General features: G+C 73.5%; 1 protein-coding gene across 1 annotated transcript; it reads right to left on the bottom strand.

Annotated features, from left to right (window-relative positions):
* Window positions 1-60281: 60281 nt before the first annotated feature.
* On the bottom strand, window positions 60282-131461 carry LOC125425363 (lysosomal acid glucosylceramidase-like). The gene is made up of 5 exons (XM_048482977.1): window positions 131154-131461; window positions 119385-119576; window positions 112307-112453; window positions 111642-111775; window positions 60282-60584 (listed from the first exon to the last, which is right to left on the bottom strand). Exons 1-5 carry the CDS (start codon window positions 131221-131223, stop codon window positions 60282-60284), a joined length of 846 nt encoding a protein of 281 aa, XP_048338934.1. The 5' UTR covers window positions 131224-131461.
* Window positions 131462-140321: the final 8860 nt, after the last annotated feature.

Here is a 140321-nt window from a genome sequence, read left to right as displayed (position 1 = left end):
CCCCCCCCCCCCCCACCCCCCCCCCCCCCCACCCCCCCCCCCCCCCACCCCCCCCCCCCCCCACCCCCCCCCCCCCCCACCCCCCCCCCCCCCCACCCCCCCCCCCCCCCACCCCCCCCCCCCCCCACCCCCCCCCCCCCCCACCCCCCCCCCCCCCCACCCCCCCCCCCCCCCACCCCCCCCCCCCCCCACCCCCCCCCCCCCCCACCCCCCCCCCCCCCCACCCCCCCCCCCCCCCACCCCCCCCCCCCCCCACCCCCCCCCCCCCCCACCCCCCCCCCCCCCCACCCCCCCCCCCCCCCACCCCCCCCCCCCCCCACCCCCCCCCCCCCCCACCCCCCCCCCCCCCCACCCCCCCCCCCCCCCACCCCCCCCCCCCCCCACCCCCCCCCCCCCCCACCCCCCCCCCCCCCCACCCCCCCCCCCCCCCACCCCCCCCCCCCCCCACCCCCCCCCCCCCCCACCCCCCCCCCCCCCCACCCCCCCCCCCCCCCACCCCCCCCCCCCCCCACCCCCCCCCCCCCCCACCCCCCCCCCCCCCCACCCCCCCCCCCCCCCACCCCCCCCCCCCCCCACCCCCCCCCCCCCCCACCCCCCCCCCCCCCCACCCCCCCCCCCCCCCACCCCCCCCCCCCCCCACCCCCCCCCCCCCCCACCCCCCCCCCCCCCCACCCCCCCCCCCCCCCACCCCCCCCCCCCCCCACCCCCCCCCCCCCCCACCCCCCCCCCCCCCCACCCCCCCCCCCCCCCACCCCCCCCCCCCCCCACCCCCCCCCCCCCCCACCCCCCCCCCCCCCCACCCCCCCCCCCCCCCACCCCCCCCCCCCCCCACCCCCCCCCCCCCCCACCCCCCCCCCCCCCCACCCCCCCCCCCCCCCACCCCCCCCCCCCCCCACCCCCCCCCCCCCCCACCCCCCCCCCCCCCCACCCCCCCCCCCCCCCACCCCCCCCCCCCCCCACCCCCCCCCCCCCCCACCCCCCCCCCCCCCCACCCCCCCCCCCCCCCACCCCCCCCCCCCCCCACCCCCCCCCCCCCCCACCCCCCCCCCCCCCCACCCCCCCCCCCCCCCACCCCCCCCCCCCCCCACCCCCCCCCCCCCCCACCCCCCCCCCCCCCCACCCCCCCCCCCCCCCACCCCCCCCCCCCCCCACCCCCCCCCCCCCCCACCCCCCCCCCCCCCCACCCCCCCCCCCCCCCACCCCCCCCCCCCCCCACCCCCCCCCCCCCCCACCCCCCCCCCCCCCCACCCCCCCCCCCCCCCACCCCCCCCCCCCCCCACCCCCCCCCCCCCCCACCCCCCCCCCCCCCCACCCCCCCCCCCCCCCACCCCCCCCCCCCCCCACCCCCCCCCCCCCCCACCCCCCCCCCCCCCCACCCCCCCCCCCCCCCACCCCCCCCCCCCCCCACCCCCCCCCCCCCCCACCCCCCCCCCCCCCCACCCCCCCCCCCCCCCACCCCCCCCCCCCCCCACCCCCCCCCCCCCCCACCCCCCCCCCCCCCCACCCCCCCCCCCCCCCACCCCCCCCCCCCCCCACCCCCCCCCCCCCCCACCCCCCCCCCCCCCCACCCCCCCCCCCCCCCACCCCCCCCCCCCCCCACCCCCCCCCCCCCCCACCCCCCCCCCCCCCCACCCCCCCCCCCCCCCACCCCCCCCCCCCCCCACCCCCCCCCCCCCCCACCCCCCCCCCCCCCCACCCCCCCCCCCCCCCACCCCCCCCCCCCCCCACCCCCCCCCCCCCCCACCCCCCCCCCCCCCCACCCCCCCCCCCCCCCACCCCCCCCCCCCCCCACCCCCCCCCCCCCCCACCCCCCCCCCCCCCCACCCCCCCCCCCCCCCACCCCCCCCCCCCCCCACCCCCCCCCCCCCCCACCCCCCCCCCCCCCCACCCCCCCCCCCCCCCACCCCCCCCCCCCCCCACCCCCCCCCCCCCCCACCCCCCCCCCCCCCCACCCCCCCCCCCCCCCACCCCCCCCCCCCCCCACCCCCCCCCCCCCCCACCCCCCCCCCCCCCCACCCCCCCCCCCCCCCACCCCCCCCCCCCCCCACCCCCCCCCCCCCCCACCCCCCCCCCCCCCCACCCCCCCCCCCCCCCACCCCCCCCCCCCCCCACCCCCCCCCCCCCCCACCCCCCCCCCCCCCCACCCCCCCCCCCCCCCACCCCCCCCCCCCCCCACCCCCCCCCCCCCCCACCCCCCCCCCCCCCCACCCCCCCCCCCCCCCACCCCCCCCCCCCCCCACCCCCCCCCCCCCCCACCCCCCCCCCCCCCCACCCCCCCCCCCCCCCACCCCCCCCCCCCCCCACCCCCCCCCCCCCCCACCCCCCCCCCCCCCCACCCCCCCCCCCCCCCACCCCCCCCCCCCCCCACCCCCCCCCCCCCCCACCCCCCCCCCCCCCCACCCCCCCCCCCCCCCACCCCCCCCCCCCCCCACCCCCCCCCCCCCCCACCCCCCCCCCCCCCCACCCCCCCCCCCCCCCACCCCCCCCCCCCCCCACCCCCCCCCCCCCCCACCCCCCCCCCCCCCCACCCCCCCCCCCCCCCACCCCCCCCCCCCCCCACCCCCCCCCCCCCCCACCCCCCCCCCCCCCCACCCCCCCCCCCCCCCACCCCCCCCCCCCCCCACCCCCCCCCCCCCCCACCCCCCCCCCCCCCCACCCCCCCCCCCCCCCACCCCCCCCCCCCCCCACCCCCCCCCCCCCCCACCCCCCCCCCCCCCCACCCCCCCCCCCCCCCACCCCCCCCCCCCCCCACCCCCCCCCCCCCCCACCCCCCCCCCCCCCCACCCCCCCCCCCCCCCACCCCCCCCCCCCCCCACCCCCCCCCCCCCCCACCCCCCCCCCCCCCCACCCCCCCCCCCCCCCACCCCCCCCCCCCCCCACCCCCCCCCCCCCCCACCCCCCCCCCCCCCCACCCCCCCCCCCCCCCACCCCCCCCCCCCCCCACCCCCCCCCCCCCCCACCCCCCCCCCCCCCCACCCCCCCCCCCCCCCACCCCCCCCCCCCCCCACCCCCCCCCCCCCCCACCCCCCCCCCCCCCCACCCCCCCCCCCCCCCACCCCCCCCCCCCCCCACCCCCCCCCCCCCCCACCCCCCCCCCCCCCCACCCCCCCCCCCCCCCACCCCCCCCCCCCCCCACCCCCCCCCCCCCCCACCCCCCCCCCCCCCCACCCCCCCCCCCCCCCACCCCCCCCCCCCCCCACCCCCCCCCCCCCCCACCCCCCCCCCCCCCCACCCCCCCCCCCCCCCACCCCCCCCCCCCCCCACCCCCCCCCCCCCCCACCCCCCCCCCCCCCCACCCCCCCCCCCCCCCACCCCCCCCCCCCCCCACCCCCCCCCCCCCCCACCCCCCCCCCCCCCCACCCCCCCCCCCCCCCACCCCCCCCCCCCCCCACCCCCCCCCCCCCCCACCCCCCCCCCCCCCCACCCCCCCCCCCCCCCACCCCCCCCCCCCCCCACCCCCCCCCCCCCCCACCCCCCCCCCCCCCCACCCCCCCCCCCCCCCACCCCCCCCCCCCCCCACCCCCCCCCCCCCCCACCCCCCCCCCCCCCCACCCCCCCCCCCCCCCACCCCCCCCCCCCCCCACCCCCCCCCCCCCCCACCCCCCCCCCCCCCCACCCCCCCCCCCCCCCACCCCCCCCCCCCCCCACCCCCCCCCCCCCCCACCCCCCCCCCCCCCCACCCCCCCCCCCCCCCACCCCCCCCCCCCCCCACCCCCCCCCCCCCCCACCCCCCCCCCCCCCCACCCCCCCCCCCCCCCACCCCCCCCCCCCCCCACCCCCCCCCCCCCCCACCCCCCCCCCCCCCCACCCCCCCCCCCCCCCACCCCCCCCCCCCCCCACCCCCCCCCCCCCCCACCCCCCCCCCCCCCCACCCCCCCCCCCCCCCACCCCCCCCCCCCCCCACCCCCCCCCCCCCCCACCCCCCCCCCCCCCCACCCCCCCCCCCCCCCACCCCCCCCCCCCCCCACCCCCCCCCCCCCCCACCCCCCCCCCCCCCCACCCCCCCCCCCCCCCACCCCCCCCCCCCCCCACCCCCCCCCCCCCCCACCCCCCCCCCCCCCCACCCCCCCCCCCCCCCACCCCCCCCCCCCCCCACCCCCCCCCCCCCCCACCCCCCCCCCCCCCCACCCCCCCCCCCCCCCACCCCCCCCCCCCCCCACCCCCCCCCCCCCCCACCCCCCCCCCCCCCCACCCCCCCCCCCCCCCACCCCCCCCCCCCCCCACCCCCCCCCCCCCCCACCCCCCCCCCCCCCCACCCCCCCCCCCCCCCACCCCCCCCCCCCCCCACCCCCCCCCCCCCCCACCCCCCCCCCCCCCCACCCCCCCCCCCCCCCACCCCCCCCCCCCCCCACCCCCCCCCCCCCCCACCCCCCCCCCCCCCCACCCCCCCCCCCCCCCACCCCCCCCCCCCCCCACCCCCCCCCCCCCCCACCCCCCCCCCCCCCCACCCCCCCCCCCCCCCACCCCCCCCCCCCCCCACCCCCCCCCCCCCCCACCCCCCCCCCCCCCCACCCCCCCCCCCCCCCACCCCCCCCCCCCCCCACCCCCCCCCCCCCCCACCCCCCCCCCCCCCCACCCCCCCCCCCCCCCACCCCCCCCCCCCCCCACCCCCCCCCCCCCCCACCCCCCCCCCCCCCCACCCCCCCCCCCCCCCACCCCCCCCCCCCCCCACCCCCCCCCCCCCCCACCCCCCCCCCCCCCCACCCCCCCCCCCCCCCACCCCCCCCCCCCCCCACCCCCCCCCCCCCCCACCCCCCCCCCCCCCCACCCCCCCCCCCCCCCACCCCCCCCCCCCCCCACCCCCCCCCCCCCCCACCCCCCCCCCCCCCCACCCCCCCCCCCCCCCACCCCCCCCCCCCCCCACCCCCCCCCCCCCCCACCCCCCCCCCCCCCCACCCCCCCCCCCCCCCACCCCCCCCCCCCCCCACCCCCCCCCCCCCCCACCCCCCCCCCCCCCCACCCCCCCCCCCCCCCACCCCCCCCCCCCCCCACCCCCCCCCCCCCCCACCCCCCCCCCCCCCCACCCCCCCCCCCCCCCACCCCCCCCCCCCCCCACCCCCCCCCCCCCCCACCCCCCCCCCCCCCCACCCCCCCCCCCCCCCACCCCCCCCCCCCCCCACCCCCCCCCCCCCCCACCCCCCCCCCCCCCCACCCCCCCCCCCCCCCACCCCCCCCCCCCCCCACCCCCCCCCCCCCCCACCCCCCCCCCCCCCCACCCCCCCCCCCCCCCACCCCCCCCCCCCCCCACCCCCCCCCCCCCCCACCCCCCCCCCCCCCCACCCCCCCCCCCCCCCACCCCCCCCCCCCCCCACCCCCCCCCCCCCCCACCCCCCCCCCCCCCCACCCCCCCCCCCCCCCACCCCCCCCCCCCCCCACCCCCCCCCCCCCCCACCCCCCCCCCCCCCCACCCCCCCCCCCCCCCACCCCCCCCCCCCCCCACCCCCCCCCCCCCCCACCCCCCCCCCCCCCCACCCCCCCCCCCCCCCACCCCCCCCCCCCCCCACCCCCCCCCCCCCCCACCCCCCCCCCCCCCCACCCCCCCCCCCCCCCACCCCCCCCCCCCCCCACCCCCCCCCCCCCCCACCCCCCCCCCCCCCCACCCCCCCCCCCCCCCACCCCCCCCCCCCCCCACCCCCCCCCCCCCCCACCCCCCCCCCCCCCCACCCCCCCCCCCCCCCACCCCCCCCCCCCCCCACCCCCCCCCCCCCCCACCCCCCCCCCCCCCCACCCCCCCCCCCCCCCACCCCCCCCCCCCCCCACCCCCCCCCCCCCCCACCCCCCCCCCCCCCCACCCCCCCCCCCCCCCACCCCCCCCCCCCCCCACCCCCCCCCCCCCCCACCCCCCCCCCCCCCCACCCCCCCCCCCCCCCACCCCCCCCCCCCCCCACCCCCCCCCCCCCCCACCCCCCCCCCCCCCCACCCCCCCCCCCCCCCACCCCCCCCCCCCCCCACCCCCCCCCCCCCCCACCCCCCCCCCCCCCCACCCCCCCCCCCCCCCACCCCCCCCCCCCCCCACCCCCCCCCCCCCCCACCCCCCCCCCCCCCCACCCCCCCCCCCCCCCACCCCCCCCCCCCCCCACCCCCCCCCCCCCCCACCCCCCCCCCCCCCCACCCCCCCCCCCCCCCACCCCCCCCCCCCCCCACCCCCCCCCCCCCCCACCCCCCCCCCCCCCCACCCCCCCCCCCCCCCACCCCCCCCCCCCCCCACCCCCCCCCCCCCCCACCCCCCCCCCCCCCCACCCCCCCCCCCCCCCACCCCCCCCCCCCCCCACCCCCCCCCCCCCCCACCCCCCCCCCCCCCCACCCCCCCCCCCCCCCACCCCCCCCCCCCCCCACCCCCCCCCCCCCCCACCCCCCCCCCCCCCCACCCCCCCCCCCCCCCACCCCCCCCCCCCCCCACCCCCCCCCCCCCCCACCCCCCCCCCCCCCCACCCCCCCCCCCCCCCACCCCCCCCCCCCCCCACCCCCCCCCCCCCCCACCCCCCCCCCCCCCCACCCCCCCCCCCCCCCACCCCCCCCCCCCCCCACCCCCCCCCCCCCCCACCCCCCCCCCCCCCCACCCCCCCCCCCCCCCACCCCCCCCCCCCCCCACCCCCCCCCCCCCCCACCCCCCCCCCCCCCCACCCCCCCCCCCCCCCACCCCCCCCCCCCCCCACCCCCCCCCCCCCCCACCCCCCCCCCCCCCCACCCCCCCCCCCCCCCACCCCCCCCCCCCCCCACCCCCCCCCCCCCCCACCCCCCCCCCCCCCCACCCCCCCCCCCCCCCACCCCCCCCCCCCCCCACCCCCCCCCCCCCCCACCCCCCCCCCCCCCCACCCCCCCCCCCCCCCACCCCCCCCCCCCCCCACCCCCCCCCCCCCCCACCCCCCCCCCCCCCCACCCCCCCCCCCCCCCACCCCCCCCCCCCCCCACCCCCCCCCCCCCCCACCCCCCCCCCCCCCCACCCCCCCCCCCCCCCACCCCCCCCCCCCCCCACCCCCCCCCCCCCCCACCCCCCCCCCCCCCCACCCCCCCCCCCCCCCACCCCCCCCCCCCCCCACCCCCCCCCCCCCCCACCCCCCCCCCCCCCCACCCCCCCCCCCCCCCACCCCCCCCCCCCCCCACCCCCCCCCCCCCCCACCCCCCCCCCCCCCCACCCCCCCCCCCCCCCACCCCCCCCCCCCCCCACCCCCCCCCCCCCCCACCCCCCCCCCCCCCCACCCCCCCCCCCCCCCACCCCCCCCCCCCCCCACCCCCCCCCCCCCCCACCCCCCCCCCCCCCCACCCCCCCCCCCCCCCACCCCCCCCCCCCCCCACCCCCCCCCCCCCCCACCCCCCCCCCCCCCCACCCCCCCCCCCCCCCACCCCCCCCCCCCCCCACCCCCCCCCCCCCCCACCCCCCCCCCCCCCCACCCCCCCCCCCCCCCACCCCCCCCCCCCCCCACCCCCCCCCCCCCCCACCCCCCCCCCCCCCCACCCCCCCCCCCCCCCACCCCCCCCCCCCCCCACCCCCCCCCCCCCCCACCCCCCCCCCCCCCCACCCCCCCCCCCCCCCACCCCCCCCCCCCCCCACCCCCCCCCCCCCCCACCCCCCCCCCCCCCCACCCCCCCCCCCCCCCACCCCCCCCCCCCCCCACCCCCCCCCCCCCCCACCCCCCCCCCCCCCCACCCCCCCCCCCCCCCACCCCCCCCCCCCCCCACCCCCCCCCCCCCCCACCCCCCCCCCCCCCCACCCCCCCCCCCCCCCACCCCCCCCCCCCCCCACCCCCCCCCCCCCCCACCCCCCCCCCCCCCCACCCCCCCCCCCCCCCACCCCCCCCCCCCCCCACCCCCCCCCCCCCCCACCCCCCCCCCCCCCCACCCCCCCCCCCCCCCACCCCCCCCCCCCCCCACCCCCCCCCCCCCCCACCCCCCCCCCCCCCCACCCCCCCCCCCCCCCACCCCCCCCCCCCCCCACCCCCCCCCCCCCCCACCCCCCCCCCCCCCCACCCCCCCCCCCCCCCACCCCCCCCCCCCCCCACCCCCCCCCCCCCCCACCCCCCCCCCCCCCCACCCCCCCCCCCCCCCACCCCCCCCCCCCCCCACCCCCCCCCCCCCCCACCCCCCCCCCCCCCCACCCCCCCCCCCCCCCACCCCCCCCCCCCCCCACCCCCCCCCCCCCCCACCCCCCCCCCCCCCCACCCCCCCCCCCCCCCACCCCCCCCCCCCCCCACCCCCCCCCCCCCCCACCCCCCCCCCCCCCCACCCCCCCCCCCCCCCACCCCCCCCCCCCCCCACCCCCCCCCCCCCCCACCCCCCCCCCCCCCCACCCCCCCCCCCCCCCACCCCCCCCCCCCCCCACCCCCCCCCCCCCCCACCCCCCCCCCCCCCCACCCCCCCCCCCCCCCACCCCCCCCCCCCCCCACCCCCCCCCCCCCCCACCCCCCCCCCCCCCCACCCCCCCCCCCCCCCACCCCCCCCCCCCCCCACCCCCCCCCCCCCCCACCCCCCCCCCCCCCCACCCCCCCCCCCCCCCACCCCCCCCCCCCCCCACCCCCCCCCCCCCCCACCCCCCCCCCCCCCCACCCCCCCCCCCCCCCACCCCCCCCCCCCCCCACCCCCCCCCCCCCCCACCCCCCCCCCCCCCCACCCCCCCCCCCCCCCACCCCCCCCCCCCCCCACCCCCCCCCCCCCCCACCCCCCCCCCCCCCCACCCCCCCCCCCCCCCACCCCCCCCCCCCCCCACCCCCCCCCCCCCCCACCCCCCCCCCCCCCCACCCCCCCCCCCCCCCACCCCCCCCCCCCCCCACCCCCCCCCCCCCCCACCCCCCCCCCCCCCCACCCCCCCCCCCCCCCACCCCCCCCCCCCCCCACCCCCCCCCCCCCCCACCCCCCCCCCCCCCCACCCCCCCCCCCCCCCACCCCCCCCCCCCCCCACCCCCCCCCCCCCCCACCCCCCCCCCCCCCCACCCCCCCCCCCCCCCACCCCCCCCCCCCCCCACCCCCCCCCCCCCCCACCCCCCCCCCCCCCCACCCCCCCCCCCCCCCACCCCCCCCCCCCCCCACCCCCCCCCCCCCCCACCCCCCCCCCCCCCCACCCCCCCCCCCCCCCACCCCCCCCCCCCCCCACCCCCCCCCCCCCCCACCCCCCCCCCCCCCCACCCCCCCCCCCCCCCACCCCCCCCCCCCCCCACCCCCCCCCCCCCCCACCCCCCCCCCCCCCCACCCCCCCCCCCCCCCACCCCCCCCCCCCCCCACCCCCCCCCCCCCCCACCCCCCCCCCCCCCCACCCCCCCCCCCCCCCACCCCCCCCCCCCCCCACCCCCCCCCCCCCCCACCCCCCCCCCCCCCCACCCCCCCCCCCCCCCACCCCCCCCCCCCCCCACCCCCCCCCCCCCCCACCCCCCCCCCCCCCCACCCCCCCCCCCCCCCACCCCCCCCCCCCCCCACCCCCCCCCCCCCCCACCCCCCCCCCCCCCCACCCCCCCCCCCCCCCACCCCCCCCCCCCCCCACCCCCCCCCCCCCCCACCCCCCCCCCCCCCCACCCCCCCCCCCCCCCACCCCCCCCCCCCCCCACCCCCCCCCCCCCCCACCCCCCCCCCCCCCCACCCCCCCCCCCCCCCACCCCCCCCCCCCCCCACCCCCCCCCCCCCCCACCCCCCCCCCCCCCCACCCCCCCCCCCCCCCACCCCCCCCCCCCCCCACCCCCCCCCCCCCCCACCCCCCCCCCCCCCCACCCCCCCCCCCCCCCACCCCCCCCCCCCCCCACCCCCCCCCCCCCCCACCCCCCCCCCCCCCCACCCCCCCCCCCCCCCACCCCCCCCCCCCCCCACCCCCCCCCCCCCCCACCCCCCCCCCCCCCCACCCCCCCCCCCCCCCACCCCCCCCCCCCCCCACCCCCCCCCCCCCCCACCCCCCCCCCCCCCCACCCCCCCCCCCCCCCACCCCCCCCCCCCCCCACCCCCCCCCCCCCCCACCCCCCCCCCCCCCCACCCCCCCCCCCCCCCACCCCCCCCCCCCCCCACCCCCCCCCCCCCCCACCCCCCCCCCCCCCCACCCCCCCCCCCCCCCACCCCCCCCCCCCCCCACCCCCCCCCCCCCCCACCCCCCCCCCCCCCCACCCCCCCCCCCCCCCACCCCCCCCCCCCCCCACCCCCCCCCCCCCCCACCCCCCCCCCCCCCCACCCCCCCCCCCCCCCACCCCCCCCCCCCCCCACCCCCCCCCCCCCCCACCCCCCCCCCCCCCCACCCCCCCCCCCCCCCACCCCCCCCCCCCCCCACCCCCCCCCCCCCCCACCCCCCCCCCCCCCCACCCCCCCCCCCCCCCACCCCCCCCCCCCCCCACCCCCCCCCCCCCCCACCCCCCCCCCCCCCCACCCCCCCCCCCCCCCACCCCCCCCCCCCCCCACCCCCCCCCCCCCCCACCCCCCCCCCCCCCCACCCCCCCCCCCCCCCACCCCCCCCCCCCCCCACCCCCCCCCCCCCCCACCCCCCCCCCCCCCCACCCCCCCCCCCCCCCACCCCCCCCCCCCCCCACCCCCCCCCCCCCCCACCCCCCCCCCCCCCCACCCCCCCCCCCCCCCACCCCCCCCCCCCCCCACCCCCCCCCCCCCCCACCCCCCCCCCCCCCCACCCCCCCCCCCCCCCACCCCCCCCCCCCCCCACCCCCCCCCCCCCCCACCCCCCCCCCCCCCCACCCCCCCCCCCCCCCACCCCCCCCCCCCCCCACCCCCCCCCCCCCCCACCCCCCCCCCCCCCCACCCCCCCCCCCCCCCACCCCCCCCCCCCCCCACCCCCCCCCCCCCCCACCCCCCCCCCCCCCCACCCCCCCCCCCCCCCACCCCCCCCCCCCCCCACCCCCCCCCCCCCCCACCCCCCCCCCCCCCCACCCCCCCCCCCCCCCACCCCCCCCCCCCCCCACCCCCCCCCCCCCCCACCCCCCCCCCCCCCCACCCCCCCCCCCCCCCACCCCCCCCCCCCCCCACCCCCCCCCCCCCCCACCCCCCCCCCCCCCCACCCCCCCCCCCCCCCACCCCCCCCCCCCCCCACCCCCCCCCCCCCCCACCCCCCCCCCCCCCCACCCCCCCCCCCCCCCACCCCCCCCCCCCCCCACCCCCCCCCCCCCCCACCCCCCCCCCCCCCCACCCCCCCCCCCCCCCACCCCCCCCCCCCCCCACCCCCCCCCCCCCCCACCCCCCCCCCCCCCCACCCCCCCCCCCCCCCACCCCCCCCCCCCCCCACCCCCCCCCCCCCCCACCCCCCCCCCCCCCCACCCCCCCCCCCCCCCACCCCCCCCCCCCCCCACCCCCCCCCCCCCCCACCCCCCCCCCCCCCCACCCCCCCCCCCCCCCACCCCCCCCCCCCCCCACCCCCCCCCCCCCCCACCCCCCCCCCCCCCCACCCCCCCCCCCCCCCACCCCCCCCCCCCCCCACCCCCCCCCCCCCCCACCCCCCCCCCCCCCCACCCCCCCCCCCCCCCACCCCCCCCCCCCCCCACCCCCCCCCCCCCCCACCCCCCCCCCCCCCCACCCCCCCCCCCCCCCACCCCCCCCCCCCCCCACCCCCCCCCCCCCCCACCCCCCCCCCCCCCCACCCCCCCCCCCCCCCACCCCCCCCCCCCCCCACCCCCCCCCCCCCCCACCCCCCCCCCCCCCCACCCCCCCCCCCCCCCACCCCCCCCCCCCCCCACCCCCCCCCCCCCCCACCCCCCCCCCCCCCCACCCCCCCCCCCCCCCACCCCCCCCCCCCCCCACCCCCCCCCCCCCCCACCCCCCCCCCCCCCCACCCCCCCCCCCCCCCACCCCCCCCCCCCCCCACCCCCCCCCCCCCCCACCCCCCCCCCCCCCCACCCCCCCCCCCCCCCACCCCCCCCCCCCCCCACCCCCCCCCCCCCCCACCCCCCCCCCCCCCCACCCCCCCCCCCCCCCACCCCCCCCCCCCCCCACCCCCCCCCCCCCCCACCCCCCCCCCCCCCCACCCCCCCCCCCCCCCACCCCCCCCCCCCCCCACCCCCCCCCCCCCCCACCCCCCCCCCCCCCCACCCCCCCCCCCCCCCACCCCCCCCCCCCCCCACCCCCCCCCCCCCCCACCCCCCCCCCCCCCCACCCCCCCCCCCCCCCACCCCCCCCCCCCCCCACCCCCCCCCCCCCCCACCCCCCCCCCCCCCCACCCCCCCCCCCCCCCACCCCCCCCCCCCCCCACCCCCCCCCCCCCCCACCCCCCCCCCCCCCCACCCCCCCCCCCCCCCACCCCCCCCCCCCCCCACCCCCCCCCCCCCCCACCCCCCCCCCCCCCCACCCCCCCCCCCCCCCACCCCCCCCCCCCCCCACCCCCCCCCCCCCCCACCCCCCCCCCCCCCCACCCCCCCCCCCCCCCACCCCCCCCCCCCCCCACCCCCCCCCCCCCCCACCCCCCCCCCCCCCCACCCCCCCCCCCCCCCACCCCCCCCCCCCCCCACCCCCCCCCCCCCCCACCCCCCCCCCCCCCCACCCCCCCCCCCCCCCACCCCCCCCCCCCCCCACCCCCCCCCCCCCCCACCCCCCCCCCCCCCCACCCCCCCCCCCCCCCACCCCCCCCCCCCCCCACCCCCCCCCCCCCCCACCCCCCCCCCCCCCCACCCCCCCCCCCCCCCACCCCCCCCCCCCCCCACCCCCCCCCCCCCCCACCCCCCCCCCCCCCCACCCCCCCCCCCCCCCACCCCCCCCCCCCCCCACCCCCCCCCCCCCCCACCCCCCCCCCCCCCCACCCCCCCCCCCCCCCACCCCCCCCCCCCCCCACCCCCCCCCCCCCCCACCCCCCCCCCCCCCCACCCCCCCCCCCCCCCACCCCCCCCCCCCCCCACCCCCCCCCCCCCCCACCCCCCCCCCCCCCCACCCCCCCCCCCCCCCACCCCCCCCCCCCCCCACCCCCCCCCCCCCCCACCCCCCCCCCCCCCCACCCCCCCCCCCCCCCACCCCCCCCCCCCCCCACCCCCCCCCCCCCCCACCCCCCCCCCCCCCCACCCCCCCCCCCCCCCACCCCCCCCCCCCCCCACCCCCCCCCCCCCCCACCCCCCCCCCCCCCCACCCCCCCCCCCCCCCACCCCCCCCCCCCCCCACCCCCCCCCCCCCCCACCCCCCCCCCCCCCCACCCCCCCCCCCCCCCACCCCCCCCCCCCCCCACCCCCCCCCCCCCCCACCCCCCCCCCCCCCCACCCCCCCCCCCCCCCACCCCCCCCCCCCCCCACCCCCCCCCCCCCCCACCCCCCCCCCCCCCCACCCCCCCCCCCCCCCACCCCCCCCCCCCCCCACCCCCCCCCCCCCCCACCCCCCCCCCCCCCCACCCCCCCCCCCCCCCACCCCCCCCCCCCCCCACCCCCCCCCCCCCCCACCCCCCCCCCCCCCCACCCCCCCCCCCCCCCACCCCCCCCCCCCCCCACCCCCCCCCCCCCCCACCCCCCCCCCCCCCCACCCCCCCCCCCCCCCACCCCCCCCCCCCCCCACCCCCCCCCCCCCCCACCCCCCCCCCCCCCCACCCCCCCCCCCCCCCACCCCCCCCCCCCCCCACCCCCCCCCCCCCCCACCCCCCCCCCCCCCCACCCCCCCCCCCCCCCACCCCCCCCCCCCCCCACCCCCCCCCCCCCCCACCCCCCCCCCCCCCCACCCCCCCCCCCCCCCACCCCCCCCCCCCCCCACCCCCCCCCCCCCCCACCCCCCCCCCCCCCCACCCCCCCCCCCCCCCACCCCCCCCCCCCCCCACCCCCCCCCCCCCCCACCCCCCCCCCCCCCCACCCCCCCCCCCCCCCACCCCCCCCCCCCCCCACCCCCCCCCCCCCCCACCCCCCCCCCCCCCCACCCCCCCCCCCCCCCACCCCCCCCCCCCCCCACCCCCCCCCCCCCCCACCCCCCCCCCCCCCCACCCCCCCCCCCCCCCACCCCCCCCCCCCCCCACCCCCCCCCCCCCCCACCCCCCCCCCCCCCCACCCCCCCCCCCCCCCACCCCCCCCCCCCCCCACCCCCCCCCCCCCCCACCCCCCCCCCCCCCCACCCCCCCCCCCCCCCACCCCCCCCCCCCCCCACCCCCCCCCCCCCCCACCCCCCCCCCCCCCCACCCCCCCCCCCCCCCACCCCCCCCCCCCCCCACCCCCCCCCCCCCCCACCCCCCCCCCCCCCCACCCCCCCCCCCCCCCACCCCCCCCCCCCCCCACCCCCCCCCCCCCCCACCCCCCCCCCCCCCCACCCCCCCCCCCCCCCACCCCCCCCCCCCCCCACCCCCCCCCCCCCCCACCCCCCCCCCCCCCCACCCCCCCCCCCCCCCACCCCCCCCCCCCCCCACCCCCCCCCCCCCCCACCCCCCCCCCCCCCCACCCCCCCCCCCCCCCACCCCCCCCCCCCCCCACCCCCCCCCCCCCCCACCCCCCCCCCCCCCCACCCCCCCCCCCCCCCACCCCCCCCCCCCCCCACCCCCCCCCCCCCCCACCCCCCCCCCCCCCCACCCCCCCCCCCCCCCACCCCCCCCCCCCCCCACCCCCCCCCCCCCCCACCCCCCCCCCCCCCCACCCCCCCCCCCCCCCACCCCCCCCCCCCCCCACCCCCCCCCCCCCCCACCCCCCCCCCCCCCCACCCCCCCCCCCCCCCACCCCCCCCCCCCCCCACCCCCCCCCCCCCCCACCCCCCCCCCCCCCCACCCCCCCCCCCCCCCACCCCCCCCCCCCCCCACCCCCCCCCCCCCCCACCCCCCCCCCCCCCCACCCCCCCCCCCCCCCACCCCCCCCCCCCCCCACCCCCCCCCCCCCCCACCCCCCCCCCCCCCCACCCCCCCCCCCCCCCACCCCCCCCCCCCCCCACCCCCCCCCCCCCCCACCCCCCCCCCCCCCCACCCCCCCCCCCCCCCACCCCCCCCCCCCCCCACCCCCCCCCCCCCCCACCCCCCCCCCCCCCCACCCCCCCCCCCCCCCACCCCCCCCCCCCCCCACCCCCCCCCCCCCCCACCCCCCCCCCCCCCCACCCCCCCCCCCCCCCACCCCCCCCCCCCCCCACCCCCCCCCCCCCCCACCCCCCCCCCCCCCCACCCCCCCCCCCCCCCACCCCCCCCCCCCCCCACCCCCCCCCCCCCCCACCCCCCCCCCCCCCCACCCCCCCCCCCCCCCACCCCCCCCCCCCCCCACCCCCCCCCCCCCCCACCCCCCCCCCCCCCCACCCCCCCCCCCCCCCACCCCCCCCCCCCCCCACCCCCCCCCCCCCCCACCCCCCCCCCCCCCCACCCCCCCCCCCCCCCACCCCCCCCCCCCCCCACCCCCCCCCCCCCCCACCCCCCCCCCCCCCCACCCCCCCCCCCCCCCACCCCCCCCCCCCCCCACCCCCCCCCCCCCCCACCCCCCCCCCCCCCCACCCCCCCCCCCCCCCACCCCCCCCCCCCCCCACCCCCCCCCCCCCCCACCCCCCCCCCCCCCCACCCCCCCCCCCCCCCACCCCCCCCCCCCCCCACCCCCCCCCCCCCCCACCCCCCCCCCCCCCCACCCCCCCCCCCCCCCACCCCCCCCCCCCCCCACCCCCCCCCCCCCCCACCCCCCCCCCCCCCCACCCCCCCCCCCCCCCACCCCCCCCCCCCCCCACCCCCCCCCCCCCCCACCCCCCCCCCCCCCCACCCCCCCCCCCCCCCACCCCCCCCCCCCCCCACCCCCCCCCCCCCCCACCCCCCCCCCCCCCCACCCCCCCCCCCCCCCACCCCCCCCCCCCCCCACCCCCCCCCCCCCCCACCCCCCCCCCCCCCCACCCCCCCCCCCCCCCACCCCCCCCCCCCCCCACCCCCCCCCCCCCCCACCCCCCCCCCCCCCCACCCCCCCCCCCCCCCACCCCCCCCCCCCCCCACCCCCCCCCCCCCCCACCCCCCCCCCCCCCCACCCCCCCCCCCCCCCACCCCCCCCCCCCCCCACCCCCCCCCCCCCCCACCCCCCCCCCCCCCCACCCCCCCCCCCCCCCACCCCCCCCCCCCCCCACCCCCCCCCCCCCCCACCCCCCCCCCCCCCCACCCCCCCCCCCCCCCACCCCCCCCCCCCCCCACCCCCCCCCCCCCCCACCCCCCCCCCCCCCCACCCCCCCCCCCCCCCACCCCCCCCCCCCCCCACCCCCCCCCCCCCCCACCCCCCCCCCCCCCCACCCCCCCCCCCCCCCACCCCCCCCCCCCCCCACCCCCCCCCCCCCCCACCCCCCCCCCCCCCCACCCCCCCCCCCCCCCACCCCCCCCCCCCCCCACCCCCCCCCCCCCCCACCCCCCCCCCCCCCCACCCCCCCCCCCCCCCACCCCCCCCCCCCCCCACCCCCCCCCCCCCCCACCCCCCCCCCCCCCCACCCCCCCCCCCCCCCACCCCCCCCCCCCCCCACCCCCCCCCCCCCCCACCCCCCCCCCCCCCCACCCCCCCCCCCCCCCACCCCCCCCCCCCCCCACCCCCCCCCCCCCCCACCCCCCCCCCCCCCCACCCCCCCCCCCCCCCACCCCCCCCCCCCCCCACCCCCCCCCCCCCCCACCCCCCCCCCCCCCCACCCCCCCCCCCCCCCACCCCCCCCCCCCCCCACCCCCCCCCCCCCCCACCCCCCCCCCCCCCCACCCCCCCCCCCCCCCACCCCCCCCCCCCCCCACCCCCCCCCCCCCCCACCCCCCCCCCCCCCCACCCCCCCCCCCCCCCACCCCCCCCCCCCCCCACCCCCCCCCCCCCCCACCCCCCCCCCCCCCCACCCCCCCCCCCCCCCACCCCCCCCCCCCCCCACCCCCCCCCCCCCCCACCCCCCCCCCCCCCCACCCCCCCCCCCCCCCACCCCCCCCCCCCCCCACCCCCCCCCCCCCCCACCCCCCCCCCCCCCCACCCCCCCCCCCCCCCACCCCCCCCCCCCCCCACCCCCCCCCCCCCCCACCCCCCCCCCCCCCCACCCCCCCCCCCCCCCACCCCCCCCCCCCCCCACCCCCCCCCCCCCCCACCCCCCCCCCCCCCCACCCCCCCCCCCCCCCACCCCCCCCCCCCCCCACCCCCCCCCCCCCCCACCCCCCCCCCCCCCCACCCCCCCCCCCCCCCACCCCCCCCCCCCCCCACCCCCCCCCCCCCCCACCCCCCCCCCCCCCCACCCCCCCCCCCCCCCACCCCCCCCCCCCCCCACCCCCCCCCCCCCCCACCCCCCCCCCCCCCCACCCCCCCCCCCCCCCACCCCCCCCCCCCCCCACCCCCCCCCCCCCCCACCCCCCCCCCCCCCCACCCCCCCCCCCCCCCACCCCCCCCCCCCCCCACCCCCCCCCCCCCCCACCCCCCCCCCCCCCCACCCCCCCCCCCCCCCACCCCCCCCCCCCCCCACCCCCCCCCCCCCCCACCCCCCCCCCCCCCCACCCCCCCCCCCCCCCACCCCCCCCCCCCCCCACCCCCCCCCCCCCCCACCCCCCCCCCCCCCCACCCCCCCCCCCCCCCACCCCCCCCCCCCCCCACCCCCCCCCCCCCCCACCCCCCCCCCCCCCCACCCCCCCCCCCCCCCACCCCCCCCCCCCCCCACCCCCCCCCCCCCCCACCCCCCCCCCCCCCCACCCCCCCCCCCCCCCACCCCCCCCCCCCCCCACCCCCCCCCCCCCCCACCCCCCCCCCCCCCCACCCCCCCCCCCCCCCACCCCCCCCCCCCCCCACCCCCCCCCCCCCCCACCCCCCCCCCCCCCCACCCCCCCCCCCCCCCACCCCCCCCCCCCCCCACCCCCCCCCCCCCCCACCCCCCCCCCCCCCCACCCCCCCCCCCCCCCACCCCCCCCCCCCCCCACCCCCCCCCCCCCCCACCCCCCCCCCCCCCCACCCCCCCCCCCCCCCACCCCCCCCCCCCCCCACCCCCCCCCCCCCCCACCCCCCCCCCCCCCCACCCCCCCCCCCCCCCACCCCCCCCCCCCCCCACCCCCCCCCCCCCCCACCCCCCCCCCCCCCCACCCCCCCCCCCCCCCACCCCCCCCCCCCCCCACCCCCCCCCCCCCCCACCCCCCCCCCCCCCCACCCCCCCCCCCCCCCACCCCCCCCCCCCCCCACCCCCCCCCCCCCCCACCCCCCCCCCCCCCCACCCCCCCCCCCCCCCACCCCCCCCCCCCCCCACCCCCCCCCCCCCCCACCCCCCCCCCCCCCCACCCCCCCCCCCCCCCACCCCCCCCCCCCCCCACCCCCCCCCCCCCCCACCCCCCCCCCCCCCCACCCCCCCCCCCCCCCACCCCCCCCCCCCCCCACCCCCCCCCCCCCCCACCCCCCCCCCCCCCCACCCCCCCCCCCCCCCACCCCCCCCCCCCCCCACCCCCCCCCCCCCCCACCCCCCCCCCCCCCCACCCCCCCCCCCCCCCACCCCCCCCCCCCCCCACCCCCCCCCCCCCCCACCCCCCCCCCCCCCCACCCCCCCCCCCCCCCACCCCCCCCCCCCCCCACCCCCCCCCCCCCCCACCCCCCCCCCCCCCCACCCCCCCCCCCCCCCACCCCCCCCCCCCCCCACCCCCCCCCCCCCCCACCCCCCCCCCCCCCCACCCCCCCCCCCCCCCACCCCCCCCCCCCCCCACCCCCCCCCCCCCCCACCCCCCCCCCCCCCCACCCCCCCCCCCCCCCACCCCCCCCCCCCCCCACCCCCCCCCCCCCCCACCCCCCCCCCCCCCCACCCCCCCCCCCCCCCACCCCCCCCCCCCCCCACCCCCCCCCCCCCCCACCCCCCCCCCCCCCCACCCCCCCCCCCCCCCACCCCCCCCCCCCCCCACCCCCCCCCCCCCCCACCCCCCCCCCCCCCCACCCCCCCCCCCCCCCACCCCCCCCCCCCCCCACCCCCCCCCCCCCCCACCCCCCCCCCCCCCCACCCCCCCCCCCCCCCACCCCCCCCCCCCCCCACCCCCCCCCCCCCCCACCCCCCCCCCCCCCCACCCCCCCCCCCCCCCACCCCCCCCCCCCCCCACCCCCCCCCCCCCCCACCCCCCCCCCCCCCCACCCCCCCCCCCCCCCACCCCCCCCCCCCCCCACCCCCCCCCCCCCCCACCCCCCCCCCCCCCCACCCCCCCCCCCCCCCACCCCCCCCCCCCCCCACCCCCCCCCCCCCCCACCCCCCCCCCCCCCCACCCCCCCCCCCCCCCACCCCCCCCCCCCCCCACCCCCCCCCCCCCCCACCCCCCCCCCCCCCCACCCCCCCCCCCCCCCACCCCCCCCCCCCCCCACCCCCCCCCCCCCCCACCCCCCCCCCCCCCCACCCCCCCCCCCCCCCACCCCCCCCCCCCCCCACCCCCCCCCCCCCCCACCCCCCCCCCCCCCCACCCCCCCCCCCCCCCACCCCCCCCCCCCCCCACCCCCCCCCCCCCCCACCCCCCCCCCCCCCCACCCCCCCCCCCCCCCACCCCCCCCCCCCCCCACCCCCCCCCCCCCCCACCCCCCCCCCCCCCCACCCCCCCCCCCCCCCACCCCCCCCCCCCCCCACCCCCCCCCCCCCCCACCCCCCCCCCCCCCCACCCCCCCCCCCCCCCACCCCCCCCCCCCCCCACCCCCCCCCCCCCCCACCCCCCCCCCCCCCCACCCCCCCCCCCCCCCACCCCCCCCCCCCCCCACCCCCCCCCCCCCCCACCCCCCCCCCCCCCCACCCCCCCCCCCCCCCACCCCCCCCCCCCCCCACCCCCCCCCCCCCCCACCCCCCCCCCCCCCCACCCCCCCCCCCCCCCACCCCCCCCCCCCCCCACCCCCCCCCCCCCCCACCCCCCCCCCCCCCCACCCCCCCCCCCCCCCACCCCCCCCCCCCCCCACCCCCCCCCCCCCCCACCCCCCCCCCCCCCCACCCCCCCCCCCCCCCACCCCCCCCCCCCCCCACCCCCCCCCCCCCCCACCCCCCCCCCCCCCCACCCCCCCCCCCCCCCACCCCCCCCCCCCCCCACCCCCCCCCCCCCCCACCCCCCCCCCCCCCCACCCCCCCCCCCCCCCACCCCCCCCCCCCCCCACCCCCCCCCCCCCCCACCCCCCCCCCCCCCCACCCCCCCCCCCCCCCACCCCCCCCCCCCCCCACCCCCCCCCCCCCCCACCCCCCCCCCCCCCCACCCCCCCCCCCCCCCACCCCCCCCCCCCCCCACCCCCCCCCCCCCCCACCCCCCCCCCCCCCCACCCCCCCCCCCCCCCACCCCCCCCCCCCCCCACCCCCCCCCCCCCCCACCCCCCCCCCCCCCCACCCCCCCCCCCCCCCACCCCCCCCCCCCCCCACCCCCCCCCCCCCCCACCCCCCCCCCCCCCCACCCCCCCCCCCCCCCACCCCCCCCCCCCCCCACCCCCCCCCCCCCCCACCCCCCCCCCCCCCCACCCCCCCCCCCCCCCACCCCCCCCCCCCCCCACCCCCCCCCCCCCCCACCCCCCCCCCCCCCCACCCCCCCCCCCCCCCACCCCCCCCCCCCCCCACCCCCCCCCCCCCCCACCCCCCCCCCCCCCCACCCCCCCCCCCCCCCACCCCCCCCCCCCCCCACCCCCCCCCCCCCCCACCCCCCCCCCCCCCCACCCCCCCCCCCCCCCACCCCCCCCCCCCCCCACCCCCCCCCCCCCCCACCCCCCCCCCCCCCCACCCCCCCCCCCCCCCACCCCCCCCCCCCCCCACCCCCCCCCCCCCCCACCCCCCCCCCCCCCCACCCCCCCCCCCCCCCACCCCCCCCCCCCCCCACCCCCCCCCCCCCCCACCCCCCCCCCCCCCCACCCCCCCCCCCCCCCACCCCCCCCCCCCCCCACCCCCCCCCCCCCCCACCCCCCCCCCCCCCCACCCCCCCCCCCCCCCACCCCCCCCCCCCCCCACCCCCCCCCCCCCCCACCCCCCCCCCCCCCCACCCCCCCCCCCCCCCACCCCCCCCCCCCCCCACCCCCCCCCCCCCCCACCCCCCCCCCCCCCCACCCCCCCCCCCCCCCACCCCCCCCCCCCCCCACCCCCCCCCCCCCCCACCCCCCCCCCCCCCCACCCCCCCCCCCCCCCACCCCCCCCCCCCCCCACCCCCCCCCCCCCCCACCCCCCCCCCCCCCCACCCCCCCCCCCCCCCACCCCCCCCCCCCCCCACCCCCCCCCCCCCCCACCCCCCCCCCCCCCCACCCCCCCCCCCCCCCACCCCCCCCCCCCCCCACCCCCCCCCCCCCCCACCCCCCCCCCCCCCCACCCCCCCCCCCCCCCACCCCCCCCCCCCCCCACCCCCCCCCCCCCCCACCCCCCCCCCCCCCCACCCCCCCCCCCCCCCACCCCCCCCCCCCCCCACCCCCCCCCCCCCCCACCCCCCCCCCCCCCCACCCCCCCCCCCCCCCACCCCCCCCCCCCCCCACCCCCCCCCCCCCCCACCCCCCCCCCCCCCCACCCCCCCCCCCCCCCACCCCCCCCCCCCCCCACCCCCCCCCCCCCCCACCCCCCCCCCCCCCCACCCCCCCCCCCCCCCACCCCCCCCCCCCCCCACCCCCCCCCCCCCCCACCCCCCCCCCCCCCCACCCCCCCCCCCCCCCACCCCCCCCCCCCCCCACCCCCCCCCCCCCCCACCCCCCCCCCCCCCCACCCCCCCCCCCCCCCACCCCCCCCCCCCCCCACCCCCCCCCCCCCCCACCCCCCCCCCCCCCCACCCCCCCCCCCCCCCACCCCCCCCCCCCCCCACCCCCCCCCCCCCCCACCCCCCCCCCCCCCCACCCCCCCCCCCCCCCACCCCCCCCCCCCCCCACCCCCCCCCCCCCCCACCCCCCCCCCCCCCCACCCCCCCCCCCCCCCACCCCCCCCCCCCCCCACCCCCCCCCCCCCCCACCCCCCCCCCCCCCCACCCCCCCCCCCCCCCACCCCCCCCCCCCCCCACCCCCCCCCCCCCCCACCCCCCCCCCCCCCCACCCCCCCCCCCCCCCACCCCCCCCCCCCCCCACCCCCCCCCCCCCCCACCCCCCCCCCCCCCCACCCCCCCCCCCCCCCACCCCCCCCCCCCCCCACCCCCCCCCCCCCCCACCCCCCCCCCCCCCCACCCCCCCCCCCCCCCACCCCCCCCCCCCCCCACCCCCCCCCCCCCCCACCCCCCCCCCCCCCCACCCCCCCCCCCCCCCACCCCCCCCCCCCCCCACCCCCCCCCCCCCCCACCCCCCCCCCCCCCCACCCCCCCCCCCCCCCACCCCCCCCCCCCCCCACCCCCCCCCCCCCCCACCCCCCCCCCCCCCCACCCCCCCCCCCCCCCACCCCCCCCCCCCCCCACCCCCCCCCCCCCCCACCCCCCCCCCCCCCCACCCCCCCCCCCCCCCACCCCCCCCCCCCCCCACCCCCCCCCCCCCCCACCCCCCCCCCCCCCCACCCCCCCCCCCCCCCACCCCCCCCCCCCCCCACCCCCCCCCCCCCCCACCCCCCCCCCCCCCCACCCCCCCCCCCCCCCACCCCCCCCCCCCCCCACCCCCCCCCCCCCCCACCCCCCCCCCCCCCCACCCCCCCCCCCCCCCACCCCCCCCCCCCCCCACCCCCCCCCCCCCCCACCCCCCCCCCCCCCCACCCCCCCCCCCCCCCACCCCCCCCCCCCCCCACCCCCCCCCCCCCCCACCCCCCCCCCCCCCCACCCCCCCCCCCCCCCACCCCCCCCCCCCCCCACCCCCCCCCCCCCCCACCCCCCCCCCCCCCCACCCCCCCCCCCCCCCACCCCCCCCCCCCCCCACCCCCCCCCCCCCCCACCCCCCCCCCCCCCCACCCCCCCCCCCCCCCACCCCCCCCCCCCCCCACCCCCCCCCCCCCCCACCCCCCCCCCCCCCCACCCCCCCCCCCCCCCACCCCCCCCCCCCCCCACCCCCCCCCCCCCCCACCCCCCCCCCCCCCCACCCCCCCCCCCCCCCACCCCCCCCCCCCCCCACCCCCCCCCCCCCCCACCCCCCCCCCCCCCCACCCCCCCCCCCCCCCACCCCCCCCCCCCCCCACCCCCCCCCCCCCCCACCCCCCCCCCCCCCCACCCCCCCCCCCCCCCACCCCCCCCCCCCCCCACCCCCCCCCCCCCCCACCCCCCCCCCCCCCCACCCCCCCCCCCCCCCACCCCCCCCCCCCCCCACCCCCCCCCCCCCCCACCCCCCCCCCCCCCCACCCCCCCCCCCCCCCACCCCCCCCCCCCCCCACCCCCCCCCCCCCCCACCCCCCCCCCCCCCCACCCCCCCCCCCCCCCACCCCCCCCCCCCCCCACCCCCCCCCCCCCCCACCCCCCCCCCCCCCCACCCCCCCCCCCCCCCACCCCCCCCCCCCCCCACCCCCCCCCCCCCCCACCCCCCCCCCCCCCCACCCCCCCCCCCCCCCACCCCCCCCCCCCCCCACCCCCCCCCCCCCCCACCCCCCCCCCCCCCCACCCCCCCCCCCCCCCACCCCCCCCCCCCCCCACCCCCCCCCCCCCCCACCCCCCCCCCCCCCCACCCCCCCCCCCCCCCACCCCCCCCCCCCCCCACCCCCCCCCCCCCCCACCCCCCCCCCCCCCCACCCCCCCCCCCCCCCACCCCCCCCCCCCCCCACCCCCCCCCCCCCCCACCCCCCCCCCCCCCCACCCCCCCCCCCCCCCACCCCCCCCCCCCCCCACCCCCCCCCCCCCCCACCCCCCCCCCCCCCCACCCCCCCCCCCCCCCACCCCCCCCCCCCCCCACCCCCCCCCCCCCCCACCCCCCCCCCCCCCCACCCCCCCCCCCCCCCACCCCCCCCCCCCCCCACCCCCCCCCCCCCCCACCCCCCCCCCCCCCCACCCCCCCCCCCCCCCACCCCCCCCCCCCCCCACCCCCCCCCCCCCCCACCCCCCCCCCCCCCCACCCCCCCCCCCCCCCACCCCCCCCCCCCCCCACCCCCCCCCCCCCCCACCCCCCCCCCCCCCCACCCCCCCCCCCCCCCACCCCCCCCCCCCCCCACCCCCCCCCCCCCCCACCCCCCCCCCCCCCCACCCCCCCCCCCCCCCACCCCCCCCCCCCCCCACCCCCCCCCCCCCCCACCCCCCCCCCCCCCCACCCCCCCCCCCCCCCACCCCCCCCCCCCCCCACCCCCCCCCCCCCCCACCCCCCCCCCCCCCCACCCCCCCCCCCCCCCACCCCCCCCCCCCCCCACCCCCCCCCCCCCCCACCCCCCCCCCCCCCCACCCCCCCCCCCCCCCACCCCCCCCCCCCCCCACCCCCCCCCCCCCCCACCCCCCCCCCCCCCCACCCCCCCCCCCCCCCACCCCCCCCCCCCCCCACCCCCCCCCCCCCCCACCCCCCCCCCCCCCCACCCCCCCCCCCCCCCACCCCCCCCCCCCCCCACCCCCCCCCCCCCCCACCCCCCCCCCCCCCCACCCCCCCCCCCCCCCACCCCCCCCCCCCCCCACCCCCCCCCCCCCCCACCCCCCCCCCCCCCCACCCCCCCCCCCCCCCACCCCCCCCCCCCCCCACCCCCCCCCCCCCCCACCCCCCCCCCCCCCCACCCCCCCCCCCCCCCACCCCCCCCCCCCCCCACCCCCCCCCCCCCCCACCCCCCCCCCCCCCCACCCCCCCCCCCCCCCACCCCCCCCCCCCCCCACCCCCCCCCCCCCCCACCCCCCCCCCCCCCCACCCCCCCCCCCCCCCACCCCCCCCCCCCCCCACCCCCCCCCCCCCCCACCCCCCCCCCCCCCCACCCCCCCCCCCCCCCACCCCCCCCCCCCCCCACCCCCCCCCCCCCCCACCCCCCCCCCCCCCCACCCCCCCCCCCCCCCACCCCCCCCCCCCCCCACCCCCCCCCCCCCCCACCCCCCCCCCCCCCCACCCCCCCCCCCCCCCACCCCCCCCCCCCCCCACCCCCCCCCCCCCCCACCCCCCCCCCCCCCCACCCCCCCCCCCCCCCACCCCCCCCCCCCCCCACCCCCCCCCCCCCCCACCCCCCCCCCCCCCCACCCCCCCCCCCCCCCACCCCCCCCCCCCCCCACCCCCCCCCCCCCCCACCCCCCCCCCCCCCCACCCCCCCCCCCCCCCACCCCCCCCCCCCCCCACCCCCCCCCCCCCCCACCCCCCCCCCCCCCCACCCCCCCCCCCCCCCACCCCCCCCCCCCCCCACCCCCCCCCCCCCCCACCCCCCCCCCCCCCCACCCCCCCCCCCCCCCACCCCCCCCCCCCCCCACCCCCCCCCCCCCCCACCCCCCCCCCCCCCCACCCCCCCCCCCCCCCACCCCCCCCCCCCCCCACCCCCCCCCCCCCCCACCCCCCCCCCCCCCCACCCCCCCCCCCCCCCACCCCCCCCCCCCCCCACCCCCCCCCCCCCCCACCCCCCCCCCCCCCCACCCCCCCCCCCCCCCACCCCCCCCCCCCCCCACCCCCCCCCCCCCCCACCCCCCCCCCCCCCCACCCCCCCCCCCCCCCACCCCCCCCCCCCCCCACCCCCCCCCCCCCCCACCCCCCCCCCCCCCCACCCCCCCCCCCCCCCACCCCCCCCCCCCCCCACCCCCCCCCCCCCCCACCCCCCCCCCCCCCCACCCCCCCCCCCCCCCACCCCCCCCCCCCCCCACCCCCCCCCCCCCCCACCCCCCCCCCCCCCCACCCCCCCCCCCCCCCACCCCCCCCCCCCCCCACCCCCCCCCCCCCCCACCCCCCCCCCCCCCCACCCCCCCCCCCCCCCACCCCCCCCCCCCCCCACCCCCCCCCCCCCCCACCCCCCCCCCCCCCCACCCCCCCCCCCCCCCACCCCCCCCCCCCCCCACCCCCCCCCCCCCCCACCCCCCCCCCCCCCCACCCCCCCCCCCCCCCACCCCCCCCCCCCCCCACCCCCCCCCCCCCCCACCCCCCCCCCCCCCCACCCCCCCCCCCCCCCACCCCCCCCCCCCCCCACCCCCCCCCCCCCCCACCCCCCCCCCCCCCCACCCCCCCCCCCCCCCACCCCCCCCCCCCCCCACCCCCCCCCCCCCCCACCCCCCCCCCCCCCCACCCCCCCCCCCCCCCACCCCCCCCCCCCCCCACCCCCCCCCCCCCCCACCCCCCCCCCCCCCCACCCCCCCCCCCCCCCACCCCCCCCCCCCCCCACCCCCCCCCCCCCCCACCCCCCCCCCCCCCCACCCCCCCCCCCCCCCACCCCCCCCCCCCCCCACCCCCCCCCCCCCCCACCCCCCCCCCCCCCCACCCCCCCCCCCCCCCACCCCCCCCCCCCCCCACCCCCCCCCCCCCCCACCCCCCCCCCCCCCCACCCCCCCCCCCCCCCACCCCCCCCCCCCCCCACCCCCCCCCCCCCCCACCCCCCCCCCCCCCCACCCCCCCCCCCCCCCACCCCCCCCCCCCCCCACCCCCCCCCCCCCCCACCCCCCCCCCCCCCCACCCCCCCCCCCCCCCACCCCCCCCCCCCCCCACCCCCCCCCCCCCCCACCCCCCCCCCCCCCCACCCCCCCCCCCCCCCACCCCCCCCCCCCCCCACCCCCCCCCCCCCCCACCCCCCCCCCCCCCCACCCCCCCCCCCCCCCACCCCCCCCCCCCCCCACCCCCCCCCCCCCCCACCCCCCCCCCCCCCCACCCCCCCCCCCCCCCACCCCCCCCCCCCCCCACCCCCCCCCCCCCCCACCCCCCCCCCCCCCCACCCCCCCCCCCCCCCACCCCCCCCCCCCCCCACCCCCCCCCCCCCCCACCCCCCCCCCCCCCCACCCCCCCCCCCCCCCACCCCCCCCCCCCCCCACCCCCCCCCCCCCCCACCCCCCCCCCCCCCCACCCCCCCCCCCCCCCACCCCCCCCCCCCCCCACCCCCCCCCCCCCCCACCCCCCCCCCCCCCCACCCCCCCCCCCCCCCACCCCCCCCCCCCCCCACCCCCCCCCCCCCCCACCCCCCCCCCCCCCCACCCCCCCCCCCCCCCACCCCCCCCCCCCCCCACCCCCCCCCCCCCCCACCCCCCCCCCCCCCCACCCCCCCCCCCCCCCACCCCCCCCCCCCCCCACCCCCCCCCCCCCCCACCCCCCCCCCCCCCCACCCCCCCCCCCCCCCACCCCCCCCCCCCCCCACCCCCCCCCCCCCCCACCCCCCCCCCCCCCCACCCCCCCCCCCCCCCACCCCCCCCCCCCCCCACCCCCCCCCCCCCCCACCCCCCCCCCCCCCCACCCCCCCCCCCCCCCACCCCCCCCCCCCCCCACCCCCCCCCCCCCCCACCCCCCCCCCCCCCCACCCCCCCCCCCCCCCACCCCCCCCCCCCCCCACCCCCCCCCCCCCCCACCCCCCCCCCCCCCCACCCCCCCCCCCCCCCACCCCCCCCCCCCCCCACCCCCCCCCCCCCCCACCCCCCCCCCCCCCCACCCCCCCCCCCCCCCACCCCCCCCCCCCCCCACCCCCCCCCCCCCCCACCCCCCCCCCCCCCCACCCCCCCCCCCCCCCACCCCCCCCCCCCCCCACCCCCCCCCCCCCCCACCCCCCCCCCCCCCCACCCCCCCCCCCCCCCACCCCCCCCCCCCCCCACCCCCCCCCCCCCCCACCCCCCCCCCCCCCCACCCCCCCCCCCCCCCACCCCCCCCCCCCCCCACCCCCCCCCCCCCCCACCCCCCCCCCCCCCCACCCCCCCCCCCCCCCACCCCCCCCCCCCCCCACCCCCCCCCCCCCCCACCCCCCCCCCCCCCCACCCCCCCCCCCCCCCACCCCCCCCCCCCCCCACCCCCCCCCCCCCCCACCCCCCCCCCCCCCCACCCCCCCCCCCCCCCACCCCCCCCCCCCCCCACCCCCCCCCCCCCCCACCCCCCCCCCCCCCCACCCCCCCCCCCCCCCACCCCCCCCCCCCCCCACCCCCCCCCCCCCCCACCCCCCCCCCCCCCCACCCCCCCCCCCCCCCACCCCCCCCCCCCCCCACCCCCCCCCCCCCCCACCCCCCCCCCCCCCCACCCCCCCCCCCCCCCACCCCCCCCCCCCCCCACCCCCCCCCCCCCCCACCCCCCCCCCCCCCCACCCCCCCCCCCCCCCACCCCCCCCCCCCCCCACCCCCCCCCCCCCCCACCCCCCCCCCCCCCCACCCCCCCCCCCCCCCACCCCCCCCCCCCCCCACCCCCCCCCCCCCCCACCCCCCCCCCCCCCCACCCCCCCCCCCCCCCACCCCCCCCCCCCCCCACCCCCCCCCCCCCCCACCCCCCCCCCCCCCCACCCCCCCCCCCCCCCACCCCCCCCCCCCCCCACCCCCCCCCCCCCCCACCCCCCCCCCCCCCCACCCCCCCCCCCCCCCACCCCCCCCCCCCCCCACCCCCCCCCCCCCCCACCCCCCCCCCCCCCCACCCCCCCCCCCCCCCACCCCCCCCCCCCCCCACCCCCCCCCCCCCCCACCCCCCCCCCCCCCCACCCCCCCCCCCCCCCACCCCCCCCCCCCCCCACCCCCCCCCCCCCCCACCCCCCCCCCCCCCCACCCCCCCCCCCCCCCACCCCCCCCCCCCCCCACCCCCCCCCCCCCCCACCCCCCCCCCCCCCCACCCCCCCCCCCCCCCACCCCCCCCCCCCCCCACCCCCCCCCCCCCCCACCCCCCCCCCCCCCCACCCCCCCCCCCCCCCACCCCCCCCCCCCCCCACCCCCCCCCCCCCCCACCCCCCCCCCCCCCCACCCCCCCCCCCCCCCACCCCCCCCCCCCCCCACCCCCCCCCCCCCCCACCCCCCCCCCCCCCCACCCCCCCCCCCCCCCACCCCCCCCCCCCCCCACCCCCCCCCCCCCCCACCCCCCCCCCCCCCCACCCCCCCCCCCCCCCACCCCCCCCCCCCCCCACCCCCCCCCCCCCCCACCCCCCCCCCCCCCCACCCCCCCCCCCCCCCACCCCCCCCCCCCCCCACCCCCCCCCCCCCCCACCCCCCCCCCCCCCCACCCCCCCCCCCCCCCACCCCCCCCCCCCCCCACCCCCCCCCCCCCCCACCCCCCCCCCCCCCCACCCCCCCCCCCCCCCACCCCCCCCCCCCCCCACCCCCCCCCCCCCCCACCCCCCCCCCCCCCCACCCCCCCCCCCCCCCACCCCCCCCCCCCCCCACCCCCCCCCCCCCCCACCCCCCCCCCCCCCCACCCCCCCCCCCCCCCACCCCCCCCCCCCCCCACCCCCCCCCCCCCCCACCCCCCCCCCCCCCCACCCCCCCCCCCCCCCACCCCCCCCCCCCCCCACCCCCCCCCCCCCCCACCCCCCCCCCCCCCCACCCCCCCCCCCCCCCACCCCCCCCCCCCCCCACCCCCCCCCCCCCCCACCCCCCCCCCCCCCCACCCCCCCCCCCCCCCACCCCCCCCCCCCCCCACCCCCCCCCCCCCCCACCCCCCCCCCCCCCCACCCCCCCCCCCCCCCACCCCCCCCCCCCCCCACCCCCCCCCCCCCCCACCCCCCCCCCCCCCCACCCCCCCCCCCCCCCACCCCCCCCCCCCCCCACCCCCCCCCCCCCCCACCCCCCCCCCCCCCCACCCCCCCCCCCCCCCACCCCCCCCCCCCCCCACCCCCCCCCCCCCCCACCCCCCCCCCCCCCCACCCCCCCCCCCCCCCACCCCCCCCCCCCCCCACCCCCCCCCCCCCCCACCCCCCCCCCCCCCCACCCCCCCCCCCCCCCACCCCCCCCCCCCCCCACCCCCCCCCCCCCCCACCCCCCCCCCCCCCCACCCCCCCCCCCCCCCACCCCCCCCCCCCCCCACCCCCCCCCCCCCCCACCCCCCCCCCCCCCCACCCCCCCCCCCCCCCACCCCCCCCCCCCCCCACCCCCCCCCCCCCCCACCCCCCCCCCCCCCCACCCCCCCCCCCCCCCACCCCCCCCCCCCCCCACCCCCCCCCCCCCCCACCCCCCCCCCCCCCCACCCCCCCCCCCCCCCACCCCCCCCCCCCCCCACCCCCCCCCCCCCCCACCCCCCCCCCCCCCCACCCCCCCCCCCCCCCACCCCCCCCCCCCCCCACCCCCCCCCCCCCCCACCCCCCCCCCCCCCCACCCCCCCCCCCCCCCACCCCCCCCCCCCCCCACCCCCCCCCCCCCCCACCCCCCCCCCCCCCCACCCCCCCCCCCCCCCACCCCCCCCCCCCCCCACCCCCCCCCCCCCCCACCCCCCCCCCCCCCCACCCCCCCCCCCCCCCACCCCCCCCCCCCCCCACCCCCCCCCCCCCCCACCCCCCCCCCCCCCCACCCCCCCCCCCCCCCACCCCCCCCCCCCCCCACCCCCCCCCCCCCCCACCCCCCCCCCCCCCCACCCCCCCCCCCCCCCACCCCCCCCCCCCCCCACCCCCCCCCCCCCCCACCCCCCCCCCCCCCCACCCCCCCCCCCCCCCACCCCCCCCCCCCCCCACCCCCCCCCCCCCCCACCCCCCCCCCCCCCCACCCCCCCCCCCCCCCACCCCCCCCCCCCCCCACCCCCCCCCCCCCCCACCCCCCCCCCCCCCCACCCCCCCCCCCCCCCACCCCCCCCCCCCCCCACCCCCCCCCCCCCCCACCCCCCCCCCCCCCCACCCCCCCCCCCCCCCACCCCCCCCCCCCCCCACCCCCCCCCCCCCCCACCCCCCCCCCCCCCCACCCCCCCCCCCCCCCACCCCCCCCCCCCCCCACCCCCCCCCCCCCCCACCCCCCCCCCCCCCCACCCCCCCCCCCCCCCACCCCCCCCCCCCCCCACCCCCCCCCCCCCCCACCCCCCCCCCCCCCCACCCCCCCCCCCCCCCACCCCCCCCCCCCCCCACCCCCCCCCCCCCCCACCCCCCCCCCCCCCCACCCCCCCCCCCCCCCACCCCCCCCCCCCCCCACCCCCCCCCCCCCCCACCCCCCCCCCCCCCCACCCCCCCCCCCCCCCACCCCCCCCCCCCCCCACCCCCCCCCCCCCCCACCCCCCCCCCCCCCCACCCCCCCCCCCCCCCACCCCCCCCCCCCCCCACCCCCCCCCCCCCCCACCCCCCCCCCCCCCCACCCCCCCCCCCCCCCACCCCCCCCCCCCCCCACCCCCCCCCCCCCCCACCCCCCCCCCCCCCCACCCCCCCCCCCCCCCACCCCCCCCCCCCCCCACCCCCCCCCCCCCCCACCCCCCCCCCCCCCCACCCCCCCCCCCCCCCACCCCCCCCCCCCCCCACCCCCCCCCCCCCCCACCCCCCCCCCCCCCCACCCCCCCCCCCCCCCACCCCCCCCCCCCCCCACCCCCCCCCCCCCCCACCCCCCCCCCCCCCCACCCCCCCCCCCCCCCACCCCCCCCCCCCCCCACCCCCCCCCCCCCCCACCCCCCCCCCCCCCCACCCCCCCCCCCCCCCACCCCCCCCCCCCCCCACCCCCCCCCCCCCCCACCCCCCCCCCCCCCCACCCCCCCCCCCCCCCACCCCCCCCCCCCCCCACCCCCCCCCCCCCCCACCCCCCCCCCCCCCCACCCCCCCCCCCCCCCACCCCCCCCCCCCCCCACCCCCCCCCCCCCCCACCCCCCCCCCCCCCCACCCCCCCCCCCCCCCACCCCCCCCCCCCCCCACCCCCCCCCCCCCCCACCCCCCCCCCCCCCCACCCCCCCCCCCCCCCACCCCCCCCCCCCCCCACCCCCCCCCCCCCCCACCCCCCCCCCCCCCCACCCCCCCCCCCCCCCACCCCCCCCCCCCCCCACCCCCCCCCCCCCCCACCCCCCCCCCCCCCCACCCCCCCCCCCCCCCACCCCCCCCCCCCCCCACCCCCCCCCCCCCCCACCCCCCCCCCCCCCCACCCCCCCCCCCCCCCACCCCCCCCCCCCCCCACCCCCCCCCCCCCCCACCCCCCCCCCCCCCCACCCCCCCCCCCCCCCACCCCCCCCCCCCCCCACCCCCCCCCCCCCCCACCCCCCCCCCCCCCCACCCCCCCCCCCCCCCACCCCCCCCCCCCCCCACCCCCCCCCCCCCCCACCCCCCCCCCCCCCCACCCCCCCCCCCCCCCACCCCCCCCCCCCCCCACCCCCCCCCCCCCCCACCCCCCCCCCCCCCCACCCCCCCCCCCCCCCACCCCCCCCCCCCCCCACCCCCCCCCCCCCCCACCCCCCCCCCCCCCCACCCCCCCCCCCCCCCACCCCCCCCCCCCCCCACCCCCCCCCCCCCCCACCCCCCCCCCCCCCCACCCCCCCCCCCCCCCACCCCCCCCCCCCCCCACCCCCCCCCCCCCCCACCCCCCCCCCCCCCCACCCCCCCCCCCCCCCACCCCCCCCCCCCCCCACCCCCCCCCCCCCCCACCCCCCCCCCCCCCCACCCCCCCCCCCCCCCACCCCCCCCCCCCCCCACCCCCCCCCCCCCCCACCCCCCCCCCCCCCCACCCCCCCCCCCCCCCACCCCCCCCCCCCCCCACCCCCCCCCCCCCCCACCCCCCCCCCCCCCCACCCCCCCCCCCCCCCACCCCCCCCCCCCCCCACCCCCCCCCCCCCCCACCCCCCCCCCCCCCCACCCCCCCCCCCCCCCACCCCCCCCCCCCCCCACCCCCCCCCCCCCCCACCCCCCCCCCCCCCCACCCCCCCCCCCCCCCACCCCCCCCCCCCCCCACCCCCCCCCCCCCCCACCCCCCCCCCCCCCCACCCCCCCCCCCCCCCACCCCCCCCCCCCCCCACCCCCCCCCCCCCCCACCCCCCCCCCCCCCCACCCCCCCCCCCCCCCACCCCCCCCCCCCCCCACCCCCCCCCCCCCCCACCCCCCCCCCCCCCCACCCCCCCCCCCCCCCACCCCCCCCCCCCCCCACCCCCCCCCCCCCCCACCCCCCCCCCCCCCCACCCCCCCCCCCCCCCACCCCCCCCCCCCCCCACCCCCCCCCCCCCCCACCCCCCCCCCCCCCCACCCCCCCCCCCCCCCACCCCCCCCCCCCCCCACCCCCCCCCCCCCCCACCCCCCCCCCCCCCCACCCCCCCCCCCCCCCACCCCCCCCCCCCCCCACCCCCCCCCCCCCCCACCCCCCCCCCCCCCCACCCCCCCCCCCCCCCACCCCCCCCCCCCCCCACCCCCCCCCCCCCCCACCCCCCCCCCCCCCCACCCCCCCCCCCCCCCACCCCCCCCCCCCCCCACCCCCCCCCCCCCCCACCCCCCCCCCCCCCCACCCCCCCCCCCCCCCACCCCCCCCCCCCCCCACCCCCCCCCCCCCCCACCCCCCCCCCCCCCCACCCCCCCCCCCCCCCACCCCCCCCCCCCCCCACCCCCCCCCCCCCCCACCCCCCCCCCCCCCCACCCCCCCCCCCCCCCACCCCCCCCCCCCCCCACCCCCCCCCCCCCCCACCCCCCCCCCCCCCCACCCCCCCCCCCCCCCACCCCCCCCCCCCCCCACCCCCCCCCCCCCCCACCCCCCCCCCCCCCCACCCCCCCCCCCCCCCACCCCCCCCCCCCCCCACCCCCCCCCCCCCCCACCCCCCCCCCCCCCCACCCCCCCCCCCCCCCACCCCCCCCCCCCCCCACCCCCCCCCCCCCCCACCCCCCCCCCCCCCCACCCCCCCCCCCCCCCACCCCCCCCCCCCCCCACCCCCCCCCCCCCCCACCCCCCCCCCCCCCCACCCCCCCCCCCCCCCACCCCCCCCCCCCCCCACCCCCCCCCCCCCCCACCCCCCCCCCCCCCCACCCCCCCCCCCCCCCACCCCCCCCCCCCCCCACCCCCCCCCCCCCCCACCCCCCCCCCCCCCCACCCCCCCCCCCCCCCACCCCCCCCCCCCCCCACCCCCCCCCCCCCCCACCCCCCCCCCCCCCCACCCCCCCCCCCCCCCACCCCCCCCCCCCCCCACCCCCCCCCCCCCCCACCCCCCCCCCCCCCCACCCCCCCCCCCCCCCACCCCCCCCCCCCCCCACCCCCCCCCCCCCCCACCCCCCCCCCCCCCCACCCCCCCCCCCCCCCACCCCCCCCCCCCCCCACCCCCCCCCCCCCCCACCCCCCCCCCCCCCCACCCCCCCCCCCCCCCACCCCCCCCCCCCCCCACCCCCCCCCCCCCCCACCCCCCCCCCCCCCCACCCCCCCCCCCCCCCACCCCCCCCCCCCCCCACCCCCCCCCCCCCCCACCCCCCCCCCCCCCCACCCCCCCCCCCCCCCACCCCCCCCCCCCCCCACCCCCCCCCCCCCCCACCCCCCCCCCCCCCCACCCCCCCCCCCCCCCACCCCCCCCCCCCCCCACCCCCCCCCCCCCCCACCCCCCCCCCCCCCCACCCCCCCCCCCCCCCACCCCCCCCCCCCCCCACCCCCCCCCCCCCCCACCCCCCCCCCCCCCCACCCCCCCCCCCCCCCACCCCCCCCCCCCCCCACCCCCCCCCCCCCCCACCCCCCCCCCCCCCCACCCCCCCCCCCCCCCACCCCCCCCCCCCCCCACCCCCCCCCCCCCCCACCCCCCCCCCCCCCCACCCCCCCCCCCCCCCACCCCCCCCCCCCCCCACCCCCCCCCCCCCCCACCCCCCCCCCCCCCCACCCCCCCCCCCCCCCACCCCCCCCCCCCCCCACCCCCCCCCCCCCCCACCCCCCCCCCCCCCCACCCCCCCCCCCCCCCACCCCCCCCCCCCCCCACCCCCCCCCCCCCCCACCCCCCCCCCCCCCCACCCCCCCCCCCCCCCACCCCCCCCCCCCCCCACCCCCCCCCCCCCCCACCCCCCCCCCCCCCCACCCCCCCCCCCCCCCACCCCCCCCCCCCCCCACCCCCCCCCCCCCCCACCCCCCCCCCCCCCCACCCCCCCCCCCCCCCACCCCCCCCCCCCCCCACCCCCCCCCCCCCCCACCCCCCCCCCCCCCCACCCCCCCCCCCCCCCACCCCCCCCCCCCCCCACCCCCCCCCCCCCCCACCCCCCCCCCCCCCCACCCCCCCCCCCCCCCACCCCCCCCCCCCCCCACCCCCCCCCCCCCCCACCCCCCCCCCCCCCCACCCCCCCCCCCCCCCACCCCCCCCCCCCCCCACCCCCCCCCCCCCCCACCCCCCCCCCCCCCCACCCCCCCCCCCCCCCACCCCCCCCCCCCCCCACCCCCCCCCCCCCCCACCCCCCCCCCCCCCCACCCCCCCCCCCCCCCACCCCCCCCCCCCCCCACCCCCCCCCCCCCCCACCCCCCCCCCCCCCCACCCCCCCCCCCCCCCACCCCCCCCCCCCCCCACCCCCCCCCCCCCCCACCCCCCCCCCCCCCCACCCCCCCCCCCCCCCACCCCCCCCCCCCCCCACCCCCCCCCCCCCCCACCCCCCCCCCCCCCCACCCCCCCCCCCCCCCACCCCCCCCCCCCCCCACCCCCCCCCCCCCCCACCCCCCCCCCCCCCCACCCCCCCCCCCCCCCACCCCCCCCCCCCCCCACCCCCCCCCCCCCCCACCCCCCCCCCCCCCCACCCCCCCCCCCCCCCACCCCCCCCCCCCCCCACCCCCCCCCCCCCCCACCCCCCCCCCCCCCCACCCCCCCCCCCCCCCACCCCCCCCCCCCCCCACCCCCCCCCCCCCCCACCCCCCCCCCCCCCCACCCCCCCCCCCCCCCACCCCCCCCCCCCCCCACCCCCCCCCCCCCCCACCCCCCCCCCCCCCCACCCCCCCCCCCCCCCACCCCCCCCCCCCCCCACCCCCCCCCCCCCCCACCCCCCCCCCCCCCCACCCCCCCCCCCCCCCACCCCCCCCCCCCCCCACCCCCCCCCCCCCCCACCCCCCCCCCCCCCCACCCCCCCCCCCCCCCACCCCCCCCCCCCCCCACCCCCCCCCCCCCCCACCCCCCCCCCCCCCCACCCCCCCCCCCCCCCACCCCCCCCCCCCCCCACCCCCCCCCCCCCCCACCCCCCCCCCCCCCCACCCCCCCCCCCCCCCACCCCCCCCCCCCCCCACCCCCCCCCCCCCCCACCCCCCCCCCCCCCCACCCCCCCCCCCCCCCACCCCCCCCCCCCCCCACCCCCCCCCCCCCCCACCCCCCCCCCCCCCCACCCCCCCCCCCCCCCACCCCCCCCCCCCCCCACCCCCCCCCCCCCCCACCCCCCCCCCCCCCCACCCCCCCCCCCCCCCACCCCCCCCCCCCCCCACCCCCCCCCCCCCCCACCCCCCCCCCCCCCCACCCCCCCCCCCCCCCACCCCCCCCCCCCCCCACCCCCCCCCCCCCCCACCCCCCCCCCCCCCCACCCCCCCCCCCCCCCACCCCCCCCCCCCCCCACCCCCCCCCCCCCCCACCCCCCCCCCCCCCCACCCCCCCCCCCCCCCACCCCCCCCCCCCCCCACCCCCCCCCCCCCCCACCCCCCCCCCCCCCCACCCCCCCCCCCCCCCACCCCCCCCCCCCCCCACCCCCCCCCCCCCCCACCCCCCCCCCCCCCCACCCCCCCCCCCCCCCACCCCCCCCCCCCCCCACCCCCCCCCCCCCCCACCCCCCCCCCCCCCCACCCCCCCCCCCCCCCACCCCCCCCCCCCCCCACCCCCCCCCCCCCCCACCCCCCCCCCCCCCCACCCCCCCCCCCCCCCACCCCCCCCCCCCCCCACCCCCCCCCCCCCCCACCCCCCCCCCCCCCCACCCCCCCCCCCCCCCACCCCCCCCCCCCCCCACCCCCCCCCCCCCCCACCCCCCCCCCCCCCCACCCCCCCCCCCCCCCACCCCCCCCCCCCCCCACCCCCCCCCCCCCCCACCCCCCCCCCCCCCCACCCCCCCCCCCCCCCACCCCCCCCCCCCCCCACCCCCCCCCCCCCCCACCCCCCCCCCCCCCCACCCCCCCCCCCCCCCACCCCCCCCCCCCCCCACCCCCCCCCCCCCCCACCCCCCCCCCCCCCCACCCCCCCCCCCCCCCACCCCCCCCCCCCCCCACCCCCCCCCCCCCCCACCCCCCCCCCCCCCCACCCCCCCCCCCCCCCACCCCCCCCCCCCCCCACCCCCCCCCCCCCCCACCCCCCCCCCCCCCCACCCCCCCCCCCCCCCACCCCCCCCCCCCCCCACCCCCCCCCCCCCCCACCCCCCCCCCCCCCCACCCCCCCCCCCCCCCACCCCCCCCCCCCCCCACCCCCCCCCCCCCCCACCCCCCCCCCCCCCCACCCCCCCCCCCCCCCACCCCCCCCCCCCCCCACCCCCCCCCCCCCCCACCCCCCCCCCCCCCCACCCCCCCCCCCCCCCACCCCCCCCCCCCCCCACCCCCCCCCCCCCCCACCCCCCCCCCCCCCCACCCCCCCCCCCCCCCACCCCCCCCCCCCCCCACCCCCCCCCCCCCCCACCCCCCCCCCCCCCCACCCCCCCCCCCCCCCACCCCCCCCCCCCCCCACCCCCCCCCCCCCCCACCCCCCCCCCCCCCCACCCCCCCCCCCCCCCACCCCCCCCCCCCCCCACCCCCCCCCCCCCCCACCCCCCCCCCCCCCCACCCCCCCCCCCCCCCACCCCCCCCCCCCCCCACCCCCCCCCCCCCCCACCCCCCCCCCCCCCCACCCCCCCCCCCCCCCACCCCCCCCCCCCCCCACCCCCCCCCCCCCCCACCCCCCCCCCCCCCCACCCCCCCCCCCCCCCACCCCCCCCCCCCCCCACCCCCCCCCCCCCCCACCCCCCCCCCCCCCCACCCCCCCCCCCCCCCACCCCCCCCCCCCCCCACCCCCCCCCCCCCCCACCCCCCCCCCCCCCCACCCCCCCCCCCCCCCACCCCCCCCCCCCCCCACCCCCCCCCCCCCCCACCCCCCCCCCCCCCCACCCCCCCCCCCCCCCACCCCCCCCCCCCCCCACCCCCCCCCCCCCCCACCCCCCCCCCCCCCCACCCCCCCCCCCCCCCACCCCCCCCCCCCCCCACCCCCCCCCCCCCCCACCCCCCCCCCCCCCCACCCCCCCCCCCCCCCACCCCCCCCCCCCCCCACCCCCCCCCCCCCCCACCCCCCCCCCCCCCCACCCCCCCCCCCCCCCACCCCCCCCCCCCCCCACCCCCCCCCCCCCCCACCCCCCCCCCCCCCCACCCCCCCCCCCCCCCACCCCCCCCCCCCCCCACCCCCCCCCCCCCCCACCCCCCCCCCCCCCCACCCCCCCCCCCCCCCACCCCCCCCCCCCCCCACCCCCCCCCCCCCCCAATTGCAATAGACTTTTCCAACCAGGACTGCAATTTTAGTTCTTCTCAGCTGGCCTATCTTGGCTAAGGACCAGACCTTTCTGTTCAGAAGAAGTCTCCCACTTTAGCATGGGGCCGGCGTGGTATAGTGGTTAAGAGCAGGTGTGCTCTAATCTGGAGAACCGGGGTTGATTCCCGCTGTGCCACTTGAGCTGTGGAGGCTTATCTGGGGAACCAGATTAGCTTGTGCACTCCAACACACGCCAGTCGGGTGACCTTGGGCTAGTCACAGTTCTTCGGAGCTCTCCCAGTCCCACTCACCTCCCAGGGTGATTGTTGTGAGGGGGGGAAGGGAAAGGACTTTTTCAGCCCCTTTGAGTCTAGCTTGAGCTATGGAGGCTTATCTGGGGAACCAGATTAGCTTGTGCACTCCAACACACGCCAGTTGGGTGACCTTGGGCTAGTCACAGTTCTTCGGAGCTCTCTCAGTCCCACCCACCTCCCAGGGTGATTGTTGTGAGGGGGGGAAGGGAAAGGAGTTTTTCAGCCCCTTTGAGTCTTCTCACAGGAGAGAAAGAGGGATATAAATCCGACTCTTCTTCAGTGAACAGATCTACCTGTCAACCGTGACATTTGACTGAGTAGCCGATTCCTTATCATTACATCGTTACTCACCGGTTGTAATTCCTACCACCCAGAGGAAGACGAAGCAGGTCCAGACGCCAGCATTCAAAACCCGCATGTCTGCTGTCGAGTTCCACTGTCAAAACCCAAGTGTAGTCAAACCTGCGTGCCAAAGCAAGATTGTGGTGAGAATTGCTGATAAAGGCGCCTGCCCACATTTCCAGGTTCTAAATTCAGCCGCCTTCATTCATTGCTGCAATCTTAATAACAGGTGCATATTTTGTGAGGTTTTAAATGATCACAAATGTACACGAATTGTGGACGTTACTGCAGAGGGAATATGCATGCATGGGAAAATATGCAAATTTGTCATTCTGGCGCGTCTTATCTTCGTTCATTAGTTACCTGCAGCGATGAAGCAGTTTTGTAGACAGGGAGTTGGTTATAAAGAAGGGGAAAGGGTAGGAGGTGGGAAAACGGTAGGAGGTTGGACAGATTTATGGAGGAGAAGTCGATCTATGGCTACCAATCTTGACCCTCCTTGATCTCAGATTGCAAATGCCTTAGCAGACCAGGTGCTCAGGAGCAGCAGCAGCAGATGGCCCTTGCTTTCACCTCCTGCATGTGAGCTCCCAAAGGCACCTGGTGGGCCATTGCGAGGAGCAGAGTGCTGGACTAGATGGACTCTGGTCTGATCCAGCAGGCTCGTTCTTATGTTCGTATGTTCTTCTTATGTTCTTATGAGTTCTGGAAATCCGCAGAGCAAAGTCAATGCCATGGGGCGGCAGTGAAGCAATACTAGAACCAGGGGGCATTCATTGAAAATGCTGGGGGGAAGAATTAGGACTAATAAAAGGAAACACTTCTTCACCCAACGCGTGATTGGCGTTTGGAATATGCTGCCACAGGAGGTGGTGATGGCCACTCACCTGGATAGCTTTAAAAAGGGCTTGGACAGATTTATGGGGGAGAAGTCGATCTATGGCTACCAATCTTGATCCTCCTTGATCTCAGATTGCAAATGCCTTAGTAGACCAGGAACTCGGGAGCAGCAGCAGCAGCAGAAGGCCATTGCTTTCACATCCTGCACGTGAGCTTCCAAAGGCACCTGGTGGGCCACTGCGAGTAGCAGAGTGCTGGACTAGATGGACTCTGGTCTGATCCAGCAGGCTCGTTCTTATGTTCGTATGTTCTTCTTATGTTCTTATGAGGTTTGCCAACGAGCCAGAACTTTTCTGGAGCTTACCTGCCTCCAGAATTAATATTCTATTATTAGACTCCCACTTATATTAATCGGTTGTGGTGTGCTGACGGCTTGAGGGAGGACTGGGGGAAAGATCAAAACAGAACATGCCAGCCTAATCTTATCTCTCTCTCTTTTTGATAGCATGACAAGCTTGGTAGACAAACGAAAATGCGGTGGATGCGTCAGACCTTGATTTCAGCAAGGCCTTGACATTCTTGCAAGCAAGCTGGAACTGGTACTAGACAAGGCTACTGTTAGATGGATTTGTAATTGGTTGACAGACCGAACCCAAAGGTTGCTCATCAATGGCTCATCTTCATCCTGGAGAGAAGTGACTGTTGGGAGTGCCACCGGGTTCTATCCTGGGCCTGGAACCCTGCAAATTAAAGCTTTCTCAAAGGTGGAACTGCTGTGATTCCAAATTACCAACTCAGAGGGAAAAAAATCACAAGCACCAGTGTCTCAGAAATATGCAGGGGTAGCTGGATTTGGAGCACATCACAAATCCTCCTTTTCCTTTATAAAACGGGAAGAATTGTTGGTGGAGAATCGAGAGTGCTACTCTTCATCCTGGAGAGAAGTGACTATTGGGAGTGCCACAGAGAGTGCTATTCAGCATTGTTATCGATGACTTGGATGATGGACTAGAGCAGTGGTGGCGAACCTTTTCGAGACCGAGTGCCCAAATTGCAACCCAAAACCCACTTATTTATCGCAAAGTGCCAACCCGGCAATTTAACCTGAATACTGAGGTTTTAGTTTAGGAAAAATGGTTGGCTCCGAGGCGTGCGTTACTCAGGAGTAAGCTTGGTGGTAGTTGGTGGCTTTGCTTTGAAGCAACCATGCAACTCTTCCAACGGGTGACTCAGGACCCTAGGAGGGTTTACTCAGAAGCAAGCCCCATTGCCAGCAACCGAGCTTACTCCCAGGTAAAGGATCATGCTTTCGTTCTTCACATGAAAATCAGTGGGGTTTAACAGCGCTTAACAGGGTTACCTACACTGCTTCCCCAAAACTTGGTCTTAGGTTTAATGCTAATAATCGAGCCCAGGGGCCCAGGCCAGCCTAGATATGTTTGGGGGGGGCACTCTGTTTGTATGTGCCCACAGAGAGGGCTTCGAGTGCCACCTCTGGCACCCGTGCCATAGGTTCGCCACCACCGGACTAGAGGGCATGCGAATCAGATTTGCAGACAGACACCAAATGAGGAGCGGGAGCTAATACCTCTGAGGGTAGAGTCAGAATTCAAAATTGCCTTCACGGATTAGAGAGCTGGGCCAAAATTAACCACATGAATTCCAACAGAGATAAAATTTAAGATACTACGAATTAAATGTGCAGATTCGACTGAGTAGGTGCTCCTGGCTTGACAACAGCACACGTGAAAGGGATCTGGGAGCCTTAGTAGACCACAAACTGAATATGAGCCAGTAGTGGTGGCGGACCTATGGCACGGGTGCCAGAGGTGGCACTCAGAGCCCTCTCTGTGGGCACGCGTGCACAGAGTTTGTCATGTGATAATAGTGTAATTATTTCAGGGAGATTATTAGCATTAAACCTAAGACCTAGTTTTGGGGAAGCAGTTTAGGTAACCCTGTTAAGCACTGTTAAACCCCACTGATTTTCATGGGAAGAACGAAAGCATGATCCTTTACCTGGGAGTAAGCTCGGTTGCTGGCAATGGGGCTTGCTTCTGAGTAAACCCTCCTAGGGTCATGATTCACCCATAAGAACATAAGAACATAAGAACAAGCCAGCTGGATCAGACCAAAGTCCATCTAGTCCAGCACTCTGCTACTCGCAGTGGCCCACCAGGTGCCTTTGGGAGCTCACATGTAGGATGTGAACGCAATGGCCTTCTGCGGCTGTTGTTCCTGAGCACCTGGTCTGCTAAGGCATTTGCAATCTCAGATCAAAGAGGATCAAGATTGGTAGCCATAAATCGACTTCTCCTCCATAAATCTGTCCAAGCCCCTTTTAAAGCTATCCAGGTTAGTGGCCATCACCACCTCCTGTGGCAGCATATTCCAAACACCAATCACACCCGTTCGAAGCATTGCACAGTTGCTTCAAAGCAAAGCCACCGACTACCACCAAGCTTACTCCCGAGTAACGCACGCCTCGGAGCCAACCGTTTTTTCTAAACTAAAACCTCCGTATTCAGGCTAAATTGCCATGTTGGCACTTTGCGATAAATAAGTGGGTTTTGGGTTGCAGTTTGGGCACTCGGTCTCGAAAAGGTTCGCCATCCCTGCAGTATTATGATGAGGCAGCAATAGGTTGGCAACTGTACATCAAGTTAGCCTGATCCATCGAGGGCAGGGTGTTTTAAACTCTGTTGCTTGCTTATTCTGATGCTAAGGACACAAAAGTTCCCTGCAGCTGCCAATTTCAAAGTCCCTCAGGTCGATTTCTGCTATAAAAGTAATATCAAACCATGCAACCCAGGCACCAAACACAGCAAACAATACAATTTTTTTTAAAAAAGAGCAGCACCATTGAAACAACAGAAACGCACAATCCAAGCACTCCTGACCGACGGCCACCCAACCTCTCTTTAAAAACCTCCAAAGAAGGAGACTCCACCACACCCCGAGGTCGTGCGTTTCACTGTCGAACAACCCTGACGGTCAGGAAGTTCTTCCTGATGTTTAGGTGGAATCTCTTTTCCTTCACCTCGAACCCATGACTTCTGGTCCTAGTCTCTGGAGCAGCAGGAAACAAGCTTGCTCCCTCACCGACATTGAATTGCTGGAAGCAGCCTGCATTGGGAGAGGGCCCCTTCTGCACATGCAGAATAATGCACTTTCAATCCACTTCCAACGCACTTTGCAGCTGGATTTTACTGTGCGGAAGAGCAAAATCCACTTACAAGCAATTGTGAAAGTGGATTGAAGTTGCATTATTCTGCATGTGCGGAAGGGGCCATAGTACTGAGTGTTATTCAGGCTACAAGCTACAAGTTCCTGTTTTGAGAATTCCTGTGCCTTCGTCCCTTGAGACTGGAAATAAAGTTCTGATGCAAAGAAGAAGAAGAAGAAGAAGAAGAAGAAGAAGAAGAAGAAGAAGAAGAAGAAGAAGAAGAATAGTAGTAGTAGTAGTAGTGGTAGTGGTAGTAGTAGTAGTAGTAGTAGTAGTAGTAGTAGTAGTAGTAGTAGTAGTAGTAGGAGGAGGAGGAGGAGGAGGAGGAGGAGTAGTTTATTTATTTTATTTATTTATTTGTTCCACTTATATACCGCCCTCCCCCAAGGGGCTCAGGGCAGTTTACAACATGAATACAAACATTTATATCCGCCTTTCTCTACTGTAGGAGACTCAAAAGGGCTTACAATCTCCTTTCCCTCCCCCCCTCCCCCAACAACAGACACCTTGTGAGGTGGGTGGGGTTGAGAGAGCTCCGAAGAACTGTGAGTAGCCCAAGGCAACCCAGGTGGTATGTGCTGGAGTGAACAAGCTAATCTGGTTCCCCAGATAAACCTCCACAGCTCAAGCGGCAGAGCAGGGAACCAAACCCGGTTCTCCAGATTAGAGCGCACCTGCTCTCAACCACTACACCACGCTGGGAGGTTTGCCGATTCATCTAGGCTGCCATCTTTGAGCTAATCTTGTCTTCGTGATCCCTGGAGCGGAAATTTGCCTTCGCGACTAATTTGTTGTGAGTTCTGCCGGATCAAGGACAGGAAGCTACAATTGCTCTTGGCGAGGGTGTAAAAGCAACTCAAGGGCTGAGGGAGGGGGAAGGTTCAGAAATTCCTGGAGATGAGGGTGTGGAGCATGGCAGAGAATGGTTTAGGGCAGTGGTGGCGAACCTATGGCACGGGTGCCAGAGGTGGCACTCAGAGCCCTCTCTGTGGGCACGCACAAACAGAGTCCCCCCCCCCCCACATCTAGGCTGGCCTGGGCCACTGGGCTCAATTATTAGCATTAAACCTAAGATCTAGTTTTGGGGAAACAGTGTAAGTAACCCTGTTAAGTGCTGTTAAACCCCACTGATTTTCATGCAAAGAACTAAAGTGCGATCCTTTACCTGGGAGTGAGCTCGGTTGCTGGCAATGGGGCTTGCTTCTGAGTAAACCCTCCTAGGGTCGTAATTCACCTGTTGGAAGAGTTGCACAGTTGCTTCAACGCAAAGCCACCGACTATCACCAAGCTTACTCCCGAGTAACGCATGCCTCGGAGCCAACCGTTTTTTTCTAAACTAAAACCTCAGTATTCAGCTTAAATTGCCGTGTTGGCGCTTTGCGATAAATAAGTGGGGTTTGGGTTGCAATTTGGGCACTCGGTCTCGAAAAGGTTCGCCATCACTGGTTTAGGGAGAGGAGGAAACTTAGGCCATTTCTGTACAGACCAAATATCCTGGGTTGAGCAAAGGAAATAGCCTGGTCTGGCCCAGAAGTTCGCACAGAAGTTCGCACAGTCCTAAAGCAGGTTTGCCCCGCGATATTTCCCTCATCCTAGGATTTTCAAAAATTGCCAATTTGGCTTTCCCCCCCAAAAGATCCCGGGGTAAGCCAGCTACCGTGCAAACACCACAGAACCAGTTTATTTTTTCCACCCAGCCGCCCGATCTCCCCACCTGACGTTCATTCAAGCTGCCGCTCAAAAACGACAGCCAATCAGGACGCGGGACACCGGGGGATACGCTTGCGGTGTGAATACAAAAGAGCCGGCTCATGTGAAACAAACCGGAGTACTGTCCTCCTGGTCTTCACTCGATTCCCTCACAGAAACGGGATAAAACAGACCCAGAGTGTAAGATACCGATTGTAACCCAGTTTAATTGTACCGTGCAGAAACAGCCTTCGTAGAGTACAACACTGTGTAGTCTTCCTTCCAAAGCAATCATTTTCTCCAGGGAAAATGGAACAAACGTTTTGGATATTACATCAATAAATAGTTTATGTCATTTGGAGATCAGTTTTAATTCTAGGAGATCTCCAGACCCTGCCTGGAGGTCGGTAACTATTTGGGAGGCGGGAGAGAAAAGAGAAGCAGATCTAGTTAGACCTCTTTAGAATACAGTACCTACCTACACAGAGTTTACTCTTGTCTTATACCCTGCTCCACAGAAAGACCTAAGTAAAATTGCAATTTCACCTGCCCTTTCCTTCACGTTCCCCACTCATCACAGCCTAGTCTGGACTAGACAGCACCGGGGGGCGGAGCTTGTGGAAGGGGGGGCGGAGGAAATGGCGGACGACGTTGCCATTTCACTTACATCTTTATGTGGAACAGGGTATAGCTAGGATCTGGCTTGGGAAGTTCTCGCAGATCTGGCCGCGGTTCTTGTGGAGGGCAAAGTCTGAACATGGGGGGAAGTCCAACAGGGACTTGATTGCTAGAAGGTTCTACCCTCCGAATCTGTCATTTCCTGCGGGGGGACCTGATCTCTGAGTCTTAGGTCATAAGCGCCTTGGAACGGAGACCTGTCCTCAAGTGGTCTGGGCGAATGCTAGCTGGCAACCTTCCTGCTTGGCCTTACCCAGCCTTCTGCCACACTGCAGAGTGACTATGAAACAGACACTAGAGCGCTAGGGTATGCAGAGAGGGGCAGGCCCAATTTGGAATGCCTGCCTGTACCCTGTTTCCCCGAAAATAAGACATCCTCTGAAAATAAGGCGTAGTAGAGGTTTTGCTGAAGTGCGAAATATAAGGCATCCCCCAAAAGTTAGACCAGTGGTGGGATCCAAAAATTTTAGTAACAGGTTCCCATGGTGGTGGGATTCAAACAGTGGCGTAGCGCCAATGAAGCTGGGCGGGGCACGACGGGGGCGTGGCCGGGCATTCTGGGGGCGGGGCATTAATAATTTCTCTGTTACTGTAAAAAACTCTTACTGAAAATAAAAGGTTCCTAATTTCCCGCTGGTATCTTTCTGTCCATAATTTAAACTCATTCTAGCAAGTCCTATCGTCTATTGCCAACAGAAACAACTACTTATCCTCTAATTGACTGCCTGTCAAATACTTAATACTTTCAAATACTTAATTCTGTTTCTAGAAATCAAAAGAAGGATACTTTCCTTAAACAAGGAACTTGACCATATTTCTGAAACATGTTTTTGAAACAGCCCAACAGGGAGAATTATCCCGTTTTCTACCTTCGCTAACCAGCCACAGAGGAAACAACAGGACTTTATGATTTGTGGACCTAATGGAATTTCTAACGGAAAAGCTGACCCAATTAGTAACCCCGTCTCGGCACACACAAATAATTAGTAACCCACTCTCGGGAACTGGTGAGAACCTGCTGGATCCCACCTCTGAGTAAGACGTAGCAAAGTTTTTGTTTGGAAGCACGCCCGACGAATAGAACACAGAAAAATAAGACATCCCCTGAAAATAAGACATAGCGCATCTTGGGGAGCAAAAATTAATATAAGACATTGTCTTGTTTTCAGGGAAACACGGTAGGTGCCAGGAACAAGAGGTATCCCTCACCCAGCAGTATCCTAGTGGGAGCCCCTTTTTACTTTCCCTGTATAAAAAAAACCTGGCTGACATTTGCCACCATCCCGGAGCAACCATTGACCCTTGAGGACTCTATAGCAGGGGACTTCCAACCACCTGTTAGGAGTGAAGCCTGACATATGTAACCTGATTGCAACTTTCATGTAACCTGGTTGATGGGCACTCTGATTGTTTTGTAAACAATAACAACTGGATGGAAAACTCCTGGTGTCCTTTTACCGCTGTGCTATAGAGAGTGTCTTAACCTACTGCATCTGTGTATGGTTCTCCAGTTGCACAGTGGCGGATAGGAAGGCGCTCCAAAGGGTGATCACTACTGCACAGAGGATTATGGGCTGCCCTCTCCTCTCCTTGGAGGAACTCTATAATTCCCGAAGCCAAAAAAAAGCCCAAAATATTCTGAGGGACCCGTCTCATCCAGCACGCTCTCTTTTTGAACCGTTACAGACGATACACGATACAGACGGCAGACGATACAGGTCTGTCAAAACTAGGACAAAGAGGCTTAGAGACAGCTTCTACTCCAGAGCTGTGGCGATGCTGAACTCCGCGGCTTCGTGTTGATGTGTTTGGGGCTGTGTAGGGACGGGTGGAGGAAGGGGAAAGTGAGGATGGGGTATGAGTCTGGAATTGTGTGCATCGAGGAATGCTGCTGTAAATTTCATTGTGCGTGCGCAATGACAATAAAATGCTTATGCTTATGCTTTGTAAAGGGACTTTCTCTCTTCCTTTCCTTTCCTTTCCTTTCCTTTCCTTTCCTTTCCTTTCCTTTCCTTTCCTTTCCTTTCCTTTCCTTTCCTTTCCTTTCCTTGTTTCCTCCTTTGACACCAATCTTGGATAACTAGGCTGCATGACCTGGGGCACCTCCCTGGCTCACGGAAACAGGCTGTGCTCGTTGGGCTAAAGGGGGAGGCGAGGTAGGTGGCCATATCTATCCCTATCACGGCCTTGGAGGCGCCTAAGCCTCAAACAATTATTTTCACACTTTCTCTGGGAAATCGAGAGTGGGGAACCGGGCAAGTATAAAGGGGCCCAGGAAAGCCAGATTGAGCAGAACAGGTTTTCTCAAGCTAGGTATTTGCTGCCTTCCAATAAACCGGTGGTGGCGAACCTATGGCACGGGTGCCAGAGGTGGCACTTATCCTCTCTGTGGGCACGCGCACACAGAGTTCATCGGGGGGGGGGGATCACCCCCCATACACACATCTATGTAGTGGAAATGTAAACAGCTTATGACCTTTTGGGATATGATACTTAAAGAATTGCAATCATTTTTGAAAATAGCAAGTTTGAAAAAAGGGGAGCAGCAGTGGCGTAGTGGCTAAGAGCAGTGGCTAAGAGCAGGTGCACTCTGATCTGGAGGAACCAGGTTTGATTCCCAGCTCTGCAGCCTGAGCTGTGGAGGTTTATCTGGGGAATTCAGATTAGCCTGTGCACTCCCACACACGCCAGCTGGGTGACCTTGGGCTAGTCACAGCTTCTCAGAGCTCTCTCAGCCCCACTCACCTCACAGGGTGTTTGTTGTGAGGGGGGAAGGGCAAGGAGATCGTAAGCCCCTTTGAGTCTCCTACAGGAGAGAAAGGGGGATATAAATCCAAACTCTTCTTCTTCATCATCTAGGCTGGCCTGGGCACGATCCTTTACCTGGGAGTAAGCTCAGTTGCTGACAACGGGGCTTGCTTCTGAGTAAACCCTCCTAGGGTCGTGATTCACCCATTCGAAGCGTTGCGTGGTTGCTTCACCAAGCTTACTCCCGAGTAACGCATGCCTCAGAGCCAACCGTTTTTTCTAAACTGAAACCTCAGTATTCAGGTTAAATTGCCGTGTGGGCACTTTGCGATAAATAAGCGGGTTTTGGGTTGCAATTTGGGCCCTCGGTCTCGAAAAGGTTCGCCATCACTGCAATAAACGCTACTGATCAAGAATCCAGAGTCTGTTTATTGGCGTAAGGTCCAAAACCTAACACCACCAGGTAATAGTCCAGCGGGGTTGGCAAAGATGTCTAAAGGTGTGTGAAATAAATGCTGGAAATGTCAACAGCAAGAGGGGTCTTTTTTTCATATGCAGTGGACATGTAAAGAGCCTATGACCTTTTGGGATACGATACTTAAAGAATTGCAATCATTTTTGAAAATAACAAGTTTGAAAAAAGAAAGCTGAGACCTTTCTTGGGAATAATGGGCAAAGACCTCGCTAAGCAAGACAGAACTCTGTTTATTGTATTGTCGAAGGCTTTCACGGCCATAATCACTCGGGTGTTGTGGGTTTTCTGGGTTGTATGGCCGTGTTCCAGTAGCACTGTCTCTTTACATAAGCATAAGCATTTTATTGTCATTGTGCACACACAACGAAAATTTACAGCAGCATTCCTCGATGCACACCATTTCAGACTCATACCCCATCCTCACTTTCCCCTTCCTCCACCCATCCCTACACAGCCCCAAACACATCAACACGAAGCCACGGAGTTCAGCATGGCCACAGCTGTAGAGTAATATTTTGGGCTTTCTTTAGGCTTCGGGAATTATAGAGTTCTTCCAAGAGGATCCAGAGGATCCTCTGAAGATGCCAGTCACAGATGCAGGTGAAATGTCAGGAGACAATGCTACTGGAACACGGCCATACAACCTGCAAAACCCACAACACCCCAACTCTGTTTATGTACGTGAAATAAAGGCAACAAGGACTCTACATCCACAAAAACTGAGAGACGATAAGAGACCTGTTCTGTCCCCCAAGTAAAACAATCTAGAGGTGCCCTGTTCTTGGGTGGGACAGAGTGGGAGACGCACAAGCAAGGTTTAACAGTTCAAAAAACAAGGTTATTGCGGAAGAATTGAGACCCTAACTCCTCCCAGGGTCTGACTAAAATGAAGTACTTGCTTGACTGGAACAGTTTGAAGCTTGAGACTTTGACTCTTTCTTTGGCTTCTTCCAAGAAAGTCCACTTTGTTTGTGTTTCTCTTGGTTCCTTGAGTGGCCTTTAACTGGATTCTACTGTACACCTTAACTTTATGCTATCTCTATTCACCTTGGACGTAACATATATTGCAGCCTTCCAACTACCCTAGGCACCTTAGATTGACTGACTGACCAGGGGCTAATAACAGGAAGATTGTCTCTAGGGAAATTTCTTAAAGGGACAGAGGCTAACTAAAATTCCCTCCCTTTGAACACTGTACAAGGAACTATGCCATTATAACTATAGGGATGACTGGTGCTTAATGAGAAAATAATAAAAGCTTCTTTAGTTTTGAGAGGAGATGTCTGAGGGGGGATATGATTGAAGTCTATAAAGTTATGCATGGGGTAGAAAATGTTGACAGAGAGAAATTTTTCTCTCTTTCTCACAATACTAGAACCAGGGGGCATCCGTTGAAAATGCTGGGGGGGAAGAATTAGGACTAATAAAAGCAAACACTTCTTTACGCAACGTGTGATTGGTGTTTGGAATATGCTGCCACAGGAGGTGGTGAGGGCCACTAACCTGGATAGCTTTGAAAAGGGGCTTGGACAGATTTACGGAGGAGAAGTCCATCTATGGCTACCAATCGTTCTTATGTTTTTATGTTCTATGGGGGCTATGACAACACCCACCAAAAGGGTGAGATTCTAAAAGTTACAGAATATGCAGAAATGGCAAAACTGACGGCATTATTAAGAGATAACAGTTTGGACCATTTTTCACAAGACTAGAAACTCTTTGCAGAATACCTTTTGAAAAATGACTCAAATAGAGAAGTAGTGTCAGGGTTCCATATCTAAAGAAAACAGTAGATTGGAATGGCTAGCAGACATTTAAGAAAGAATTTCTGAACATGTTAATTATATGCACTGAAGGAAGAGTTAATCTGTAGTCAAAGATGAGATTGCTGGAAGTCGCTATAGGATGTCTAATGGGTTATGTTTTTTGTTTCTTTTAAAAATACGCTTATGTGTTTTGTGTGTTGTCTTTTTATGTGAGAAAACAAAAAGGTAGCCCAGTAGGGGGTCCCATTTTCGCAGTGGGGGTGGAAAATTATATGCCTACCGCTCTTGTGGCTTTCTGCTGCCACTAGCGATAATGGGAGAGAAATTAACAAACCCGGAAGTGTCGCATGTAGATTTATGTAACTTCTAGGCCCTTTCCGCACACTCAGAATAATGCACTTTCAATGCACTTTGCAGCTGGATTTTACTGTGTGGAACAGCAAAATCCACTTGCAAACAATTGTGAAAGTGGACTGAAAGTGCATTATTCTGCATGTGCGGAAAGGACCCTAGTGGAAAACCAGAAATGTCACGGGGCGCTCTACAAATTGTCTAGTTTCCACCAATTGCCAGAGCGACATATGTCTTTTCCATTTCTTTCTTGAAGTGATGTGACGACGGCAGCTGTGAACGCCATTTCTTTTCCCCTGTGTCTTTTTGTTTACATTGAAGAAGACGAAGAAGAGTTTGGATTTATATTCCCCCTTTTCCTCCTGAAGGAGACTCAGCGGGCCTTACAATCTCCTTTCCCTTCCCCCCTCCCACAACAAACACCTTGTGAGGTGGGTGGGGCTGTGAGAGCTCCGAAGAACTGTGACTAGCCCAAGGTCACCCAGTTGTCAGGCCTGCACCATCCTCGGCCTGGCTGTTCGCACGTCTACAGCTCTACTGCAGATGACATAGCCATTTTCATTACCCAAGGCCAATAGGCCTCTTTCTTTTGCTTGCAAAGTAACTAGCAATAGTGCCTAACTGTTTCTCCTTACCAGCCTTCCTGAGGGATTAAACTGCCTGTCCCAAAAACAAGGTCTTTTTCTCACTGTCCTTTCACATGCTGATATTATGGGAATGCGAGGGTGGGGGGGAAAATAGGTTGAGTCGAACTGTAACCATCAGGTATATACCAGGGGCCAGAGAGCCGAACCCCAGTTTTGGCTATCTGGCCATTGGGCTGACACAGTTCCAAATAAAGCTCTTGAACCTTCCTTGAGTCTTATTGTTGACTGGATTAGCAGACCCTTACACCAGCTGACATGTGTTGGAGTGCACAAGGTAATCCAGTTCACCGGATAAGCCTCCACAGCTCAAGTGGCAGAGTGGGGACTCAAACCTGGCTCTCCACATCAGAGTGCACCTGTTCTTCACCACTACACCACTCTGGCTCTCAGAATAACGAGGTAAGAATAGCTTTGTTATGTGTTCTAAGTGTCTCAAGGACATGCAATAATCTTTGCTTCTGTCCCACCCCCCTTCTGGAGGCCTGGGGCGAAGAGGCTTGCTTTACTATGGGGCTTTCCCCACTGACAGAGTTGAACTGATTTCTACCTAGGTTCGCCTCAGTGAATCCCCACTGCCACTGAGCTCAACATTGTTTTGTCTCAGTTCCCCACCCCCCTCAGAACTGCGACATCCTTGTTCCAGCAGAAAAGTGTTCATAATGCCCTTGTCGCAGTTATGAACTACACTTTTCTGCTGGAACAAGGTCGATACCGCTTCGAAGCTTCGAAGTGGGGAAGCATCGAAACGACACCTCATCCGTTCAACCAATCATGAGCCGCTTTCGTGGCATGCGCAGAACGGGAGAGTCGTGGCGGGCAGAAAGCGCATGTAGCTGTAAACTGTAAGAACTGTAAAAAAAAAAGAACGCTCCCGTTTCCCGCCGTAACACAAGCGCCAATCACGATCGAGAAGCGAAACAGGCACCAAGATGATCCCGCCCACTTAGCTCGGTTCCAGGGGGCCAACTCAGTTGCTGTGCAGACAGCCTGGAATCGCCCTCCACTGAAGGGAACCGAGTCGACCTTAGCTCCCTTCTGTAGTGGGGAAAGCCCCTATGTTGCAAGCACAGCGATTAGAACATAAGGCAGATAACAACAGGCCCAGGTGTGACCCTGGGCCCCGGCCAATCGATGGCAGGCAACGCAGGGGCCATGCCCGACAAGCTGGCACCATATCTCCCACCCCACCCTCCCTTATGCCACCCATAGCCCTCCTGCCAGTTGTCAGGCGCTGCTAATAAATTAATTCTCTCTCATGTATTCCAGACAGGATAATGATATAGGTCAGCTTGACTTTGTCACACATTCCATTATGGAGCTCAGAACTATGCTAATGAGGATGCTTCAGCACGACAGCTATTGCGAGAGACCGGCTTCGTTATCCGTCCCTCCCGCATTCTTTCACGTCGCTCCAAGCTATACGCTGTCTCGGCCAGGAAACTTATCACTGACTGTAGCCACAGATCTCTCCAAGGGGCAGTCAGGACACCGTTAAAGATAATATGGGATAGAGTTTCAGTTGCCACAGATCCACGTGCCCCTAGGCCTGTTTGGCATGGTGAAATTGCTCCTCTGTTGGCACGGGGAATGCCCCGGTGCAATTAGGAGTTCTGCATGGTTCCCAGCACTGCAGCGTCTCTGCCAGATCTTTGAACATAAGGACATAAGGACATAAGAACGAGCCCGCTGGATCAGACCAGAGTCCATCTAGTCCAGCACTCTGCTACTCGCAGTGGCCCACCTTTGGGAGTGCGTGTTTGGGAGTGCCCAGGCTAATCTGAATTCCCCAGAGAAGCCTCCACAGCTCAGGCGGCAGAGCTGGGAATCAAACCCGGTTCCTCCAGATTAGATACACGAGCTCTTAACCTCCTATGCCACTGCTGCGAGCCTGCTGGATCAGACCAGAGTCCATCTAGTCCAGCACTCTGCTACTCGCAGTGGCCCACCAGGTGCCTTTGGGAGCTCACGTGCAGGAGGTGAAAGCAATGGCCTTCTGCTGCTGCTGCTGCTCCCGAGCACCTGGTCTACTAAGGCATTTGCAATCTGAGATCAAGGAGGATCAAGATTGGTAGCCATAGATCGACTTCTCCCCCATAAATCTGTCCAAGCCCTTTTTAAAGCTATCCAGGTGAGTGGCCATCACCACCTCCTGTGGCAGCATATTCCAAACGCCAATCACGCGTTGCATGAAGAAGTGTTCCCTTTTATTAGTCCTAATTCTTCCCCCCAGCATTTTCAATGGATGCCCCCTGGTTCTAGTATTGCTTCACTGCTGCCCCATGGCATTGACTTTGCTCTGCGGATTTCCAGAACTGTTCTTTTGAAATGCCCCTCTGTTGCTCCGGTGGCTTCTGCTGCAGTGCAAAACTCCTTGGTGGCAGAAGCAGGGCCATTTTTCCCGCCTTGCCCCACCAACGGACAGGCGCTGAGCATCGGCGTCCCCCTCCTCGCAGTGGGAAAAAAAACACAGGGAGAAACCTTGGGGGGTTTTTTTAGAAAGGAGGGAGAAAACTTGGACAGAAAAGTGGTGTGCCCGCCCCATCAAACTAAAGAATGCCCCCCCACACGCCTGAGGAGTTTGCAGGGGGGAAATGGCGATTCTCTCTCACACGTGAGGAGTTTAAAGAGGGTGATGCCAGCGATTCTCTCGCATGCGCAAGGAGTTTGCTGAGAGGGAAGCTATTGATTCTCTTGCAAGCAAACTCCTCAAGGGTTACTAGAGAATCACCAGCTTATAAAAACTAAACTAAAATAAAATACTGACAGTGAGTGGGGAGAATGGGGCAAGATTCAGCCAATCCAAATGCTGGAAACGGAGGCTGCCCGCGCATGCGTGGAAGAGACTGCGAAAGAGATCGCCCTTCAGGTATCTTATCTTCTAGTTCTGTGGAGGATGGGGAGAAGTATTTATTTATTTATTTATTTGTTCATTCATTCAATTTGATTTCTAGGCCATCCTTCAGGTATCTTATCTTCTAGCTCTGTGGAGGGAGAGGTATCTATTTGTTCATTAATTAATAGCAAAATCCACTTGCAAGCAATTGTGAAAGTGGATTGAAAGTGCATTACTCTGCATGTGTGGAAGGGGCCAAAGAGGGTTCACAATATAATTCATTCATTCATTCATTCATTCATTCATTCATTCATTCATTCATTCATTCATTCATTCAAATTGATTTCTAGGCCGCCCTTCAGGTATCTTATCTTCTAGCTCTGTGGAGGGAGAGGTATTTATTTATTTATTTATTTATTTATTTATTTATTTATTTATTTATTCATTAATTCATTCAATTTGATTTCTAGTCCTTCCTTTTGGTATCTTATCTTCTAGCTTTGTGGAGGGAGAGGTATTTATTCATTCATTCATTCAAAATTCATTAATTCATTCAATTTGATTTCTAGGCCTTCCTTTTGGTATCTTATCTTCTAGGTCTGTGGAGGAAGAAGTATTTATTTATTTATTTATTTATTCATTCATTCATTCATTCATTCATTCATTCATTCATTCATTCATTCATTCATTCATTCATTCATTCATTCATTCATTCATTCATTCATTCATTCATTCAAAATTCATTAATTCATTCAATTTGCTTTCTAGGCCGCCCTTCAGGTATCTTATCTTCTAGCTCTGTGGAGGGAGAGGTATCTATTTGTTCGTTAATTAATAGCAAAATCCACTTGCAAGCAATTGTGAAAGTGGATTGAAAGTGCATTACTCTGCATGTGCGGAAGGGGCCAAAGAGGGTTCACAATATAATTCATTCATTCATTCATTCATTCAAATTGATTTCTAGGCCACCCTTTAGGTATCTTATCTTCTAGCTCTGTGGAGGGAGAGGTATTTATTTATTTATTTATTTATTCATTCATTCATTCATTCATTCATTCATTCATTCATTCATTCATTCATTCATTCATTCATTCATTCATTCATTCATTCATTCATTCATTCATTCAATTTGATTTCTAGGCCGCCCTTCAGGTATTTTCAAGCTCTGTGGAGGGACAGATATTCATTCATTCATTCATTCATTCATTCATTCATTCATTCATTCATTCATTCATTCATTCATTCATTCATTCATTCATTCATTCATTCAATTCAATTCAATTTCTAGATCACCCTTCTGTATCGTATCTTCCAGCTCTGTAGAGGGAGAGGTTTTATTTACTTGTGTATGTATGTACATATGCATGCATGCATTTGGTTTTTAGGCCACCCTTCCCTTTACAAGCACGGGGCGGCTTCCAACATTAAAACAAAAATCAGGTAATAAATACAAACAGTAAAATCCTCTTATAACTTCACGGTGTCGGGAAAAAACTCGGGCCCATTCCGCACATGCAGCATAATGCACTTTCAATGCACTTTGCAGCTGGATTTTACCGCGCAGCATAGCAAGGAAAAGGGGCAGGAAAGCGCAGTCACAGGACAGGGGAAGGGAAGAGGAAAGGGGGGAAGGGAGAATGGGGGGGGAGGGAAGCCAGCTGTTTTGATGCGATTGCTGTTTTCAGCCAAAGGCCCATCAGGTGGGTCCGGAGCGGAAACACCCTGGTCAAGGGCAGCCAGATATCCTTCTTGTTCCGAAACGTTTGCCATGCCAGACCAACGGGCTGCTGGAAAACTAATCTGCCGACACTAATTAGAGGTAGTGTAACACAGAAAGCAACAGATTATGAGCCAATTGCCCAGAGATTGAATCTGTGCTTCCTACTGTCATTAAAAACAGGTGCCGGATATTTTTTGCCGTGCTAACCAGCAGAACGACATATCAGTTTGCTACTGGAATTCCCTGGCGCAGGACTAGCAGTTTAGCTGGGCTGGAGAAAGGAGACTGATTCATAAAGCAGGACAGTTTTATAGCCACGGTAAACAATCCACAATACTAGCTAAATAGGACTTCCATGTTTAGAGACCCCCAAAATTGGTAAGGACCAACCAGAGGAAAGCTTTACTCTTTAGGCTTTTTTGTCTTGAGAACTTCTTGGAATCATCTTGCTGGTCAGCGGTAGAGACAGAATACTGGAACAGGCGAGCCTTGATAGTGACTCCTCCTTGGTTCACAGTGTAGCAGATGAAGCATTGGATTCAAATCTCACTGTACGTATCGTTCACCCCCTCAAGGAGCAGCAGGCGTAGGAGGTTAAGAGCTTGTGTATCTAATCTGGAGGAACCGGGTTTGATTCCCAGCTCTGCTGCCTGAGTTGTGGAGGCTTATCTGGGGAATTCGGGTTAGCCTGTGCACTCCCACACACGCCAGCTGGGTGACCTTGGGCCAGTCACAGCTTCTTGGAGCTCTCTCAGCCCCACCTACCTCACAGGGTGTTTGTTGTGAGGGGGGAAGGGCAAGGAGATTGTCAGCCCCTTTGAGTCTCCTGCAGGAGAGAAAGGGGGGATATAAATCCAAACTCTTCCTCTTCTTCTGTTGTGAGGATAAAATGGGAGTGCAAGTCACGCATATCATGATCTAAATTCTATGGAAAATGGGTGGGAATCAAAACCTCAACTTTATTTTATTGTATTTTTATTCAATTTTATTTGTATTTTAACTTATTATTTATTCTTGCACCCGGTGTTTTAATATGTTGTCTGCCGCCCTGAGACCTTCGGGGATGGGCGGGGTAGAAAAATTTAAAAAACAACATAAAATAAACAATTACAAAATTGAAAAATTCAGCATTTGGAAATAGAACTTCCACATTCACAGGCAGTATATCCTAGATGCTGGTGACAAAGGAGAGGAGATAACAGGCATCTGCTCGTGAACTTTCCAGGGATGTATTCAGGGACTCTGGGTCTGATCTAGCAAAGTATAATTTGCATGCTCTATAAAGCATTTCATTTGAAATGTGGTTTTGGAGGAGAGTTTTTATAGATACTGTGGACTGCCAAAAAGAACAAGAAGAGGGTTTTAGATCAAATCAAGCCTGAATTCTCCCTGGAAACTAAAATGACTAAAAGGAGGCAATTGTACTATGGTCACCTCATGAGAAAACAACTAGCTGGAAAGGAAAATAATGCTAGGAAAAGTCAGAAGCAGCAGGACTATTATGATCACAACATGAGAAAACAACTTACTGATCGCTGGAAAAGACAATAATGCTAAGAAAAGTCAAAAGCAGCTGGACGACTGTGATCACATCATGAGAAACCAACTCGCTGGAAAAGACAATAATGCTGAGAAAAGCTGAAGGACAAGAGGAAGACAAATCGACTTAAATCGAGGATGCCACGGACCTCATTTTGCAAAACTTGAGCAAGACAGTTAACCAGAGGTTGCTGCGGAATTGTGAAGCGGTTTCGCGGCACGTTGCAAGCAAACAAATCATGTAGAAAACCCATGTTGTACAGTGGTTGGAGCAGGAAGACCTGGCTCCAGTTCCTCCATTTACTTATTTTGCACTCAAATTTCTCTCAGCTCTGTGCATACACCACGCCTCCCTGCTCTGGGTTTCTACATACAGGGCATAGGTTCCTTCTCTCGTGACTCCTGCCCTTGCCCCCACACTCACCTTTGTGTCGTCAGAAACCGTAGGGGCTCAGTGTCAAGCTGGCTTGCGCGGAAGATCTGCCCCACAGCTGCTTCCCGGGGTGGAAAAGGCTGTTGTGCCAGAATCTCCTGGCGTGACACACGACAAGTCAGAGATGCTGCCTCTGGGGATGGGGAAGTTAAGAGGAAGTGACCGGCTCAGCAAGAAAAGTGGCTGTTGCAAGCTGGGGTGGGGGGTGGGTGGAGGATCCTTCGGGAGTGAATTCTTTTGGGGTGGCATCGGGAGAGAAGGCACGCAATGAGTTTGGCATGGAGTCGGGAGAAGAAGGGGAAAATCTGGCTATAGATCCCGCTTTGCTACACCATAAGGAGTCTCAAGTCAGCTTACAAACTCCTTTTCCCTTCTTCTCCCCACAACAGACACCCTGTGACACAGGTGTCAAACTGTCCCACTGCGGTGTGGTGGTTAAGAGCAGCACCCTCTGGAGAACCGGGTTCGATTCCCCACTCCTCCACACGAGCGACAGACTTATCTGTTGAACTGGATTTGTTTCCCCGCTCCTGCACATGAAGCCTGCTGGGTGACCTTGGGTTGGTTGCAGTTCTCTCAGAACTATCTCAGCCTCACCTACCTCACAGGGCAGGGGTGTCAAACTCGCGGCCCTCCAGATGTTCATGAACTACAATTCCCATCAGCCCCTTGCCAGTATAGCCAATGCTCATGTTGGGAGGGACTGATGGGGTGCTCAGACCATGAGCCTCTGGAGGAGCGAGTTTGTTACCCCCCTGCCCTGTGGCACAAGTGGCGGCTGAGATAGTTCCTGAAAGAACTGCAATAACCCAAGGTTAACATGCAGGCTTCATGTGCAGGAGCGGGGAAACAAATCCAGTTCAACAGATAAGTCTGTCGCTCATGTGAAGGAGTGGGGAATCGAACCCGGTTCTCCAGAGTGTGCTGCTCTTAACCACCACACCGCAGTGGGACAGGATGCCCTTACCCAGCTGACTTGGAAATAGTCACTAAACCAAAGATGAGGGTGAGCGTACATTCTGGATTCCAAAGACCCTGGATGGGCCATGAGAAGAAGGAGAAGAAGAAGAGTTTGGATTTACATCCCCCCTTTCTCTCCTGTATGAGACTCAAAGGGGCTTACAATCTCCTTGCCCTTCCCCCCTCACAACAAACACCCCGTGAAGTGGGTGGGGCTGAGAGAGCTCCGAGAAGCTGTGACTAGCCCAAGGTCACCCAGCTGGCGTGTGTGGGAGTGCATAGGCTAATCTGAATTCCCCAGATAAGCCTCCACAGCTCAGGCGGCAGAGCTGGGAATCAAACCCGGTTCCTCCAGATTAGAGTGCACCTGCTCTTAACCTCCTACGTCATGCACAAATCATGGAATCATAGAGTTGGAAGAGACCCCCAAGGGCCATCAAGTCCAACTCCCTGCCATGCAGGAACACACAATCAAAGCACTCCTGACAGATGGCCAATCAGCCTCTCTTTAAAAACCTACAAAGAAGGAGACTCCACCACACTCCGAGGCAGCGCATTCCACTGTCGAACAGCCCTGACTGTCAGAATGTTCGTCCTAAGGTTTAGGTTGTGCAGAAACCAGACTTTTCCCCATCATGCTCGGACCCTGATGCAGCTGGGAAAAACCGTGTCTGTCTTCCAATTGCCAATGATGAGGTCGTTGCAGGAAGGGCAGGAGGCAGCCGGCATCTCTCCGTCATGCCCGACTCAAGCTCCAAAAGAGACTCCAACAGAGGTTCCACCACCACCTCGCTCCGGCTGCCACTGATGGAGAGATCAGTGAAGCAAGAGGCAGCCGCCAGATTCCAGCTGAAGGTCATTTCCTGCCAAGGAACAGTGGGACGAACAGAAGCAGTCAAGTATCTCTCTATGATGCACGAGTTGGTATCTGATAAAGAATCCCATTTGAGTCCAGCGTCCATTCACGAGGCCAACAGAGAGAGAGAGAGAGAGAGCAGCTGTCATCATTGGCTGAACACACAGGAGCAGGGTTGGAGCACTCGTATGCCCTGCGCCCCTGCCCTGCCCCTGCCCGGCCCCGAAACACCCCGGCCAAACCCCTGAACCGGCTTGTGCCCAGTGTGTTGCGTACCCCCTGTCCCCTAGGCGTTACGCCACTGCACAGGAGTCTCCGGTTACAGTTGTTTGCTGAGGACAGGCAGAGAGTATAGAACACTTATTTTCCCTTCTGGGGAAAGCAGCCCCGAGCGAGGGGTATCCGTTGAGCAAGGACGGATCAATCAAACCGGTCCGGGTCCGCAAAGCCAAATCTTCAGTCCGAGAGCAGGCACTACAGATTTCACAAAGTTGCTCCTGCAACCCCTGCTGTTCGCAGCTGCCTCTTGTAAGCCTGCAATTCCTGCTCAGTCTGAGTCCTGAGCTGACTTAACGGGTTGTCCATTCAGTGTCTCTGGCCCTTGAACTCAGCGCTGTGTCTTTTAGCGTGCAGTGCCTGCTGTCTGAGCTGCCTCACAGAACCAGGTGAGCCGGCGGGACCTCCTGCCCTGTCCTCTTGCTCTTGGCTTGGCTTGGGCTGGCACTGTCCTCCACCTGTGTGGCTGCTGGCTGCTCACAGGTCTCAACCAACTGTGGCTCTGGCGATCCAGCCGGCTGAGACTCTGATGGACCCGGGTCATCCTCTGAGGAATCCTGGCTGGGGCGCCCACGACAGCAGCAGACAGGTCAATTCACAGGATTTTGTTGCTCCGAGCTTGGCGCATTCGCGGCACCCTCCTACGCTGGCGCTTGTGGGTCCCGGATGATCCCCTCTGGCGCAACGGCACCCTCCTTGTGGTGCCCCACACGCGCCCAGCACGTGGGGGGCTGGACCGGAGAACTGAGCCTCTGAGCATCTCTCCGCCTCGCCCGGATCCTTCTGCTTCTATGATCGTGGAGGCAGCGGCCGAGCTCTCTGGCATCATGGCTGATTGCAGCCTTGGCTGAGAGCTCTCCTCTGCCAGGCGGGAAAGTGAGCGGCTGGGCCCTCCTTCAGGGCGCCAGGTTCAAGCTCTGGCCGGCAGCCCCCACGACCTCTCAGGCGAACCTGTTGGAGGGAGCGGGAGCGGGCTGTCCGGGCACCCTGGCACCGTGCTGGGCTCCGGCTCCACCTGTCAGTGCTTCCGTCTCCAACTTCAGGACGGATGAAAGGAGCAGCAATTTTCTCAGCGCTGGGCTGTCCGATGGTGATCTCAACAGCGTGGTATGAACTGGCTGAGACAGACTGTTTTGGAAAGAAGATTATGACACAACAGCCAGCTTAATTGCTCGGCGGAGCAGGTGGAAGCGATTATGGAAATCTGGCAGCTAGAAAAATGTTTCCAGAGACATTTACGATCTAGGTAAGAGACATTTACTACCTAGGTCAGGGGTAGGGAACCTGCGGCTCTCCAGATGTTCAGGAACTACAATTCCCATCAGCCCCTACCAGCATGGCCAATTGGCCAATTGACCTAGGTAAAAAGCTGTCCGGAGCCGCGACTGGCGTAGCCGTGTTTCATGCTCATTTATTCGTTTAGCTTCGTGAGAGGTGGGAAAACCAGTGGGGGGTACTATGTGCGTACAGGGGCAGTTTGGAAAGAGAAGAAGAGTTTTGGATTCATACCAGTGGTGGGATTCCAACATTTTAGTAACAGGTTCCCTCGCCAGCCCCCCCACTCAGCAAAGGGGGCAGAGGCGTACCTAGGCAAACCTGAGCCCTGGGCGAAACCTGAGTTGGATGCCCCCGCCCCCCCCATGGGCAGCCACCCCACCACGACCCCAAAAAATTTTTTGGCACCAGGTCATTTCTAAATCATCATCACATTATAGAAAATGCCCCAACTCACAAATCTGAGCACAGCCATGGTGAAACACCCAGGTTCTTTGATAGAGACTGGTGAGATAAAAGGTACGAAAGGCTGAGAATCAATGAATTGCAGTACCTGAAAGGGATTAAACCAGTTCAGGGAGTTACATTATTAGTCGCAATTGCTATATGGAGCCTTCACGTTCAAAGGCAGGATGCCTCTCAGGGAGGCGAGGGTGTGGAGGCGGAAAAGCGGGCCCAATGAGTAACTCCCTCTCGGCACACACAAATAATTAGTAACCCACTCTCGGGAACTGGGCAGAACCTGCTGGATCCCACCTCTGATTTATACCCCACCTTTCTCTCTTGTAAGGAGACCCAAGGTGGCTTCCAAGCGCCTTTCCCTTCCTCTTCCCACAACAGACACCTTGCGAGGCAGGTGGGGCTGAGAGAGTCCTGAGAGAACTGTGACTGGCCCAAGGTCACCCTGCAGGAATGCAGGAGTGCAGGAACACATCTGGTTCACCAGATAAGCCTCTGCCACTCAGGTGGAGGAGTGCGGAAACAAACCGAGTTCTCCAGATTAGACTCCACTCGGCTCTTAACCACCACGCCATGCTTGGTTGAGGCACCAACCAAGATTTCTCTTCTCAAAAGAGAGCAAATTACGAGGAATGGCTGCCAGAAAAATCAAGATCCTCCTTGGTAAATTTTGGGTAATTTGAGTGTTTCTTCGTGGCATAGATTTCCCTGCAGACGCGCTCTGCGTTACTGTGCCGCTGATACCAAAAGCCCCGCAGTTAGTGAGAGTGAGGAACCCCCAATGTTTTCTCTCGCTTTGGGGTTCAGAGGAAAACACGTCAGCATATGCAGTCAAGACAACCATCATCTCTACCAGCTGTTTCTACGGCCCCTTCCACACATGCAGAACAATGTGCTTTCAATTCAATTTCAATGCACTTTGCAGCTGGATTTTACTGTGCGGAATAGAAAAATCCAGTTGCAAACAATTCTGAAAGTGGATTTGAAGTGCATTACTCTGCATGTGCGGAAAGGGCCTAAGAGACAGATGAGGAAATGTTTACACACTCACTTTCATTCCTAGATTAAGTTTCCCCCCCAGTCCCTCCAGAGTGTACCCTGCATCTGTAACCCCCATGCTCAGAATGGGTTGACCCAGAAAGGGGTGGAGACTCAAAGCAGCAGAAGGCTGCAGAGCTCATGTGGTTTGGAGGAGACCAGGCTACCAGACTCGGACCCTTTGGGGATCGGGCGGTATAGAAATCCCATAATTAAATAAATAAATAAATAAATAAATAAATAAATAAATAAATAAATAAATAAATAAATAAATAAATAAGCCTTGTTAGGGTAACTGCAATGTTGTTGGGAACTACTGGGAAGGTAGTTGCTTGTTTTTGCTATGTTGTAAATGTTGGAGTTTATTGTTTCAGGGTTTTCGCGGTTGTAATGGGTGAGAGTTCTCCTGGAAACCTTCATCATGTTGAATCCTGTTCACCAAGCCCTTGGAGTCTTCAGGAGCCAACCCACTTGCAAAGAAGAATTGGACTTGGTAATATCAGAAGACTGTAACTAGAAGGACTTGAAGTGAAACCTGAGCAGGACCTTATAGTGTGATGTTAAATGTTGATGTTTGATGTTATATGTCAGTGATGGCGAACCTTTTTGAGACCGAGTGCCCAAATTGCAACCCAAAACCCACTTATTTATTGCAAAGTGCCAACACGGCAATTTAATCTGAATACTGAGGTTTCAGTTTAGAAATGCATTACTTGGGAGTAAGCTTGGTGAAGCTACCATGCAGCACTTCAAATGGGTGAATCACGACCCTAGGAGGGTTTACTTGAAAGCAAGCCCCATTGCCAGCAACTGAGCTTACTCCCAGGTAAACGATCATGCCCAGGTCAGTCTGGATGTGTGTGTGTGTGGGAGGGGGTGATTTTCCACCCCTCCACATGACGGTCTCTGTGCAAGCGTGCCCACAGAAAGGGCTCTGAGTGCCACCTCTGGCACCCGTGCCATAGGTTCGCCACCGCTGTTATATGTTAAGAAAGTAAACCATTTTGTTTTTAAAAATTTGTTGTTGCAAACTCATTCCAAGTTCTGCCCCACAGAACCCACAGATAGAGGTTACACATCTCCCTCTCGACAAGCCAGGAGTACCAGCGGACTTCTTTCGAAGTAGGATTAAAAAAAAAATATTAACATGGCACCACTAGGCTTTATTAGCCTCACGGAACACACTCTTCATCCCATTTGAAAAAGGCCCTTCCAGAGTGGTTTTCCCTTTTAAATTGTAAAAGCGAGACGTTGACGCAGGCAAGATAATGCAGAACTGTTTGAAAGTGGACTTTGCTATTCTTTACTGTGAAATCCGGCTGCAAAGTGCACTGAAAGGGGATTGAAAGTGCATGATTCTGTTTGTGCGGAAGGGACTTTTGTTCCCCGGTTCCAAACATTTCTCATACCAGTTCTTTTGCATTTGCTGAGCGTAATGAAGATTCTCACTTGTAGCTGCCAGCTTCTTACACAAGGTGTTTTGCAAATCTTCCACATACGGCTGGCCTCCACCCGGGCCAGGGCCTTTACGGCCCCTGCCCCGGCCTGGTGGAACACTCTTCCACCAACCGTCCAGGCCCTGCGGGATCTTCGAGAGTTAGTTTGTATAAAGAGAGTTGGGCGCGGCGCTTGAAGTGCCTGAAGCCGGAGTCTCGGGGCGACGTTGGGAATCGGTGGCAGAGATTCCCTTTCACTCTTTGCAGCGGACGTCACCAGCTGGGGCCCTCTGTGGCGTGGCGCTTGTAGCGTGGCGTGACGCGCCGGAGAGGAACGCAGCGCAAAGAACAAAAAGGAAACTCGGAGAGTCCTGGTGGTTGCGACGTCGGGAATTAGTGGCAGTGATTCCCTCCTATTTTCCATCATGGACGCCGCCAGCCAGAGACTCCCATAGGAAAATAACATCAGATACGGCAGAAGCAGTGCCGCGCTCTGCCACAGGTGGCAGTAGAGCGATCGGCCCTGTGGTCACCTTTGGTACTGCGGGTGCTATATTTCCAACGTTAAGACAGCCCGGGACACTTACTTTATTACAGCAGAGGCTGTCATCACAGCTTTGTATTCATCAGGAGAGAACCTCGGCAGCGTGCCAGGAAATTGGACGCTCTCAGTGGTATAGCTGGCGGAACCTACTGGAAAGGCTAGTTGTACGGGCATTTGATGACATCATCGCCCTTCCCAGGACGTGCGAACCAGCAGTGAGAGGGCTGGGCGAGGCGCGCCCTGGAAGACCATTCCCACACTTTATATCTGCTGTCTTAGGGCTAGCCGGGTCAGCCGGTGGCAGAGGCTTTTTTATTGTTACCTGGACCATAGCCCTAGATTACCATCCTGCGAACCTTTTGTTGGACCAGCATTCATGCGGCTGGCCCGGGTGGTGTGAGCCCCGGACCTACCGTTTGCATAGTGGGGTGTCCATTATCATAGGTTTTTACTATCACTACCACCAACCCCACTGGGAGCCGCGGTGGCCATAGTACCACCCCTCATTGTGACTTGGCACCCCGACTTGCAATTTCCTCCCTTCCAACTTCCTGTTTATTGTCTCGATTAGTTTGTATAAATTATATTTGATAGGAAGGGTGGATAGCTATTAGAATTGAATTTGTATTAATTGTGGGCAGGCTATCAGAATTTGAATTGTATTTATTTTTGGCTTAACCGACCTGTCTCTTAGATTGAGGTTTTTAGATTAGATTAGATTTAGGTTGATAGGGTAGGTGTAGCTTAATTAATTGTGTTAGGTATTATTCTGTAGAGTATTAGCCAGGCTTTTTAGGCAAGGGGGAGGGTGGCAGAGTCATGGGGGCACCAACTTTGGGGCTGGGGATCCCTGTATTGATGGGACGGGGTAGATACAGCGGTAGGCGGCGGCCATATGATAGAAGACACATGAGATATAATTATGCTCGTCTGCCTTCTGACCTCCGACCTATCCCGAGAAACGATGGTGGTTGGGATCAGGGACACTCTGCTTCGTCTTTGGTGCTAATTAATGCCAGGTCCATCAACAATAAGACCGCAGTGCTCCGAGATTTTCTCGGAGCCCAACAGGTGGACCTGGCATGTGTCACCGAGACCTGGGTGCGCGAAGGTGAGACCGTCGCCTTGGGCGAGGTCGCGCCCCCGGGTTTCGCGTGCCTTCACCAATCTCGAACACAGGGCCGGGGGGGCGGTGTAGCATTGTTCATCCGTGAATCTATTCCCTTTAGGGCAGCCCCCGTCCCGGAGGTCACCGGCATAGAGTGTGTCGGCCTGGAGTGGTTGGCCCCGGAGAGGTTGGCCGTTCTCCTAGTGTACCGGTCGCCTAGCGCACCGGGAAGCGGCCTGCCACAGCTGCTGGAGGTGGTGTCGGACTGGGCGTTGCGGTTCCCAAGGCTTATTGTCTTGGGGGACTTCAACGCCCATGTCGATGCCGCCTCATGTACAGCGGCTGCGGATCTAGTGTCATCCATGGCGACGCTAGGCCTCTCCTTGATAAATTCTGGCCCCACCCATGAGGCTGGGCACACGCTGGATTTGGTCTTCGGGTCGGGGATAAATTTGGTCGTATCCTCTACTGAAAGAGTGCCATGGTCCGACCATTATGCCCTGAAGGTCCGGGTGGACTTGCCGCATCAACCCCGTCTAGGCGACGGGCTAATTTACGCCCGCCCGCGGAGACTTATGGATCCACTTGGTTTCCTGAATGCTCTGCGGGACCCTGAACCCGCCGGCACACTCGATGAGCAGGTGGAGGACTGGAACTCCCGGCTCTCCGATGCCATCGATGCTGTTGCTCCCCGGCGCCCTCTACGTCCCCGCGTGCGACGCGCTCCGTGGTATACAGAGGAGCTGCGCCGCATGAAGCGGGAACTTAGACGTCTAGAGCGAGTGTGGAGGAAAACTCGCGACGAAGCTGCGCGAACACCCTATAGGACGCTTATGAAAGCCTATGAGGTGGCGACGAAGGAAGTGAAGAGGGCCTTCTTCTCCTCCTCCCTCGCATCCGCTAGCTCTCGCCCAGCACAATTGTTTCGCATAATTCGGTCATTGACCTCCTTATTGGAGAGATCTTCAAATTCCCAATTGAGTATCAGCTGTGAGGCATTTATGAGCTTTTTTGCGGATAAGATTGCGGCGCTCCGCCATGACCTTTCGCCCACATTAGCTACAATTAGTGAACTGGAGACTCCCTTGCCGTCTTCGGGCCCTTGTTTGGCCCATAGTTCTCCCTGTTTCCCTCTGAAGCCGCTGTCGACAGAGCCTTTAGCTGCTGTTAGACCTACTACTTGTCCTTCTTGGACTGCGGGGCCCGCCTTGGTTTTGTGAAAACCTGCCGGGCGGAGCTACGACCCCATCTGTTGAGTATAATCAATGGTTCCCTTTGAGTGCAAGGAACCTTCCCGGATGGGTTGAAGGAGGCAGTGGTCCCGCCCACTCTCCAAAAGCATCCACTGGCTAGATCCCGAGTGATCTCGCCAACTACCGCTGCTTCTCAAATCTTTCGCTTCTGGGGAAGGTAATTGAGAGAGTGGTGTTGGAGCAGCTTCAAGGTTTTCTTGATGACGCATCGGCTTTTGGACCCTCTTCCAGTCCGGCTTCCGTAGTTGCATGGGACGACCACCTGTTCTCCTCGCTGGCACATGACACACCGTATTCAGCTTGACCGAGAGTGATCGGCGCCGTTGGTGTTGTTAGATCCTTTTCACCGCATGCGTTTGACGGGTTCCACCACCATCTTTTGACCCAATCGCCTGGCTGCCTCTGGAGTGCAAGGCGCAGGCACTGTCCTTCACCGGATTGTCTCGTTTCTCCGGGGCCGGAGTCGGCAAGTGAGGTGCGGGGATCAAGCCTCACGGCAGTGCCCGCTTCGTACGCGGTGTACCCCAGGGGGCGCGACTATCCCCGCTGCTATTTAATATCTATATGCGACCCCTTGCTCAGTTGGTAATGGAGTTTTCGGGCTGGTCTGTCATCAGCACGCTGATGACACATGCCTGCTCTGTTGATGGAGGGGGTATCAGCCGCCGCCTCTGTGGCTCTACAGCACTGTTTGGAGGCGGTCGCTGGTTGGTTGCGGCAGAGCAGGCTGAAACCGGAATTCATCGAAGACGGAGAGATCCTTCTGGCTTGGCCGCGTGGGGAGGAGAGTCTTTCCGGCCTGCCGCTGTGGGAGGGGGCCACTTTGGCACTGGACCCCCTCCGCTCGCAGTCTGGGGGTCCACCTGGATTGCCTCTCTGTCACCGGAGAGACCCAGGTGGCTCATACAACCCGGGCTGCGCTCTTTCCATCTTCGCCAGGTCTGTGCTGGCACCTCTTCCTCTCCCAAGCGGACCTAGCCACTGCAGATCCATGCAACGGTCATCACCAGATTAGACTATTGTAACTCGGGCTTCACGCTGGCCTCTCCTCGCGCTTGATCCGGAGATTGAAGTTGGTCCAGCATGCAGCGGCACGCCTGCTTGCAGGTAGTGCCACCTGCCTACATATTCAACCTATACTCGCGCCAACTGCACCAATTCCCGGTGGAATTCCGGATCATCTCTTCAAGGTGCTGGTATTGACCTTTAAGGCCTTATTGCCTGGGACCATCGTATCTTCGAGACCGCATCACCCCATACGTCCCTGCACGGCCTCTCCGATCGGTGGAGGCCAATCTACTGGTGGTCCCTGGCCCCTCGATGATATGGCTGGCCTCCACACGGGCCAGAGCCTTCACGGCTCTGGCCCCGGCCTGGTGGAACGCTCTTCCTCCAGCTGTCCGGGCCCTGCGGGACCTTGGCGAGTTCCGCAGGGCCTGTAAGACGGAGCTGTTCCGCCGGGCCTTTGGAGGACTCAGCCGTTGATGGTGCCCCCGCCCCTGGCCCGGCCCTGATACTTGGGCCGGGCCCTGACATCTGGGCCAGCTGTCATTTCAGACTCGCCATTCCTCCCTTTTGGAAGGGGGAGGGAATTTTTAGGTTAGAATGCTGGACGCCCCCCCTTTTGGGGGAGGTGACGAAATTACTATAGTAGATTAGTGAACGCCATCTATTTTACAGTAGTTTATCATATTATTAGGAATGTTTTATGGTTGTCGCTGCTTTTAAATGTTTTAATTTAATTATTTACATTGTTTTCCCTCTGCTGTACACCGCCCAGAGCCCTCCGGGGATGGGGCGGTATAAAAGCTTAAAAAATAAATAAATAAATAAATAAGACCGAGTTATTCCACCGGGCCTTTGGGAGGGCGGCCGCTGATTGTGTGCGCCCCTCCTGTCCCCTCCCTTTATCATTCTGGGAGTCCATGACACCTATACCGTCCCCCTCTCCGGGAGGGTTTTTTTAAACTGATAGTTAACGCTGGACGCCATATGGTTCATACAGAGCGCTGTAATTTTATATATTTTTATGATGTTAATGATTTTAAATGTTATTGTTATTGCTATATTGTTTGTAATACTTGTTGTCCGCCACCCAGAGCCCTTAGGGGATGGGGCGGTTTATAAATGCAATAATAGATAGATAGACAGACAGACAGACAGACAGACAGATAGATAGATGGATGGATAAATAAAATATTGTGCTATTGTAACCCCCATGCCCAGAATGGATTGGCCCAGAATGGGTTGACCCAGTAAGGGGGTGGAGACTCAGAGCAGCAGAAAGGCTGAAAGAGCTCTTTGCAGAAGACAAGGCTACCAGACTCGGACCTTGATTTCTATTAGCCCTTAACACCTTGTTAAGGGTTTCTTTTGTGGTTGTAATGGGTGAGAGTTCTCCTGGAGACCTCCCCCCCCCCCCCCCACCCCCCCCCCCCCCCCCCCCCCCCCCCCCCCACCCCCCCCCCCCCCCCCCCCCCCCCCCCCCCCCCCCCCCCCCCCCCCACCCCCCCCCCCCCCCCCCCCCCCCCTACTCCCACCACTCCCCCCCCCCCCCCCCCCCCCCCCCCACCCCCACCCACCTCGCCCCCCCCCCCCCCCAACCCCCCACCCCCACCGGCCCACCCCCCCCCCCCCCCCCCCCCCCCCCCCCCCACCCCCCCCCCCCCCCACCCCCCCCCCCCCCCACCCCCCCCCCCCCCCACCCCCCCCCCCCCCCACCCCCCCCCCCCCCCACCCCCCCCCCCCCCCACCCCCCCCCCCCCCCACCCCCCCCCCCCCCCACCCCCCCCCCCCCCCACCCCCCCCCCCCCCCACCCCCCCCCCCCCCCACCCCCCCCCCCCCCCACCCCCCCCCCCCCCCACCCCCCCCCCCCCCCACCCCCCCCCCCCCCCACCCCCCCCCCCCCCCACCCCCCCCCCCCCCCACCCCCCCCCCCCCCCACCCCCCCCCCCCCCCACCCCCCCCCCCCCCCACCCCCCCCCCCCCCCACCCCCCCCCCCCCCCACCCCCCCCCCCCCCCACCCCCCCCCCCCCCCACCCCCCCCCCCCCCCACCCCCCCCCCCCCCCACCCCCCCCCCCCCCCACCCCCCCCCCCCCCCACCCCCCCCCCCCCCCACCCCCCCCCCCCCCCACCCCCCCCCCCCCCCACCCCCCCCCCCCCCCACCCCCCCCCCCCCCCACCCCCCCCCCCCCCCACCCCCCCCCCCCCCCACCCCCCCCCCCCCCCACCCCCCCCCCCCCCCACCCCCCCCCCCCCCCACCCCCCCCCCCCCCCACCCCCCCCCCCCCCCACCCCCCCCCCCCCCCACCCCCCCCCCCCCCCACCCCCCCCCCCCCCCACCCCCCCCCCCCCCCACCCCCCCCCCCCCCCACCCCCCCCCCCCCCCACCCCCCCCCCCCCCCACCCCCCCCCCCCCCCACCCCCCCCCCCCCCCACCCCCCCCCCCCCCCACCCCCCCCCCCCCCCACCCCCCCCCCCCCCCACCCCCCCCCCCCCCCACCCCCCCCCCCCCCCACCCCCCCCCCCCCCCACCCCCCCCCCCCCCCACCCCCCCCCCCCCCCACCCCCCCCCCCCCCCACCCCCCCCCCCCCCCACCCCCCCCCCCCCCCACCCCCCCCCCCCCCCACCCCCCCCCCCCCCCACCCCCCCCCCCCCCCACCCCCCCCCCCCCCCACCCCCCCCCCCCCCCACCCCCCCCCCCCCCCACCCCCCCCCCCCCCCACCCCCCCCCCCCCCCACCCCCCCCCCCCCCCACCCCCCCCCCCCCCCACCCCCCCCCCCCCCCACCCCCCCCCCCCCCCACCCCCCCCCCCCCCCACCCCCCCCCCCCCCCACCCCCCCCCCCCCCCACCCCCCCCCCCCCCCACCCCCCCCCCCCCCCACCCCCCCCCCCCCCCACCCCCCCCCCCCCCCACCCCCCCCCCCCCCCACCCCCCCCCCCCCCCACCCCCCCCCCCCCCCACCCCCCCCCCCCCCCACCCCCCCCCCCCCCCACCCCCCCCCCCCCCCACCCCCCCCCCCCCCCACCCCCCCCCCCCCCCACCCCCCCCCCCCCCCACCCCCCCCCCCCCCCACCCCCCCCCCCCCCCACCCCCCCCCCCCCCCACCCCCCCCCCCCCCCACCCCCCCCCCCCCCCACCCCCCCCCCCCCCCACCCCCCCCCCCCCCCACCCCCCCCCCCCCCCACCCCCCCCCCCCCCCACCCCCCCCCCCCCCCACCCCCCCCCCCCCCCACCCCCCCCCCCCCCCACCCCCCCCCCCCCCCACCCCCCCCCCCCCCCACCCCCCCCCCCCCCCACCCCCCCCCCCCCCCACCCCCCCCCCCCCCCACCCCCCCCCCCCCCCACCCCCCCCCCCCCCCACCCCCCCCCCCCCCCACCCCCCCCCCCCCCCACCCCCCCCCCCCCCCACCCCCCCCCCCCCCCACCCCCCCCCCCCCCCACCCCCCCCCCCCCCCACCCCCCCCCCCCCCCACCCCCCCCCCCCCCCACCCCCCCCCCCCCCCACCCCCCCCCCCCCCCACCCCCCCCCCCCCCCACCCCCCCCCCCCCCCACCCCCCCCCCCCCCCACCCCCCCCCCCCCCCACCCCCCCCCCCCCCCACCCCCCCCCCCCCCCACCCCCCCCCCCCCCCACCCCCCCCCCCCCCCACCCCCCCCCCCCCCCACCCCCCCCCCCCCCCACCCCCCCCCCCCCCCACCCCCCCCCCCCCCCACCCCCCCCCCCCCCCACCCCCCCCCCCCCCCACCCCCCCCCCCCCCCACCCCCCCCCCCCCCCACCCCCCCCCCCCCCCACCCCCCCCCCCCCCCACCCCCCCCCCCCCCCACCCCCCCCCCCCCCCACCCCCCCCCCCCCCCACCCCCCCCCCCCCCCACCCCCCCCCCCCCCCACCCCCCCCCCCCCCCACCCCCCCCCCCCCCCACCCCCCCCCCCCCCCACCCCCCCCCCCCCCCACCCCCCCCCCCCCCCACCCCCCCCCCCCCCCACCCCCCCCCCCCCCCACCCCCCCCCCCCCCCACCCCCCCCCCCCCCCACCCCCCCCCCCCCCCACCCCCCCCCCCCCCCACCCCCCCCCCCCCCCACCCCCCCCCCCCCCCACCCCCCCCCCCCCCCACCCCCCCCCCCCCCCACCCCCCCCCCCCCCCACCCCCCCCCCCCCCCACCCCCCCCCCCCCCCACCCCCCCCCCCCCCCACCCCCCCCCCCCCCCACCCCCCCCCCCCCCCACCCCCCCCCCCCCCCACCCCCCCCCCCCCCCACCCCCCCCCCCCCCCACCCCCCCCCCCCCCCACCCCCCCCCCCCCCCACCCCCCCCCCCCCCCACCCCCCCCCCCCCCCACCCCCCCCCCCCCCCACCCCCCCCCCCCCCCACCCCCCCCCCCCCCCACCCCCCCCCCCCCCCACCCCCCCCCCCCCCCACCCCCCCCCCCCCCCACCCCCCCCCCCCCCCACCCCCCCCCCCCCCCACCCCCCCCCCCCCCCACCCCCCCCCCCCCCCACCCCCCCCCCCCCCCACCCCCCCCCCCCCCCACCCCCCCCCCCCCCCACCCCCCCCCCCCCCCACCCCCCCCCCCCCCCACCCCCCCCCCCCCCCACCCCCCCCCCCCCCCACCCCCCCCCCCCCCCACCCCCCCCCCCCCCCACCCCCCCCCCCCCCCACCCCCCCCCCCCCCCACCCCCCCCCCCCCCCACCCCCCCCCCCCCCCACCCCCCCCCCCCCCCACCCCCCCCCCCCCCCACCCCCCCCCCCCCCCACCCCCCCCCCCCCCCACCCCCCCCCCCCCCCACCCCCCCCCCCCCCCACCCCCCCCCCCCCCCACCCCCCCCCCCCCCCACCCCCCCCCCCCCCCACCCCCCCCCCCCCCCACCCCCCCCCCCCCCCACCCCCCCCCCCCCCCACCCCCCCCCCCCCCCACCCCCCCCCCCCCCCACCCCCCCCCCCCCCCACCCCCCCCCCCCCCCACCCCCCCCCCCCCCCACCCCCCCCCCCCCCCACCCCCCCCCCCCCCCACCCCCCCCCCCCCCCACCCCCCCCCCCCCCCACCCCCCCCCCCCCCCACCCCCCCCCCCCCCCACCCCCCCCCCCCCCCACCCCCCCCCCCCCCCACCCCCCCCCCCCCCCACCCCCCCCCCCCCCCACCCCCCCCCCCCCCCACCCCCCCCCCCCCCCACCCCCCCCCCCCCCCACCCCCCCCCCCCCCCACCCCCCCCCCCCCCCACCCCCCCCCCCCCCCACCCCCCCCCCCCCCCACCCCCCCCCCCCCCCACCCCCCCCCCCCCCCACCCCCCCCCCCCCCCACCCCCCCCCCCCCCCACCCCCCCCCCCCCCCACCCCCCCCCCCCCCCACCCCCCCCCCCCCCCACCCCCCCCCCCCCCCACCCCCCCCCCCCCCCACCCCCCCCCCCCCCCACCCCCCCCCCCCCCCACCCCCCCCCCCCCCCACCCCCCCCCCCCCCCACCCCCCCCCCCCCCCACCCCCCCCCCCCCCCACCCCCCCCCCCCCCCACCCCCCCCCCCCCCCACCCCCCCCCCCCCCCACCCCCCCCCCCCCCCACCCCCCCCCCCCCCCACCCCCCCCCCCCCCCACCCCCCCCCCCCCCCACCCCCCCCCCCCCCCACCCCCCCCCCCCCCCACCCCCCCCCCCCCCCACCCCCCCCCCCCCCCACCCCCCCCCCCCCCCACCCCCCCCCCCCCCCACCCCCCCCCCCCCCCACCCCCCCCCCCCCCCACCCCCCCCCCCCCCCACCCCCCCCCCCCCCCACCCCCCCCCCCCCCCACCCCCCCCCCCCCCCACCCCCCCCCCCCCCCACCCCCCCCCCCCCCCACCCCCCCCCCCCCCCACCCCCCCCCCCCCCCACCCCCCCCCCCCCCCACCCCCCCCCCCCCCCACCCCCCCCCCCCCCCACCCCCCCCCCCCCCCACCCCCCCCCCCCCCCACCCCCCCCCCCCCCCACCCCCCCCCCCCCCCACCCCCCCCCCCCCCCACCCCCCCCCCCCCCCACCCCCCCCCCCCCCCACCCCCCCCCCCCCCCACCCCCCCCCCCCCCCACCCCCCCCCCCCCCCACCCCCCCCCCCCCCCACCCCCCCCCCCCCCCACCCCCCCCCCCCCCCACCCCCCCCCCCCCCCACCCCCCCCCCCCCCCACCCCCCCCCCCCCCCACCCCCCCCCCCCCCCACCCCCCCCCCCCCCCACCCCCCCCCCCCCCCACCCCCCCCCCCCCCCACCCCCCCCCCCCCCCACCCCCCCCCCCCCCCACCCCCCCCCCCCCCCACCCCCCCCCCCCCCCACCCCCCCCCCCCCCCACCCCCCCCCCCCCCCACCCCCCCCCCCCCCCACCCCCCCCCCCCCCCACCCCCCCCCCCCCCCACCCCCCCCCCCCCCCACCCCCCCCCCCCCCCACCCCCCCCCCCCCCCACCCCCCCCCCCCCCCACCCCCCCCCCCCCCCACCCCCCCCCCCCCCCACCCCCCCCCCCCCCCACCCCCCCCCCCCCCCACCCCCCCCCCCCCCCACCCCCCCCCCCCCCCACCCCCCCCCCCCCCCACCCCCCCCCCCCCCCACCCCCCCCCCCCCCCACCCCCCCCCCCCCCCACCCCCCCCCCCCCCCACCCCCCCCCCCCCCCACCCCCCCCCCCCCCCACCCCCCCCCCCCCCCACCCCCCCCCCCCCCCACCCCCCCCCCCCCCCACCCCCCCCCCCCCCCACCCCCCCCCCCCCCCACCCCCCCCCCCCCCCACCCCCCCCCCCCCCCACCCCCCCCCCCCCCCACCCCCCCCCCCCCCCACCCCCCCCCCCCCCCACCCCCCCCCCCCCCCACCCCCCCCCCCCCCCACCCCCCCCCCCCCCCACCCCCCCCCCCCCCCACCCCCCCCCCCCCCCACCCCCCCCCCCCCCCACCCCCCCCCCCCCCCACCCCCCCCCCCCCCCACCCCCCCCCCCCCCCACCCCCCCCCCCCCCCACCCCCCCCCCCCCCCACCCCCCCCCCCCCCCACCCCCCCCCCCCCCCACCCCCCCCCCCCCCCACCCCCCCCCCCCCCCACCCCCCCCCCCCCCCACCCCCCCCCCCCCCCACCCCCCCCCCCCCCCACCCCCCCCCCCCCCCACCCCCCCCCCCCCCCACCCCCCCCCCCCCCCACCCCCCCCCCCCCCCACCCCCCCCCCCCCCCACCCCCCCCCCCCCCCACCCCCCCCCCCCCCCACCCCCCCCCCCCCCCACCCCCCCCCCCCCCCACCCCCCCCCCCCCCCACCCCCCCCCCCCCCCACCCCCCCCCCCCCCCACCCCCCCCCCCCCCCACCCCCCCCCCCCCCCACCCCCCCCCCCCCCCACCCCCCCCCCCCCCCACCCCCCCCCCCCCCCACCCCCCCCCCCCCCCACCCCCCCCCCCCCCCACCCCCCCCCCCCCCCACCCCCCCCCCCCCCCACCCCCCCCCCCCCCCACCCCCCCCCCCCCCCACCCCCCCCCCCCCCCACCCCCCCCCCCCCCCACCCCCCCCCCCCCCCACCCCCCCCCCCCCCCACCCCCCCCCCCCCCCACCCCCCCCCCCCCCCACCCCCCCCCCCCCCCACCCCCCCCCCCCCCCACCCCCCCCCCCCCCCACCCCCCCCCCCCCCCACCCCCCCCCCCCCCCACCCCCCCCCCCCCCCACCCCCCCCCCCCCCCACCCCCCCCCCCCCCCACCCCCCCCCCCCCCCACCCCCCCCCCCCCCCACCCCCCCCCCCCCCCACCCCCCCCCCCCCCCACCCCCCCCCCCCCCCACCCCCCCCCCCCCCCACCCCCCCCCCCCCCCACCCCCCCCCCCCCCCACCCCCCCCCCCCCCCACCCCCCCCCCCCCCCACCCCCCCCCCCCCCCACCCCCCCCCCCCCCCACCCCCCCCCCCCCCCACCCCCCCCCCCCCCCACCCCCCCCCCCCCCCACCCCCCCCCCCCCCCACCCCCCCCCCCCCCCACCCCCCCCCCCCCCCACCCCCCCCCCCCCCCACCCCCCCCCCCCCCCACCCCCCCCCCCCCCCACCCCCCCCCCCCCCCACCCCCCCCCCCCCCCACCCCCCCCCCCCCCCACCCCCCCCCCCCCCCACCCCCCCCCCCCCCCACCCCCCCCCCCCCCCACCCCCCCCCCCCCCCACCCCCCCCCCCCCCCACCCCCCCCCCCCCCCACCCCCCCCCCCCCCCACCCCCCCCCCCCCCCACCCCCCCCCCCCCCCACCCCCCCCCCCCCCCACCCCCCCCCCCCCCCACCCCCCCCCCCCCCCACCCCCCCCCCCCCCCACCCCCCCCCCCCCCCACCCCCCCCCCCCCCCACCCCCCCCCCCCCCCACCCCCCCCCCCCCCCACCCCCCCCCCCCCCCACCCCCCCCCCCCCCCACCCCCCCCCCCCCCCACCCCCCCCCCCCCCCACCCCCCCCCCCCCCCACCCCCCCCCCCCCCCACCCCCCCCCCCCCCCACCCCCCCCCCCCCCCACCCCCCCCCCCCCCCACCCCCCCCCCCCCCCACCCCCCCCCCCCCCCACCCCCCCCCCCCCCCACCCCCCCCCCCCCCCACCCCCCCCCCCCCCCACCCCCCCCCCCCCCCACCCCCCCCCCCCCCCACCCCCCCCCCCCCCCACCCCCCCCCCCCCCCACCCCCCCCCCCCCCCACCCCCCCCCCCCCCCACCCCCCCCCCCCCCCACCCCCCCCCCCCCCCACCCCCCCCCCCCCCCACCCCCCCCCCCCCCCACCCCCCCCCCCCCCCACCCCCCCCCCCCCCCACCCCCCCCCCCCCCCACCCCCCCCCCCCCCCACCCCCCCCCCCCCCCACCCCCCCCCCCCCCCACCCCCCCCCCCCCCCACCCCCCCCCCCCCCCACCCCCCCCCCCCCCCACCCCCCCCCCCCCCCACCCCCCCCCCCCCCCACCCCCCCCCCCCCCCACCCCCCCCCCCCCCCACCCCCCCCCCCCCCCACCCCCCCCCCCCCCCACCCCCCCCCCCCCCCACCCCCCCCCCCCCCCACCCCCCCCCCCCCCCACCCCCCCCCCCCCCCACCCCCCCCCCCCCCCACCCCCCCCCCCCCCCACCCCCCCCCCCCCCCACCCCCCCCCCCCCCCACCCCCCCCCCCCCCCACCCCCCCCCCCCCCCACCCCCCCCCCCCCCCACCCCCCCCCCCCCCCACCCCCCCCCCCCCCCACCCCCCCCCCCCCCCACCCCCCCCCCCCCCCACCCCCCCCCCCCCCCACCCCCCCCCCCCCCCACCCCCCCCCCCCCCCACCCCCCCCCCCCCCCACCCCCCCCCCCCCCCACCCCCCCCCCCCCCCACCCCCCCCCCCCCCCACCCCCCCCCCCCCCCACCCCCCCCCCCCCCCACCCCCCCCCCCCCCCACCCCCCCCCCCCCCCACCCCCCCCCCCCCCCACCCCCCCCCCCCCCCACCCCCCCCCCCCCCCACCCCCCCCCCCCCCCACCCCCCCCCCCCCCCACCCCCCCCCCCCCCCACCCCCCCCCCCCCCCACCCCCCCCCCCCCCCACCCCCCCCCCCCCCCACCCCCCCCCCCCCCCACCCCCCCCCCCCCCCACCCCCCCCCCCCCCCACCCCCCCCCCCCCCCACCCCCCCCCCCCCCCACCCCCCCCCCCCCCCACCCCCCCCCCCCCCCACCCCCCCCCCCCCCCACCCCCCCCCCCCCCCACCCCCCCCCCCCCCCACCCCCCCCCCCCCCCACCCCCCCCCCCCCCCACCCCCCCCCCCCCCCACCCCCCCCCCCCCCCACCCCCCCCCCCCCCCACCCCCCCCCCCCCCCACCCCCCCCCCCCCCCACCCCCCCCCCCCCCCACCCCCCCCCCCCCCCACCCCCCCCCCCCCCCACCCCCCCCCCCCCCCACCCCCCCCCCCCCCCACCCCCCCCCCCCCCCACCCCCCCCCCCCCCCACCCCCCCCCCCCCCCACCCCCCCCCCCCCCCACCCCCCCCCCCCCCCACCCCCCCCCCCCCCCACCCCCCCCCCCCCCCACCCCCCCCCCCCCCCACCCCCCCCCCCCCCCACCCCCCCCCCCCCCCACCCCCCCCCCCCCCCACCCCCCCCCCCCCCCACCCCCCCCCCCCCCCACCCCCCCCCCCCCCCACCCCCCCCCCCCCCCACCCCCCCCCCCCCCCACCCCCCCCCCCCCCCACCCCCCCCCCCCCCCACCCCCCCCCCCCCCCACCCCCCCCCCCCCCCACCCCCCCCCCCCCCCACCCCCCCCCCCCCCCACCCCCCCCCCCCCCCACCCCCCCCCCCCCCCACCCCCCCCCCCCCCCACCCCCCCCCCCCCCCACCCCCCCCCCCCCCCACCCCCCCCCCCCCCCACCCCCCCCCCCCCCCACCCCCCCCCCCCCCCACCCCCCCCCCCCCCCACCCCCCCCCCCCCCCACCCCCCCCCCCCCCCACCCCCCCCCCCCCCCACCCCCCCCCCCCCCCACCCCCCCCCCCCCCCACCCCCCCCCCCCCCCACCCCCCCCCCCCCCCACCCCCCCCCCCCCCCACCCCCCCCCCCCCCCACCCCCCCCCCCCCCCACCCCCCCCCCCCCCCACCCCCCCCCCCCCCCACCCCCCCCCCCCCCCACCCCCCCCCCCCCCCACCCCCCCCCCCCCCCACCCCCCCCCCCCCCCACCCCCCCCCCCCCCCACCCCCCCCCCCCCCCACCCCCCCCCCCCCCCACCCCCCCCCCCCCCCACCCCCCCCCCCCCCCACCCCCCCCCCCCCCCACCCCCCCCCCCCCCCACCCCCCCCCCCCCCCACCCCCCCCCCCCCCCACCCCCCCCCCCCCCCACCCCCCCCCCCCCCCACCCCCCCCCCCCCCCACCCCCCCCCCCCCCCACCCCCCCCCCCCCCCACCCCCCCCCCCCCCCACCCCCCCCCCCCCCCACCCCCCCCCCCCCCCACCCCCCCCCCCCCCCACCCCCCCCCCCCCCCACCCCCCCCCCCCCCCACCCCCCCCCCCCCCCACCCCCCCCCCCCCCCACCCCCCCCCCCCCCCACCCCCCCCCCCCCCCACCCCCCCCCCCCCCCACCCCCCCCCCCCCCCACCCCCCCCCCCCCCCACCCCCCCCCCCCCCCACCCCCCCCCCCCCCCACCCCCCCCCCCCCCCACCCCCCCCCCCCCCCACCCCCCCCCCCCCCCACCCCCCCCCCCCCCCACCCCCCCCCCCCCCCACCCCCCCCCCCCCCCACCCCCCCCCCCCCCCACCCCCCCCCCCCCCCACCCCCCCCCCCCCCCACCCCCCCCCCCCCCCACCCCCCCCCCCCCCCACCCCCCCCCCCCCCCACCCCCCCCCCCCCCCACCCCCCCCCCCCCCCACCCCCCCCCCCCCCCACCCCCCCCCCCCCCCACCCCCCCCCCCCCCCACCCCCCCCCCCCCCCACCCCCCCCCCCCCCCACCCCCCCCCCCCCCCACCCCCCCCCCCCCCCACCCCCCCCCCCCCCCACCCCCCCCCCCCCCCACCCCCCCCCCCCCCCACCCCCCCCCCCCCCCACCCCCCCCCCCCCCCACCCCCCCCCCCCCCCACCCCCCCCCCCCCCCACCCCCCCCCCCCCCCACCCCCCCCCCCCCCCACCCCCCCCCCCCCCCACCCCCCCCCCCCCCCACCCCCCCCCCCCCCCACCCCCCCCCCCCCCCACCCCCCCCCCCCCCCACCCCCCCCCCCCCCCACCCCCCCCCCCCCCCACCCCCCCCCCCCCCCACCCCCCCCCCCCCCCACCCCCCCCCCCCCCCACCCCCCCCCCCCCCCACCCCCCCCCCCCCCCACCCCCCCCCCCCCCCACCCCCCCCCCCCCCCACCCCCCCCCCCCCCCACCCCCCCCCCCCCCCACCCCCCCCCCCCCCCACCCCCCCCCCCCCCCACCCCCCCCCCCCCCCACCCCCCCCCCCCCCCACCCCCCCCCCCCCCCACCCCCCCCCCCCCCCACCCCCCCCCCCCCCCACCCCCCCCCCCCCCCACCCCCCCCCCCCCCCACCCCCCCCCCCCCCCACCCCCCCCCCCCCCCACCCCCCCCCCCCCCCACCCCCCCCCCCCCCCACCCCCCCCCCCCCCCACCCCCCCCCCCCCCCACCCCCCCCCCCCCCCACCCCCCCCCCCCCCCACCCCCCCCCCCCCCCACCCCCCCCCCCCCCCACCCCCCCCCCCCCCCACCCCCCCCCCCCCCCACCCCCCCCCCCCCCCACCCCCCCCCCCCCCCACCCCCCCCCCCCCCCACCCCCCCCCCCCCCCACCCCCCCCCCCCCCCACCCCCCCCCCCCCCCACCCCCCCCCCCCCCCACCCCCCCCCCCCCCCACCCCCCCCCCCCCCCACCCCCCCCCCCCCCCACCCCCCCCCCCCCCCACCCCCCCCCCCCCCCACCCCCCCCCCCCCCCACCCCCCCCCCCCCCCACCCCCCCCCCCCCCCACCCCCCCCCCCCCCCACCCCCCCCCCCCCCCACCCCCCCCCCCCCCCACCCCCCCCCCCCCCCACCCCCCCCCCCCCCCACCCCCCCCCCCCCCCACCCCCCCCCCCCCCCACCCCCCCCCCCCCCCACCCCCCCCCCCCCCCACCCCCCCCCCCCCCCACCCCCCCCCCCCCCCACCCCCCCCCCCCCCCACCCCCCCCCCCCCCCACCCCCCCCCCCCCCCACCCCCCCCCCCCCCCACCCCCCCCCCCCCCCACCCCCCCCCCCCCCCACCCCCCCCCCCCCCCACCCCCCCCCCCCCCCACCCCCCCCCCCCCCCACCCCCCCCCCCCCCCACCCCCCCCCCCCCCCACCCCCCCCCCCCCCCACCCCCCCCCCCCCCCACCCCCCCCCCCCCCCACCCCCCCCCCCCCCCACCCCCCCCCCCCCCCACCCCCCCCCCCCCCCACCCCCCCCCCCCCCCACCCCCCCCCCCCCCCACCCCCCCCCCCCCCCACCCCCCCCCCCCCCCACCCCCCCCCCCCCCCACCCCCCCCCCCCCCCACCCCCCCCCCCCCCCACCCCCCCCCCCCCCCACCCCCCCCCCCCCCCACCCCCCCCCCCCCCCACCCCCCCCCCCCCCCACCCCCCCCCCCCCCCACCCCCCCCCCCCCCCACCCCCCCCCCCCCCCACCCCCCCCCCCCCCCACCCCCCCCCCCCCCCACCCCCCCCCCCCCCCACCCCCCCCCCCCCCCACCCCCCCCCCCCCCCACCCCCCCCCCCCCCCACCCCCCCCCCCCCCCACCCCCCCCCCCCCCCACCCCCCCCCCCCCCCACCCCCCCCCCCCCCCACCCCCCCCCCCCCCCACCCCCCCCCCCCCCCACCCCCCCCCCCCCCCACCCCCCCCCCCCCCCACCCCCCCCCCCCCCCACCCCCCCCCCCCCCCACCCCCCCCCCCCCCCACCCCCCCCCCCCCCCACCCCCCCCCCCCCCCACCCCCCCCCCCCCCCACCCCCCCCCCCCCCCACCCCCCCCCCCCCCCACCCCCCCCCCCCCCCACCCCCCCCCCCCCCCACCCCCCCCCCCCCCCACCCCCCCCCCCCCCCACCCCCCCCCCCCCCCACCCCCCCCCCCCCCCACCCCCCCCCCCCCCCACCCCCCCCCCCCCCCACCCCCCCCCCCCCCCACCCCCCCCCCCCCCCACCCCCCCCCCCCCCCACCCCCCCCCCCCCCCACCCCCCCCCCCCCCCACCCCCCCCCCCCCCCACCCCCCCCCCCCCCCACCCCCCCCCCCCCCCACCCCCCCCCCCCCCCACCCCCCCCCCCCCCCACCCCCCCCCCCCCCCACCCCCCCCCCCCCCCACCCCCCCCCCCCCCCACCCCCCCCCCCCCCCACCCCCCCCCCCCCCCACCCCCCCCCCCCCCCACCCCCCCCCCCCCCCACCCCCCCCCCCCCCCACCCCCCCCCCCCCCCACCCCCCCCCCCCCCCACCCCCCCCCCCCCCCACCCCCCCCCCCCCCCACCCCCCCCCCCCCCCACCCCCCCCCCCCCCCACCCCCCCCCCCCCCCACCCCCCCCCCCCCCCACCCCCCCCCCCCCCCACCCCCCCCCCCCCCCACCCCCCCCCCCCCCCACCCCCCCCCCCCCCCACCCCCCCCCCCCCCCACCCCCCCCCCCCCCCACCCCCCCCCCCCCCCACCCCCCCCCCCCCCCACCCCCCCCCCCCCCCACCCCCCCCCCCCCCCACCCCCCCCCCCCCCCACCCCCCCCCCCCCCCACCCCCCCCCCCCCCCACCCCCCCCCCCCCCCACCCCCCCCCCCCCCCACCCCCCCCCCCCCCCACCCCCCCCCCCCCCCACCCCCCCCCCCCCCCACCCCCCCCCCCCCCCACCCCCCCCCCCCCCCACCCCCCCCCCCCCCCACCCCCCCCCCCCCCCACCCCCCCCCCCCCCCACCCCCCCCCCCCCCCACCCCCCCCCCCCCCCACCCCCCCCCCCCCCCACCCCCCCCCCCCCCCACCCCCCCCCCCCCCCACCCCCCCCCCCCCCCACCCCCCCCCCCCCCCACCCCCCCCCCCCCCCACCCCCCCCCCCCCCCACCCCCCCCCCCCCCCACCCCCCCCCCCCCCCACCCCCCCCCCCCCCCACCCCCCCCCCCCCCCACCCCCCCCCCCCCCCACCCCCCCCCCCCCCCACCCCCCCCCCCCCCCACCCCCCCCCCCCCCCACCCCCCCCCCCCCCCACCCCCCCCCCCCCCCACCCCCCCCCCCCCCCACCCCCCCCCCCCCCCACCCCCCCCCCCCCCCACCCCCCCCCCCCCCCACCCCCCCCCCCCCCCACCCCCCCCCCCCCCCACCCCCCCCCCCCCCCACCCCCCCCCCCCCCCACCCCCCCCCCCCCCCACCCCCCCCCCCCCCCACCCCCCCCCCCCCCCACCCCCCCCCCCCCCCACCCCCCCCCCCCCCCACCCCCCCCCCCCCCCACCCCCCCCCCCCCCCACCCCCCCCCCCCCCCACCCCCCCCCCCCCCCACCCCCCCCCCCCCCCACCCCCCCCCCCCCCCACCCCCCCCCCCCCCCACCCCCCCCCCCCCCCACCCCCCCCCCCCCCCACCCCCCCCCCCCCCCACCCCCCCCCCCCCCCACCCCCCCCCCCCCCCACCCCCCCCCCCCCCCACCCCCCCCCCCCCCCACCCCCCCCCCCCCCCACCCCCCCCCCCCCCCACCCCCCCCCCCCCCCACCCCCCCCCCCCCCCACCCCCCCCCCCCCCCACCCCCCCCCCCCCCCACCCCCCCCCCCCCCCACCCCCCCCCCCCCCCACCCCCCCCCCCCCCCACCCCCCCCCCCCCCCACCCCCCCCCCCCCCCACCCCCCCCCCCCCCCACCCCCCCCCCCCCCCACCCCCCCCCCCCCCCACCCCCCCCCCCCCCCACCCCCCCCCCCCCCCACCCCCCCCCCCCCCCACCCCCCCCCCCCCCCACCCCCCCCCCCCCCCACCCCCCCCCCCCCCCACCCCCCCCCCCCCCCACCCCCCCCCCCCCCCACCCCCCCCCCCCCCCACCCCCCCCCCCCCCCACCCCCCCCCCCCCCCACCCCCCCCCCCCCCCACCCCCCCCCCCCCCCACCCCCCCCCCCCCCCACCCCCCCCCCCCCCCACCCCCCCCCCCCCCCACCCCCCCCCCCCCCCACCCCCCCCCCCCCCCACCCCCCCCCCCCCCCACCCCCCCCCCCCCCCACCCCCCCCCCCCCCCACCCCCCCCCCCCCCCACCCCCCCCCCCCCCCACCCCCCCCCCCCCCCACCCCCCCCCCCCCCCACCCCCCCCCCCCCCCACCCCCCCCCCCCCCCACCCCCCCCCCCCCCCACCCCCCCCCCCCCCCACCCCCCCCCCCCCCCACCCCCCCCCCCCCCCACCCCCCCCCCCCCCCACCCCCCCCCCCCCCCACCCCCCCCCCCCCCCACCCCCCCCCCCCCCCACCCCCCCCCCCCCCCACCCCCCCCCCCCCCCACCCCCCCCCCCCCCCACCCCCCCCCCCCCCCACCCCCCCCCCCCCCCACCCCCCCCCCCCCCCACCCCCCCCCCCCCCCACCCCCCCCCCCCCCCACCCCCCCCCCCCCCCACCCCCCCCCCCCCCCACCCCCCCCCCCCCCCACCCCCCCCCCCCCCCACCCCCCCCCCCCCCCACCCCCCCCCCCCCCCACCCCCCCCCCCCCCCACCCCCCCCCCCCCCCACCCCCCCCCCCCCCCACCCCCCCCCCCCCCCACCCCCCCCCCCCCCCACCCCCCCCCCCCCCCACCCCCCCCCCCCCCCACCCCCCCCCCCCCCCACCCCCCCCCCCCCCCACCCCCCCCCCCCCCCACCCCCCCCCCCCCCCACCCCCCCCCCCCCCCACCCCCCCCCCCCCCCACCCCCCCCCCCCCCCACCCCCCCCCCCCCCCACCCCCCCCCCCCCCCACCCCCCCCCCCCCCCACCCCCCCCCCCCCCCACCCCCCCCCCCCCCCACCCCCCCCCCCCCCCACCCCCCCCCCCCCCCACCCCCCCCCCCCCCCACCCCCCCCCCCCCCCACCCCCCCCCCCCCCCACCCCCCCCCCCCCCCACCCCCCCCCCCCCCCACCCCCCCCCCCCCCCACCCCCCCCCCCCCCCACCCCCCCCCCCCCCCACCCCCCCCCCCCCCCACCCCCCCCCCCCCCCACCCCCCCCCCCCCCCACCCCCCCCCCCCCCCACCCCCCCCCCCCCCCACCCCCCCCCCCCCCCACCCCCCCCCCCCCCCACCCCCCCCCCCCCCCACCCCCCCCCCCCCCCACCCCCCCCCCCCCCCACCCCCCCCCCCCCCCACCCCCCCCCCCCCCCACCCCCCCCCCCCCCCACCCCCCCCCCCCCCCACCCCCCCCCCCCCCCACCCCCCCCCCCCCCCACCCCCCCCCCCCCCCACCCCCCCCCCCCCCCACCCCCCCCCCCCCCCACCCCCCCCCCCCCCCACCCCCCCCCCCCCCCACCCCCCCCCCCCCCCACCCCCCCCCCCCCCCACCCCCCCCCCCCCCCACCCCCCCCCCCCCCCACCCCCCCCCCCCCCCACCCCCCCCCCCCCCCACCCCCCCCCCCCCCCACCCCCCCCCCCCCCCACCCCCCCCCCCCCCCACCCCCCCCCCCCCCCACCCCCCCCCCCCCCCACCCCCCCCCCCCCCCACCCCCCCCCCCCCCCACCCCCCCCCCCCCCCACCCCCCCCCCCCCCCACCCCCCCCCCCCCCCACCCCCCCCCCCCCCCACCCCCCCCCCCCCCCACCCCCCCCCCCCCCCACCCCCCCCCCCCCCCACCCCCCCCCCCCCCCACCCCCCCCCCCCCCCACCCCCCCCCCCCCCCACCCCCCCCCCCCCCCACCCCCCCCCCCCCCCACCCCCCCCCCCCCCCACCCCCCCCCCCCCCCACCCCCCCCCCCCCCCACCCCCCCCCCCCCCCACCCCCCCCCCCCCCCACCCCCCCCCCCCCCCACCCCCCCCCCCCCCCACCCCCCCCCCCCCCCACCCCCCCCCCCCCCCACCCCCCCCCCCCCCCACCCCCCCCCCCCCCCACCCCCCCCCCCCCCCACCCCCCCCCCCCCCCACCCCCCCCCCCCCCCACCCCCCCCCCCCCCCACCCCCCCCCCCCCCCACCCCCCCCCCCCCCCACCCCCCCCCCCCCCCACCCCCCCCCCCCCCCACCCCCCCCCCCCCCCACCCCCCCCCCCCCCCACCCCCCCCCCCCCCCACCCCCCCCCCCCCCCACCCCCCCCCCCCCCCACCCCCCCCCCCCCCCACCCCCCCCCCCCCCCACCCCCCCCCCCCCCCACCCCCCCCCCCCCCCACCCCCCCCCCCCCCCACCCCCCCCCCCCCCCACCCCCCCCCCCCCCCACCCCCCCCCCCCCCCACCCCCCCCCCCCCCCACCCCCCCCCCCCCCCACCCCCCCCCCCCCCCACCCCCCCCCCCCCCCACCCCCCCCCCCCCCCACCCCCCCCCCCCCCCACCCCCCCCCCCCCCCACCCCCCCCCCCCCCCACCCCCCCCCCCCCCCACCCCCCCCCCCCCCCACCCCCCCCCCCCCCCACCCCCCCCCCCCCCCACCCCCCCCCCCCCCCACCCCCCCCCCCCCCCACCCCCCCCCCCCCCCACCCCCCCCCCCCCCCACCCCCCCCCCCCCCCACCCCCCCCCCCCCCCACCCCCCCCCCCCCCCACCCCCCCCCCCCCCCACCCCCCCCCCCCCCCACCCCCCCCCCCCCCCACCCCCCCCCCCCCCCACCCCCCCCCCCCCCCACCCCCCCCCCCCCCCACCCCCCCCCCCCCCCACCCCCCCCCCCCCCCACCCCCCCCCCCCCCCACCCCCCCCCCCCCCCACCCCCCCCCCCCCCCACCCCCCCCCCCCCCCACCCCCCCCCCCCCCCACCCCCCCCCCCCCCCACCCCCCCCCCCCCCCACCCCCCCCCCCCCCCACCCCCCCCCCCCCCCACCCCCCCCCCCCCCCACCCCCCCCCCCCCCCACCCCCCCCCCCCCCCACCCCCCCCCCCCCCCACCCCCCCCCCCCCCCACCCCCCCCCCCCCCCACCCCCCCCCCCCCCCACCCCCCCCCCCCCCCACCCCCCCCCCCCCCCACCCCCCCCCCCCCCCACCCCCCCCCCCCCCCACCCCCCCCCCCCCCCACCCCCCCCCCCCCCCACCCCCCCCCCCCCCCACCCCCCCCCCCCCCCACCCCCCCCCCCCCCCACCCCCCCCCCCCCCCACCCCCCCCCCCCCCCACCCCCCCCCCCCCCCACCCCCCCCCCCCCCCACCCCCCCCCCCCCCCACCCCCCCCCCCCCCCACCCCCCCCCCCCCCCACCCCCCCCCCCCCCCACCCCCCCCCCCCCCCACCCCCCCCCCCCCCCACCCCCCCCCCCCCCCACCCCCCCCCCCCCCCACCCCCCCCCCCCCCCACCCCCCCCCCCCCCCACCCCCCCCCCCCCCCACCCCCCCCCCCCCCCACCCCCCCCCCCCCCCACCCCCCCCCCCCCCCACCCCCCCCCCCCCCCACCCCCCCCCCCCCCCACCCCCCCCCCCCCCCACCCCCCCCCCCCCCCACCCCCCCCCCCCCCCACCCCCCCCCCCCCCCACCCCCCCCCCCCCCCACCCCCCCCCCCCCCCACCCCCCCCCCCCCCCACCCCCCCCCCCCCCCACCCCCCCCCCCCCCCACCCCCCCCCCCCCCCACCCCCCCCCCCCCCCACCCCCCCCCCCCCCCACCCCCCCCCCCCCCCACCCCCCCCCCCCCCCACCCCCCCCCCCCCCCACCCCCCCCCCCCCCCACCCCCCCCCCCCCCCACCCCCCCCCCCCCCCACCCCCCCCCCCCCCCACCCCCCCCCCCCCCCACCCCCCCCCCCCCCCACCCCCCCCCCCCCCCACCCCCCCCCCCCCCCACCCCCCCCCCCCCCCACCCCCCCCCCCCCCCACCCCCCCCCCCCCCCACCCCCCCCCCCCCCCACCCCCCCCCCCCCCCACCCCCCCCCCCCCCCACCCCCCCCCCCCCCCACCCCCCCCCCCCCCCACCCCCCCCCCCCCCCACCCCCCCCCCCCCCCACCCCCCCCCCCCCCCACCCCCCCCCCCCCCCACCCCCCCCCCCCCCCACCCCCCCCCCCCCCCACCCCCCCCCCCCCCCACCCCCCCCCCCCCCCACCCCCCCCCCCCCCCACCCCCCCCCCCCCCCACCCCCCCCCCCCCCCACCCCCCCCCCCCCCCACCCCCCCCCCCCCCCACCCCCCCCCCCCCCCACCCCCCCCCCCCCCCACCCCCCCCCCCCCCCACCCCCCCCCCCCCCCACCCCCCCCCCCCCCCACCCCCCCCCCCCCCCACCCCCCCCCCCCCCCACCCCCCCCCCCCCCCACCCCCCCCCCCCCCCACCCCCCCCCCCCCCCACCCCCCCCCCCCCCCACCCCCCCCCCCCCCCACCCCCCCCCCCCCCCACCCCCCCCCCCCCCCACCCCCCCCCCCCCCCACCCCCCCCCCCCCCCACCCCCCCCCCCCCCCACCCCCCCCCCCCCCCACCCCCCCCCCCCCCCACCCCCCCCCCCCCCCACCCCCCCCCCCCCCCACCCCCCCCCCCCCCCACCCCCCCCCCCCCCCACCCCCCCCCCCCCCCACCCCCCCCCCCCCCCACCCCCCCCCCCCCCCACCCCCCCCCCCCCCCACCCCCCCCCCCCCCCACCCCCCCCCCCCCCCACCCCCCCCCCCCCCCACCCCCCCCCCCCCCCACCCCCCCCCCCCCCCACCCCCCCCCCCCCCCACCCCCCCCCCCCCCCACCCCCCCCCCCCCCCACCCCCCCCCCCCCCCACCCCCCCCCCCCCCCACCCCCCCCCCCCCCCACCCCCCCCCCCCCCCACCCCCCCCCCCCCCCACCCCCCCCCCCCCCCACCCCCCCCCCCCCCCACCCCCCCCCCCCCCCACCCCCCCCCCCCCCCACCCCCCCCCCCCCCCACCCCCCCCCCCCCCCACCCCCCCCCCCCCCCACCCCCCCCCCCCCCCACCCCCCCCCCCCCCCACCCCCCCCCCCCCCCACCCCCCCCCCCCCCCACCCCCCCCCCCCCCCACCCCCCCCCCCCCCCACCCCCCCCCCCCCCCACCCCCCCCCCCCCCCACCCCCCCCCCCCCCCACCCCCCCCCCCCCCCACCCCCCCCCCCCCCCACCCCCCCCCCCCCCCACCCCCCCCCCCCCCCACCCCCCCCCCCCCCCACCCCCCCCCCCCCCCACCCCCCCCCCCCCCCACCCCCCCCCCCCCCCACCCCCCCCCCCCCCCACCCCCCCCCCCCCCCACCCCCCCCCCCCCCCACCCCCCCCCCCCCCCACCCCCCCCCCCCCCCACCCCCCCCCCCCCCCACCCCCCCCCCCCCCCACCCCCCCCCCCCCCCACCCCCCCCCCCCCCCACCCCCCCCCCCCCCCACCCCCCCCCCCCCCCACCCCCCCCCCCCCCCACCCCCCCCCCCCCCCACCCCCCCCCCCCCCCACCCCCCCCCCCCCCCACCCCCCCCCCCCCCCACCCCCCCCCCCCCCCACCCCCCCCCCCCCCCACCCCCCCCCCCCCCCACCCCCCCCCCCCCCCACCCCCCCCCCCCCCCACCCCCCCCCCCCCCCACCCCCCCCCCCCCCCACCCCCCCCCCCCCCCACCCCCCCCCCCCCCCACCCCCCCCCCCCCCCACCCCCCCCCCCCCCCACCCCCCCCCCCCCCCACCCCCCCCCCCCCCCACCCCCCCCCCCCCCCACCCCCCCCCCCCCCCACCCCCCCCCCCCCCCACCCCCCCCCCCCCCCACCCCCCCCCCCCCCCACCCCCCCCCCCCCCCACCCCCCCCCCCCCCCACCCCCCCCCCCCCCCACCCCCCCCCCCCCCCACCCCCCCCCCCCCCCACCCCCCCCCCCCCCCACCCCCCCCCCCCCCCACCCCCCCCCCCCCCCACCCCCCCCCCCCCCCACCCCCCCCCCCCCCCACCCCCCCCCCCCCCCACCCCCCCCCCCCCCCACCCCCCCCCCCCCCCACCCCCCCCCCCCCCCACCCCCCCCCCCCCCCACCCCCCCCCCCCCCCACCCCCCCCCCCCCCCACCCCCCCCCCCCCCCACCCCCCCCCCCCCCCACCCCCCCCCCCCCCCACCCCCCCCCCCCCCCACCCCCCCCCCCCCCCACCCCCCCCCCCCCCCACCCCCCCCCCCCCCCACCCCCCCCCCCCCCCACCCCCCCCCCCCCCCACCCCCCCCCCCCCCCACCCCCCCCCCCCCCCACCCCCCCCCCCCCCCACCCCCCCCCCCCCCCACCCCCCCCCCCCCCCACCCCCCCCCCCCCCCACCCCCCCCCCCCCCCACCCCCCCCCCCCCCCACCCCCCCCCCCCCCCACCCCCCCCCCCCCCCACCCCCCCCCCCCCCCACCCCCCCCCCCCCCCACCCCCCCCCCCCCCCACCCCCCCCCCCCCCCACCCCCCCCCCCCCCCACCCCCCCCCCCCCCCACCCCCCCCCCCCCCCACCCCCCCCCCCCCCCACCCCCCCCCCCCCCCACCCCCCCCCCCCCCCACCCCCCCCCCCCCCCACCCCCCCCCCCCCCCACCCCCCCCCCCCCCCACCCCCCCCCCCCCCCACCCCCCCCCCCCCCCACCCCCCCCCCCCCCCACCCCCCCCCCCCCCCACCCCCCCCCCCCCCCACCCCCCCCCCCCCCCACCCCCCCCCCCCCCCACCCCCCCCCCCCCCCACCCCCCCCCCCCCCCACCCCCCCCCCCCCCCACCCCCCCCCCCCCCCACCCCCCCCCCCCCCCACCCCCCCCCCCCCCCACCCCCCCCCCCCCCCACCCCCCCCCCCCCCCACCCCCCCCCCCCCCCACCCCCCCCCCCCCCCACCCCCCCCCCCCCCCACCCCCCCCCCCCCCCACCCCCCCCCCCCCCCACCCCCCCCCCCCCCCACCCCCCCCCCCCCCCACCCCCCCCCCCCCCCACCCCCCCCCCCCCCCACCCCCCCCCCCCCCCACCCCCCCCCCCCCCCACCCCCCCCCCCCCCCACCCCCCCCCCCCCCCACCCCCCCCCCCCCCCACCCCCCCCCCCCCCCACCCCCCCCCCCCCCCACCCCCCCCCCCCCCCACCCCCCCCCCCCCCCACCCCCCCCCCCCCCCACCCCCCCCCCCCCCCACCCCCCCCCCCCCCCACCCCCCCCCCCCCCCACCCCCCCCCCCCCCCACCCCCCCCCCCCCCCACCCCCCCCCCCCCCCACCCCCCCCCCCCCCCACCCCCCCCCCCCCCCACCCCCCCCCCCCCCCACCCCCCCCCCCCCCCACCCCCCCCCCCCCCCACCCCCCCCCCCCCCCACCCCCCCCCCCCCCCACCCCCCCCCCCCCCCACCCCCCCCCCCCCCCACCCCCCCCCCCCCCCACCCCCCCCCCCCCCCACCCCCCCCCCCCCCCACCCCCCCCCCCCCCCACCCCCCCCCCCCCCCACCCCCCCCCCCCCCCACCCCCCCCCCCCCCCACCCCCCCCCCCCCCCACCCCCCCCCCCCCCCACCCCCCCCCCCCCCCACCCCCCCCCCCCCCCACCCCCCCCCCCCCCCACCCCCCCCCCCCCCCACCCCCCCCCCCCCCCACCCCCCCCCCCCCCCACCCCCCCCCCCCCCCACCCCCCCCCCCCCCCACCCCCCCCCCCCCCCACCCCCCCCCCCCCCCACCCCCCCCCCCCCCCACCCCCCCCCCCCCCCACCCCCCCCCCCCCCCACCCCCCCCCCCCCCCACCCCCCCCCCCCCCCACCCCCCCCCCCCCCCACCCCCCCCCCCCCCCACCCCCCCCCCCCCCCACCCCCCCCCCCCCCCACCCCCCCCCCCCCCCACCCCCCCCCCCCCCCACCCCCCCCCCCCCCCACCCCCCCCCCCCCCCACCCCCCCCCCCCCCCACCCCCCCCCCCCCCCACCCCCCCCCCCCCCCACCCCCCCCCCCCCCCACCCCCCCCCCCCCCCACCCCCCCCCCCCCCCACCCCCCCCCCCCCCCACCCCCCCCCCCCCCCACCCCCCCCCCCCCCCACCCCCCCCCCCCCCCACCCCCCCCCCCCCCCACCCCCCCCCCCCCCCACCCCCCCCCCCCCCCACCCCCCCCCCCCCCCACCCCCCCCCCCCCCCACCCCCCCCCCCCCCCACCCCCCCCCCCCCCCACCCCCCCCCCCCCCCACCCCCCCCCCCCCCCACCCCCCCCCCCCCCCACCCCCCCCCCCCCCCACCCCCCCCCCCCCCCACCCCCCCCCCCCCCCACCCCCCCCCCCCCCCACCCCCCCCCCCCCCCACCCCCCCCCCCCCCCACCCCCCCCCCCCCCCACCCCCCCCCCCCCCCACCCCCCCCCCCCCCCACCCCCCCCCCCCCCCACCCCCCCCCCCCCCCACCCCCCCCCCCCCCCACCCCCCCCCCCCCCCACCCCCCCCCCCCCCCACCCCCCCCCCCCCCCACCCCCCCCCCCCCCCACCCCCCCCCCCCCCCACCCCCCCCCCCCCCCACCCCCCCCCCCCCCCACCCCCCCCCCCCCCCACCCCCCCCCCCCCCCACCCCCCCCCCCCCCCACCCCCCCCCCCCCCCACCCCCCCCCCCCCCCACCCCCCCCCCCCCCCACCCCCCCCCCCCCCCACCCCCCCCCCCCCCCACCCCCCCCCCCCCCCACCCCCCCCCCCCCCCACCCCCCCCCCCCCCCACCCCCCCCCCCCCCCACCCCCCCCCCCCCCCACCCCCCCCCCCCCCCACCCCCCCCCCCCCCCACCCCCCCCCCCCCCCACCCCCCCCCCCCCCCACCCCCCCCCCCCCCCACCCCCCCCCCCCCCCACCCCCCCCCCCCCCCACCCCCCCCCCCCCCCACCCCCCCCCCCCCCCACCCCCCCCCCCCCCCACCCCCCCCCCCCCCCACCCCCCCCCCCCCCCACCCCCCCCCCCCCCCACCCCCCCCCCCCCCCACCCCCCCCCCCCCCCACCCCCCCCCCCCCCCACCCCCCCCCCCCCCCACCCCCCCCCCCCCCCACCCCCCCCCCCCCCCACCCCCCCCCCCCCCCACCCCCCCCCCCCCCCACCCCCCCCCCCCCCCACCCCCCCCCCCCCCCACCCCCCCCCCCCCCCACCCCCCCCCCCCCCCACCCCCCCCCCCCCCCACCCCCCCCCCCCCCCACCCCCCCCCCCCCCCACCCCCCCCCCCCCCCACCCCCCCCCCCCCCCACCCCCCCCCCCCCCCACCCCCCCCCCCCCCCACCCCCCCCCCCCCCCACCCCCCCCCCCCCCCACCCCCCCCCCCCCCCACCCCCCCCCCCCCCCACCCCCCCCCCCCCCCACCCCCCCCCCCCCCCACCCCCCCCCCCCCCCACCCCCCCCCCCCCCCACCCCCCCCCCCCCCCACCCCCCCCCCCCCCCACCCCCCCCCCCCCCCACCCCCCCCCCCCCCCACCCCCCCCCCCCCCCACCCCCCCCCCCCCCCACCCCCCCCCCCCCCCACCCCCCCCCCCCCCCACCCCCCCCCCCCCCCACCCCCCCCCCCCCCCACCCCCCCCCCCCCCCACCCCCCCCCCCCCCCACCCCCCCCCCCCCCCACCCCCCCCCCCCCCCACCCCCCCCCCCCCCCACCCCCCCCCCCCCCCACCCCCCCCCCCCCCCACCCCCCCCCCCCCCCACCCCCCCCCCCCCCCACCCCCCCCCCCCCCCACCCCCCCCCCCCCCCACCCCCCCCCCCCCCCACCCCCCCCCCCCCCCACCCCCCCCCCCCCCCACCCCCCCCCCCCCCCACCCCCCCCCCCCCCCACCCCCCCCCCCCCCCACCCCCCCCCCCCCCCACCCCCCCCCCCCCCCACCCCCCCCCCCCCCCACCCCCCCCCCCCCCCACCCCCCCCCCCCCCCACCCCCCCCCCCCCCCACCCCCCCCCCCCCCCACCCCCCCCCCCCCCCACCCCCCCCCCCCCCCACCCCCCCCCCCCCCCACCCCCCCCCCCCCCCACCCCCCCCCCCCCCCACCCCCCCCCCCCCCCACCCCCCCCCCCCCCCACCCCCCCCCCCCCCCACCCCCCCCCCCCCCCACCCCCCCCCCCCCCCACCCCCCCCCCCCCCCACCCCCCCCCCCCCCCACCCCCCCCCCCCCCCACCCCCCCCCCCCCCCACCCCCCCCCCCCCCCACCCCCCCCCCCCCCCACCCCCCCCCCCCCCCACCCCCCCCCCCCCCCACCCCCCCCCCCCCCCACCCCCCCCCCCCCCCACCCCCCCCCCCCCCCACCCCCCCCCCCCCCCACCCCCCCCCCCCCCCACCCCCCCCCCCCCCCACCCCCCCCCCCCCCCACCCCCCCCCCCCCCCACCCCCCCCCCCCCCCACCCCCCCCCCCCCCCACCCCCCCCCCCCCCCACCCCCCCCCCCCCCCACCCCCCCCCCCCCCCACCCCCCCCCCCCCCCACCCCCCCCCCCCCCCACCCCCCCCCCCCCCCACCCCCCCCCCCCCCCACCCCCCCCCCCCCCCACCCCCCCCCCCCCCCACCCCCCCCCCCCCCCACCCCCCCCCCCCCCCACCCCCCCCCCCCCCCACCCCCCCCCCCCCCCACCCCCCCCCCCCCCCACCCCCCCCCCCCCCCACCCCCCCCCCCCCCCACCCCCCCCCCCCCCCACCCCCCCCCCCCCCCACCCCCCCCCCCCCCCACCCCCCCCCCCCCCCACCCCCCCCCCCCCCCACCCCCCCCCCCCCCCACCCCCCCCCCCCCCCACCCCCCCCCCCCCCCACCCCCCCCCCCCCCCACCCCCCCCCCCCCCCACCCCCCCCCCCCCCCACCCCCCCCCCCCCCCACCCCCCCCCCCCCCCACCCCCCCCCCCCCCCACCCCCCCCCCCCCCCACCCCCCCCCCCCCCCACCCCCCCCCCCCCCCACCCCCCCCCCCCCCCACCCCCCCCCCCCCCCACCCCCCCCCCCCCCCACCCCCCCCCCCCCCCACCCCCCCCCCCCCCCACCCCCCCCCCCCCCCACCCCCCCCCCCCCCCACCCCCCCCCCCCCCCACCCCCCCCCCCCCCCACCCCCCCCCCCCCCCACCCCCCCCCCCCCCCACCCCCCCCCCCCCCCACCCCCCCCCCCCCCCACCCCCCCCCCCCCCCACCCCCCCCCCCCCCCACCCCCCCCCCCCCCCACCCCCCCCCCCCCCCACCCCCCCCCCCCCCCACCCCCCCCCCCCCCCACCCCCCCCCCCCCCCACCCCCCCCCCCCCCCACCCCCCCCCCCCCCCACCCCCCCCCCCCCCCACCCCCCCCCCCCCCCACCCCCCCCCCCCCCCACCCCCCCCCCCCCCCACCCCCCCCCCCCCCCACCCCCCCCCCCCCCCACCCCCCCCCCCCCCCACCCCCCCCCCCCCCCACCCCCCCCCCCCCCCACCCCCCCCCCCCCCCACCCCCCCCCCCCCCCACCCCCCCCCCCCCCCACCCCCCCCCCCCCCCACCCCCCCCCCCCCCCACCCCCCCCCCCCCCCACCCCCCCCCCCCCCCACCCCCCCCCCCCCCCACCCCCCCCCCCCCCCACCCCCCCCCCCCCCCACCCCCCCCCCCCCCCACCCCCCCCCCCCCCCACCCCCCCCCCCCCCCACCCCCCCCCCCCCCCACCCCCCCCCCCCCCCACCCCCCCCCCCCCCCACCCCCCCCCCCCCCCACCCCCCCCCCCCCCCACCCCCCCCCCCCCCCACCCCCCCCCCCCCCCACCCCCCCCCCCCCCCACCCCCCCCCCCCCCCACCCCCCCCCCCCCCCACCCCCCCCCCCCCCCACCCCCCCCCCCCCCCACCCCCCCCCCCCCCCACCCCCCCCCCCCCCCACCCCCCCCCCCCCCCACCCCCCCCCCCCCCCACCCCCCCCCCCCCCCACCCCCCCCCCCCCCCACCCCCCCCCCCCCCCACCCCCCCCCCCCCCCACCCCCCCCCCCCCCCACCCCCCCCCCCCCCCACCCCCCCCCCCCCCCACCCCCCCCCCCCCCCACCCCCCCCCCCCCCCACCCCCCCCCCCCCCCACCCCCCCCCCCCCCCACCCCCCCCCCCCCCCACCCCCCCCCCCCCCCACCCCCCCCCCCCCCCACCCCCCCCCCCCCCCACCCCCCCCCCCCCCCACCCCCCCCCCCCCCCACCCCCCCCCCCCCCCACCCCCCCCCCCCCCCACCCCCCCCCCCCCCCACCCCCCCCCCCCCCCACCCCCCCCCCCCCCCACCCCCCCCCCCCCCCACCCCCCCCCCCCCCCACCCCCCCCCCCCCCCACCCCCCCCCCCCCCCACCCCCCCCCCCCCCCACCCCCCCCCCCCCCCACCCCCCCCCCCCCCCACCCCCCCCCCCCCCCACCCCCCCCCCCCCCCACCCCCCCCCCCCCCCACCCCCCCCCCCCCCCACCCCCCCCCCCCCCCACCCCCCCCCCCCCCCACCCCCCCCCCCCCCCACCCCCCCCCCCCCCCACCCCCCCCCCCCCCCACCCCCCCCCCCCCCCACCCCCCCCCCCCCCCACCCCCCCCCCCCCCCACCCCCCCCCCCCCCCACCCCCCCCCCCCCCCACCCCCCCCCCCCCCCACCCCCCCCCCCCCCCACCCCCCCCCCCCCCCACCCCCCCCCCCCCCCACCCCCCCCCCCCCCCACCCCCCCCCCCCCCCACCCCCCCCCCCCCCCACCCCCCCCCCCCCCCACCCCCCCCCCCCCCCACCCCCCCCCCCCCCCACCCCCCCCCCCCCCCACCCCCCCCCCCCCCCACCCCCCCCCCCCCCCACCCCCCCCCCCCCCCACCCCCCCCCCCCCCCACCCCCCCCCCCCCCCACCCCCCCCCCCCCCCACCCCCCCCCCCCCCCACCCCCCCCCCCCCCCACCCCCCCCCCCCCCCACCCCCCCCCCCCCCCACCCCCCCCCCCCCCCACCCCCCCCCCCCCCCACCCCCCCCCCCCCCCACCCCCCCCCCCCCCCACCCCCCCCCCCCCCCACCCCCCCCCCCCCCCACCCCCCCCCCCCCCCACCCCCCCCCCCCCCCACCCCCCCCCCCCCCCACCCCCCCCCCCCCCCACCCCCCCCCCCCCCCACCCCCCCCCCCCCCCACCCCCCCCCCCCCCCACCCCCCCCCCCCCCCACCCCCCCCCCCCCCCACCCCCCCCCCCCCCCACCCCCCCCCCCCCCCACCCCCCCCCCCCCCCACCCCCCCCCCCCCCCACCCCCCCCCCCCCCCACCCCCCCCCCCCCCCACCCCCCCCCCCCCCCACCCCCCCCCCCCCCCACCCCCCCCCCCCCCCACCCCCCCCCCCCCCCACCCCCCCCCCCCCCCACCCCCCCCCCCCCCCACCCCCCCCCCCCCCCACCCCCCCCCCCCCCCACCCCCCCCCCCCCCCACCCCCCCCCCCCCCCACCCCCCCCCCCCCCCACCCCCCCCCCCCCCCACCCCCCCCCCCCCCCACCCCCCCCCCCCCCCACCCCCCCCCCCCCCCACCCCCCCCCCCCCCCACCCCCCCCCCCCCCCACCCCCCCCCCCCCCCACCCCCCCCCCCCCCCACCCCCCCCCCCCCCCACCCCCCCCCCCCCCCACCCCCCCCCCCCCCCACCCCCCCCCCCCCCCACCCCCCCCCCCCCCCACCCCCCCCCCCCCCCACCCCCCCCCCCCCCCACCCCCCCCCCCCCCCACCCCCCCCCCCCCCCACCCCCCCCCCCCCCCACCCCCCCCCCCCCCCACCCCCCCCCCCCCCCACCCCCCCCCCCCCCCACCCCCCCCCCCCCCCACCCCCCCCCCCCCCCACCCCCCCCCCCCCCCACCCCCCCCCCCCCCCACCCCCCCCCCCCCCCACCCCCCCCCCCCCCCACCCCCCCCCCCCCCCACCCCCCCCCCCCCCCACCCCCCCCCCCCCCCACCCCCCCCCCCCCCCACCCCCCCCCCCCCCCACCCCCCCCCCCCCCCACCCCCCCCCCCCCCCACCCCCCCCCCCCCCCACCCCCCCCCCCCCCCACCCCCCCCCCCCCCCACCCCCCCCCCCCCCCACCCCCCCCCCCCCCCACCCCCCCCCCCCCCCACCCCCCCCCCCCCCCACCCCCCCCCCCCCCCACCCCCCCCCCCCCCCACCCCCCCCCCCCCCCACCCCCCCCCCCCCCCACCCCCCCCCCCCCCCACCCCCCCCCCCCCCCACCCCCCCCCCCCCCCACCCCCCCCCCCCCCCACCCCCCCCCCCCCCCACCCCCCCCCCCCCCCACCCCCCCCCCCCCCCACCCCCCCCCCCCCCCACCCCCCCCCCCCCCCACCCCCCCCCCCCCCCACCCCCCCCCCCCCCCACCCCCCCCCCCCCCCACCCCCCCCCCCCCCCACCCCCCCCCCCCCCCACCCCCCCCCCCCCCCACCCCCCCCCCCCCCCACCCCCCCCCCCCCCCACCCCCCCCCCCCCCCACCCCCCCCCCCCCCCACCCCCCCCCCCCCCCACCCCCCCCCCCCCCCACCCCCCCCCCCCCCCACCCCCCCCCCCCCCCACCCCCCCCCCCCCCCACCCCCCCCCCCCCCCACCCCCCCCCCCCCCCACCCCCCCCCCCCCCCACCCCCCCCCCCCCCCACCCCCCCCCCCCCCCACCCCCCCCCCCCCCCACCCCCCCCCCCCCCCACCCCCCCCCCCCCCCACCCCCCCCCCCCCCCACCCCCCCCCCCCCCCACCCCCCCCCCCCCCCACCCCCCCCCCCCCCCACCCCCCCCCCCCCCCACCCCCCCCCCCCCCCACCCCCCCCCCCCCCCACCCCCCCCCCCCCCCACCCCCCCCCCCCCCCACCCCCCCCCCCCCCCACCCCCCCCCCCCCCCACCCCCCCCCCCCCCCACCCCCCCCCCCCCCCACCCCCCCCCCCCCCCACCCCCCCCCCCCCCCACCCCCCCCCCCCCCCACCCCCCCCCCCCCCCACCCCCCCCCCCCCCCACCCCCCCCCCCCCCCACCCCCCCCCCCCCCCACCCCCCCCCCCCCCCACCCCCCCCCCCCCCCACCCCCCCCCCCCCCCACCCCCCCCCCCCCCCACCCCCCCCCCCCCCCACCCCCCCCCCCCCCCACCCCCCCCCCCCCCCACCCCCCCCCCCCCCCACCCCCCCCCCCCCCCACCCCCCCCCCCCCCCACCCCCCCCCCCCCCCACCCCCCCCCCCCCCCACCCCCCCCCCCCCCCACCCCCCCCCCCCCCCACCCCCCCCCCCCCCCACCCCCCCCCCCCCCCACCCCCCCCCCCCCCCACCCCCCCCCCCCCCCACCCCCCCCCCCCCCCACCCCCCCCCCCCCCCACCCCCCCCCCCCCCCACCCCCCCCCCCCCCCACCCCCCCCCCCCCCCACCCCCCCCCCCCCCCACCCCCCCCCCCCCCCACCCCCCCCCCCCCCCACCCCCCCCCCCCCCCACCCCCCCCCCCCCCCACCCCCCCCCCCCCCCACCCCCCCCCCCCCCCACCCCCCCCCCCCCCCACCCCCCCCCCCCCCCACCCCCCCCCCCCCCCACCCCCCCCCCCCCCCACCCCCCCCCCCCCCCACCCCCCCCCCCCCCCACCCCCCCCCCCCCCCACCCCCCCCCCCCCCCACCCCCCCCCCCCCCCACCCCCCCCCCCCCCCACCCCCCCCCCCCCCCACCCCCCCCCCCCCCCACCCCCCCCCCCCCCCACCCCCCCCCCCCCCCACCCCCCCCCCCCCCCACCCCCCCCCCCCCCCACCCCCCCCCCCCCCCACCCCCCCCCCCCCCCACCCCCCCCCCCCCCCACCCCCCCCCCCCCCCACCCCCCCCCCCCCCCACCCCCCCCCCCCCCCACCCCCCCCCCCCCCCACCCCCCCCCCCCCCCACCCCCCCCCCCCCCCACCCCCCCCCCCCCCCACCCCCCCCCCCCCCCACCCCCCCCCCCCCCCACCCCCCCCCCCCCCCACCCCCCCCCCCCCCCACCCCCCCCCCCCCCCACCCCCCCCCCCCCCCACCCCCCCCCCCCCCCACCCCCCCCCCCCCCCACCCCCCCCCCCCCCCACCCCCCCCCCCCCCCACCCCCCCCCCCCCCCACCCCCCCCCCCCCCCACCCCCCCCCCCCCCCACCCCCCCCCCCCCCCACCCCCCCCCCCCCCCACCCCCCCCCCCCCCCACCCCCCCCCCCCCCCACCCCCCCCCCCCCCCACCCCCCCCCCCCCCCACCCCCCCCCCCCCCCACCCCCCCCCCCCCCCACCCCCCCCCCCCCCCACCCCCCCCCCCCCCCACCCCCCCCCCCCCCCACCCCCCCCCCCCCCCACCCCCCCCCCCCCCCACCCCCCCCCCCCCCCACCCCCCCCCCCCCCCACCCCCCCCCCCCCCCACCCCCCCCCCCCCCCACCCCCCCCCCCCCCCACCCCCCCCCCCCCCCACCCCCCCCCCCCCCCACCCCCCCCCCCCCCCACCCCCCCCCCCCCCCACCCCCCCCCCCCCCCACCCCCCCCCCCCCCCACCCCCCCCCCCCCCCACCCCCCCCCCCCCCCACCCCCCCCCCCCCCCACCCCCCCCCCCCCCCACCCCCCCCCCCCCCCACCCCCCCCCCCCCCCACCCCCCCCCCCCCCCACCCCCCCCCCCCCCCACCCCCCCCCCCCCCCACCCCCCCCCCCCCCCACCCCCCCCCCCCCCCACCCCCCCCCCCCCCCACCCCCCCCCCCCCCCACCCCCCCCCCCCCCCACCCCCCCCCCCCCCCACCCCCCCCCCCCCCCACCCCCCCCCCCCCCCACCCCCCCCCCCCCCCACCCCCCCCCCCCCCCACCCCCCCCCCCCCCCACCCCCCCCCCCCCCCACCCCCCCCCCCCCCCACCCCCCCCCCCCCCCACCCCCCCCCCCCCCCACCCCCCCCCCCCCCCACCCCCCCCCCCCCCCACCCCCCCCCCCCCCCACCCCCCCCCCCCCCCACCCCCCCCCCCCCCCACCCCCCCCCCCCCCCACCCCCCCCCCCCCCCACCCCCCCCCCCCCCCACCCCCCCCCCCCCCCACCCCCCCCCCCCCCCACCCCCCCCCCCCCCCACCCCCCCCCCCCCCCACCCCCCCCCCCCCCCACCCCCCCCCCCCCCCACCCCCCCCCCCCCCCACCCCCCCCCCCCCCCACCCCCCCCCCCCCCCACCCCCCCCCCCCCCCACCCCCCCCCCCCCCCACCCCCCCCCCCCCCCACCCCCCCCCCCCCCCACCCCCCCCCCCCCCCACCCCCCCCCCCCCCCACCCCCCCCCCCCCCCACCCCCCCCCCCCCCCACCCCCCCCCCCCCCCACCCCCCCCCCCCCCCACCCCCCCCCCCCCCCACCCCCCCCCCCCCCCACCCCCCCCCCCCCCCACCCCCCCCCCCCCCCACCCCCCCCCCCCCCCACCCCCCCCCCCCCCCACCCCCCCCCCCCCCCACCCCCCCCCCCCCCCACCCCCCCCCCCCCCCACCCCCCCCCCCCCCCACCCCCCCCCCCCCCCACCCCCCCCCCCCCCCACCCCCCCCCCCCCCCACCCCCCCCCCCCCCCACCCCCCCCCCCCCCCACCCCCCCCCCCCCCCACCCCCCCCCCCCCCCACCCCCCCCCCCCCCCACCCCCCCCCCCCCCCACCCCCCCCCCCCCCCACCCCCCCCCCCCCCCACCCCCCCCCCCCCCCACCCCCCCCCCCCCCCACCCCCCCCCCCCCCCACCCCCCCCCCCCCCCACCCCCCCCCCCCCCCACCCCCCCCCCCCCCCACCCCCCCCCCCCCCCACCCCCCCCCCCCCCCACCCCCCCCCCCCCCCACCCCCCCCCCCCCCCACCCCCCCCCCCCCCCACCCCCCCCCCCCCCCACCCCCCCCCCCCCCCACCCCCCCCCCCCCCCACCCCCCCCCCCCCCCACCCCCCCCCCCCCCCACCCCCCCCCCCCCCCACCCCCCCCCCCCCCCACCCCCCCCCCCCCCCACCCCCCCCCCCCCCCACCCCCCCCCCCCCCCACCCCCCCCCCCCCCCACCCCCCCCCCCCCCCACCCCCCCCCCCCCCCACCCCCCCCCCCCCCCACCCCCCCCCCCCCCCACCCCCCCCCCCCCCCACCCCCCCCCCCCCCCACCCCCCCCCCCCCCCACCCCCCCCCCCCCCCACCCCCCCCCCCCCCCACCCCCCCCCCCCCCCACCCCCCCCCCCCCCCACCCCCCCCCCCCCCCACCCCCCCCCCCCCCCACCCCCCCCCCCCCCCACCCCCCCCCCCCCCCACCCCCCCCCCCCCCCACCCCCCCCCCCCCCCACCCCCCCCCCCCCCCACCCCCCCCCCCCCCCACCCCCCCCCCCCCCCACCCCCCCCCCCCCCCACCCCCCCCCCCCCCCACCCCCCCCCCCCCCCACCCCCCCCCCCCCCCACCCCCCCCCCCCCCCACCCCCCCCCCCCCCCACCCCCCCCCCCCCCCACCCCCCCCCCCCCCCACCCCCCCCCCCCCCCACCCCCCCCCCCCCCCACCCCCCCCCCCCCCCACCCCCCCCCCCCCCCACCCCCCCCCCCCCCCACCCCCCCCCCCCCCCACCCCCCCCCCCCCCCACCCCCCCCCCCCCCCACCCCCCCCCCCCCCCACCCCCCCCCCCCCCCACCCCCCCCCCCCCCCACCCCCCCCCCCCCCCACCCCCCCCCCCCCCCACCCCCCCCCCCCCCCACCCCCCCCCCCCCCCACCCCCCCCCCCCCCCACCCCCCCCCCCCCCCACCCCCCCCCCCCCCCACCCCCCCCCCCCCCCACCCCCCCCCCCCCCCACCCCCCCCCCCCCCCACCCCCCCCCCCCCCCACCCCCCCCCCCCCCCACCCCCCCCCCCCCCCACCCCCCCCCCCCCCCACCCCCCCCCCCCCCCACCCCCCCCCCCCCCCACCCCCCCCCCCCCCCACCCCCCCCCCCCCCCACCCCCCCCCCCCCCCACCCCCCCCCCCCCCCACCCCCCCCCCCCCCCACCCCCCCCCCCCCCCACCCCCCCCCCCCCCCACCCCCCCCCCCCCCCACCCCCCCCCCCCCCCACCCCCCCCCCCCCCCACCCCCCCCCCCCCCCACCCCCCCCCCCCCCCACCCCCCCCCCCCCCCACCCCCCCCCCCCCCCACCCCCCCCCCCCCCCACCCCCCCCCCCCCCCACCCCCCCCCCCCCCCACCCCCCCCCCCCCCCACCCCCCCCCCCCCCCACCCCCCCCCCCCCCCACCCCCCCCCCCCCCCACCCCCCCCCCCCCCCACCCCCCCCCCCCCCCACCCCCCCCCCCCCCCACCCCCCCCCCCCCCCACCCCCCCCCCCCCCCACCCCCCCCCCCCCCCACCCCCCCCCCCCCCCACCCCCCCCCCCCCCCACCCCCCCCCCCCCCCACCCCCCCCCCCCCCCACCCCCCCCCCCCCCCACCCCCCCCCCCCCCCACCCCCCCCCCCCCCCACCCCCCCCCCCCCCCACCCCCCCCCCCCCCCACCCCCCCCCCCCCCCACCCCCCCCCCCCCCCACCCCCCCCCCCCCCCACCCCCCCCCCCCCCCACCCCCCCCCCCCCCCACCCCCCCCCCCCCCCACCCCCCCCCCCCCCCACCCCCCCCCCCCCCCACCCCCCCCCCCCCCCACCCCCCCCCCCCCCCACCCCCCCCCCCCCCCACCCCCCCCCCCCCCCACCCCCCCCCCCCCCCACCCCCCCCCCCCCCCACCCCCCCCCCCCCCCACCCCCCCCCCCCCCCACCCCCCCCCCCCCCCACCCCCCCCCCCCCCCACCCCCCCCCCCCCCCACCCCCCCCCCCCCCCACCCCCCCCCCCCCCCACCCCCCCCCCCCCCCACCCCCCCCCCCCCCCACCCCCCCCCCCCCCCACCCCCCCCCCCCCCCACCCCCCCCCCCCCCCACCCCCCCCCCCCCCCACCCCCCCCCCCCCCCACCCCCCCCCCCCCCCACCCCCCCCCCCCCCCACCCCCCCCCCCCCCCACCCCCCCCCCCCCCCACCCCCCCCCCCCCCCACCCCCCCCCCCCCCCACCCCCCCCCCCCCCCACCCCCCCCCCCCCCCACCCCCCCCCCCCCCCACCCCCCCCCCCCCCCACCCCCCCCCCCCCCCACCCCCCCCCCCCCCCACCCCCCCCCCCCCCCACCCCCCCCCCCCCCCACCCCCCCCCCCCCCCACCCCCCCCCCCCCCCACCCCCCCCCCCCCCCACCCCCCCCCCCCCCCACCCCCCCCCCCCCCCACCCCCCCCCCCCCCCACCCCCCCCCCCCCCCACCCCCCCCCCCCCCCACCCCCCCCCCCCCCCACCCCCCCCCCCCCCCACCCCCCCCCCCCCCCACCCCCCCCCCCCCCCACCCCCCCCCCCCCCCACCCCCCCCCCCCCCCACCCCCCCCCCCCCCCACCCCCCCCCCCCCCCACCCCCCCCCCCCCCCACCCCCCCCCCCCCCCACCCCCCCCCCCCCCCACCCCCCCCCCCCCCCACCCCCCCCCCCCCCCACCCCCCCCCCCCCCCACCCCCCCCCCCCCCCACCCCCCCCCCCCCCCACCCCCCCCCCCCCCCACCCCCCCCCCCCCCCACCCCCCCCCCCCCCCACCCCCCCCCCCCCCCACCCCCCCCCCCCCCCACCCCCCCCCCCCCCCACCCCCCCCCCCCCCCACCCCCCCCCCCCCCCACCCCCCCCCCCCCCCACCCCCCCCCCCCCCCACCCCCCCCCCCCCCCACCCCCCCCCCCCCCCACCCCCCCCCCCCCCCACCCCCCCCCCCCCCCACCCCCCCCCCCCCCCACCCCCCCCCCCCCCCACCCCCCCCCCCCCCCACCCCCCCCCCCCCCCACCCCCCCCCCCCCCCACCCCCCCCCCCCCCCACCCCCCCCCCCCCCCACCCCCCCCCCCCCCCACCCCCCCCCCCCCCCACCCCCCCCCCCCCCCACCCCCCCCCCCCCCCACCCCCCCCCCCCCCCACCCCCCCCCCCCCCCACCCCCCCCCCCCCCCACCCCCCCCCCCCCCCACCCCCCCCCCCCCCCACCCCCCCCCCCCCCCACCCCCCCCCCCCCCCACCCCCCCCCCCCCCCACCCCCCCCCCCCCCCACCCCCCCCCCCCCCCACCCCCCCCCCCCCCCACCCCCCCCCCCCCCCACCCCCCCCCCCCCCCACCCCCCCCCCCCCCCACCCCCCCCCCCCCCCACCCCCCCCCCCCCCCACCCCCCCCCCCCCCCACCCCCCCCCCCCCCCACCCCCCCCCCCCCCCACCCCCCCCCCCCCCCACCCCCCCCCCCCCCCACCCCCCCCCCCCCCCACCCCCCCCCCCCCCCACCCCCCCCCCCCCCCACCCCCCCCCCCCCCCACCCCCCCCCCCCCCCACCCCCCCCCCCCCCCACCCCCCCCCCCCCCCACCCCCCCCCCCCCCCACCCCCCCCCCCCCCCACCCCCCCCCCCCCCCACCCCCCCCCCCCCCCACCCCCCCCCCCCCCCACCCCCCCCCCCCCCCACCCCCCCCCCCCCCCACCCCCCCCCCCCCCCACCCCCCCCCCCCCCCACCCCCCCCCCCCCCCACCCCCCCCCCCCCCCACCCCCCCCCCCCCCCACCCCCCCCCCCCCCCACCCCCCCCCCCCCCCACCCCCCCCCCCCCCCACCCCCCCCCCCCCCCACCCCCCCCCCCCCCCACCCCCCCCCCCCCCCACCCCCCCCCCCCCCCACCCCCCCCCCCCCCCACCCCCCCCCCCCCCCACCCCCCCCCCCCCCCACCCCCCCCCCCCCCCACCCCCCCCCCCCCCCACCCCCCCCCCCCCCCACCCCCCCCCCCCCCCACCCCCCCCCCCCCCCACCCCCCCCCCCCCCCACCCCCCCCCCCCCCCACCCCCCCCCCCCCCCACCCCCCCCCCCCCCCACCCCCCCCCCCCCCCACCCCCCCCCCCCCCCACCCCCCCCCCCCCCCACCCCCCCCCCCCCCCACCCCCCCCCCCCCCCACCCCCCCCCCCCCCCACCCCCCCCCCCCCCCACCCCCCCCCCCCCCCACCCCCCCCCCCCCCCACCCCCCCCCCCCCCCACCCCCCCCCCCCCCCACCCCCCCCCCCCCCCACCCCCCCCCCCCCCCACCCCCCCCCCCCCCCACCCCCCCCCCCCCCCACCCCCCCCCCCCCCCACCCCCCCCCCCCCCCACCCCCCCCCCCCCCCACCCCCCCCCCCCCCCACCCCCCCCCCCCCCCACCCCCCCCCCCCCCCACCCCCCCCCCCCCCCACCCCCCCCCCCCCCCACCCCCCCCCCCCCCCACCCCCCCCCCCCCCCACCCCCCCCCCCCCCCACCCCCCCCCCCCCCCACCCCCCCCCCCCCCCACCCCCCCCCCCCCCCACCCCCCCCCCCCCCCACCCCCCCCCCCCCCCACCCCCCCCCCCCCCCACCCCCCCCCCCCCCCACCCCCCCCCCCCCCCACCCCCCCCCCCCCCCACCCCCCCCCCCCCCCACCCCCCCCCCCCCCCACCCCCCCCCCCCCCCACCCCCCCCCCCCCCCACCCCCCCCCCCCCCCACCCCCCCCCCCCCCCACCCCCCCCCCCCCCCACCCCCCCCCCCCCCCACCCCCCCCCCCCCCCACCCCCCCCCCCCCCCACCCCCCCCCCCCCCCACCCCCCCCCCCCCCCACCCCCCCCCCCCCCCACCCCCCCCCCCCCCCACCCCCCCCCCCCCCCACCCCCCCCCCCCCCCACCCCCCCCCCCCCCCACCCCCCCCCCCCCCCACCCCCCCCCCCCCCCACCCCCCCCCCCCCCCACCCCCCCCCCCCCCCACCCCCCCCCCCCCCCACCCCCCCCCCCCCCCACCCCCCCCCCCCCCCACCCCCCCCCCCCCCCACCCCCCCCCCCCCCCACCCCCCCCCCCCCCCACCCCCCCCCCCCCCCACCCCCCCCCCCCCCCACCCCCCCCCCCCCCCACCCCCCCCCCCCCCCACCCCCCCCCCCCCCCACCCCCCCCCCCCCCCACCCCCCCCCCCCCCCACCCCCCCCCCCCCCCACCCCCCCCCCCCCCCACCCCCCCCCCCCCCCACCCCCCCCCCCCCCCACCCCCCCCCCCCCCCACCCCCCCCCCCCCCCACCCCCCCCCCCCCCCACCCCCCCCCCCCCCCACCCCCCCCCCCCCCCACCCCCCCCCCCCCCCACCCCCCCCCCCCCCCACCCCCCCCCCCCCCCACCCCCCCCCCCCCCCACCCCCCCCCCCCCCCACCCCCCCCCCCCCCCACCCCCCCCCCCCCCCACCCCCCCCCCCCCCCACCCCCCCCCCCCCCCACCCCCCCCCCCCCCCACCCCCCCCCCCCCCCACCCCCCCCCCCCCCCACCCCCCCCCCCCCCCACCCCCCCCCCCCCCCACCCCCCCCCCCCCCCACCCCCCCCCCCCCCCACCCCCCCCCCCCCCCACCCCCCCCCCCCCCCACCCCCCCCCCCCCCCACCCCCCCCCCCCCCCACCCCCCCCCCCCCCCACCCCCCCCCCCCCCCACCCCCCCCCCCCCCCACCCCCCCCCCCCCCCACCCCCCCCCCCCCCCACCCCCCCCCCCCCCCACCCCCCCCCCCCCCCACCCCCCCCCCCCCCCACCCCCCCCCCCCCCCACCCCCCCCCCCCCCCACCCCCCCCCCCCCCCACCCCCCCCCCCCCCCACCCCCCCCCCCCCCCACCCCCCCCCCCCCCCACCCCCCCCCCCCCCCACCCCCCCCCCCCCCCACCCCCCCCCCCCCCCACCCCCCCCCCCCCCCACCCCCCCCCCCCCCCACCCCCCCCCCCCCCCACCCCCCCCCCCCCCCACCCCCCCCCCCCCCCACCCCCCCCCCCCCCCACCCCCCCCCCCCCCCACCCCCCCCCCCCCCCACCCCCCCCCCCCCCCACCCCCCCCCCCCCCCACCCCCCCCCCCCCCCACCCCCCCCCCCCCCCACCCCCCCCCCCCCCCACCCCCCCCCCCCCCCACCCCCCCCCCCCCCCACCCCCCCCCCCCCCCACCCCCCCCCCCCCCCACCCCCCCCCCCCCCCACCCCCCCCCCCCCCCACCCCCCCCCCCCCCCACCCCCCCCCCCCCCCACCCCCCCCCCCCCCCACCCCCCCCCCCCCCCACCCCCCCCCCCCCCCACCCCCCCCCCCCCCCACCCCCCCCCCCCCCCACCCCCCCCCCCCCCCACCCCCCCCCCCCCCCACCCCCCCCCCCCCCCACCCCCCCCCCCCCCCACCCCCCCCCCCCCCCACCCCCCCCCCCCCCCACCCCCCCCCCCCCCCACCCCCCCCCCCCCCCACCCCCCCCCCCCCCCACCCCCCCCCCCCCCCACCCCCCCCCCCCCCCACCCCCCCCCCCCCCCACCCCCCCCCCCCCCCACCCCCCCCCCCCCCCACCCCCCCCCCCCCCCACCCCCCCCCCCCCCCACCCCCCCCCCCCCCCACCCCCCCCCCCCCCCACCCCCCCCCCCCCCCACCCCCCCCCCCCCCCACCCCCCCCCCCCCCCACCCCCCCCCCCCCCCACCCCCCCCCCCCCCCACCCCCCCCCCCCCCCACCCCCCCCCCCCCCCACCCCCCCCCCCCCCCACCCCCCCCCCCCCCCACCCCCCCCCCCCCCCACCCCCCCCCCCCCCCACCCCCCCCCCCCCCCACCCCCCCCCCCCCCCACCCCCCCCCCCCCCCACCCCCCCCCCCCCCCACCCCCCCCCCCCCCCACCCCCCCCCCCCCCCACCCCCCCCCCCCCCCACCCCCCCCCCCCCCCACCCCCCCCCCCCCCCACCCCCCCCCCCCCCCACCCCCCCCCCCCCCCACCCCCCCCCCCCCCCACCCCCCCCCCCCCCCACCCCCCCCCCCCCCCACCCCCCCCCCCCCCCACCCCCCCCCCCCCCCACCCCCCCCCCCCCCCACCCCCCCCCCCCCCCACCCCCCCCCCCCCCCACCCCCCCCCCCCCCCACCCCCCCCCCCCCCCACCCCCCCCCCCCCCCACCCCCCCCCCCCCCCACCCCCCCCCCCCCCCACCCCCCCCCCCCCCCACCCCCCCCCCCCCCCACCCCCCCCCCCCCCCACCCCCCCCCCCCCCCACCCCCCCCCCCCCCCACCCCCCCCCCCCCCCACCCCCCCCCCCCCCCACCCCCCCCCCCCCCCACCCCCCCCCCCCCCCACCCCCCCCCCCCCCCACCCCCCCCCCCCCCCACCCCCCCCCCCCCCCACCCCCCCCCCCCCCCACCCCCCCCCCCCCCCACCCCCCCCCCCCCCCACCCCCCCCCCCCCCCACCCCCCCCCCCCCCCACCCCCCCCCCCCCCCACCCCCCCCCCCCCCCACCCCCCCCCCCCCCCACCCCCCCCCCCCCCCACCCCCCCCCCCCCCCACCCCCCCCCCCCCCCACCCCCCCCCCCCCCCACCCCCCCCCCCCCCCACCCCCCCCCCCCCCCACCCCCCCCCCCCCCCACCCCCCCCCCCCCCCACCCCCCCCCCCCCCCACCCCCCCCCCCCCCCACCCCCCCCCCCCCCCACCCCCCCCCCCCCCCACCCCCCCCCCCCCCCACCCCCCCCCCCCCCCACCCCCCCCCCCCCCCACCCCCCCCCCCCCCCACCCCCCCCCCCCCCCACCCCCCCCCCCCCCCACCCCCCCCCCCCCCCACCCCCCCCCCCCCCCACCCCCCCCCCCCCCCACCCCCCCCCCCCCCCACCCCCCCCCCCCCCCACCCCCCCCCCCCCCCACCCCCCCCCCCCCCCACCCCCCCCCCCCCCCACCCCCCCCCCCCCCCACCCCCCCCCCCCCCCACCCCCCCCCCCCCCCACCCCCCCCCCCCCCCACCCCCCCCCCCCCCCACCCCCCCCCCCCCCCACCCCCCCCCCCCCCCACCCCCCCCCCCCCCCACCCCCCCCCCCCAACAAACCCCCCCCCCCCCCCCACCCCCCCCCCCCCCCACCCCCCCCCCCCCCCACCCCCCCCTGTCCCCCCCACACCCCCCCCCCCCCCCACCCCCCCCCCCCCCCACCCCCCCCCCCCCCCCCCCCCCCCCCCCCCCACCCACCCCCGTCCCCCCAAACACCCCCCCCCCCACACACCCCCTCCCCCAACCCCCCCGGCACCGCCCCCCCCCCCCCCCCCCCCCCAACCCCCCACCCACCACCCCCCCCCCCCCCCAGTAGTAGTAGTAGTAGTAGTAGTAGTAGTAGTAGTAGTAGTAGTAGTAGTAGTTTGGATTTATATCCCCCTTTCTCTCCTATAGGAGACTCAAGGGGGTTACAATCTCCTTGCCCTTCCCCCTCACAACAAACACCCTGTGAGGTGGGTGGGGCTGAGAGAGCTCCAAAAAACTGTGACTAGCCCAAGGTCACCCAGCTAGCATGGATTGGAGTGCACAGGCTAATCTGAATTCTCCAGATAAGCCTCCACAGTTCAAGCAGCAGAGCGGGGAATCAAACCTGGTTCCTCCAGATTAGAATACACCTGCTCTTAAACACTATGCCACTGCTGCTCCTAGAGGATGCCTGAAACTCCTACTTCAGTCTTTTTCCGCCTGCATGGAAGCTGCCTCTCCCTGGAGTGCAGCACGCTGGAATGTTCCATGAGGTCAGAGGGATCCCTTGACTCATTGCCTCCTCTCACCGTAACAGATAAAACTCAGGGAAAGGCTGCACCTTCCACCACAGCCCTTGTCCAAACAACACACATGTCTGCTTAATTTTTTCCCCAGAATAATGCACTTTCAATCCACTTTCAATGCCCTTTGCAGCTGTGCGGAATAGCAAAATCGCAAACAATTGTGAAAGTGGACTGAAAGTGCATTATTCTGCACGTGCGGAAGGGGCTCTGGTCACAGGTCACTGATGTCGCAGAAGGAGCAGCAATAGCAGGAGAAGGACCAAGAGCAGAAGAGTTGGGGTTTTTTTTAATACATGTTAATAATTTTTTATTCACGTTCACAGTAAAATTGACAGACAAAGGAAAAAAAGGATATGAAACAAAAAAAGAATTCGAAACTGATAGAAACAGAGCAAAAAGGAACACAGTCCATCTATCCCATCCTGCATTAATATAGTGGATCTCAATGTGGATCTCAATGTGACATTCTATTATTATCAGATAAACCATCCGGAAATCTTTACATCACTGTCTTCTGTCCACCAACTCTATACCTTTACTGGTCAGTTTCTTATATCTTAATCATTATCAAATTGGCTCCCAGTGGAATTCCGAATCATCTTCAAGGTGTGGGTTTTGACCTTTAAGGCCTTACGCTGCCTGGGACCCTTGTACCCTCGTACCTTAGAGACCGCATTACCCCATATGCCCCTACTCAGCCTCTGTGTTCAGCAGGCCAATTTGCTGGTGGTTCCTGGCCCCTCAATGATGCGGCTGGCCTCCACACGGGCCTGGTGGAACACTCTTCCTCCAGCTGTCCGGGCCCTGCAGGACCTTGGTGAATTCCGCTTGAGGAGCCTGGCAAGACCGAAGTTGTCTCCTACTTGGGCCTTTGGAGTGTCCATAGTCGCTGAGTAGGGCTACCTATACTCAACTTACTTTTACTATTCTATTTTGTTTACATCTCTGTTACCCTCCTATAGAGGAGAGTCCTGCCGTTCCCTCTCCTTTTGAGTGAGAGGCTTTTTAATCAAATTCTGTTATGTGGACGTTTATTAATTATTGTATTGACCGCTGTTTTTAATGGTTTTAATGGATTTTAGTAAATGTAATAATTGTTTATTTATAAAATGTATATATGTTGATGTTGTTGTGCACCGCCCAGAGCCCCTTGGGGATGGGGTAGTCTACACATCTAATAAATAAATAAATGAATTAATTAATAATCTTCCAGATGTTTTTATCTTCACGTGATCAAGTAAGGTTCATATAAGGAATAAAGCTCCCATCTCTCATAAAAAATTTTTGCCCATCTATTTACAAGGTTTGTTAGTTTGCCCATCAAGAGTTGGGTTTCATACCCTTTTTTAACCTTTTAGGAGTCTCAAAGCAGCTGGCAATCACCTTCCCTTCCTCTCCTCACAACACATATCTTGTGAGGTCAGTGCGGCTGAGAGAGTTCAGAGAGAACCGTGACTAGCCCAAGGTCACCCAGCAAGTTTCATGTGGAGGAGTGGGGAAACGAACCCAGTTCTCCAGATTAGAGTCTGCCACTCACGTAAAGGAGTGGGGGAATCAAACCTGATCCTCCAGATCATGTGACCAAATGGCATGCGCCCGGGGGCAGTCCAAAATGGTTGTGCCCCAGCAAAAACTCTCTCCCCTCCTGGTCATTTCTGCACATGCGCAGCCACTTCTGCAATACAGTGGAACCTCGGTTTTCGTTGGTCATCCGTCCGAAAAGAATCGATGAAAACCAAAACCGATGAAAACCGAGGCAAACATTTCCGTAGGAATCAATGTAAATCCAATTAATCCGTTCTAGGCACTCCAAAAAACATACCAAGAACACATTTTTGATGAATAAACCTAGTGTTTAATGCTGAAAACAGTCACAAACAATAACACTAGGACCAGCTTCAGAGCCTGTGGACTAATGTCGCCCCAGAAAGCTGTCCAGAGGTCTGTTTCTGACGCCTCTTTAAGATTTGTCTTAAATGGGGCAAGACATTGTCATTAAACAAGTTGCAGACACGGTCTGCAACAGCTTTGCAACAGCTTTAGCCCGTACCTTACTGCAAATCGATGAAAACCGAGGCAAATCGATGAAAACCGAGATAAATTTTTCACTGAAAAAATCGATGAAAATCGAAACTGATGGAAACCGAAGGCAATGAAAACCGAGGTTCCACTGTACTCACTTTCATTTTGGTGTCCTCTTCAACCAAGCTGAAGTTTTTCAGCTCATAGTCATTTGGCCAGTCATCGTAAGTGTACATCCGTACGGAAAAGTCGCAGCTCGCCATGGGTATCCGGATCATGTTATACTCAATCCCTGCAAAAGTATGTGGGGAGCGGGGTATAATGAGGAGAACAATATTGGCCGCTATAGTCTTATATCTCCAAGTCACCACCCTGCTTCTCCCCTGTTGGATTTAACAGCCTTGCATGCAGCAGGCACGGAATTCTGGGAAAACTCAACGAGCATTCCAAAAGTGACAGACGGAGACTGTAGCTCTCTGACTCTGACTGAAGAAAGATGTTGTTCAGCGTTCTGTAAACTAAAGCTACGTAGAAGCCGCTGACTGAAAGTTTATTACTGTAAACTATGCTTGTTATTGGTAAATTGTGACCAAATGATGAACTGTAAATGTATCAACATATAAGTGTAACTTTGTTTATATATATTTTTCTCTCAGTATAAGTAAAGTTCTTTTGTTTATGATTTCTGAGGCAAAAGGCTAGCCTTCAGCAAGATAGCTGTTCTTATTTAAAGTGGCACACAAGCTACATTCTGCTTGTTATTCTGCTTACAGGATAAATATATCCTGTTGACCTTCATGCCCTTCAATTCCCTAGTACTCACCCTCCACTGAGAAGTAGGAACTCATCAGATTTTTCTGAGTAGCCGGTGATAGGGAGAGGATATTTATGGAGGCCGCATCAGTGACAGAGCCACCAAACCCCTTAATTTTCTGATAGTGCTGCATCGGCTCCAGAAACAGGACAATATCTGGAAGGAGAAGGAGAAGGAAAGAGGATCATACAGTGTTCCACTGAAACTTTGGGACTCAGTAGGTGGAATACACAGAGCACATCACTGCTACAGAATTTAAGACTGGTGGAAGAGGGAACTCTGGGAACTGTAGCTCTATAAAACTAGAAAGTGCCGACGAAGAATTCTCAGCAGCCACAACAAACTCCCAGGGTACATTTTGGGAAAGCCAATGCAATTCTGGGATGCATCAATAAGACTATAGTGTCTAGATCGAGGGAAGTAATTGCACCACTTTACTTTGCATTGGTCAGACTTCACCTTGAGTACTGTGTTCAGTTCTGGGCACCACAATTCAAGAAGGATATTGAGGAGCTGGAACGGGTCCAAAGGAGGGCAACCAAAATGTAGATATTCAAGGTTAATCTCCTTGACCACTAAAGAGCCACAATAATAATGCCAACCTAACTGGAGATATGATCTAACCCCATTGAAGAATGGCACAGTAGATGTCTTTGGGCAACAGGCTTTATATTAGCCTCATTCACCTTACAGGGTTGTTGTGAAAAAGGAGAACCAAGTATGTCACCGTGCACTCTTGGAGGAAATGTTACCCAAATTAGGGCAGAAATTAGGGCACTCTACTCTGCATTGGTCAGACCCCACCCGGAGTACTGTGTTCAGTTTTGTGGCACCACAATCCAAGAAGGATATTGACAAGCTGGAACGGGTCCAGAGGAGGGCGACCAAAATGGTCAAAGGTCTGGAGTTCATGCCCTACAACAGCGTCGTTCGACCCCCAAAGGGGTCACGACCCCCAGGCTGAGAACCACCGCCCTACAAAGAGGGGGAGCTGGGGATGTTTAGTCTGGAGAAGCAAAGGGGGGATATGATAGCTATGTTTAAACATTTGAAGGGATGTCATGTCAAAGAGGGAGCAAGCTTGTTTTCTGCTGCCTCAGAGACTAGGACACGGAGTAATGGATTGAAGGTGCAGGAAAAGAGATTCCACCTAAACGTTAGGAAGAACTTTCTGACTGTCAGGGCAGTTCGACAGTGGAATTCACTGCCTCGGAGAGTGGTGGAGTCTCCTTCTTTGGAGGTTTTAAAAGAGAGGCTGGATGATCATATGACGGGAGTGCTTTGATTGTGTATTCCTGCATGACAGGGGGTTGGGCTTGATGGCCCTTGTGGTCTCTTCCAATGTTATGATTCTATTATTCTAGTGGGGGACTGTCCCATTTAAGGTTAGGAATTAGACTTTGGAATGCGAGAAGCAGGACTTCAGAATCTTTACCAGTTTATACAGAAGTTTTCCCTTTAGGAAGCTGCAGGAAACCAGAACTTAAGTGAAATTTAACGATTTTATTGAACAATGAAAATAATAATAATAATAATAATAATAATAATAATAATAATAATAATAATAATAAGAAGAAGAAGAAGAAGAAGAAGAAGAAGAAGAAGACGACGACGACGACGACGACGACTCTAGCACAAACCAGTAAAGGTGGTCCCAGTGATGATCGGCACACTGGGTGCAGTGCCTAAAGACCTTGGACGGCACTTAAAAACAATCGGCGCTGACAAAATCACCATATGTCAGCTGCAAAAGGCCACCCTACTCGGCTCTGCACGCATTATTCGTCGATACGTCACACAGTCCTAGATGCTTGGGAAGTGTCCGACGTGTGATGTAATACAAAATCCAGCATATTGATCTTGTTTGCTGTGTATAACTGTTTTTGTATCAATAATAATAATAATAATAATAATAATAATAATAATAATAATAATAATAATAATAATAATAATAATAATAATAGTTTGGATTTATATCCCCCCTTTCTCTCCTGCAGGAGACTCAAAGGGGAGTACAATCTCCTTGCCCTTCCCCCCTCACAACAAACACCCTGTGAGGTAGGTGGCGCTGAGAGATCTGTGACTAGCCCAAGGTCACCCAGAGGAACTGTGACTAGCCCAAGGTCACCCAGCTGGCGTGTGTGGGAGTGTACAGGCTAATCTGAATTCCCCAGATAAGCCTCCACAGCTCAGGCGGCAGAGCTGGGAATCAAACCCGGTTCCTCCAGATTAGATACACAAGCTCTTAACCTCCTATGCCACTGCTGTTCACGTGCAGTTTGGCAAAACATACACACACGTACAGAGTTTCAAGAAGCCTAGGATTTACCGGTAGATAGAGGATAGAAGGGAATAGTAGAGGTAGTTGCGGAAAGGGTGATATTTACCAGTTCCAGAAGAAAGAGGTCCCAGGAGGAAGAATACAATGCCCACATTGGATCCAGAGAGAGACAACGCAGGGCACAGCGGAACTAAACTAAAGGCAGTTTTGGGTCCAAACGGGGTGGAGCCCTCATTTGGGCAGACTAAATATAGGAAATTTTGAGACTCTGGCAATGCAAAGAGAGGCCGTCTTCCTAGATGAAGTGGAGTCCCATTCTCAGGAGAGAACAATACAGTGGAAAATAGCTCAGATGGCTCAGAGCTGGGGTGAGTTCAGTTTTTGATTAGATCTTAGGCACAATTTACAACTCAGGGCATTCTAATTCAAAGTAAGTCTTGACAGTTCTCTGGTGGTAGGACAGGGCAGGTTGTGATTAAATTGTCTAGGGAAGGAATCAGGAAAGCTAACTGTGTGACGGCTGAGTAGCGTTTGCATATCCTTTGTGGGCTAAAGAACAGGTGTGTCTTCCCAAGGCTGTGGCTTTTGTTATCCAGACTGTAGGCAGAGGCCTCAGGAAAGGTGTTATCCGCTGCTGTGAATAGTTTATTAGGGAGCGTGGTGGAGAGGAATGTAGCTAGCAGAAGCCACCATCACCACTACCATTAGTATCAAAGTCCAGAAGTAAGATTTGACATCCCATCTTAGTCTGAACAATCTCTGACACGAACAGAGAAGAGACTGGTAGGGCACATCTCAGAACCCCCCCCCCCCCGGTCTTGTCATGGGCTTGCAACAGGAGGACTTAATAAAAATACACAAGATGGTCTGTAAGAAACAGGATGCTGGACTAGGTGGACTTTTGCAGCAGAGATCTTCAGATTTGGGTGCTGTGTGGTTTCCGGGCTGTCTGGCCATGTTCTAGCAGCATTCTCTCCTGACGTTTCGCCTGCATCTGTGGCTGGCATCTTCAGAGGATCTTCTGGATCTGTGGCTGGCATCTTCAGATGATCCTCTGAAGATGCCAGCCACAGATGCAGGCGAAACGTCAGGAGAGAATGCTGCTAGAACACGGCCAGACAGCCCGGAAACCACACAGCACCCCAGTGATTCCGGCCGTGAAAGCCTTCGGCAATACGATCTTCAGATTGCTCTCACGCTAGCTTCTGCTGGAGCTTGGGTCATGCCAGCACGGTGTAGTGCAGCCACTCTCAACCAGGGTACCGTGGTACCCTGGGGGGCCATGAGTATGTCCCAGGGGTACCGTGGCAACACTACCGCCCCTCCCCCCTCATTTTTGGGGTGTCTCCCACCGGCGCCAGCAAGGACATGGAGCTGACCCATGGGGCAGGGCCTGCCACAAGGTTAGCAGCCACCACCACCCCCAGTGCTTCCCTTCACCCTTGGAGGGGAAGGTGGGGTGTGTGGCAAGCAGGGGCAATGGGAGGGGAAGGTGGAGGGTGGCGGAAGGGGTACCGTGAGATACGAAGAGTGAGGTCAAGGGTACCCTGACCTCGAAAAGGTTGGGAAACACTGGTGTAGTGGTTAAGAGTGGGTGTACTCTCATCTGGAGAACCGGGTTTGATTCCCCGCCCTGCCACTTGAGCTGTGGAGGCTTATCTGGTGAACTGTGTCTTTGTGGGGAGAGGAAGGGAAAGGAGATTTGGAAGCCACCTTAAGTCTCCTTACAGGAGAGAAAGGTGGGATAGAAATCCAAACACTTCTTCTTCTTACGTGAGTGGGTGGGTGGGTGGGTAGACAGACAGATTGATAAAGTCCCAACCAACGCATGGTTACCGCTCAGGATCTGAAATGCTGAAAAGTCGCTTGCTATTAGAGTTATGCATGACCTCGCTACCTGACATTTTGTGGCCAGCCCCACCAGTGGACATTGTCTACTTGGATTTCCAAAAGGCTTTTGACAAAGTTCCTCACCAGAGACTATTGAGAAAAGTCAGCAATCAAGGAATAAGAGGGGAAGTCCTCCTATGGATTAAAAACTGGTTGAGAAACAGGAAGCAAAGAGTGGGTGTAAATGGGAAGTTCTCACAATGGAGAGATGTCGGGAGTGGTGTCCCCCAAGGATCCGTATTGGGACCAGTGCTCTTTAGTGGTGATGGCCACTCACCTGGATAGCTTTAAAAGGGGCTTGGACAGATTGATGGAGAAGTCGATTTATGGCTACCAATCTTGATCCTCTTTGATCTGAGATTGCAAATGCCTTAACAGACCAGGTGATCGGGAGCAACAGCCGCAGAAGGCCCGTGCTTTCACCTCCTGCAGGTGAGCTCCCAAAGGCACCTGGTGGGCCACTGCGAGTAGCAGAGAACTGGACTAGATGGACTCTGGTCTGATCCAGCTGGCTTGTTCTTATGTTCTTACCCCCACCCTGTGTCAGAGTGGCCACACGCTTTGAAAAGCTGGGGAACGTTGCTCTGGCGTAGTCTAGCCATTCTGACCTTTTCTAATTCACCGAGATAGACCAAATCATTTTTAATGACCCGTCAATTGTCCACCTTTATTATACACTGTATTATAGGCTAGGCTAGTGGCTCACACTTTCATCTCTGCTTTACACAAACACATCCAGCTCTCTGCCTGCTCCTTCATTGCTTTTGTTAACATTCCTTTTAGGCTGAGAGATCGGACATAAATAATTCCAACAACAATGAACGGAAACCATCACTCCCTCTGTTCCCTTCCACGTTATCCAAAAGGGGGTTTAAAGAAACCTTTGGCTCTTCTATCTGAGGCCTCACTTGGAAGATACGCTGCAGTTGTGTAAGAAATTCATTCAGAGAACATAATTATCAGCTTAATTTCTCATTTTAATAAAAAGTCATCATGGCCGGTATCCGATTCCACACATGCAGAATAATGCGCTTCCAATCCACTTTTAAAGCACTTTGCAACTCTGCAGAATAGCAAAATCCACTTGCAAACAATTGTGAAAGTGGATTGAAAGTGCATTGTTCTGCATGTGCGGAAGGTACCCGAGGTATGTTGTCTAACGGTCCAGAAAATCGGGAGACAAGAAAGCAACCGACTGTTCCCTTGTCGCACCTAGACCAAGCACAGAGAATCCTAAACCTGCACAATTTTTTGTAACTGAGACTTTAGCATGAAATTTGGGCTGACAAACAAGGTGAAAATAAATGACCAAACTTGCAAGACTATAACTTGCCACCAGTACCCCAGCTTCTATCTCTTTACACTTTGAGTCCCTTCCCTATTGGGATCAGTAATAAAAACACATTTGATATTGAAAGCATATTTGACATTGTGTTTACACTGAATCTCATTTTTGCCTCTCCGGTTAGCTTTCTTGGAGGAACGCTCGGTTTATAACCCTCGTCCAAATCACAATACTTCCCTGCATTATTAAATGAAGTAAATACGCCAATTACGAGGGACACAGATTTGTTTTCGGCTAGGAATTTCAGCTAAAAATTTCAGTGTGAGAGCCGCATACCCAAAAGACTCTGGTAGTTTCTGCATGGCAAAATTATACCTGTGTACCACCAGGGTTTTTAAAAAAAACTGGGTCTATTTTCTCCCTCCGCATGGCTGCCCGTTTCTTTCCAGGAGCCGAGTTAGGATCGGGAGGTAATACTGCAGTTTGTTCCACACGAGCTCAGGTCTTTTGTATTTACACCGCAAGTGCATCCTCGCATGTGCCTCTTGATTGGTCGACCCGGAGTGGCGAGGCAGGAAAAATAAACTGTTCCTGCTCCCATGGTGTTTGCACGGCAGCAGGGTCACCCCGGGATATTTGAAAAGAATCGCCAATTTGATGATTTTTGAAAATCCTGGACTAAAAGAAATATCTCAGGGCAACACCAGGGCAGGCCCGCTTAAGCATTGGGGGCCATGCGGAAAACTTGCACCAACCAGGATATTTCACTTGCCCATCCCAGGATAAGAACATAAGAACATAATAACTAGCCTGCTGGATCAGACCAGAGTCCATCTAGTCCAGCACTCTGCTACTCGCAGTGGCCCACTAGGTGCCTTTGGGAGCTCACGTACAGGATGTGAAAGCAAGGGCCTTCTGCTGCTGCTGCTGCTCCCGAGCACCTGGTCTGCTAAGGCATTTGCAATCTCAGATCAAGGAGGATCAAGATTGGTAGCCATAGATCGACTTCTCCTCCATCAATCTGTCCAAGCCCTTTTTAAAGCGATCCAGGTGAGTGGCCATCACCACCTCCTGTGGCAGCATATTCCAAACACCAATCACACGTTGCGTGAAGAAGTGTTTCCTTTTATGAGTCCTAATTCTTCCCCCCAGCATTTTCAATGAATGCCCCCTGCTTCTAGTCTTGTGAGAAAGAGAGAAAAATGTCTCTCTGTCAACATTTTCTACCCCATGCATAATTTTATAGACTTCAATCATATCCCCCCTCAGCCGCCTCCTCTCTAAACTAAAGAGTCCCAAACGCCGCAGCCTCTCCTCGTAAGGAAGGTGCTCCATCCTCGTTGCCCTTCTCTGCACTTTTTCTATCTCTCCGATATCCTTTTTGAGATGTGGCGACCAGAACTGAACACGGTACTCCAAGTGCGGTCGCACCACGGCTTTATATAAGGGCATGACAATCCTTGCAGTTTTATGATCAACTCCTTTCCTAATTATCCCCAGCATAGAGTTTGCCTTTTTCACAGATACTTGGACCTCGTGGAAACAGTCTCTGTGAGCCTTTCAGGTTCTGACCTGGATTTCCGGCACGGGTCAGGTTGCTCGCACACATCCCGCATGGCAAAAGTAGGTACCTGGAGTGTGCGTTCGGTCTGTGAACGTCCCTTCGCTCCGGTTCAGCCGATTGCCATTCTGGCTGCTTTCATACTTGACGTAGGAACCGACTGGTGGGAACGAGACTGGGTCGTAGGAGTCACAGTACGTGCTGTTGCACACGCACACCATAGAATCGCGGCCAAAATACTTCGGGTTGCAGGGGCAGTCACCTGAGCAGGATCAGATGAGAGAGAAATCCAATTAGTCTACACACCGAGGCGGAAGTGTTCAACCAGTTTTGCATACCAATGCAGCTAACCGGAGGCACAGCAAGAGGGGAAAGCGCCCAATGTACTGGTGCGTCCTCCGCCCCGGGACACCCCTGTCATGCCCTCGCCACACCTCACAGGGCGCGCGTGGCCAGTTCGTCCCCCTTCCCCTTGGAGCTACGCCTCTGCAGCTAACTGTCTTTGTCTAGCTCAGTGGCGTAGTGGCTAAGAGCAGGTGCACTCTGATCTGGAGGAACCGGGTTTGATTCCCCGCTCTGCCGCTTGAGTTGTGGAGGCTTCTCTGGGGAATTCGGATTAGCCTGTGCGCTCCCACACACGCCAGCTGGGTGACCTTGGGCTAGTCACAGCTTCTCGGAGCTCTCTCAGCCCCACCCACCTCACAGGGTGTTTGTTGTGAGGGGGGAAGGGCAAGGAGATTGTCAGCCCCTTTGAGTCTCCTTGCAGGAGAGAAAGGAGGGATATAAACCCAAACTCTTCTTCTTCTTCTCTTCAATACTGCCTACTCGACCTCTCAGTTTTGGGCTGGGAACCTTCCTAGTCTTACTGCACGATGTTCTTAAGACATGAGAAGGGGTTTGAACTGGGACCCTTAGAAATGTAAAATATTTACCACTGAATTAGGCGGCTGCTTTCCTAGGTTTCAGGTAGAGGACAGGTGTTCCCCACCCCTCCCCAAAACGAACGTCTGTCACAATCTTTTTAACTGGGTACTGCACAGACCGTCCTGCGATCTTCTGAATCAAAGCATGTGCTCCGCCCGTCACCTTGGGAAAGCAGCACCTAGGTTTGCCAACCTGCAGGTGCAATCTACCGATCTGGCTCTAATGCAGAATTAAAAACTCCATTTTAATATAAACGTTTTAAAATACATCAGTGAACATATGAACCATACATACAATGGACAACAATAATTCGAGACCCCACATACACGCATGCACAAAAAGGGAGAGAGATTCTCCGGATCAATGTAGACACAACAAGTCTCTACCATGAGAACGTCATATTCAATGAATTGTGCACGGTTGTGAGGTGAACAAATTGGCCGGTGCTCAATCTCCGATGGAGGTGGTAGTATTGACCCGGGATGAATTCAGTGGCGTAGGAGCAGCAGTGGCGTAGGAGGTTAAGAGCTCGTGTATCTAATCTGGAGGAACCGGGTTTGATTCCCAGCTCTGCCGCCTGAGCTGTGGAGGCTTATCTGGGGAATTCAGATTAGCCTGTGCACTCCCACACTCCGACACACGCCAGCTGGGTGACCTTGGGCTAGTCACAGCTTCTCGGAGCTCTCTCAACCCCACCTACCTCACAGGGTGTTTGTTGTGAGGGGGGAAGGGCAAGGAGATTGTCAGCCCCTTTGAGTCTCCTGCAGGAGAGAAAGGGGGGATATAACTCCTCCTCCTCCTCCTCCTCCTCCTCCTCCTCCTCCTCCTCCTTCTTCTTCAATACTTTCGACTAAAAAGTCTTCTTCAGTAATGCCTTACTTAGGTAATGCCTTATGTTTAGGAGTTGGAATTGTATCAGGCTAACCACTTGTACCAGAATGATGTGAGTGGCTGAGGAAGACTTTTTGATGTTCATATGGTTCTCATATTCTCATGGTAGAGACTTGTTGTGTATAAATTGGTTCAGAGAATCTCTCTCCCTTTTCATGCACGAGTGTACGTGGGGCCTCGAATTATTGTTGTTGTTGTCCATTGTATGTATCGTTTATATGTTCATTGATGTATTTTAAAATGTTTACATTAAAATGGAGTTTTTAATTCTGTATTAGAGCCACACAGGGGATTTGCTGTTTATGATTGACATTTATACTGTCTCAGGTTTTGTTTTGGATTACAATCTACCGATCTCCCAGAAGGACAACTGATCTCCAGACGAGAGGTGAGTTCCGCTGGAGAAAATGGTGACTTCGGCATTATACCCTACTGAGGTCACTCCCTTCCTCAAAACCCAGCCTCCCGAGGCTTTACTCCAAAATCTCCCGGGATTTCCGAGCGGGAGTTGCCCACTTTAGCAGCAGCACAGTGGGAATTTGAGGGGGGGCGGCTCCATCCTCTCCCTCACCAGCTCAAGCATTTGATATACCTGCTAAAGAAAAACGAGTCATTTAGCGATACGCTTTGTTTGTTTTGCTTGGGCAACTTTGAAACTTAGGAATGTAAGAAGAGCCCTGAGAGGTCAGACTCACATTCACCCAACTCAGTGATGGCGAACCTTTTCGAGACCGAGTGCCCAAATTGCAACCCAAAAGCAGAGGTGGGATCCGGCAGGTTCTCACAGGATTCCCGAGAGTAGGTTACTAATTATTTGTGTGCGCCAAGAGGGGGTTACTAATGGGTGATTTTGCCACGTGATTTTTGCCTTAGTTACGCCCTCCTCTCAGCAGTAGCGCACAGAACTTGAAGCAGTCTAGCAGGAGGTGCACCGCCGTGCGTGGCAGCCTGTACCTGCGTACATTCGTTTCCCACCCAAGGACCGGTGCAATGGCTGCATCCTTGCCACAGCCCCGCCCAGGAATGCCCCGCCCCCGGAATGCCCGGTCACGCCCCCATCGTGCCCCGCCCCATTGGCGCTACGCCACAGTTTGAATCCCACCCCCATGGGAACCTGTTCCTAAAATTTTTAGATCCCACCGCTGCCCAAAACCCACTTATTTATTGCCAAGTGCCAACATGGCAATCTAACCTGAATACTGAGGTTTTAGTTTAGAAAAAACGGTTGGCTCCGAGGCATGTGTTACTCAGGAGTAAGCTTGGTGGTACTCAGTAGCTTTGCTTTGAAGCAACCGTGCAACTCTTCGAACATGTGACTCACAACCCTAGGAGGGTTTACTCAGAAGCAAGCTCCATCGCCAGCAACTGAGCAACTGAGTCCATTAATAATAAGACCATGGTGCTCCGGGATTTTCTCGGAGCCCAACAAGTGGACCTGGCATGTATCACCGAAACCTGGGTGCGCGAAGGTGAGACCGTCGCCCTCGGCGAAGTCGCGCCCCCGGGTTTCGCGTGTCTCCACCGATCACGAACCCAGGGCCGGGGGGGCGGTGTTGCGCAGTTCATCCGTGATTCTATTCCCTTCAGGGCAGCCCCCGTCCCGGAGGTCACCGGCATAGAGTGTGTCGGCCTGGAGTGGTTGGCCTTGGAGAGGCTGGCTGTTCTCCTGGTGTACCGGTCGCCTAGCGCACCGAGAGACAGCCTGCCGCAGCTGCTGGAGGTGGTGGCGGACTGGGCGTTGCGGTTCCCCAGACTCATCGTCTTTGGGGACTTCAATGTCCATGCCGGCGCTGCCTCCTGTACAGCGGCTGCGGACCTAGTGTCATCCATGGCGGCAGCTAGGCCTCTCCTTGATAAATTCTGGCCCCACTCATGAGGCTGGGCACACGCTGGATTTGGTCTTCGAATTCGGGATAGGTCTGGTCGTATCCTCTACTGACAGAGTGCCATGGTCCGACCATTTTGCCCTGAAGGTCGGGTGGACATGCCGCCAAACCCGTCTAGGGGATGGGCAGATTTATGCCCGCGCGCGGAGACTTATGGATCCACTTGGTTTCCTGAATGCTCTGCGGGACCCTGAACCCACCGGCACACTCGATGAGCAAGTGGAGGACTGGAACTCCGACTCTCCGCTGCCATCGATGTTGTTGCTCCTCGGCGTCCTCTACGCCTCGCTCTCGGCGCGCTCCATGGTATACCGAGGAGTTGCGCCGTGATGAAGCGAGGAACTTAGACGCCTAGAGCGAGTATGGAGGAAATCTCGCGACGAAGCGGCGCGAACATCTTATAGGACGCTTTATGAAAGCCTATGAGATGGCGACGAAGGAGGCGAAGAGGACCTTCTTCTCCTCCTCTCTCGCGTCCGCTAGCTCACGCCCAGCGCAATTGTTTCGTATAATTCGGTCATTGACCTCCTTACCGGAGAGATCTTCAAATTCTCAATTGGACATTAGCTGTGAGGCATTTATGAGCTTTTTCGCGGATAAGATCACGTCGCTCCGCCATGACCTTCCATCCACGTTGGCTACAATTAGCGAACTGGAGACTCCCTTGCCGTCTTCGGGCCTCTGTTTGACCCAGTTCTCCCTGCTCTCTGAAGCCGCTGTTGACAGAGCCTTAGCTGCTGTTAGACCTACTACCTGTCCTCTGGATCCGTGCCCGTCCTGGCTTGTGAAAACCTGCCGGGCGGAGCTCTGACCCCATCTGTTGAGTATCATCAATGGTTCTCTTGAGCAAGGAACCTTCCCGGATGGGTTGAAGGAGGCAGTGGTCCACCCACTCTTAAAAGACCATCGTTAGATCCAGGAGATCTGGCCAATTACCGCCCGTTTCGAATCTTTCGTTTCTGGGGAAGGTAATTGAGAGAGTGGTGCTGGAGCAGCTTCAAGGTTTTCTGGATGACACATCGGCTTTTGACCCCTTCCAGTCCGGCTTCCGTGCTGGGCATGGGACGGAGACTGTTCTCGTCGCCGTCACAGACACACTCCGCATCCAGCTTGACCAAGGCGGATCGGCGCTGCTGGTGTTGTTAGATCTCACCGCAGCGTTTGATGTGGTCGACCACGACCTTTTGACCCACCGCCTGGCCGCCTCGAGGCGGGGCACTGTCCTTCAGTGGATAAGCTCGTTCCTCCGGGGCCAGAATCAGCAAGTGAGGTGCGGGGACCAGGCTTCCCGGAGGTGCCCACTACAATGTGGTGTGCCTCAGGGGGCATTACTGTCCCCGCTGCTATTTAACATCTACATGCGACCCCTTGCTCAGTTGGGGCGGCGTTTTGGGCTGATTTTTGACCAGGACGCTGATGACACTCAGCTCACTCTGTTGATGGCGGTGGGAGCAGCCGCCGCCCCGCGGCTCTACAGCACTGTTTGGAGGCGGTAGCTGGTTGGTTGCGTCAGAGCAGGCTGAAACTGAACCCTTCGAAGACGGAGATCCTCTGGCTTGGCCGTGAAGGAGGGGAGGGGACTTTCCAGCCGCCGGTATGGGAGGGGGCCATATTGGCACCGACCCCCTCCGTTCGCAGCCTGGGGGCCACCTGGATTCAACTCTCACAATGGAGACCCAGGTGGCCCATACAACCCGGGCTGCCTTTTTCCACCTCCGCCAGGCCCGGCGGCTGGCCGCCTTCCTCGCCAGAGCGGATCTAGCCTCGGTGATCCGCAACGGTCATCTCCAGACTTGACTATTGTAACTTCGCTCTACGCTGGCCTTCCCTTGCGTTTGATCCGGCGATTAAAACTGGTTCACCATGCAGCAGCACGCCTGCTTACGGGCAGTACCTTTCGGGAGCACATTCAACCTGTGCTGCGGCAGCTGCATTGGCTTCCAGTAGAGTTCCGGATCATCTTCAAGGTGCTGGTATTGACCTTTAAGGCCATTCACGGCTTGGGACCATCGTATCTTCGAGACCGCATCACCCCATATGTCCCTAGGCGGCCTCTTCGATCAGCGGAGGCCAACCTACTGGTGGTCCCTGGCCCCTCGGCAATGCGGCTGGCCTCCACGCGGGCCAGGACTTTTACAGCCCTGGCCCTGGCCTGGTGGAACACTCTCCCTCCAGCTGTCCGGGCCCTGCGGGACCTTGGAGAGTTCCGCGGGGCCTGCAAGACGGAGCTGTTCCGCCGGGCCTTCGGAGGATCCAGCCGCTAATAGTGCCCCATTTTTGGCCTCTGACACCTAGGCCGTAATTACATCATTGAGACTCACCATGCCCCCCTCCACCATGGGGTGGGAGGGTTTTTATTTATTATTTTTTATCTATTGATGCTGGACGCCACACTGCACTTTGAACCTTAACTTAAACTTAGATTTGGGTTTTAAATTGTAAATGTATTAGGAGTTTTACTGCTGCTTTTAAATGCTATTTAATACATTGTTTTAAATGCTGTACACCGCCCAGAGCCCCCAGGGGATGGGGCGGTATAAAAATCGAATAAAATAATAATAATAATAATAATTACTCTCAGGTAAAGGATCGCGCTTTAGTTATTCCTGTAAAAATCAGTGGGGTTTAACAGTGCTTTCACCCCCACATGACGCACTCTGTGTGCACATGCCCACAGAGAGGGCTCTGAGTGCCACCTCTGGCACCTGTGCCATAGGTTCGCCACCACTGACCTAACTTCATGACCTGTTTCCAGCTGTACCCTATCAGTTCAGAAGAAGAAGAGTTTGGATTTATATCCACCCTTTCTCTCCTGTAAGAAGACTCAAGGTGGCTCACAAGCTCCTTTCCCTTCCTCTCCCCACAACAGACACCTTGTGAGGTCGGTAGGGCTGAGAGAGTTCAGAGAGAACTGTGACTGGCCCAAGGTCACCCAGCAGGAATGTAGGAGTGTGGGAAACGCATCTGGATCACCAGATAAGCCTCTGCCTCTCAGGAGGAGGAATGGGGAATCAAACCCGGTTCTCCAGATTAGAATCCGCCTGCTCTCTACCTCTACACCGCGCTGGCATTCGATAGACTGCCACCATCCATGGAGGTTTCATTCTTAGTAATCACTGTTGACAGTGAATCACAGGCCTGCCCTCTGGAAAGTCATCTCAGCTGTTTATCAGAATTGCCCTGTTGTATCAGAGTAAACATTCTTCCCGTCTAGCATCCTGTTTCCAACAGTGGCTACCATAATAATCAAGGCAGGTGTACAACAGGTACTGTCACAAATATTACACCCATGCGTACTCCAACTCACTAGGTGAGTATCATTTTAACATTATCTTACTATCACAAATATACAAAAAATGTTTAGTAAGTACACAGGTATGGCTATAAAACCTCTAGATTAGGTTTTTATTTCGGCAGTCCTTTGTCAAGCCAATAATTGTTGTGCAAAGTATTCTTTTTCTTACTCCTCTAGGAGCACAACTGTTTTTTCTTACACTAGATAGTTTCCAAGCTGAATTTCAAGTTTCACTTGAATGGCTCTTCTTTAAATAGTCCTTCTCTCTGGATATCAGGATCTCATGTGGGAGCTCAGTTTGGAAATTCAGTTTGGAAACTATCTAGTGTAAGAAAAAAATAGTTGTGCTCCTAGAGGAGTAAGAAAAAGAATACTTTGTGCAACAGTTATTGGCTTGACAAAGGACTGCCGAAATAAAAACCTAATCTAGGGGTTTTATAGCCATACCTGACCGTGTACTTACTAAACATTTTTTGTATATTTGTGATGGTAAGATAATGTTAAAATGATACTCACCTAGTGAGTTGGAGTACGCATGGGTGTAATATTTCCAACAGTGGCTAGCCTGGCCTTTCCAGACAGCCCACATCTACGAAGGTAACAATTTCTTCCTGTCTGACTGACATTTATAATTGCAAACCAAATTGGAATCTTATCACTGTAAATTTCAAGCTAGATTTTTTAAAAGACTTAAACAGTGAGACGATTGCCTTTCCATCATTTTTAACAAGATTTTGAGAGAACTTACGAAAACTGTTTTCTTGCCTTCCCCTTCTTCCTCACTAAGACTTACGTAACATGGCACAGTGGTGGCGAACCTATGGCACGGGTGCCAGAGGTGGCACTCAGAGCCTTCTCTGTGGGCACGCGTGCACGGAGCTCGTCGTGTGATAATAATGCAATTATTTCAGGGAGATTATTAGCACTAAACCTAAGGCCTAGTTTTGGGGAAGCAGTGTAGGTAACCCTGTGAAGCGCCGTTAAACCCCACTGATTTTCATGGGAAGAACAAAAGCATGATCCTTTACCTGGGAGTAAGCTCAGTTGCTGGCAATGGGGCTTGCTTCTGAGTAAACCCTCCTAGGGGCATGATTCACTCATTCGAAGCGTTGCACAGTTGCTTCAAAGCAAAGCCAACGACTACCCCCAAGCTTACTCCTGAGTAACGCGAGCCTTGGAGCCAACCGTTTTTTTTCTATACTAAAACCTCAGTATTCAGGTTAAATTGCCGTGTTGGCACTTTGCGATAAGTAAGTGGGTTTGGGTTGCAGTTTGGACACTCGGTCTCGAAAAGGTTCACCATCACTGACCTAGCAGAAGTTATTAGTTTGCCCTCCCGTCTATACCAGATTAGTTTGCCCACCCGCCTATACCAGCAGCAGTGGCGAAGGAGGTTAAGAGCTCATGTATCTAATCTGGAGGAACCGGGTTTGATTCCCAGCTCTGCCGCCTGAGCTGTGGAGGCTTATCTGGGGAATTCAGATTAGCCTGCGCAGTCCCACACACGCCAGCTGGGTGACCTTGGGCTAGTCACAGCTCTTCGGAGCTCTCTCAGCCCCACCTACCTCACAGGGTGTTTGTTGTGAGGGGGGAAGGGCAAGGAGATTGTCAGCCCCTTTGAGTCTCCTGCAGGAGAGAAAGGGGGGATATAAATCCAAACTCTTCTTCTTCTTCTTTATGCTTAAAAGATCAATTTCTGTACAGGTGTCCCATGTGGCTTCCTTCTGAGAGTTCTCACTCGTCATCGGTGACTGGCTATTTATAGGGTTGCAATCTTTTAGAAAAAGAAGAGTTTGGATTTATACCCCAGCTTTCTCTTCTGTAGGCAGACTCAAGAAGGCTCACAAGCTCCTTTCCCTTCCTCTCCCCACAACAGATACCTTGTGAGGTAGGTGGGGCTGAGAGAGTTTCCGAAGAGCTGTGACTAGCCCAAGGTTACCCAGCAGGAATGCAGGAGGGCAGAAACACATCCAGTTCACCAGATAAGCCTTTGCCGCTCAGGTGGAGGAGTGGGGAATCAAACCCGGTTCTCCAGATTAGAATCCCACAGTTCTTAACCACCACACCACGCTGGCTCTCCCTCACCATGTAGTCAATCAATTGGTTAGAAAACCCTTGGACCCACTCAACAATGTGCCTCCTGTCCAATTAAGTATCTATCTATCTATCTATCTATCTATCTATCTATCTATCTATCTATCTATCTATCTATCTATCTATCTATCTATCTATCTATCTATCTATCTATCTATCTATCTATCTATCTATCTATCTATCTATCTATCTATCTATCTATCTATCTATCTATCTATCTACCTATCTACCTATCTATCTACCTACCTACCTACCTACCTACCTACCTACCTACCTACCTACCTACCTACCTACCTACCTACCTACCTACCTATTAATTAAACGTATAGGCCGCCTCTTCCCAGAAGGGCTCGAGGCAGCTCACAAAAGGCTGTTCTCTGAGACAGCAAATCAAAACAACATAAAACTTAACCTATTAAACCCATTAAAAAAATAAGCAGCTTTTCAAAAATGTTCATTACTTCTCCCTACTTGCCCACTCTGAAAGTTGCTTATAAGTTTGCCCAGTGGGGGGATCCAAAAATTTTAGTAACACGGTGGTGGGATTCAAACTGTGGCGTAGCGTCAATGGGGCTGGGCAGGGCACGACGAGGGCATGCCCAGGCATTCCATGGGCGGGGCATTCCTGGGCGGGGCTGTGGCAAGGACGCAGCTGCTGTGCCGGTCCTTGGGCGGGAAACGAATGCACGTAGGTGCAGGCTGCCACGCATGCCGGTGCACCTCCTGCTAGCCTGCTTCAAGTTCTGCGCACTACTGCTGAGAGGAGGGGCGTAACCAAGGCAAAAACCACGTGGCAAAATCACCCATTAGTAGCCCCCTCTCGGCACACACAAATGATCAGTAGCCTACTCTGGGGAACCTGTGAGAACCTGCCGGATCCTCTGAGTTTGCCCCGGTTCAGCACACCGCCTGCCAGAGGCCACAGGTGTTTTGGCCTGACAGATTTGTGTCACCAGACAGGAACGGAAAAGGAAAAGAGGAAGAGGAAATTAATAATTCCACTGCCTAAAGGCCCTTGCACAACCCAGAATTGGCACAAGATTCCCCAGAGATGGCAGACAGGCATGTGGGCGGTCACCAGCACAGCCACCACCGCACTGCGAATGACTGGAAGCCAGGCAAGGTGGAGTCAGGTAAAGCTCGAGGGGGTGGCGTGTTGATAGGAAGTGAAGCTGTCAAGAAAAACAAAGACGCCCATATGGGTAAGACAGCCAGCCCAAAGCGCCACACCTGGGGGATTTTTTTTAAATGGGTCAAAACTTGTTGACGAGGGCGTGAAGAGGTAAGACCCGATCTGCAGGTCCCGGAGCCAAATTGAGGATCACAGGTTGGTGGAGAGCTGAGCAGACATGCGGAGTAGCCTCCATGCCACGACGCAGCCTGACTCAGCACCTGGGCCAGGGACCGAAATAGAAACACAGCCCTATAAAAGCTGTGACAAGGCCGTGGCCTCCGTTCACCTGGCTTCTACCTGCCTGTCAGCACATCCAAGCGAGTATTTAGAGAAGAGGGACGGGCCTGAGAGATAATTCATGACCATCCACTTCTGCGGAACGTGAGAACATAAGGAAGAGCCTGCTGGATCAGACCAGAGTCCATCTAGTCCAGCTCTCTGCTATTCGCAGTGGCCCACCAGGTGCCTTTGGGAGCTCACCTGCAGGTGGTGAAAGCACTGGCCTTCTGCTGCTGCTGCTGTTCCCGAGCACCTGGTCTGCTCAGGCATTTGTAATCTCAGATCAAGGAGGATCAAGATTGGGAGCCAGAGATCAACTTCTCCTCCATAAATCTGTCCAAGCCCCTTTTAAAGCTATCCAGGTTAGTGGCCATCACCACCTCCTGTGGCAGTATATTCCATAAGAACATAAGAACTAGGCTGCTGGATCAGACCAGAGTCCATCTAGTCCAGCACTCTGCTACTCGCAGTGGCCCACCAGGTGCCTTTGGGAGCTCACCTGCTAAGGCATTTGCAACCTCAGATCAAGGAGGATCAAGGTTGGTAGCCATAGATCGACTTCTCCTCCATAAATCTATCCAAGCCCCTTTTAAAGCTATCCAGGTTAGTGGCCATCACCACCTCCTGTGGCAGCATATTCCATAAGAACATAAGAACCAGCCTGCTGGATCAGACCAGAGTCCATCTAGTCCAGCACTCTGCTACTCACAGTGGCCCACCAGGTGCCTTTGGGAGCTCACCTGCTAAGGCATTTGCAACCTCAGATCAAGGAGGATCAAGGTTGGTAGCCATAGATCAACTTCTCCTCCATAAATCTGTCCAAGCCCCTTTTAAAGCTATCCAGGTGAGTGGCCATCACCACCTCCTGTGGCAGCATATTCCAAACACCCATCACAGGTTGCGTGAAGAAGTGTTTCCTTTTATGAGTCCTAATTCTTCCCCCCAGCATTTTCAATGGTATATACCGCCAGGGGAGAGCGGTATATAAACCTAATAAATAAATAAATAAATGTATGCCCCCTGGTTTTAGTATTGTGAGAAAGAGAAAAATTTCTCTGTCAACATTTTCTACCCCACGCATCATTTTATAGACTTCCATCATATCCCCCCTCAGAAGTCTCCTCTCCAAATGTGACAGACTTCAAGGTGACAGACTTCAAGAGGATGAGGCCGAAGGATGGCCCAGTCTTTTTCTTTCATTCCCTTTCAACTTCTCCCGTGCCCTGTTCTTTCTCCACCGCGTTGACATGCTATTCCACGGATGTCTGACATACATACATCATGGGTTGTCCTCACCTGTCACTCCACGGGCCACTTGGAGAAGGAGGAACCACCAACCCAACACACGGGCTTGCGGAGACCACATTGTCCCTCACGTGGCTCTCTCGGGGCCAGTGCTGAGTTCCAAAGTCCAAGGAGGGAGAAGATAGGCCAAACCAGGCAGACCTTGCCCCTGTGAGAGGAAGAGAACATTTGGTGAATCCCCCACTTTGCTTGGAATCCTAGAACCATAGGGTTGGAAGAGACCCCATGAATTGCGGTGCCCAGAACTGTACAGAATATTCAGGTGAGGTCTAGCCAACGCAGAATAGAGAGGTACAATTACAGCCCTCCATCTTTTTTTTTTCTTAATAATTTTTTATTTCCAACCAAAGTTTATTTTTATTTTATTTATTTATTTATTAGATTTTTATACCGCCCTATCCCCGAGGGGCTCCGGGCGGTGTACAACAATAAACATAATATAACATAAAATGGCTGAATCTTTAAAAGCAGCGATAAAACTGTAAAAGCTAGATCTCATAAATACAATATAAAAATACTAGCATAAAAATAAAGGGCGTCCAGCAGCTCCATATTCAGAATCCTCCTCCCAAGAGGGAGGAATGGCAGGTCCCGTTGAATGACAAACGGCCCAGATGTAGAGGGCCATGAAAGGGGGGGGGGAGGGGGCACCATCAGTGGCCGGTTCCTCCAAAGGCCTGGCGGAACAGCTCCGTCTTACAGGTCCTGCGGAACTCACCAAGGTCCCGCAGGGCCCGGACAGCTGGAGGAAGAGCGTTCCACCAGGCTGGGGCCAGAGCCGTAAAGTCCCATCACCGAGGGGCCAGGGACCACTAGTAGGTTGGCCTCAACTGATCGAAGAGGCCGTACAGGGACATATGGGGTGATGCGGTCTTGAAGATACGATGAGTTTACTAATATATACATCAATAATCAAGCTGTTACACAACATAAATGCATAACAATTTAACAATCCTTACTAAACATAGATTATTATATAATATTAAAACTTTACATATTGTTATTAATTACACAAATATTTACCAAAAAAACCCTCCTATTTACTATGTCCGCTACTATTCGCTATCTATAACTATTCGTAAACCTTCCGTAATACACCAGCAAGACAACTATCAGCAGACTAAGATAAGTTCAATGTCCCCCATATTACACTAAATGAGTAATATTCCCCCCTTTGTTTCCTCCTGTAACATTGGTCATCCAGAAAGTCATTTTTAGCTATTTATCACTTAGAGAACAATTGGTGCCATTCTTTCATCCATTTCTTCCTGTATTTGTTTTTCTACTTAATATAATGTTCAGTATGTAATATAGTGATGTTTGATATCATTTGTTTCCTTAAAGTAGACAAACCAAGGTTCCCATCGTTCTTTGTATTTTTCGTAAGGTATTTTCCTTATCCTATGAGCTGCCCTCCATCTTGACACTATACTCCTGTAGTGGAGGGACACCTATTGATACAGCCCAGAATCACGTTGGCTTTCTTGGCCGCCGCATCACACTGCTGACTCATGTTCAATTTGTGATCTTCTAAGACTCCCAGATCCCTTTCGCAGGTAGTGTTGTCAAGCCAGGTGTTCCCCATCCCATACCTGTGCGTTTCATTTTTTCTTACATTCATCTCTGTTGAATTGATCTTCATCCCCTCCTATGTGAATGTGACAACAGTCTCAACAGACCCACACTTTTCCGGCGTGGAGAGAATCACACAAATTGGGCAGTTGTGCCTTCTGTGCAGTGTGTCCACTTGATTTGGGGGACAAGGACCCACAACCTTTCTCCACCAGATGAATGGTTCATTGACCAAGCAACACCTGAGTCTAAAGCTTAAAAAACCAAACATCTTTTTGTCGAAGGCTTTCGCGGCCGGATTCAACTAGTTGTTGTGGGCTTTCCGGGCTGTGTGGCTGTGGTCTGGTAGATCTTTCTCCTAATGTTTTGCCTGCATCTGTGGCTGGCATCTTCAGAGGTGTATCACAGAGAGAAGTGTGTTACACACTGTGTCAGTGAGAAGTGTGTTACACATTGTGTCTTCCCACGGGACACAGTGTGTAACACACTTCTGACCCTTCTCACTGGACACAGTGTGTAATACACTCGGAAAACCCACAACAACCAGTAGAATCCTTCTCCTCTGTACACATCTTTTGAAGTAATTCCAAAAAGCACTGTGGTTGAGGTGGACTCTAGCAAACCTGGCCTTGTTTTGCAAAGAGAAAGGTCCCTTGTGTGTTACCAGTAATGAAAGTGGAAGTCTTGATTCTTTTCTCAAAGTATGGGAACCTATGTTGCGATACTTGTATGGTGATGATCCCCAAAATAAAACATTCATAATAGCAATGTAGAATCTGATTTGCAACACGTGGATGTACTGTTTGAATTTTTTTATTCTCATCTGCATCAATTGTTATTGTTACTTATGTAAAATTTAAGCATCAATCATTTAGACAGGCCCCTTCCGCACATGCAAAATAATGCACTTTCAATCCAATTTCACAATCTTTTGCAAGTGGATTTTGCTATTTTACACAGTAAAATCCAGCTGCAAAGTGGATTGAAAGTGGATTGAAAGTGCATTATTCTGCACGTGCGGAAGGGGCCCCAAGGGGTTGTTTTTTTTGCCAGACTTCTCTTATAACAGACTTCTCTCTGTGATACACCTCTGAAGATGCCAGCCACAGATGCAGGCGAAACGTCAGGAACAAGATCTACCAGACCATGGCCACACAGCCCGGAAAACCCACAACAACCAAACATTTTATTGTGGAAGGCTTTCACAGCTGGAATCACTATGGTGTTGTGGGTTTTTTATGGCCCTACAACTCAGAAAACCCATAACACCCAAACATCTTTTTATTTGTGTGTGTGTGTGTGAGAGAGAAAGAGAGTGTGTGAAGTATTGTCTAATCACTTCCAACTCTTGCTACAAAATGCCTATAACAGCCCAGCTGAGATCCTGTAAACTGAGAGTCATGGCTTCCTTCATAGAGTTAATCCATCTCAAATGGGGTCATCTTCTTTTCTTGGTAACCTCAACTTTTCCTAGCATTATTTTCTTTTCTAGTAACTCATCTTCTTATAGAGTATCATCAAATTATAGATGTTTTCAAGGCAAGAGATGCTCAGAGATGGTTTACCTTTGCCTGCCTACAAGTCAAGACTCTGGTATTCCTTGGAGGTCTCCCATCCAAATACTTGCCCAGGTTGACCTTGCTTAGTTTCTGAGATCTGAACAGGTCAGACTAACCTGAACTGACCAAATAAAGGCCTCACCTGTATTCAAAGCAGTGTGCAGAGAAGAATACAAGTTAAACTCTGTTTTTCAAAGAGACTAGAATACATTAACTAAAATATGAAAACAAAAGCAACTATTAGCAAGGGTGTAGTGGTTTGGATCAGCGGACTATAATCTGGAGAACCAGGTTCAGTTTCCCACTCCTTCACATGAGTGGCCAACTCTAATCTGCAGAACTGGATTCGATTCCTCACTCCTCCACACAAGAAGCAGACTCTACTCTGGAGATCTGGGTTGGATTCCCCATTTTTCCTGTTGGATTTTACAGCCTAGCATGCAGCAGCGGCACAGAATTCTGAGAGAGCTCAATGAACATTCTAAAAGTGACAGTTTGAAAACAGTTGCTCTGTGACTCTTTGCTAAGGAAAGATGTTGTTCAGTGTTCTGTTAACTAAAGCGATGTAAATGTCTCTGACTGAATGTTAAATATTGTAACAATACTTGTTATGGTAACCAAATTGTAACAAAACAATGAACTATGAGTGTATCTATATATAAGTGATACTTTGTTTATGTATATAGTCCAGTGGTGGCGAACCTATGGCACGGGTGGCAGAGGTGGCACTCAGAGCCCTCTCTGTGGGCACATGCAAACAGAGTCGCCCCCACCTACCCACACACATCTAGGCTGGCCTGGACCACTGGGCTCAATTATTAGCATTAAACCTTAGACCTAGTTTTGGGGAAGCAGTGTAGGTAACCCTGTTAAGCGCTGTTAAACCCCACTGATTTTCATGCGAAGAACTAAAGCACCATCTTTTACCTGGGAGTAAGCTCAGTTGCTGGCAATGGAGCTTGCTTCTGAGTAAACCCTCCTAGGGTCGTGGTTCACCCATTTGAAGAGTTGCACGGTTGCTTCAAAGCAAAGCCACCGACTACCACCAAGCTTACTCCCGAGTAATGCACGCCTCGGAGCCAACAGTTTTTTTCTAAACTAAAACCTCAGTATTCAGGTTTAATTGCCATGTTGGCACTTTGCGATAAACAAGCGGGTTTTGAGTTGCAAAAGGTTCGCTATCACTGATATAGTCTCTTTCTCTCTCCATATAAGTAAAGTTCTTTTTGTTTATGATTTTTGAGATTAAAAGGCTTGTCTTTACCAAGATAGCTGTTCTTAATTTAAAGAGCAGTGGACTCATATCTGGCAAACTGGATTTCTCTCCCCCCCCCCCCTTCCACATAAAGCCTGCTGTGTGACCTTAGGCTAATTCCAGTTCTCTCAGAACTCTCTCAACCTCGCCTACCTCACAAGGTGTCTGTGTGAGGAGGGGAAATTAAAGCAATTGTTTGAGACTCCTAAAAAAGAGAGACAATGATGCGTCTGGCCTCCACCCGGGCCAGAGCCTTTACAGCTCTGGCCCCTGCCTGGTGGAACGCTCTACCTCCAGCTACGCGGGCCCTGCGGGATCTTAATGAATTTGCCCTTAGGGCCTGCAAGACTGAGCTGTTCCACCGGGCCTTTGGAGGGACCAGCCGCTGAGGCCCCCCCTTTCTATAACATCTGTGGACCCTGCCGTTCCCCCCTCTCCCCTTTTTCTTAGGGGATTTATTAGTAGGACGCCATCGGTATATATCTGATATTAGGACGCTGCATTTTAATGGGGTTGGTTTTTAATATATATAGAGCCACTATTTAATGATCTGTTTAATTAACTTTGATGTTATTGATTTTATTTTGTGCTCTATCTGTTCTGTTCACCGCCCTGAACCCTCCAGGGGAGGGCGGTTTATAGATGGATGGATGGATGGATGGATGGATGGATGGATGGATGGATGGATGGATGGATGGATGGATGGATGGATGGATGGATGGATGGATGGATGGGTGGGTACTTGGAGGATGGATGGAGGATGGAGAGAGGGATGGAGGATGGAGGGATGGATGGATGGAGAGGATGGATGGATGGAGGATGGAGGGATGGAGGGATGGATAGATGGATAGAGGATAGAGGATGGATGGATGGAGGGATGGAGGGGGGAGGGGGGGGGGGATGGAGGGATGGATGGAGGGATAGGATAGATGGATGGATGGGGGATGGATGGATGGATGGATGGATGGATGGATGGATGGATGGATGGATGGATGGATGGATGGATGGATGGATGGATGGATGGATGGATGGATGGAGGATATGGGGTGAGTAGTGGAGATTTGGAGTGGATGGATGGATGGAGAGGAGAGGAGGGAGGAGGGAGGGAGGAGATGGGAGGGATGGGAGAGGAGATGGATGGATGGAAGGAGGGGGAGGATGGAGGGGATGGGAGAGGATGGATGGAGGAGGGAGGATGGGAGGGGAGGGATGGATGGATGGATGTGGATGGAGAGAGGAGGGATGGAGGGGATGGATGGATATGGATGATGGGATGGAGAGGGAGGGAGGAGAGGAGATGGATGGATGGATGGATGGATGGATGGATGGATATGGATGGGTGCCAGGTACTTGGGTGGAGTGGAGTAAGGTGGTGGATGGGATGGAGGGGAGAGGAGAGGGAGGGAGAGGGATGGATAGGGATGGAGAGGGATGGATGGAATGGATGGATGGGTGCAGGTGGAGTGGAGTGCCAGGTGGATGGGTGGATGGATGGATGGATGGATGGATGGGTGGGTGGGTGGGTGGGTGGGTGGATGGATGGATGGATGGATGGATGGGTGGGTGGGTGGGTGGATGGATGGATGGATGGATGGATGGATGGATGGATGGATGGATGGATGGATGGATGGATGGATGGATGTGGGGTATAAAATCCAACTCTCCTTTTTCTTCTTCTTTCGGCCATAAAAGCAGGTACAAAACAGCATCAGGAGTGATCAAAAAAAAATATTAAAATATGAAATTAAATTAAAAATAGGTCAGGGAATCAGTTTACCACACCCTCTCCAGAATAAGACTGATATCCGGAAGGCCAAGTCCTGAACAGAGAGGAGGGACGAATCCTGCCTCTTTCGGGCATTCAAAGCACGCACGCACACACGCTGCTGCAGGACATTGAAGCAGTTGTATTTTCAGCACAGCATTACTCATGAATCATTCAAAGGCCAGAATGTGCAGGTGGCAGATTCTTCTCTGCGGCCTCTGCCCTACGCAGATCTGAGATCCAGAAATGCAGAAAGCGTGTCTGAGGATATTTACTCCAGGCAATCAGAGGACCATTCCGCACGGGACATTAAACACAGGTTTAGAATGGGGGGGGGGGGAATCTGTTTGGGGGTGGCCGTATCACACAGATCCCGCCCCTAAAGCGAGTCTGCCCCGTGTTATTTCCCCCAAAACCGGGTTCTTTGAGTACTGCGCTATTCACAAGCTTTCTTGAAAAAGTTGCAGCCGCTTGCGAGCAAACAGCCGGGCAAGGAGGCGTTTTATTCGGCGGTGGTTTCCTTTTTTCCATTTTGCGGCTTACGTCTGCATAGCTAGGCCGGTGCGGATGGTCGTACCGTGGTATCGTGAGATGTCAGCATGGCTACGAAGGTTCAGTTGCGCATGCCTACATAGCTACGTGTCGGTGGGAGGTAAATAAACAAAACAGACACGCCTCCGTGCGAAGGCATGCCAGCAACCCAGACTGTTCCCGTGGAGTCCAATCGCTGCCTGCATGGATGCACGTGTACGTGAAAACAGGAAAGCAGGTTACTTTATCCCAACTGCAACCTGCTATACGTTTGCTGTGTGGAGTGGGCCAGAGACCCCTGCCACAGAGAGAAATATCTATAAACATAGTATCGTGACATGCCCATGAAGATCTGAGTCATAGATCCGCGCGAAACAACAGGAGCATAAACAGCTAGACCACAGCCCCACAGCACAGAAAACTGACAACAGCCAGAATCTTTGACGCTTGAAAGCTCATACGTTGCAAATCTCAGAGGCAGGGCTACCAGAGGTGCGCGTTGCACCAGACGCATGTTGTGGGGGGGATCGCCCTTCGCCTCCCCCGTGTTGCCCTCCTCCCGCAGAACCCCCCACACGTACCTTAGTAAAACAGTGCAGGCTGTAGGAGGAGGAGGAGGAGGAGGAGGAGGAGGAGGAGAAGAAGAAGGAGGAGGAGGAGGAGGAGGAGGAGAGGGGGAGGAGGAGGAGGAGGAGGAGTTTGGATTTATATCCCTCCTTTCTTTCCTGTAGGAGACTCAAAAGAGGCTTACGATCTCCTTTCCCTCTCCCCCCCCCACAACTAACACCCTGTGAGGTGGGTGGGGCTGAGATAGCGCCGAAAAGCTGTGACTAGCCCAAGGTCACCCAGCTGGCGTGTGTGGGAGTACCTGTTTTCTTCAGGCTGAAAATGGCCTGGTGGGAACTACGCTTCCCAGGAGACCTTGCGAGCCCCAGGGTCTCATGGGAAGTGTAATTCCCACCAGGCCGTTTTCAGCCTGAAGGGAACAGGCCGCTTCTCCAGGCTGAACTAAGGTAAGGCGGGGTGGAGGGGCAGGGCATCACAGAGGGGGCGGACGCGGAAAACCCAGAGTGTGAACCGGGCGCACTCTGGCCCAGCTACGCCTCTGGCAAATCTTTATGTGCTTTGGGACTCAAATTTGCGCCAGAGGCAGGCAATGAAAGTTCCTTGCCTTGAAAACCTTACAGGATCACATAAGTTGACTGCAATTTGATGACACTTTGCATCTCTACTGCAGCTACAAGCAAAACCACCTGAGAATGCATGCCAAGCCTACCTCACTGGATTGTCGCTGTAAAAATAGCACAGAGGAAGGGAGAATGTAACCTGCTTTGGAGAAATGTGGTGCATAAAGTACGTTTCTGGTTCATGACGGCGGTACCCTGTAGAGGTAGAACAAAATTCGAGTCAAAGAGCACCTTAAAGGTTAACACAATTTACCAGAGCTTTTATCAGTCAAAGCTCAGTTCATCAGAGACAAATGAGAATGAAGATCAGCCCTTCTCGATAAGAGATAAAGGATTCTTCTTCTATTACATATGTTAATTGTCTGCATTCTCCTGGCTCTATTCAAGATGATTACATTTGGCACTGTGCTGCTGACCACAATGGACTCTTCTTGATAACAACCTTCTGATCATCTGACCTAGACATAAGGGCTAATGGATCTTCAGTTTTAATAAAATAAATCTTTAAAAATCCTCAATAATAATGCCCTACCTGTTGGAATTTTCAGCCTTGTTTGCATGCAGCAGCAGCACAAGCAGCAGGGAATTCTGGGAAGCTGCGCGAACATTCTAAAGGTGACAGTTTAAAAACCGTTGGTAGTGTTCTGTTGGTCCCTGACTGACTGAGAGAAAATAGGTTTCTCTGTGTACTGCTAACCAATGCTATGTAAAAGTGCCTTTGACTAAGATACTGTATAAGCTTACTATCACAACCAAACTGTAATAAACGATGAGCTATGAATGTAATGATATATATGTGATACTTTATTGATATGTATATACTGTTTATTATACTCACTCAAAGTTCTCTTCATGTTTATGAACTTCTGAGGTAAAATGGCTGGTCTTTTGAGAGATAACTATTCTTATTAAACATGCCAGGCAATCCACATTTCTGCTCAAGCAGACAGGATTATATATTGTAAATACACCTGTTGCCCTTCACTATCTTACTACTTTGTCCAGTGGTGGGATCCAAAAATTTCAGTAACAGGTTCCCATGGTGGTGGGATTCAAACTGTGGCGTAGCGCCAATGGGGCTGGGCGGGGAATGATGGGGGCGTGGCCGGGCATTCCGGGGGCAGGGCATTCCTGGGCGGGGCTGTGGCAAGGACGCAGCCGCTGCGCCGGTCCTTGGGCGGGAGACGAATGCACGCAGGCGCAGGCTGCCATGCACGCCGGTGCACCTCCTGCTAGACTGCTTCAAGTTCTGCGCTCTACTGCTGAGAGGAGGGGCGTCACTAAGGCAAA

This window comes from Sphaerodactylus townsendi, unplaced genomic scaffold, assembly GCF_021028975.2.
Source record: "Sphaerodactylus townsendi isolate TG3544 unplaced genomic scaffold, MPM_Stown_v2.3 scaffold_33, whole genome shotgun sequence".
NCBI lineage: Eukaryota > Metazoa > Chordata > Lepidosauria > Squamata > Sphaerodactylidae > Sphaerodactylus > Sphaerodactylus townsendi.
Note: the sequence above shows the minus strand (reverse complement) of the source record. Positions and strands in the feature narration are given on the sequence as shown.

Excerpts from the sequence above, each read along its gene's own strand:
- LOC125425363 (XM_048482977.1), bottom strand. The coding sequence starts at position 131,223 with ATGTGGTCTCCGCAAGCCCGTGTGTTGGGTTGGTGGTTCCTCCTTCTC. Across the intron at positions 119,577-131,153 it reads AGTGGCCCGTGGAGTGACAG|GTGACTGCCCCTGCAACCCG; the intron begins GTGAGGACAACC and ends GATCCTGCTCAG. Across the intron at positions 112,454-119,384 it reads AGACCGAACGCACACTCCAG|ATATTGTCCTGTTTCTGGAG; the intron begins GTACCTACTTTT and ends TTCTCCTTCCAG.